Source organism: Microcebus murinus, chromosome 6, assembly GCF_040939455.1.
Source record: "Microcebus murinus isolate Inina chromosome 6, M.murinus_Inina_mat1.0, whole genome shotgun sequence".
NCBI lineage: Eukaryota > Metazoa > Chordata > Mammalia > Primates > Cheirogaleidae > Microcebus > Microcebus murinus.
In genome coordinates this window covers 32121227-32263659 of record NC_134109.1, presented here as the reverse complement: position 1 = coordinate 32263659, position 142433 = coordinate 32121227, and the positions used below count along the sequence as shown (strand labels likewise).

Here is a 142433-nt window from a genome sequence, read left to right as displayed (position 1 = left end):
CAGACCCTCCTTGGCTGGTCCTTGGGGCCTGCCCTGCCGCCTGCTATCCCATGTCACAGGCTCTGGCCCCCAGATCCCACAGAGGAGGCACCAAACACGGGGCTCAGTGGTTAGTCTTCTCCGTTGGGCTCAGACCCATGGTTTTTGTTCCTATGGCACCCTGACATTTCCACTAAAAATAATGTAAAGCAATTAAACACACAAAAGGATTCCATTACAGGGTTTAAGAAAACACCATTACACATTCCTTTGCCTAAAGTTCAAAACGTTTGGGAACTTTATTTCCAACACCAAAATCCACATCAAAACCCATTCGATAATTTCATGACCCTCCCCCCTTGCAACAACCCTCTCCTGAATGACCTATTTGGGGGGACACAAAGACTAGTATCACATGGTCCCTACCCTCATGGGTTCTCACAGTGCAGCGGGAGGACGCAGCCACAAAGGCTGTAAGGAAAACAGAGGAGTCCTACAGCAGAGGCGGTGTGGGCAGCCAAGAGGCAGACTCTGCTGGAAACCAAGGGGAGAAACTGAGGAAGGCTTCATGGTAGAACTGGTCATTTAAGCTGGACCTTGAAGAACTGATGACATTAAAAAGAAAGGACTTTCTAGAATGTGGTGAGAAACACCCAAAAGACAGAGAGACAGCATCCATGAGGGCGTGGTGGGCTTTTCAGATGGCATTTAGAGTCCGCATGGTGCAGAGGGCCTGAGAGGAGCTGGCCGCCAGTGTCCGGCCCAGGCTGCCGGCCTTGACCTTTGGCGGGGAGATCGGTGTGGCCCGTGAGCGAGTTGCACAAGCGTTTGGGCAACAAGATTCTACACTTGGATATGCGCCTCGTCTTGGCCCCTGACACTTGCGGCCCGGCAAAAACCTGACGGCCGCTGTAACCCGCTTTAACTGCCCCTGGCTTCAAGCTCCTTGAATGCGGGGCATCGAGAAGGAAGGTGGCTGGAACGAATCCAATTCACTCACAAAAGCTCCGGCCCTGCCCTCCCGGTGCCTAATGGGACGGCATTTCCAAACACCCCGGGGGCAGCTGCCAGGGCCTAAGGTTTTCTTCACGTTCTTAGAAATCCCTCCACGTTCCCGGGCATTTCGGTTTCCCACCCCTCGGGCGGCCGGGCCGGGCGGGAGGCGGCCGCCGGCGCGGACGGGGTTAAGCCGCCGGCAACATGGCGACGCGCCCTGCGCGCAGCGGCCGGCGGGGCCCCCTTCGCCCGGGGAGCCGCCAGGCCCGGCCGCCCGCTCTGGCGCTCTGCCCCAGTCGGGCCCTCGGTATCTCCTCCCCTGCGAGCCCTGTGGCTCCCCGGAGCCTCGAGAAGCTTCCAGGGCCAAGGCGGTCCAGACTCGCGCCCCAGGCCCGGCCTGCGCGCAGGGGCCCCGCGGCCCACCTGGTGCGCACCGGCTGCGCCCCTGTCGCTTCCCGGCGCGTCTGGGGCCCGAGAGCCGAGGAGGGCGATAAGGAGGCTGCGGCGTGGGGCGAGATCCCCTCCTGTTTCCTCGCTCCCGGCCGAAGACGCCGCAGCTCCTCTTCCCGGCCTGGCCTCGGCTCGCGGTGGACGTGGTCACACTGCCCTCCAGCGGCCAGCCCGCCGAACAGCACGCGTGGGCCCGGTCTGGGCATCGCGGTGACGGCCGGGCGTCTGGACTCTGTCCCTTGGCTGCTCATCCCATCCCGGTTCCTCTTAGAGGCCGCCAAAGCTGCCCTTTGCCGCAATGCACACGGACCCAACAGCAGGGCATTTGCCTCCTGCAGTGGTTCTCAAACTTCAGTGTGCACGGGAATCCCTCTGGAAGTTCCTTCTAATCCACATTGCTGAGTCCTACACCCAAAAAGTCAGATAATTTGCATTTCTGACAAATTCCCAGGTGACGCTAATGTTGTTGGTACTAGAACCATACTTAGAGAACTACTTGCTCAGTTCACACTTCCTATCCTGGGGATTCTGTCATTCACTCATCCAATATCAAATGTGTCCTGCTAGGCAGGTGGGACAGGAAATGGCCATGACAAAGTTCCCACCGTCGCAGAGCTTTGTCTAACAGAGAGGACAGACTTGTTCAAACAAATAATCTCATAAAGACATATAAGATTCCATTCGAAAGGCTTTCAAATTCCTATGAAGGAAAAGAATAAGGCGCTCCAAGAACATACATGAGTAAGGAAGTAACTAAGATTTGGGACGGGGAGGCTGTCAGGGCAGGCCTTCCTAAGGGAACCCTTAGCCAGAGGAGGGAAGAGGTCCTGGGGAGAGTGCCGCAGGGGCTGGAGGGGCAGGTTGGAGGGGCAGACAGGATGGATGCCAGCTCTTAGCACCTGAGAATGGTGCCCACCTCTGGAAACCCCAGCCAAGTACCCACGCCCACGAACTTCTCTCCACCTGAGCAGATTTGCTTAGACCCCTTCCCTACAGCCTGAAGGACAGTCACACGTGATGGAACCAGGCTTGCAGAGCAATGGCGAGATGTCATGGTGTTACCATCTACCCATCTGTGCATTCGACGTTTCATCTCCTCTCTACTGGAGGTCCAGGATCCAGCCATTTCTCCAATGAGCATTCTTGAGCACCTACTGTGCGCTCTTCACTGGGGTCGGTCAGTACAGGGACGTGTGAGGCATGCCACGCAGGGGCGAGCCTGCCCTGGAGGGCACCATCCCGGCCCCAGTCTCAGCTCCCAGCCTGCTGTGTGCACTCCCACCCACCCAAACGCCCCCAAGGCCGCTCCCTGGGGCTCAGCCAGGCTGGCAGGCAGCAGCGGGAATTCTAGTGTGGGGATGATTGTTACTTGGTCACAGTCATGAGGGCCAACACTGCCTCCTCGTCCCTCATACTTTGACAAGGGGGCATCTTCCCATCAGTCCTGTCACCTTGCACGGTCCCTTCAGTGTTCTCATCAGAAAGGTGGGGGATGGGGATGAGTTGGGTTAGATGATCTCCAAGGTTTCTCAGTCCAAGCTTAGCCCCCCAGTGCCCTGCTGGAGAGATGGACAAGAGGAACGCCCCTGCCCCATGACCTACAGCTCCAACATTGTTCAAAGCAAGGCCTTTGGAGTAATAGGCTCCAGGTTGGGGGACAGGAGGGAAGAACAGCTGGAAAAGTATCTGTAGCTTTAGAGTCAAACCAATCCAACTCTGCTCCTGACTGTGTGATCTCCAGCAAGTGGCTTAACCTCTCTGGGCCTCAGTTTCCTCATCGGAGAAATGGGAATAGCATAGTACCTACCTCAGCAGGTAGTAATGAAGATGACTAGTAATAGCCAGTTCTTATCAAGTGTTTAACCCATGCCAGGCACCACACTAAGGGCTTCCCATGCCTTCCATGAGGCCATGTGCAGAAGCGCTGGCCCCCTGCCAGCAGGGAGTCGGGGTGTATAATAGGAGCCGTGGTGGTTCTTTCACAACAGCTCTGCACACGTGCATTTGCACATGTACATTTAATAAGCGGAAGGGCCTTAGCCAGCCCTTGGCACACAGTAAGCACTCCATAAATGGTGGCCTTCATTATTAGCCAGAGGGAAGGGACCCTTGTGAGGAGATCCTGTGGCAAAGAGAAATGTGGAGGGGTGGGCGGCCCAAGGTGATGGCTCACCCACTTCTCCCCAGGCGGGCCAGCCCCATGCCTCGCCAACCAGTTCCCGGGCTAGGACGTCAGCTCTTACTCACTCTTCCCAGACAGCAGCTAATTAGCCTCCCAGCAGCAGGGAGCTCCCCAGATGAAAGGTGCTTAATACAAGCTCAAGGCGTGACCCCTGTATTTATAACCGAGGTTCCCTTGGGTGAGGAAGGCCCGGAGGTAGAAAGACAGGCCAGATCAGGGCCTCGCCTTCTTTATGACAGAGGTTCTCAGGAAAGGGAGCTGGCTGGGGAGGCTGTGAGCCTGAGAAAGGGCTAGGGGCGGGGCGTGGGGCTGCAGGGGGCCTGGAGTGAGGGCCAGGGGGCTGAGGGGCAGAGCCAGTGCTCCAGGGCCCAAGCTGCCTCCCAGAGCAAGAGCACAGAGGCCAGGAGACAGCCTAGGGGAGCCAGGGTTCCGCTTCTGGGCTGCCAGGTCAAAACCCCAGCTCTACTATGGCCATTCCATGTCCCAGAGCCGCAGCTTCCTCGCCTGCAAAATGGGGATAATGACAGCGCTGACCTCACAGCTATTAACTGACAGCACTTAGCACAGACAGGCCCCGGCACCCACTGCGTAAGTAATGAGGATTCATGCGTGGGCTCATTCAACAGATATTTATTGAGCACCTGCTATGTGCCAGGCACTGGGTGCTAGAAATACATTAATGAACAAAATAGATCACGTATTTGCTTGATTTGGTGTGGAAGATGGACGGCAGACACGAGAGACAGCCAACACATTGCCTGGCAGTGATCTGCACTGAGCAGGACCTGGGTGCACTGAGGCAGATGTGGGTAAACTAAGAAACGGACCAGGCCTAAGGGCCAGCCCACAGCTGCACAGCACGTCGGAGGCTGGAGCCTGGGTGGGCAGCACCGGAATCGCCCCACGGCTGCTGAAGCAGCCACCACAGTGCCCTCTGCCTCTGGCTAAGGGGTGTGGCCACCCGAGGCCACCCTCCTTGTCCCCTCCTGCACCTGACTCCTGTGGGCTGGAGGTCGGCAAGGCAGGGAACTGACGCAGCTGCCAGGGCAACGACAGCTTCCAGTCTCTGGCGTTCGCCAGCATCCCTCACCGAGCTGCACGGCCGTCTCCTCTCCGATCCCCCAACCCGCTGGTGACTCAGCAGCAACCTGTATCGTTATTGAGGTGCGGTTCACACAGCATAACATGAACATTCTAAAGTGGACAGTTCAGTGGAATCTAGGACATTTACAGTGTGTGGAACCCCCACCTCTGTCTAGTTCCGAAACATCATCATCACCCCAAAAGGTGATAATACCGATTAAGCAGGTGCTGTCCACTGCCTCCTCCCCTGCCCCTGGGAGCCCCCAGTCTCCTTCCTGCCCCTGTGCATTTGCCGACTCTGGACGCTGCATTTATCCAGACTTTTGTGTCTGGCTTCTTCCACTTAGTATGTTTTCGAGGTTTGTCCACGTTGTAGCACGTCTTATATTGCATTTCTTTTTATGCCTGAATAATGTTCCATTGTGTGTGAGCACCCCCATTTTACAGATGAGGAGACAGACTTGAGGCTCCAAGACTCCCTGGGTTATTCCATGCTGTGGAGACATGGCCAGTGCCAGCCTGCTCCCCAGGTGGGAGGACGGCTGCCACTGGGGGCAACACCAGCGCCCTGGGTGGTGACCCGACCCCTCTTGAGGTTCACATCTCAGCGCAGGATCACAGGTGTGGGTGCTGTGGCCTCCCAGTCACTCTGCTCCAGGCACGGCCAGAGGGCGGCTTCAGAGGCCGCCACCTCCGACAAATTCCAGCCCCTGGCCACCCATGGGCTACAGCAGACCTAGGGTTTGAACTCTTCCTCAGAACTGCATTGTCAGGGCTGGGAGGTGGTCAGCCCTAGGGCCAGCTGGTAGGCAGGCCAGGTCACCAGCTCCCACAGGCAGCGTGGCCAGACCCGTCCAGCAAGTGGATCACTCAGTCGGCAGGCGTTTATTAAGCACCCCTTCTGTGCCAAGCACCACGTGGCCTCCAAGGAGCCCCCTTTCTGGCGAGAGTGAACGGAGCGGAGTGGGTGCTGGGGCCAGGGCCAGGGCGGGGAGCTCCTGAGCTCAGTGTGCTCCTCACTGGCAGTGCCAGACCCGGCCACGTGGGGACTCCCCGGCCTCTGGGAAGCGGGGCTGTCCCTGCCAGAAGGCTGCAGCAGGAGAGGCCCCGACAATGTCCAGCCTCAGTACAGGTGGGGGGCAGGGGGGCTGCAGTGCACAGGACCCCAGAATACCTGCCTGGGGTGCCCACCTTGGCTCACTCGATGCCCACGTGAGACGAGGTGTGCACTGTCCGCGCTCTCTGCTCCGACCGCGCGCCATTTCATTCGTCCGGTCAGGGCCAGTCGCTCTACAAGGCAACAAAGATATACAAGTCTTTTTTTCAAGGTCTATCTTGTCTAGGAGCTTAAAACAGAGTGGACCAAGAAGCAAACCAGTAAGGACCAGCTGATCAGGGGCAAGTTGACCAGAGGCGGGGCCCCAACCCATGGACAGCGCAGCCGGCGAGGGGGTATGCGCTCACACGCGTCCCACCGCTGAGCCGCCCCTAGACCAAAACACCCCCCACGTCCACCATACCCCCATCGAGGCAGGTCTACTTGGTAGGTCAGGCTGAAAACATGACCTGGGGGCTTGGGGCTCCCTAACTGCCACAGCCCATCTGCACCCCGATCCAGGACACAGGAGGCGTCATCCAGCACACACGTGACCACTGGAGGCCCCTCCAAGGACTGGTGGCAGGATGGAGCACCGGACAGCCCCAGCCGGAAGCTGAGGTGCTGGGCTGAGCTGAGTGGCCAGGGGCTTACCCAGGCTGGTACACTGCCACCACCCCTAGCACCTTCCCCTGATGACACAGCACTTCCTGGGTGCCAGGCACATGCTGAGTATGTCACATGCATTTCTTAAACCCATAAAATTTTACCAGTGACTTGCCCAAGGTCACAAGGCCAGTGCGTGGAGAATTTGCATTCTGGTCTGAGCCACTCCAAAGTCCACACTCGCCGTTCTACACATCCCCCAACCAAGAGGAAGGGAGCCCACAACACTCCCTGTGCAGCCTCCAGCCAGGCTGCCTGTCTAGGGGAGACAGAGGAAATCCCTCAAGCCAGAGCCCCCGCCCCAGCCATGCCCAGCCCCTCTCCCTCCCTACCCCCAGCCGACCCTTGGCACAGCCTTTCTGCAGCCGGGAAGCCCACCTGCCCAGGGAGGTCCTGGAGGGGCTGGAGGGAACAGTGCACACGGGGGTCCAAGCTGGCGGGCTGGGCATGTGGACAGGAGAGAACGGGGTGGGGGCTGACTGGGTCTTGGCCACCTAGGGCCTAAGATGGGAGGAGAAACGGCCCCTCCAGGAGGGCCCTCAAGGAAGTGGCTCCAGATGCTCTAGACCAGTCCCACCCCTACAGCTGTCAGGGCAGAGAAGGAGGGAGCAAGCTGCATCTCGCTCCAGGTGTCTCGGCCGACCTGGCATCACCCCAGAGTGCCCTGCAGGAAGAAGGCAGAGGGAAGGGGTGCGTGGGAAGGCGGTGATTATCATCCACCGTTTTAGGGTGGGTGTGAGGGCCACCTGCCCTGGGAGCACAGCCTAGCTGAGAGGCTGGGATGGGCCCCTGCCTGTCCTAGGGGCAGGCCAGGGGCAGATGGGATGGCCGTGGGGAAGTAGCCCCAGTATAGCCCCATGGCCACTGAGTGGCCCAGCAACCACAGCTCCTACCTCTGGGCTCTGGATGAAGCACTTTACATGCATTGGTCCTGAAGCCAATCTTTACAACCTCCCTGGGAGAAAGCTGCATGGGGTCCCCATTTTACAGTTGAAGAAACCGAGGCTCTGAGAGAAGTGTCCCCATAGCCATGTGGCCAGGAGACAGGACAGTCAGGATTCACATCTAGTCCTTCTGACTCCAAAGGCTCTGCCCTCGACAACGACTTGGAACTTCTCTGCTAGCTGTGCCCAACACCAGGACTGGCACCCGAGTTGCTCAGACAGTCACTGGCTGAGGGAGTGAGTGGGCGACGGGGTGGGCGAGTGTAGAAATGAGGGATGAGTGAGAGGATGAGGGGATCAGTGAGTGGGCAGGAGAGTAGGGAAGGGCATCCACTTCTCCCATTGCCCCCGAGCAGATGATTGAGTGGACACATTGCTGAGAGAAGCAGCAATTGCTTCTCTCTCCAACTGAGCTCTTTAACCACCATGCCATTTGTTTACTAGTCTACTTGTCCACTCACTAATCCACTCATCCATTCTGTCACTTATTTGTCCACTCATTCATCTATTCATTTATCCACTCAATTATGAATAGATGAATGAGTGGACAGATGAGTGACGGAGTGGATGAGTGGGTGGACAAGTAGACTAGTAGACAAATGGCAGGGTGGTTAAAGAGCTCAGTTGGAGAGAGAAGCAATTGCTGCTCTGCCAAATGGCCTCTGGAAGCGAAGGCATGTGGCCTCTGAGAAACTGTGTGGCCTACTGGGATGCTGGCTTGCCATGGGGAACACCCCCCAGGTCTCCCTCCTTGGAAAAAAGCCTCCCAAGAAAGGGGCTCTGGAGGCCGCAGGGCTTCTGCCTGCCAGACACATGCATACTCCACGACCATGGGCTGGCCTGGTCAATCATCGACAAGCCGTTGGGAGCTCCATTGCTTAAGAGGAACCTGGGCCAGGTATCGACCTGCCCACCCCTGCTGGGAGGGAAAGAGGAGGAAGAGACCCATTGGCTCTGGCCAAGGTGGAGGTGGGAGGGACAACCCAGAGGCTCTAGGTAGGCCCGTGTAGGTAGGCTGGCCTGGCCAGGACAGCACCCCTATGCACTGGCCCTTGGGCCCCGGGGGTCAGTGCCCGGGCCCTGTTTGCCTAAGGGGGTGGGTGCGAGGGGGCGTGGAAGTGGCTCACCAAGGGGTCACTGCCATGGCCGGGGAGGGCCAAAGGCCCCTCCCTTCTGGAGTGAGGTCCCACTTGGGATCTGGACTGGGCGGTGGATGGGTGGGCTGGACAGGGCCCAGAAGTGGGGATAATATGGCAAAAAGAGGGTAAGGATGCGGCTGTGGCTTACATGAGGCCATGTATCTTAGTACCGCAGTGCCGGAGGGAGAGCACTGAGGGGTCTGCGGGCCCAAAGGGAAAGTAACGAGACCAAGCCAAGGGCAATTCCGTGAGTTAAATGGCACATGCAGGAACTACCCCCAGCACCCCGCCAGCTCTCTGCAGGGGCCACAGCAAGCAAGAGAGGGTGCTGGCCAGCGTGGCTCTGGGACGGAGGGAGCAGGAGGAGACCCCAGAGCCATGCCTGCTCAGCCATAGCCCTCCCAGTCATACCTCATGACCCCCAGCCCCAGCTGGGTTAGGATATGTCATAAGACCCAGAAAACTAACAGAGGGCGTGAAGGTCCTCTCAGAGGGGGTGGGGTGCACATAAAAATGCTCACCAACTTTGTGCCCTTCCCTGGGCACTAGGGCCTTGCATGAGCTGCCCATCCTACAGGCAACCTTTAAGGGGACAGACAGCACTGTCCTCCCTCACCCTTCTGTGCAGGGCAGGGGCAAATGGTATCACCACCCTGTTCTGCGAAAAACTGCACAGGCTTATTAGCCCCCTAGTCCCAAATGGGGACACTCTGGAGACATTTCATCCTGGAAAATGTCATACAGAGGTCATCTGGGCATGGGGCACGGCACTGGGCATGGGGCACTGCACCGGTGGCGGGGGAGTATTCAGGGCAGGACACCTTCCGGTCCCGCTCAGGCCCTGAGGAGGAGGCGAGCGCCCTCTGGCGGCCGCTCCTGGCACAGGCTGCGTAGAGCCCTGCTCTCCAAGGACAACTCCTAGGAGCACAGCTGCAACCCCAGCCTCCTACAGGCTCTGGGAGCACTGTGTAACTAACCTTCCATATCCTCAAAAGCAAAAAAAAAAGAGAGAGACAGAAAGTGATAGACTTACATCAAAATGTCATTGTGAAGATTGCAGAACAACATATACAATCCTCTTAGGATAGCTTTCTGCAAATAATAATAATAATGACAACTCAAACAAGCGTTGAAGTTATTTTAATATTCTAGGTTCCAGGGACTATGCCACACGCTGGAATTTAGTCGCAGTAGGTGGGCGGAGGGGGCAGGGGGCTGTCCAGCAGCTTGGCCTGGTCCCCACCCCAAGTAATCCTGCACCCATTCATTCTCTGCACACCCTTCAGCCTAAGCCCAGAGGCCCACAGGCCAGGAACTTGTCCTCAGACGCAAGGCACTTCCCACTCCAGCCCTAACCGTGTCCTGCCTGTCCCTTCGTCTGCCCGCTCCCTCTTCCCACAGCTGCTTGGCGGTTTCTCTGCACCCTCCCCGAGACCGCCCTCGGCAGGATATTTTACTTTCCCAGACAAGCTCAGCGATGCAATTTCTCCTAAGAAGTTAGGCTAATTGCTCTTCCCAGAAGAAAATCCTTGGAGGTTTTCCTTGTGGTGAACTAGGAGGTTTGAAAATTATATGTTCGGGGCAACATCGGGTTGCTATATTAAGTGCAGTTGCACAGACCGGGGCCACTGGAGAGTACGAGCGCCACCTGCTGGCCAAGAGCAGGTTGCGAGCGAGGACGCGGCCTAGCAATGGCATTGGGATGTGGGCGCCACCAGCTCAAAGTGCACAGTCCTCGGCCACCCTCAGAAGCAAGAACACACACAGATCAAGTGTTCAGTCCTCCCATTTGGCTTTGGTTTTTCTCATGTTGTTTTTTGGCATTTTTATTGATACATCATAGTTATACATATTCGGGGGTGCATCTGATATTTTAATACATGTATACAATGTCTCATGATCTAATCGGGGTACTTGGGATACCCATCACCTCAAACATTTATCTGTGTGTTGGGAACATTATAATTCCTCTCTTCTAGCTATTTCAAAATACATGATAAATTATTAACTATAATTTCCTTACTATACTATCAAATGCTAGAACTTATCCCTTCCATCCAGGAATTTTAATAGAATAAGAAATGATTCTAATATTTAAACAACTTGAAGAAAAGAGGATTTTTTTTTCACCAAAAGACAGGTTTTATATAAAAGGAGCTTACTTCTTCATAAATAGAATTTAAAGAAAATTCTTTTTTTCCGTGGTGATAACACCCAGAATAAACACACAGAGAGATACACATGGGGGGGGGGGGGTTCACTGCTTATAAAAATAATAACTGTCTATTTTAGAAATTTTAAAATAGAGAAAAATATAAAAAGGAAACAACAATCACTTATAATTCCACCCAATTATAGCAATGGCTGACATGGGGGTGTATTTTCAGCCTATTCCTATGTGTACATACTTTCTGTTTTATAATGGTATGAACACACTACAGATAATTTTGTACCCCATCTTTTCCACCAATTCCCATATCATGTAAACTTTGCCATGTCCTTAAAATATTCTCCAGGCTGGCACGGTGGCTCACGCCTGTAATCCTAACACTCTGGGAGGCCAAGGTGGGAGGATCGATCATTTGAGCTCAGGAGTTTGAGACCAGCCTGAGCAAGAGTGAGACCCTATCTTTACTAAAATAGAAAATTTAGCCAGGCATGTTGGCACACACCTGTAGTCCCAGCTACTCAGGAGACTGAGGCAAGAGGATTGCTTGAGCCCAGGAGTTTGAGGTTGCTGTGACTTATAATGATGCCACCTCAGTCTAGTCAGGGTGACCAAGCAAGACTCTGTCTCAAAAAAACAGAAAAAATTCTCCAAATACATGTTTTTTAACCACTTCAGTACGGTGCTCACTGGCTGCGAAACCTTGCCCACAGCCGGCACTCACAGTCCCCACGATAGTTTGTGCTGGGCATTGACGACGAATCCGTTTTGCTCTTGTGTGATGAGGAAAGCTTTAAAGCACTGAAAGCTTGTTTTACTTTACAGGCAGCTTTACTTGTAACGTAAATCAGAATAGGTAACATATACATATATGTTTTCATTACGTTATTTTTAAATGTTCACAACTTTATTTTGATAAATGAAAAATTAGAAAAGTCAAGTTTTGGTTTTTTTTTTTGTTTTTTTTTTGAGACAGAGTCTCACTTTGTTGTCCAGGCTAGAGTGCCGTGGCGTCAGTCTAGCTCACAGCAACCTCAAACTCCTGGGCTCAAGCGATCCTCCTGCCTCAGCCTCCCGAGTAGCTGGGACTACAGGCATGCGCCACCATGCCCGGCTAATTTTTTATATATATATCAGTTGGCCAATTAATTTCTTTCTATTTATAGTAGAGACAGGGTCTCGCTCTTGCTCAGGCTGGTTTTGAACTCCTGACCTTGAGCAATCCGCCCGCCTCGGCCTCCCAAGAGCTAGGATTACAGGCGTGAGCCACAGCGCCCGGCCAAGTTTTGTTTTTAATGCTAAAGTCGACGCTCGGCTGTGCGCGTTTGTCTGTGGCTATCGACTATAGTCAACGCTCGTACCGAAGTGGTTAATGTGTGCATGATACTGCATCCTATGGGCATTTTAAATGTGTTTAACCAATCTCCCTTAGTGATTGCTGCCAGAGATTTGCTTTATAAATAGTGCTACAGCAACCCTGAGACATACCTTTGTGCACATCGCCGACAACTCGCCTAGTATTGATCCTTTAGCTGGAATATCTGGAATATCAAAAGACAGGTACATCCCAACACTCCGGCAGCAGGTTGCCAACGCCCTCTCCGTAAAAGTCATACCGGCTGGATGAGCCGGGGATGAGAGGTACGGCCAATACTTGAGCAAAGGAGGTGACATTTTTGGAGAAACAGCAGCAGCGATAGCTGAGTCACATTTAGTGAATAACTGCTACGTACAGAGCACTGTACTAGGCACTTCATACATATTATTTAATTTAATTCTCACAGCCAGGAAGGTGTTATACTTATCTCCATTTTGCCCATAGAAAACTGAGGCTCAAATGCTTGCCTAGGGACTGTCTCCAGATAGTCAGTGCCAAAACCAGGACTGCAAATCAGGCCTGTCTGGTTCCAAAACCTATACCCTTCAATTCACATTCCCCAAAGAAAACCTCTTTTCTAGGTGCCCAAGTGCCAGGGGCCTCAGTCAGAGTTTCAGAGTAGACTGAGAGTCCCTGAAATGATCAATAGGTTTTGAAATGCAAATATAACTTTCATACAGAAAAAAAAAAAAAAAAAAGAAGAAGCCAGGGCACGGTGGCTCACGCCTGTAATCCTAGCTTTCTGGGAGGCCCAGGCGGGCAGATTGCTCAAGATCAGGAGTTAGAAACCAGCCTGAGCAAGAGCGAGACCCTGTCTCTACTATAAATAGAAAGAAATTAATTGGCCAACTAATATATATAGAAAAAATCAGCCGGGCATGGTGGCGCATGCCTGTAGTCCCAGCTACTCAGGAGGCTGAGGCAGGAGGATTGCTTGAGCCCAGGAGTTTGAGGTTGCTGTGAGCTAGGCTGACGTCATGGCACTCACTCTAGCCTGGGCAACAAAGCGATACTCTGTCTCAAAAAATAAAAAAAAAACAACTATCCATCATTTAGCCAGGATACCTCAAAACAACAACAACAAATTTTTGGAAATAAATTTCTGCTTCATAGCTGCCAGCCTTATTCTAAGAGTGTGGCAAGAGGGAAGTACAGTCATACCTGTGTGTTCAAGGCAAACATTCAACAGGACGAGGCCAGCATCACAGCCCTGAGATCACAGAAGCTTCTGGACACGGTGCAGGCCACTGCACACCCAGACTTTCCTAGGACCCCACAGGGATATTAGAAACCAGCCAAGAGGCCGTCACTCTACTGTTTGGGGGCAGGGAAGTCTCAGAGAGACTGGGGCTGGAAAAAAGCATGGCATGGGCCTGGGGATGGGGAGAAAGGTGGCAGTTGTCTTTGCCTCTCAGGGTCTCCCTGGCCAAGTCTCAGCCAATGCAGTCCCGCAGAAATATAACGCGACCCACGTTATGCGAGCCTCTGTGGGGAACCGCAGCACTTGGCAGTAGTGATGTTACTGCATCAGACAAGTAGAAAAGAACAGGTGAAATTAATTTTAACATCTTTTCTTGAATCCAATATATCCAAAATATTATCGTTCTAGCATAAAATTAACATAAAAATTACTAAGATATTTTTAATAACTCTGTTGAGATATTTCACGTTATTTTTTCATACTAGGTCTGTGAGCTCCCGTGTGTATTTTACACATATTGCACAGCTTAAACTCACGTTGAAACTAACTCCCAGGGTGATGGTATTTGGAGGTGGGGCCTTTGGGAGGTGATTAGGTGATGAGGGTGGAGGCTCACAAATAGGATTCGTGCCCTTAAAAAGAGACCCTGAAAAAAAAAAAAGAGAGACCCTGGAGAGCTCCTTCACCCTCTGCCGTGTGAGGCCACAGCGAGAAGACAGCCATCTATGAACCAGCAAGCAGCCATCACCGGACACTGAAGCTGCCAGCACCTTGATCTTGGACTCCCCAGCCCCCAGAGCTGTGAGAGATAAATTTCTATTGTTTCTAAGCCACCCAGTCTATGGCATTCTGTAACCGCAGCCTGAACAGACTAAGATGATTATTGTTTAGCTCCAAGCTCAGAAGCTTCCGGGCAGTCCCGGTTCTGCACCATGGCTCACCTGGGCCTGGAGCAGCTCAGTAAACTTGGCTCCCCGGCCTGTGTCCACCTCTCATCCTCACCAGCTCTAGTTGTGGGTTTCCTGTGGCCTTCCCACGCCCACTGGGCTCTTTCCTGGCCCTGGGTAAAAAGGCCGAAGTTCCTCCCCAAGGTGGCAGTTCTGGGAAAGACGCTAATTGCAAGCTCTCTCGTCGGGCTGGAAATGGCCAGCACAGCAGCCAGGCCGGGCTCCCACTTTCAAAACAGCACTGACAGAGGGGCCACCCGGAAGGCCTGCCTGGGTTCCAGCTGCAGGAAGTCAGAGGACAGCAGGCCCAACCAGCGCCCCCCTCTTGGGGGGACCGAAGAGGCAGAGGGACACCTCTCCATTCTCTCCCTCTACGCTGCGGCCCTCCAACCCCCGAGTGCCTGATGCTCTCCACACACGGCCTCCCTGGCTCCGGCTTTGTTCTTGCTGACCTCTTCAAGCTCAAATTCTCCATGCCACGCCTGGTGGACTCCGAGTTTATGCTTCCAGTCTCAGCTGGGCGGCCACCTCCAGGCAGCCTGCCATGCTCCCAGCCCACTGCGCCTCTCTTCTGCCTGGGACACACTTCCCTGATGGCAGTTCTCATTACACCACCCTGGCTCCGCTTACTCAGGGGCTCAACCAGTACTTGTACCTCTGCTGAGTGCACGCTGCCAAGTGCTGAGGTCCCCTGTAGAGGGGACGAGGAGTAGCAGACAGACAATTAATTACTGCAGCAAGTGCTGCAGTAGCGCCAGCTCACACCAGCTCGTGAGAGCCAGCAGCGAGCATCTCTTCTCAGCTCCGTGGTCAGCGTTGTCAACATGGTAGTCGGAAACCAGCCAGGGTGCGAGCGTTCACAGCACGGAAATCAGCAAGCTCTAAACTCTCTGACCTTCTCCTCCCTTCTCCCCAAAGACCCTCATGTGACAAGTGTCCTGTCCTATACACAAAGGAAAGAAATGTCACATAGGGACACCAAGAAGAATCTGAACAGGCAGCCTTGCTAAGTTCCCCCAGTTTATTACCATTAGGTCACATTTTTGTCCTGCAATCACAGATCTGCCCGACTGTCCATAAAAATAGCAGGTCACCCTCCGTCTTCGAGCCTTCATTATCTTAGGTTCCCATGTCACATAAAACTCATGTTGGATAAATGTGTTATGCTTTGCTCTTGTTAATCTGTCTTTTGTTACAGGAATGTCAGCCATGAACCTAGTGATGGGTGAGGAAAAGATTATTTTTTCTCCGCTACAAGATCAAAACCATTTTTATCAAAATACTAAGATATTAGTATTTTGCCCTCTCATTCTCTCATGAGTGTACAGTAGAATTTTCCAGAGGCTACACGACCTCCAACATGTGACATTGCAGTAGATTGAATGTAGAAGCAAATCTGAGAGCCCAGCTGTTTTCTGTTAAGCCAGACATTAAAAAGATTTGTAAAAAAAGTATTAAAAATATTGATTTTCTCACTTTTTGTTTTTGAAGATACAATTATTTTTCTTAAAAAAATGTGTTATAAATGTAACAATATTTATGTTAATTATTTTTGCTTAATACATACTGTTTTAAATTGTTCTTCATTTTAATTTCTACCATGGTAAATGTCGATAGTGTTGGGGCTCAAAAAGCAACACCCCAAAGTACAGCACTTTGGCATGCTGAGCACTTTGCACTAAAGGAGATTGGAAGGCCCCAGAAGCAGCCTCAGAAGCAAAGTCTCTCTCTGCCCTTCTCCCGCCCTCATTTCTCCCTCCCCCATTCCTCTTCCAAGCAGGTCATAGAAGGTAGAACTCCTGTCCCCCAAAGCAAGCCACAAATCCTAGAGAAGTCACTCTCTGACCCACCTCCCCTGAAAGCAAACCATAAGACCCTCATTCTGAAAGGGTCCTGCCCCATACCCAGGGGCAAAGGGGATGCCACACAGAGAAGCTAAGAAGAATCTGAACACGCAGGCCTTGCTAAGTTCCCCCAGTCTGCTACCATTAGGCCAGACCCCTGGATTTGGGGTCTTCATTTTGGAAGGCTCCCAAGGCCCCCGAAGGCTCGGCTTTGCTCTTGTTAATCTGTCTTTAGTTACAGGGGTGTCAGCCACGAGCCTAGCAATGGGTGAGGAAAACATACTACTTTTTCTCCCCTGCAGCTTGTTTTCCTTCTTTTCTCCAAATGAAAAAGGTTTTCTTTATATGATTACGAAAGTGACCCTTGATTTGTGCCAAAGTAAAAAAAAAAAAAAAAAAAGAAAGAAAGAAAAGAAAAACAGTCAGTACAAAATGGATAAAGAGGAAATTGTGAAGGGCAGAGTCTAGGGAAAGGAGCACCCTGTCCTCTATCTGGGGACAGAGCCCGAGACTCTGTTTCTTTAACAGACTCCTGTCGGGCATAGCAACAGCGTTTGAGAACCACAGGCAAGGTGGATAAAACTCTGTTTCTGGAGATGAAACAAACATAGGTTCAAATCTCAGCTCTGCCACTGAGTTGAGGTTTCAAGGCCTTGATTTTTCTGGGGTTTTTTTTTTGTTTGTTTGTTTGTTTGTTTGCTTTTTCCTTAATGGGGACAATAATCCCATTTTGTTGTATGTGTGAAGATTAAAGGCATGTAAACTCTTTAAGTCCTAGGCCATCGCGAAGTAAATGCTCAGCCAATGTCAGCCACTGTTTTTCTCTTGTTAAATGTGCCTGGCTGCTCCCGCTGTCCCTGTGTGCCACAGACCCAAAGCCCCTCACCATCCTGGGACTACCCCAGTGGGGTCTGTCGGGAGCAAGGGACGCGCCAGGGGAGGGCTTGGTTTCGCTTCCTGGTGCTCTCCCTTACGGCACGCTGTAACGGCGCACGTGGCCACTGGAGGGCAGCATCCGCAAGCTCATTTTTAGGGACGGCACAAAAAGCAGCATGTCCCAGCCGCAGGTGTGCGCAAGGTGGGAGGAAGGAAGCCTTCGTGGCGGCTGACTGGGCACTGGGCCAGGCGCTTTACTCTAGTATTTCAATGACATGCATCCTACTCCGGGCAGCCCTTAGTGAACAGATACAACCTACAACATAATAGATTATATAAAATATAATAAAGAGATGTTTTGCTTAAAGAACCCTGTTTTTTCATTGCCTGGAATTATAAAATGAGAATTATGTTCCTAAACCTGGGTTCTCGCACAGGTGCCCACGTCTCCACAGGTGACCCCTGTTGAGCCACGTGGCTGCACTGCAGGAGCCCCGCCCCTCCCACGGGCACGCGGGAAGCTCCTACCAGCCAGCCCCGCCAGGGGGACTGCACCTGAGTGAACAGGGCGTCCCCTCCCTAGCGCGGCAGCAGGGAACCCTGCTCCGACGCGACGCGTGGGGCCGAGTGTTGTATGCTATCGAGGACCAGGCTCGCAGGTCTAGATCGGGACTCCCAGGTGAAGTCGCACCCCAGCAGGTCCCCGAGCGAGGTGGGTGTCTTAGTTTGGGGCACCCCCACAGCGTCCGCTAGATGAAGATTCCAGCGCCCGTGGTCTGCGTGGGACGTGCAGGCGACGCAAATGAGCACAGGTGCGGGAAAGGGCGGGCAGCCAAGGAGGCCGTGCTGGGAGCCAGCCAGGTGGGCGAGGCTGCACTGCCTCCGCGGGGGAGAGAGACGCCGAGGAACAGTCCAGAACGCGGGGTGCGGAGCTGGGGTCCTCACACAGGCACCCCAGCGTCGAGGGCTGCTCTTGGTGGCCCGCTGTGGTTCCAGGGGAAGCCACCAGGCGCAGAGACGCAGGTGCTGGCAGGTGGACGTTTACTGGAGCAAACAGAGGGGTGGGAGGACACGGGCGGGGCAGGGACCGCAGCTGGTCTCGGCTGCCTGTGCCCGACTCAGGGGACCACCACCCTTCGCCCCAGCTGCGGTTCCCCTCGATCTGAGCAGGGGCCATCCCTCCCCCGGCGTGTGCACGTCCGCCATGCTGGCGGGCACCTGGAGAAGCCCGCTCCCTCTATGAGTTTTAGGGGCAGGCACAGTCGGCCTCTGTTGCTTGCGCTGCGGAGCCCCGAAACAACCACACTGAATCCAGGTGGCTGGGGTGGGGCTGACCCTCCACTCTAGGGGGGACACACGACCCAGGCCAGGCCTAGGACAATGAGCAAACCCTGGTGCCCTGGCTGGGGCTGCCAAGTCGCACACCTCCAGCAGTGAGGCTCCTTTTTCTAGCGTGTCTCTTTGCTGGACTTGTACGTGCAAGGTGGGGAAGCTGGGGCACTGGCAGCCACTTTGTCACCTCCGAGGGAGAGACTTTTGAGAATGGAGTCCAGCCAGAGAACCCAGGCCCTGCTGGCATCTTCCGAGCCCCTGCCACAGCCACCTGGGAAGCCGTGACCTCTGAACCTTTCAGTTATTTATCCATTTGGCTTCACCAGATTAGGGTGGGGTTTGTCTCTTGCACCCAGAAGGGTCCTAATCAATACACAACCTAATAGTTACTGAGCATCACCCACAAATGACACTGGGTTGGTGCATTCATGAGTTACTACATTTACCACCTCCTGCTGATTGCATGTGAAGCCACATTATCCCCACCCCCTCTTCTCTCCCCTCCTCTCTCCTCCCACCCAGCTTGGTTCCAGAATTGGCTGTCCCATACTGAGCCCTGGGCTATGAGTCAGGAGACTCCCCCTGCCTCAACCTCCCCTTGTGACCTAGAGCAAGACAACCCATGCTCCCAGGCCTGCCTTTTCTCCTCTACCAAATGAAAAGGTTGGATTCTATGACCCCAGAGGTCTTTCCAACAATAACATTCTATGAACATCCTTCTCCTTCATCTCCCATATTTAGTCAGTCAGTGAAGCCCACTGAAGTTCCCATGGAAATCTCTAACTCATTCCTTCTTCTACACTCTCCACTGCCATTATCTTTGCAATAAGAATGGGTTTCTCCCTTTCTTTCTTTCTTTATTTTTTTTTATTTTTTTATTATTTCTGCATATTACTGGAGTACAAATGTTAGGGTTACATGTGTTGCCTTCCCCCCACCTTCACCACTGGAGTCAGAGCTTCAAGGGTGTCCATTCCCTAGATAGATGGTGCACTCATTATGTATGTATATACCCATCCCCTCCTCCACCCTCCCACCTGCCTGATGCCCCCAAAATGTTATTCCTATATGTCCACTTAGGTGTTCAGAAGTTAATACCAATTTGCTGGTGAGCACATGTGGTGCTTGTTTTTCCATTCTTGAGATACTTCACTTGGTAGAATGGGCTCCAGCTCTATCCAGGAAAATATAAGAGGTGCTATATCACCTTTATTTCTTATAGCTGAATAGTACTCCATGGTGTACATATACCACATTTTATTAATCCACGCATGTATTGATGGGCACTTGGGTTGTATCCCCATCTTTGCTGTTGTGAATTGTGCTGCCATAAACATTTGAGTGCAGATATCTTTTTAGTAGGGTGTCTTTTGTTCTTTTAGGTAGATGCCTAGTAATGGGTTTGCTGGATGAAATGGTAGATCTATTTGTATTGCTGTAAGGTATCTCCATATTGCTTTCCACAGAGGTTGAACTAGTTTGCAGTCCCACCAGCAGTGTAGGAGTGTTCCTCTCTCTCTGCATCCACGCCAACATTTATTGTTTTGGGACTTTTTGATAAAGGCCATTCTCACTGGAGATAAGTGATATCTCATTGTGGTTTTGATTTGCATTTCTCTGATGATTAGAGATGTTGAACATTTTTTCATATGTTTGTTGGCCATTATTCTGTCTTCTTTTGAAAAGTTTCTGTTCAAGCCCTTTGCCCACTTTTTGATAGGGTGGTTTGATTTTTTTCTTGCTGATTCTCCTGAGCTCTAAATAGATTCTAGTTATCAGCTATTTATTGGATGTGTGGCTTGTGAAAATTTCCTCCCATTCTGTAGGTTGTCTGTTTGCCCTCGTGACAGTTTCTTTGGCTGTGCAGAAGCTTTTGAGTTTGATCAGGTCCCATTTATTTATTGTTGTTGGTTGCTTTGATTGCCTTTGGGGTCTTCTTCATAAATTCTTTGCCTGGGCTAATGTCTAGAAGATAATTTCCAACATTTTCCTCTAGAATTCTAATAGTTTCACTCTTTAGATTCAAGTCTGTTACCCAGTATGAGGTGATTTTTGTGAGAGATGTGGATCCTGTTTCAGTCTTCTACATGTGGCTATCATTTTCCCAGCACCATTTATTGAATAAGGATTCTTTCCCCCAGGTATATGTTTTTGTCTACTTTGTCAAAGATTAGATGGCTATATAAGGATGGTTTTATACCTGGGTTCTCCATTCTGTTCCACTGGTCAATGTCCCTGTTCTTGTGCCAATACTAAGCTGTTTTAATTATTATAGCCTTGTAGTATAGTTTCAAGTCTGGTAAATTGATGCCTTTTATTTTGTTTTTATTGCCTAGGATTGCTTTTGCTATACTGGGTCTTCTCTGGTTCCATATAAAGTGTAAAATTATTTTTTCTATATCTGTGAAAAATGATGTTGGTATTTTAATAGGGATTGCATTGAATCTGTAGATCACTTTGGATAGTATAGACATTTTAACAATGTTGCCTCTGCTGCTCCATAAGCATGGTATGGTTTTCCACCTGTTTATATGGTCTGCTATTTCCTTCCTCAGTGTTTCATAGTACTCCCTGGAAAGGTCTTTTACCTCCTTAAATATATTCCTAGGTACTTTATTTTCTTTTTTGCTATTGTGAAAGGTATTGAGTCTTTGATTTGGTTCTCAGTTTGACTGTTATTGGCGTATATGAATGCCTCTGATTTGTGTGTATTGATTTTGTATCCTGAGACTTTACAGAATTGATATATCAATTCCAGAGTCTCTTGGTTGAATCCATGGGGTTTTTTAGATGTAATATATCATCAGCAAAGAGTGATAGTTTGATCTCTTCTGCCCCCATTTGGATGTCCTTAATTCTGCTCTCTTGACTAATTGCTATAGCAAAGACTTCCAGCACTATGTTGTATAGAAGTGGAGGTAGTGGACATCCTTGCCTGGTTCTGGTTCTAAGTGGGAATGCTTTCAATTTTTCCCCATTCACTATCATGTGGGCTGTGGGTTTGTCATATATGGCTTGTATCATTTTTAAGTAAGCTCTGTCTATGCCTATTTTGTTAAGGGTTCTTATCATAAAAGGGTGTTGAATTTTGTCAAATGCTTTTTCTGCGTCTATTGAGAAGATCATATGGTCTTCTTTTCTTCTGTTTAGATGGTAATTACATATATAGATTTGCATATGTTGAACCATCCCTGCATCTCTGGGATGAAGCCCACTTGGTTGTGATGGATTATCTTCTTGATAATAACCTGGATTCAGTTTTCTAGGATTTTGTTGAGAATTTTTGCATCTATATTCATGAGGGATGTGGGTCTGTAGTTTTCTTTTTTGTTGTGTTCTTTCCTGGTTTTGGTATCAGGATGATGTTATCTTCATAAAATGTGTTGGGGAGGATTCCATCCTTCTCGATGTTGTGGAATAATTTCTGCAGGATAGGCACCAGTTCTTCTTTGTAGATGTGGTAAGATTCGGATGTGAAACCATCTGGTCTGGGACTTTTCTTTTTAGGAAGGTTTTTATTGCTGTTTTAATATCCATACTTGATATTGGGCTGTTCAGGAATTCTATTTCTTCCTGGTTGAGTGTAGGGAGGCAGACTGTGTGTTTCTAAGAATTTGTCCATTGCCTCCACATTTTCCAGTTTGTATGCACAAAGGTTTTTGTAGTATTCAAGATTATATCTTGTATCTCTGTGACATCAGTTGTAATTTCTCCTTTTTTTCCCTGATGGAGCTTATTAGAGATTTTTCTTTTCTGCTTTTTGTTAGGCTAGCCAAAGTCGTGTCTATTTTGTTTATTTTTTCTAAGAACCACCTTTTTGTTTTGTTAATCTTCTGTATAGTTTTCTTGTCAATTTCATTTAGTTCTGATTTGATCTTGTTAATCTCACTTCTGCTGGGTTTGGGGTCAGTCTGTTCTTTTTCTAACTCTTTGCATCAATTCATTAGGTTGTCTATTTGTGATATTTCTGTCTTTTGGATATAGGCATTTATGGAAGTAAACTTTCCTCTCAGGACTGCTTTAGCTGTGTCCCACAGATTTTGGTAACTTGTGTCTCCCTTGTCATTTAGTTCAAAGAATCTTTTGATTTCCTTTTTGATTTCCTCATTTATGAAGTAATTGACTTTGTGTAGAAATGAGAGTTTCTGTTAGGGTTGATTTCTACTTTTATTCCACTGTGGTCTGAGAAGATACATGGTAAAATTTCTATTTTTTAAAATTTTTTGAGACATGCTTTGTGTCCTAGGATGTGGTCAATCTTAGAGAATGACTCATGAGCTGATGAGAAGAATGTGTATTCAGTGGTTTTTGATAGAATATCCTGTAAATGTCAGTCAGTCCCATTTGTTCTAGAGTTCTGTTTAAGTCCATTATTTCTTTGTTAATTTTCTGTTTGGGGAATCTGTCCTGTGCTGTCAGTGGCGTATTGAAGTCTCCAGCTATTCTGGTGTTGCTGTTTGTTAATTTGTTTACATCAAGTAGAGTTTGCTTTATGAATTTGGGTGCGCCTAAGTTGGTTGCATACATATTTAGAATTGTTATGTCTTCTTGTTGAACTGTACCCTTCACCATTATATAGTGACCCTCTTTGTCTTTCGTTACTTTTTTTTGAGTTGAAAACTAAGTTATTTGAAATAAAAGCTGCCACACCAGCCTTCATTTGGCTTCCATTTGCTTGAAATATTGATCTCCACCCCTTTAGCTTGAGTCTAAATGCATTCTTGTAGATTAGATGTGTTTCTTGAAGACAGCAGATACTTGGCTTGTATTTTTTATCCATTTGGCCAGCCTATGTCTCTTGAATGGGGAGTTTAAGCCATTCACATTTATTGAGAGAACTGATAAGTGGGGCAAATTTCTGTCCATCCTATTGGGTTGAACTTTCTTGCTTTTTATTCTCTCTTGAGCCATTATGGTATCTGGCCTTTGAACTTTAGCTTTTGAGTGGTTTTACATTTGTGTTTATTGTGCTGAACCATGTGTAACTCTGTTTTGAATACTTCTTGGAGGGCTGGTCTTGTCTTGGAGAATTCCCTCAGTCTTTGCATATCTGAGAATGTCTTTATTTCTCCTTCGTATACAAAACTTAGTTTTTCAGGGTACAAGATTCTAGGCTGGGCATTCTGTTTCAGAAGAGTGAGAATGGGGCCCCAGTCTCTTCTTGCTTGTAAGATTTCAGTTGAGAAGTCTGGCATTATTTGGATGGGCTTTCATTTCTCTGTTACCTGTTTCTTACACCTTACAGCTCGCAAAAGGGCCTCTTTAGTGGATATTTTGATCAATATGATTACTGCATGTCATGGTGTCTTCCTGTTTGCATTAAATCTCCCAGGGATCCTTTGAGCTTCTTGTACCTCGATATCTATATTTTTAGCAAGGCCTGGGAAATTTTCTTCTATTATATCTTCAAATAGCTTATCCAACCCTTGCACATTTTCTTCTTCACCCTCATTAATGGCCATAACTCTCATGTGAGGCTTCTTCACATAATCCCACATTTTTTATAGGCTTTGCTATTTTCTCTTGTTTCTCTGCTCTATCTCTGTAATTGACTTATTTAATTGGAAGGTGTTAACTTCAATCTCTGGGATTCTTTCTTCTGGTTTATCTACCCTGTTCTTGAGGCTTTCCACTGTGTTTTATTGTTCCTTGAATGAATTCTTCATTTCCAGGAGTTCAGTTTGATTTTTCTTTAATATTTCAATTTCTTTAGTGAATTTTTCTTCTAAGTCCTGGATTTTTTTTTGTGGTTTCTTTGTGTTGGTTATCCATCTTTTCTTGCATGCCACTGAGTTTTCTTACAATCCATGTTTGAAATTCTTCTGTCATGTTAGTGTTCTGACTTTGGTTAAGGTCGATTGCTAGAGAGCTGGTGTTCCTCTTTGGGGGTATGCTTTCCATTTGATTCTTCCTACTTCCAGAGTTCTTTTGCTGATTCCTTCCCATCTGGATCAGTTGTTGCTTCTTGTCTTTAGATTTTTGTTTGGATATTGACATGCACTATTTAGTCTCTGAGCCAGTAGGTGGTGTTTGTGGATGAGATTGAACCACACCCTTTATGATGAGTTAGCAGATGTGTAGTGAAAGGGTGTGCAGAATGACCTCCCTGTCAGTAGGTGGTACTTGCTGGGAGGAGCAAGTTGCAGTGTTGTTTTTGGGTTCTGTAACCAGCTCTTATTCCTCTGGTGAGGCACTCTTGTGCCTCAGGTGGTCGGTGGGGCCCTGGAACTTCCAGGTGTGTCCTTATTCTCCACCTCAGTGGGGGCAGGTCCAGGAGTGAGTCTGGGTAGAGCTGGGTTGGGTAAGCCTGCCCTCAGTTACCACAAATGCTGTTAGCAGGGGTCAAAGGTCTGTTCTCTGCTTTTGGGCAAAGCTGTCAGGGAGGGGCTGGAATGGCCCCACTCAGCTGAAAAGTCTGTGTGGGAGGGTGGGGCTGTCTAAGACCTGAAGTCTGGAGCAGGCCTCACTCCTTTCCACCTTCCCCTATTCTGTGGTTTCTCCTGGGCCTCTGCCAGCAGGCAGGACCTCACACCAGTAGATCTCTCCTGGCTGTGATGTGGGCTGGGAGGTTCTCTGCACAGAATTACAGCCTTGGCTGGGCACACAGCCCTTCCATGGGAGGAGGGTTGCTCTTCAAGCACTCTGATCTTCCCCTGAATGCACACACACCTCAGTAGGCTCATTCACAAATATCTCTTCTGTGCTCTGGGGCAATGCAATTGAGACCTGGGTGTATGGGATCTGGTCTGCAGGCCTGTCCTCTGTGCCCTGGGGGTCAATCCCTGACCCTTCCAGGGAGAGGAGTGCTGGTCTCAAGTCACTCACGGGGTGCCCAAGTTGGATCGATGTCTGTCCACCTGGGATTTGCCTGCTCTGCTGGAATCACTAGGCTAGCAGCACCTGGGAAGGCTGGTGGTTAGGGAGCTCACAGTCTGAGAACCCCTCAGCCTGCTGTAGGGCCCCAAAGGAAAGGTCCAATTCCTTGGAGATTCCTCTGTGTGATGGCTAAATTGTCTCTCTGGGCACCCACAGGTAGGGAAGGAGAAGGAGAAAATGAAGCAACATGGTGCCTGCCTGTCAGCTCAGGTGTGTGGGGAGGTGCCCCGAGGGAGCTGGGAGCCTTGTGCCCTGTCCTCAAGAGGCTCATGGCGGCAGCCATCTCTGGGCTGGTGTTGGCAGGTCTCTCCAACTGCTCAGGAGCCCACCAGCAGTCCAAGATGCAAGGGAGGGAAATGTTAACTGCTCTACCTACCCTTGTCACTGGTCTCCAAGCCGCTCGAGGGCCTTTCTCCTTCCAGTTCTCCTCTACAGCTTCTTCCTGTGGAGTCTCCTGTAGTCTCAGGTACCCTTCCTTCCAACCCTCATCCAATCTATGTTTGTCTCCTTATTTTTTTTTTTTTTTACTTTCTTGTAAAATCTGTATTTTTTGCAGAAATACTCTGGCTGGCAGTTTCTCTCATCCTAAATTCAAGATCTCTCTTTCTTCTTTAAATGCTGCTTTCACCACGGGGCCCAAATTTAGAACTAGAAAGAATCTTGAGGTGCGTAGAGTCTGGGAGGCCCCTCTCTCCCCTGAGCCCTAGAAAATTTTGGAAGGACAAGGGGAGAGCTCCATTAATTCTGATCTTTAGAGTGAGTCTTAAATGAACCTCAACCCCTTATTTTATCAGACAGCTTAGTGTCATTGGTTGTGTCCTGGCCATCTCTCCCACCTCCTTATAAAATAGCATGCATCCTCTCGTATCGGGTAGGACCTTGGGTCACAAGTATCACAAATCCCTTGAGCTAACTTGAATTAAAAAAGGGAAATATGTCACGAGGTACAGGGACACAGTTCATCTCCCTGCAGGCTTGGGCTGACACGTGGCAGGGTCTCTTCCCCATGGTGGGCATTGCTTCATACTTCCCTCTTGTCAAAGACCAGCTTTCTGTGCTTCACATTCACACTGGCAGAAAATGTGGCCACCAACAGCTCTGAGTTTCCAAGTTATTGGTCCAGGCCAAGATTAAATTAACTCTTTTAAGCTGCTTCACCACACTGTCAACTCATACTAAGTTTAGAATCTTCTTGGTCTCTTTTCCGTGTGATCCGCCCACATCTTTCCACCTTGGAGTTGGGTTTGTTTCTTTTCCCACTAGACCCAGTTTCAGGGTTTTACAGTTATTCCTATGAAATATCATCTTATAAGATTACCCCCATTGTTATTACCTGTTAAGATCTTTTTAGACCCTAATTCTCCCATTTTGGGGCTCCATGATGACTGGGTTTGATGAGTCCAAGTCATTTAGGAACAGTGTTGACCAAGACAGAGCCAACAATTGGTCCTTACAACATGTGGAAACTTCCCTGCAAGTTGTCAGGTGCACAAGCCAGCATGCTGTGAGCACATTGATGTACACGGTCACTTAGACTTCCAGTGGGGTTCTCCATCCACTCCCCTGTCCCCATTGTTCTCACTAGGATTAGAGATTAGAATCTCAGCAAGGACTGAGACATCTTTATATTGCTCTTTCCATAGAGCCTGGTATCCAACCTCAAAGACAGTTAATCAAGCAGAGCCTCTTATGCATGGAAAAGGGCTGGGCCTAGGGATCCCTGTATCCTCTTACATGTGTTCACAAGCCATCTTTCTGTTTGTTTTGCTTTGTTTGAGACAGGGCCTCACTTTGTTGCCCAGGCTAGTCTTAGACTCCTGGCCTCAAGCAATCCTCCCACCCTGGCCTCCCAGAGTGCTAGGATTATAGGTGTGAGCCGCAGACCTGGCCCAGTCCATCTTTTAAATAGCATGTTTCCAGAAGCCAACTCCTGCAGATATTAGAGTTTGCAAAATCTCTATTGCATTGTTGGTTGCAAAAGTAGAACTCAAGATTTCTAAGCAAGAAAGTTAATTGGAAATTAAAGATGCTAGAGAGGGCAATTAGAAAGTATGTGTTAAAGTAATCTGTGATAAAGATGGTTGCTTTACATTGCCTTTGGAGCTCTTTAAATGGCTGAATTACATAGACTAAGTTTAGGGTGAATCTTTCTTTTCCTCTTCCATCAAAACTAGAATCCAGAAGACTTTGAGGTGTTGACAGGTAATCTGTTCCATAGGGCATATTTCATTGAATCTAAGATATGATCAAATTTATAGATGCTCCATTATTTTATGAGCTATCAAGAAAAAGTGGAACACAGTGCTTTTTTTTAGAATTTTATTATATACTCATCTATGTACATTATTAAAAAGTTCATTTAGACGTAGACAGTTTTATCATGTACATAGAGAAAAAGGATTGTACAAGGAAAACAAATTTACTAAAACTTCATCAACTACAGATTCCCACTCTTCTGAATTCCACGTCAGAGTCTTTAAGTGCCTGTTTTTCACACACATAGTCTGCGGTGCTATCAATAGAATTGATAACGCAGCATCTCTTAACAGAGTGCCACACCATCATCATGGGGATTTTTTTTTCTGGGTACCCATTCTGCAAATTTTGATACTGGTGCTTGATCTTACCAGAAGGTGTTAACGGAAGTTTTTGAGACAACAGCTAGGACTCACATTCCTATCTCAAATGGGCAGCAATGACACTAAGTCATGACAGCTACCTGGCCAGTGGCAATTGTACGACACAATCAATTATAAAGCGAGATCAACTGTAAGCCACATTCCAATTTCAGAGATGCTAAAATGTGAAAATTGATGAAGTGAGGTAGTTCTTACAAGGCCATCTTTTGGATGATCCTAAAGGTGATACCCAACCTAGACCATGAGCAATGGCCTCAGTCTTACCCACGGGCAGGTATCAGATGAGGCCAAGACCAAGGGTGTCCTGGAAATCTGGACTTGGGACTAGTGTTTTGTGTAAAGGATATGTCAACAGTGGGCACTGTGGAGTTGGCCTCTGCCACCATGGGGAGTCATGAGCACAGAAAGCCAGGCTGTAGGGAGAGAAATGAAGTCCACACACAGGGAGGGGCCCAGATAAGCTGGAGGAGAAAGCAGGATCTCAGCTTCCCCAGGGCTTTACAGCTCCCGTGGCTGCTCCCTACCTGGAGCTGGGCTGCCTCCAACTCCTGCGTCTGAGACACACTGATGTCTTATACTCATTTCCCCTGTGTCTTTCAGCTGGACAGTGGGCCCATGTCACTGACAATGGCAGCCTCCCAAGGGCCAACGTTGCATGCTCAGGCCTTTGAAGCTAGGGCAGTTTCTGCAAATCCTCCTAACATGGGTGGGTCTCAGATGTCAAGGAGCCGGTCAGTCTTCCCAGAGGTGTGAATGATGGAGCACGTATTCATTTCCCATGGCTGCTGGAACAAATCTCCACAAATGGAGTGGCTTAAAACAATCCCAACTTATTATCTTACAGTTCCAGAGAGCAGAAAGCCAACATGGCTCTGTAGGCCTGCATTGCATCTGGAGGCCCCAGGGGAGAATTTGTTTCCTTGCCTTTTCTGGCTTCTATTGGCTGCCCACATTTCTTGGCTTGTGGCCTCATATCATTGTAACCTCTGCTTTTGTGGTCACATCTCCTTTGAGGCTGATACTGCTGCTCCCTCGCACAGGGGTCACAAAATAATCCAGAATAATCTCCCCATATGAGGATCCTTAGCTTAATCACCAAAGTCCCTTTTGCCATGTAAAGGAGCAGTCAGAAGTTCCAGAGATTAGGATGTGAACATCTTTGGGGAGACCATTATTTGGCCTACCACAGAGCATAAAGATTGAAAGATGGTGCCCCTTAATGGTATTTCTCTTTAATAATATCTTAAATAACATGACAACAAAACACAGTGATTTATTTTATTTTAATAGAGATGGGGTCTCACTGTGTTGCCTGGGCTGGAGTGTAGTGGCTATTCACAGGCACGAACATATCGCACTGTAGCTTAGAACTCTTCTCCTTGAGCTATCCTCCCACTTCAGCCTCCCAAAAAGCTGGGATGTAGGTACCAAGCCCAGCTACAGCTGGGTTTTTTTATTTTTTATTTTTTTTCAACTGCCGTAACAATACTCACTGCCACTTATTAAATGCCTACTATGTTACCAGGGAGAGGACAGTAGCATAACCAACTCATTTGAGAAGGTAATTTACTCAAGGTGACCTAGCTGGCAAGAGCCCACATCCTTGCCAGGCACTGAAGTTGAAGGTTGTATTTCTCCTCTCGGTGACTAAGGCAGACGCCAGTCTAAGGCCACATTTGTGTCAGAGTGCTTCGGAGCTTAGATTCAGAGGCGTTCCATACTGCTCAAGCCACCCATGGTTGCACAGGAGGGCCTGGCATAGGCCAAAGAACTGGCAAAGCCTCCCATCTCTCCTCACCACTTCGGGAGATCTAATCTCTTCTCTGTCCTGCTAACTCGCTCAGCCAAGTGACTGTACTTTTTGGGCACTGACCCTGGGTCCATGGGACAGTTCTGAGCTGGTTCACTGATGGAAGAAACAGCAGCTAGGTCACACTCCTGTGATAGGCTTGGTGCTCAGAATAGTCATCAGGGTCTTGTTAGGGGATTGACAGGCCAGAGAAGGAGCTGTTTTCATAGACTGCCCTTCGCAAAGCTGTCAACAAAGCCCCTAAAGAGGTATGGTCAGAGGCAGAGAAAAATGCAAAAGAAACGCATCATCCACACTGGCAGGAGAGATGCAGTGAAATTGATCCCACTGATGCCGGAACAGTTAATTGCTACCTGGGTCAGAGTGGAGAATTCCATCTACCCAACCACTTAAAGTAAGCTCGAATACTTTACAGTGAAAACTGGACAAAAGTGAAATTCAAAGGCTGCCCAACGGGCAAGTGGTGCAGTGGGTTACAAAACAAATGCCAGAGGAAAGACATGCGCTCAGGGATCCTGGTGCCAGAGCAGACAGTGTCCATGAGAGACCACCTGTGCTTTGCATAGAATCACCCTGGAAGTAAGCACCTCATCTTGTGTGACCACCAAGTAACATACCACAATTCTGAACCTTTGACCCAGAAAACCAGCCATGAGTAGCAAGGGACTTTACATCTCATATTTAAAAATAAATAAAGATGAAGTAAATCAAACTCTTAGTACTAATACATTATTAGTGTTCGGCAGTTTTATACCCATCGTGACAACCTGTGGATTAATTGAAAGTGCTTGAATGTGTAAGAGAATCTGGCATACATTAGTTTTGTGGCTTTTTTTTTTCTTGACCACCTATCCCCAAGTTCTAAGTTTTGTGATTTTTATTCTGAAATGTGTAATTGAAAATTAGATACGTGATTTTAATTTTGGAGTATAAGGAAATTGCTAAATTGTTAAACAGCACTGGAATGCTCAAGAGAACTTGATTTACTACATTTATAATATTTTCTATTATTTTGTGTTGAGCCTCACTTTGCTGCTTGGATTTGCATATGCCTGGTTGGGAGTTTGCTTTCCCGGAGAGTTTTTTGTTTGTTTGTTTTGGGACAGAGTCTCACTCTGTTGCCCCAGGTAGAGAGTACTGTGGCATCAGCCTAGCTCACAACAACCTCAAACTCCTGGGCTCGAGCAATCCTGCTGTCTCAGCTTCTCCCGAGTAGCTGGGACTACAGGCATGCGCCACCATGCCCGGCTAATTTTTTCTCTATATATTTTTAGTTGTCCAGCTAATTTCTTTCTATTTTTTTAGTAGAGACGGGGTCTGGTTCTTACTCAGGCTGGTCTTGAATTCCTGAGCTCGAACGATCTGCCCACCTCAGCCTCCCAGACAGAGTGCTAGCATTACAGGCATGAGCCACCGCACCCAGCCCTCCTGGAGAGTATTATTAAAACTTGTAAGTATGGTTTAAAATGTTTAAAGAAATTTAATGAATTTGCAAATGGGGTTAATTGTGTTGGGAATTTAATCTGTTAAATGTACGAATGATTAATGGACAAGCAAGGGTGTTTTTATTTTTATGGAAGAAATTACATTATCAGTATAACAAGATGTGTATGACGACCCTAAAAGCTTAAGAACTTAGATTTTTAAAATCTTACCCCTTTTAACAGATTGAAAATTAATCCATGGAATAACTTTGTGGACATACTTTTGTTCAAATGACTTATACATTTTTAAAAAATTGAGCAGATATGGATACTGATTGATCACATCTCTGGAAATTGAGGCACTAAAGTGCTTGCACCCTGGGTTTAGAAAACTTTCTGGTTGAAACAATTTCCCTGTTTCCTGAACTCCCATACCACTATTTTTTTTTTTTTCTGGAGACAAGAGTCTAGCTCTGTTGCCTCAGGTAAAGTGCAGTGCCGTCATCATAGTTCACAGCAACCTCAAACTCCTGGCCCAAGTGACCCTCCTGCCTCCGCCTCCCCAGTGGCTGGGACTACAGGCACGTGCCATGATACCCAGCTTATTTCTTTCTATTTTTAGTAGAGATGGGGTCTCACTCTCGCTCAGGCTGGTCTCAAACTCCTGAGCTCAAGGTATCCTCCTGCCTTAGCCTCTCAAAGTTGCTAGGATTACAGGCGTGAACCACTGTGCCCAGCCACCCATACCACTTTACCCTTGGTTCGACTTGCATGTAAATAGCTAAAAATAGTGTGTCGGCTCTCTCAAAAGACTTCGACTCCCTGTCGACCAGGCTCTGGCCTAGCTCCATGGTTTTCCCCACAAAGATCCTGCCACAGTGGACCCACACTGAACATTCACTTAACTTGTTACCAGCCAGAGGAAGAATCTATAGGAACCTTTCCCAAAGCAAACACCTACCACTCTCCCCATAGCCTTTTTCTCTAGCAGCTGTCCTGTCTGGACCCTCTTTCTTAGGGCGACAGGTGTTCCGGAAACTCACTGAATTAATCCCTAAACAAGAGGTCGTCACATTGTAGACTGTCACCTCTGGTCCCAGCCCAGTAAATTCTTAGTCTTGGTCCCCCTCCCCCTTAAATGAGGGGACATAACTCATGTTAAGCATTCTATTTTTAAGAGTTCCCTCAACCAAATCAAGCTTGAGTCCCTTGAAATCTAAGATTAATCACAGAAATTTATATGTACTAATGCTCTACAAGCTCTATGTTATAGCATCAACTTTACAATGGCACTATCATCCCCACTTATAGATCAGGGAACTGTAGAGCACAGTTCACTCATTTTAGAAAGGGCAGTCATGGATTTGAACTCTGGCAGTCTGACTGCACAGACCCAACTGCCTTTAAACACTACACCAAACCGTTTCAACTCCTAAACACAACCATAACTTGAACACAGATCTATGACTTCAGCTGCCAACTTACATTTCTATTACACCCTGTACTCTTTTTTTTCTTTTTTTTTAAACAGAGTCTTGCTCTGTTGCCCGGGCTAGAGTGCTATGGCATCAGCCTAGCTCACAGCAACCTCAAACTCCTGGGCTCAAGCAATCCTACTGCCTCAGCCTCCCGAGTAGCTGGGACTACAGGCATGCACCACCATGCCCAGCTAATCATATATATATATATATATATATATGTGTGTGTGTGTATTTTAGTTGTCCAGTTAATTTCTTTCTACTTTTTTAGTAGAGACGGGGTCTCGCTCTTGCTCAGGCTGGTCTCAAACTCCTGAGCTCAAATGATCCACCCACCTCGGCCTCCTAAAGTGCTAGGATTACAGGTGTGAGCCACCATGCCCGGCCCACACTGTACTACTGATAAGTCTTCACTACCCTGCATTTTGAATAAAAGACAGACTCAGGGAGAGACAGGAAAGGGGAAAAAATGAGAGGTGCTAGAGCAGTGCACACAAAGTGCCTGGGGATCTTGTTAAAATGCAGATTCGCAATCCGTATTCTGGGATGGGGTCTGAGATTCTGCATTGCCAACAAGCTCCCAGGTGATGCTGGACAGCTGCTATCTGTGGGACATTTTGAATAGCAAGGAGTGAGATGACTCAGACAACTCAAGCTGTTCCCTGCAACAAAAATAAAAGGAGTTGGGGACATACAGATGTCACAGAGCTGTTTGATGCTGTGGAAAACAAAGGAACATGGGCCTTCTCCTCAAGAAGTCCATTATACACCCGTGCCCTTAGGTCCAACACACAGGAGAGCTGTGAGGAAATCAATCACCTTTTCCTTTCTAAAATGAAGAAAACTGAACACACGGCAAGGTCAGAAACACATTAGGGTTGGGTACAGGTGCTCCACACTGTCCTTGACCCCAAATACTTCCAGAAAACAGCAAGCAAGGAGTAGGCAAAGAGCTGTCAGGGCAGTGTTACCATTTTAATATAGTCTGTGCAAGCAATATCAAAGTTGTCCATAGTCTCCAAGTTTGCCCTATTTTTAATAGGCACTACTAAATTTTTTTTAAGTGTGTGCTGATAAAGAGATTAGTCACACCTCTGAGGGACTTAAAAATGAAAAGCCACATAAATTCTCTTCCTTAAAAAAGAGCCATTTCAAAAGATTTTCTTTAATATCATAAAATATTTTCATGGACAAGTGAGCTAGCAAACACACATGCACCAATGTGCCTTTTGACAAGAGTACCCCCTACCCCGACTCCCACACCAAGGCGGACATGAGATTGGAGAAATGAATACAGCAGATGAAACGGATAGAAGAAAAAAAAAATCAGTAAAAAGGATGGAATATAACTTTGTGCTTGGTTATTTTCCTATGTCACAACAAAACAAGACATTTTGGTGCAAATAGTTAATTTTTCCTCTTTTCCATTTAAGTCTGGTGGAGAAAAAAATACTTTTTCTATAATAAAATATGTAGTTTTTTGGTTTTTAACGTAACTTTTTTTTTTCTTTTTTTGCAGAAAATAATTTTGTAAACTGTCACTTCGCGGGCAGGGAGGCTCGATGCCACGCGGGCCTCAGCTCGCCCCATGGAGGCTGAGAGCTGAAACCAAACCCGGGCAGGAGACGGGGGACAGCGGAGGGCGCAAGGCAGGGCGCGGCATACAGGGCGAGGGCGGCCGGGCAGGGCGGGCTAGAGGTCACTCTCGCCGTACAGCGCCGTGGAGAAGGACATGTAGTCCAGAGCACCAGGCACGGCGTCGGGGCCGGTGTAGGGGGCCATCCGCGCGATGCAGTACTCGGCCTGGTCCGGCGGCAGCTCACGACGAAGCTCGTCCACGGTGATGTAGTTCTGCGGGGAGAGAACGCGGTCAGAGCGGCCGCAAAGCAAAGCGGCCGTAAAGTGGCGCAGTGCGGCACAGCCGCAAAGCTCGGTGGCCGTAAACCAGCTTGTGACATTAGGTAACCGGCTCCGTCCTGGTACTTCTTCCCGCGTGTGGACACGTATACGTGTACACTGTGTATGTTAAAAATCAAATCGTGTTGTCCACTTCAATCTCTTTCCAAGCTAACTCGATATGCTAATGACACCTAGAGTCTTCTCACATGTCACACTAGTCTGCAATCATCTGGTGCTGGAGCAATGGCAGACAGTCTGGTGGAACTTAGGTTCCTGGGGGACGGGACCTCACTCTTTTGGGCTTTCTGGAGGCCTCGGCCATAGAGTCTGATTGTAATGAGCCCTCTGGCAGATTAAGATGACCTTCCAGGTTTGGACATCACTGCTGTAGACAGCACCCAAAATCTGGCCCAGCTTAACCACGTAGCCCCACCCAGGTGGCTCACAGCCTGGGGCTCTGCCTTCCCGCTCCCCTCTGGGCTTGCCCACTGTAGGTCTACTTGGAAGCTGCTGCTTTTTAGGAGCTTGAGGGTCCAGAAAAGCTCACTCTGGGTCTCTGACCTACAAGGTCGGCCCCTGGCCCCATGCCCTATGTCTGCCAGAGTCCCATAGGACCCAGCTTAAGGGAAGGTGGGCTGCCACCACCAGCCCAAAAGTCAGGAGACCAGGCCCCCATCTGGGCCTCAATCTTCCTCCTCTACAAAATGAGTCCCTTCAACTAGATGGTCTGAGGATCTTTCCAGCTCTAAGGTGCTAGGAATCAAATTGAGAGTGTCCTTGATCCTAAATCAGACCTTTAGGGACCTCTTTGTTAGGTTCTGTCTTTATTCCCTTATAGATTGAGACATTTCAGAAATTATTCTCCCTATTGGGTTTTGCTTCTCATAACAATCTTTTCAGTTCTGAAGCAAGGATAGCAACAGGATTATCCTGTGAATTTTACAGAAAGGAAACCCAGCCCCCATTCACTCCCCACCCCAACTTCCTCTGGACACCCTTTTGAGTCTTTTCTATAATATTAGAGAGATCAGATCCCTGGGCTAGAGCTGGCTGTGGGTCTGAGGGACATCCAGGTCCACCAGTGACCATCTCAGACAGAGATCTGGCCTCCCTACAGACAGCCTCTCTGCATCTCCATTTCAAGCTGAGGCACTGCAGGACGACACTTGGGAAATCTGGAACCCAAAGCAGATCACTGCTCAGGGTAGAACAATGAGAGAAACATGCTTCCCACAGTCCATGTTTGTGCAAGGGTGACGTCCCCGGGGTTCTCAGATAGACTTCCACAGTCCAGTCACACACCCACATCACTCTACTGCCCTCCGCTACCTGTCATTTCATCACAACTATGAATGAGTCCCTCACTAATGTGTAGTGCCCCTGGCAGAGGACTCCCTTAAGCTGATACTGTGTCCTGGGATCCTGGAAGAAGAGCCCTCCTCCGCTCTGGATCAGAATCCAGCCAGTGCCCACATGCCGGGAGACTCACCTTGTCCCCCGCCAGGATCTTGAAGGAAGCCATGACCTGGTCTGCCGTATCTGTGTCGGCTGTCTCCCGGGACATGAAGTCGATGAAGGCCTGGAATGTCACTACCCCCAGGCGGTTGGGGTCCACAATGCTCATGATTCGGGCAAATTCTGCCTCTCCCTGGAGGGAACAGCCAAGCCCAGGCCCATCAGCTCTTGGCTGCTGGAAATATCTCATATGGACCTGAAGACTCTTAGAGGCTCAGACAGCCTGTGGCTGGAAGAAGATGGCACAGCAGCCCCCTGACCTAACTGGGGCTGTCCTGAGGATATGACAGGGACACATGGCCCAACAGTGGAGACCCAGCTCAGGGGGTTCCCCACCCACTACAGATGCCTGGGTTCCCCATGAACAAAATAATACTGGTAAGAATTATGACAACAATGATAATGATGGCTAACACCTACATAGCACATATTATATGCCAAGCATCATTCTAAGTGCTTTATACATTTTAATTCATTTACTTCTCACCAAAACTAGATGAGATAGGCATCTTATTTTCATTGTACAGACAAGAAATCTAAGGCCCAGACGGGCTAAGTGACTTTCCCAGGGTCACACAGCCGGTAAGTGGCAGAGCTGGGATTTGAACTCAGTCTGGCTCTAGAATATGTTTTCTCCCCACCACTGTATTTCCTACATGCCAGATATGTACCCAGCATTTATGTAAGTTCCTTTAGTTAACCCTTATAACAGTCCTACAGGGTTTCCCTCACTTCCTCTAAGGCCACAAGCTGGTGACAGCAGGCCGGGATTTACTCACAGGTTCACTGTGTCTGGTCCCAAGACCCTGCCCTGCCCTGGGCAGCCTGTGGGCTCTGCACTTGGCACAAGGCCCAGGAGTCACCTGACTGCCCTGCTCAGAAAGTTTGCTTGAGGGTGCCAGACCAAGGTGGTCAGGGGGCCTGGGACAATGGCAAACAAGTGTGGGCCTGACTGGAACCATCACCAGGGTGGAGGGAGAAATCTAAATTACCACATCCCATGTGAGATGAAGGTGAGCCAACCCCAAACCCGGAAAGTCCAGGACTGCCAGTCCTTCCTGCCAGCCTCGGGGTGAGCCCAGCCCTCCACGGCAGGAGTGAGAAGCCCCGTCTCCACTGTAAGTACCAGAAGATGAACAGCAAGCATGGAGACTGAGGTGAGAAGGCCAGGCCTCCCGACACAGGCCATGGCCGGGCCCGGCTTTCAGGGAGCATCTTCCCCAGGGACCAGAGACTCAAGGCTCCTCCGGGGAGGGCCTCCAGCCTGCCACCGTGCCACTGCTAGGACTCGGCCTCTCCCGCCAGCTGGCTCCTCCTCACCAGGGCAGGCAGAGGGTGGGGTTTACGTTACCATGTTGTAACCCATGGAGATAAGGCAGGCGCGGAAATCATCCGTGTCCATCATGCCTGTCTTCTTCTGTGGGGCAGTGGCACCGAGACACAAGGAGGGTCAGAAAGGCGGGAGGAGGAAGGGCCGGCCCGGGGCCAGGACAGGGCACAGACGGCCAGAGGGGAGGATGAGGTTCATGGTTTAGGGGACATGAAGGGGAGAGGAACACAGAGAAGTAGACGCAAATACACATCCGGGGGAAACGTCCACAGGAAGGAAGAAGACAGAGCAGGAAGATGCAAAGATCCGTCCGCAGGATGAGGAGTGGCCAGGAGAGAGGAGGGCGGGCACCAGGCAGGTTCCCACGGAAGACGAGCGAGGGCAGAGGCCGGAGGATGGAGCAGTGGGAGGAGGAGCCCGACACAGGGCGGGCAGGGACAGCAGGAGAGACGAGCCCCACGGCCCACAGGAGGGGGACAGGGAGATCCAGACAGAGAGAAGAGAAAAAGGAAAAACGCGTTATTTCTCGCCCCAGATGCCACCCTGAGCATGCTCCATGCAGGAGGCGAGTACCTGGGGGTCGTTGCCAATATCATAACCCAAGCTGATGAGGCAGGCTTTGAACTCCTCGGGACCCAGTGTGCCGGAGTGATCCTGGGGCCGTGGTGCGCCAGGCAGCGAGCCATGCGGTGCCAGGGAGGTGGAGGCCGTGAGGGGCATGCCCCGGGGAGGGTGGCGTGTGTGGGGAGACACGGGCACAGAGGCATGCGGGTGGGAGGGTGGGGGTGGGGGAGGAGGGGAAATAAAAGTGCACACGGTTAGACACATGGACAAGGTTCCAGGGTGTGCCCTCTCCCAGCACACACAGCTCTGCTCCGGGAAACAGGGCCAGAGCAGAGCGCCATGAGTCATGAGGGTGAGCAGCCCCCCAGGAGTGCCCCCCGCCCAGCCCACCTTCCCCAGGGGCTCCCCCCCGCCCAGGTGCCTGGAGGGCCGTGAAACAGGCAGGGGAGGGGGGCAGCACTTAAGCCCATGCCCCTGCACCCTATGGCCACCCCCAAGCCCCAGGGCACTGGGAAGGGGCAGACTAAGGCCCATCCTATCTGGAGCTGGGATGAAAACCCAGGACAGTAGCTGTCGTCCTCGGCAGAGTGGCCCAAAGGCTGCCAGGAGGAGGACTCCCAGGAGTCTCTGCTCCTCCATCCCCTGGGGCAGAGGTGAGGGACAGTCCCCACAGCCGAGGGACAGCAAGCCTTCAACTGAGGGTTGATTCCTCAGGGCAGGCACTCAAGGGTCAGGGGTACAATGTCTCTCTCCACCCACAATATAAGCGCTCGCCAAGAAAGCAGGAAGCTCATGTGATACCGGGACAGGCTGTCCAAGGCTGGCTTCGTGGGGTGCACCGAGTCAGGGCAGGCTGATGGCAGCCCTACACTTGCACGGCAGCCCACACCCTGGGCAGGCACTGCCCTCCAGGGCCCTGGGGCGGAGGTTGGGAGCTGCGCTCAGCAAGCGCCTGGGCGGGGCTCACCCGGTCAAAGTGGTTGAAGGAGGCCCGGAACTCGCTCATCTGCTCCTGGCTGATGCCCTTGGCGTCCCGGGTCAGGATCTGGTTCTCCACCTCGTTGATGGTCCTGGCGATGGTGGTGAGCAGCTGCTCCCAGCCCACACGGATGTGCTGCGGGCAGGCAAGGGGCCTGTCAACAGAGGGGCTCCAGGCTGCCCTGCCCACTCCTCCCTCCAACCATCCAAATGGCCAAAGCCACCAAACCCGGCCTTCCCTCTGGATTCTCAGTGTCACCAGCTGGAGGAGAAGCTGGACAAGGACAACCTACTAGGCAGGGGACCCTAGATGGTGAAGGGGCAGGGTGGTGGCCTCTGCCCCGGGCAGCAGAGATCAGGGCTTGCCAACAGGCGGAGGGTCAGGAAGGAGGGCAGATCCAGTAGCAGGAGAGATTAAGAGACACTGACTGACACACATATACACATACATGTGCACACACATGCCTGCACACACACCCTTTCACAGTCAAAACAAGCAGTCGTTTAGAAAGTAGGTGCCTAAGCCAGTGTTTGGAGCCTACCAGCACCTGAATAACCAGGCATTCTTGTTAAAAATTGAGATTCCTGAGCTCTACCCCAGAACTAGTGAATCAAATTCTGTGGATAGGGCTAGAAACGTGAACTCCTAACAAGTCCCTTGGGAAATCCAGAAGGCACTGAAGATGGGTAACCACCCCCATACCAGGGGAGAACAGAAGGGACATGGGCCCCCTCCGGAGGCACAAGGCCAGCCCACCCACCTCCATGGTGTAGTTGGTGTGCTTGTTGTCAAAGATGAGCGCCTCCTGGATGAGCTGGTGGTCACCCTCCAGCTGGTCGATCTTTGGCTTGTAGTTGACAATGCTCTTCTCGTACTGCCGCAGGTGGCTGAGCTGGTCCTCCAGGGTCCCGTGCATCTCGATGGAGATTCTTCCGATCTCCTGCTCATCCGAAAGAAGGCACCGTGTCAGACCACCCGTGGGGTAGGGACTAGGGTCCCCGAAGTCACTGGCTAACTCTCAGATGATTCCTGGTTCCCCTCCCAGCCCTAGGGAGGCCATCACTGGTAATCACTACGGCACATTTAGTGTGAGTGCTCCTTGGTGTGGAAACAGCATCATAAAGGTGTGCAGCAAGCACTGTTATCATTGGATGAAACACCTCCCACCTCTCAGGCACCTGTCAGCCTCAGGAAGGGATGCAGGGTCTGTGGCTAACCTAAATGTTCACCTCTGCTTGCTATTCAAACCTCCTTCCCAAGCCTTGTTCCTTAATGTCGTCATCTCAGGGACCCACTGAGCCAGGACACTCACAGCCCAGCACACCTGGCTCACCCCCTCAGTGGCCATGTTCTTGCTCCTGCCGCTCTGCACCTTGGGGTGCTTGCCCTGGCCACCTGATTCCACCCACCCCGCAGGCCAGGCTGAATGCCCATTTCTGTCTGACATTCATCCACACAAATACACTTCATTTGTGAATGCGCTTTCTGTCCACTCAAATCAATCCAGCAGATATATTTGCTGAGTGACTACCAAGCACAATATGTGGGGGGCAGGGGAGTGGCACACACAAATGTGAACTTGTCATGGTCTCTGCCCTTAAGGAGCTCAGAGGCCATGCTCTAGCCATAGCACCCCACTAGTTAGCCCACACAATTCAGCAAAAAAACCCTACACTTGACCAGGCTTCGGTTCTCTCTCTAGGAAGATCATCCTCTTACCCCAAGCTCATTGCTTAGCAGGAGCAGTAAGGGCGGAAGAGGAGGCCTGGTCAACGAGAGCCACCAAAGGGACTAAACTGAATTGGACACTCAGAGACAACCCTCCTGTGAGAACTCCCATATGTGGCTCCCTGGTTGTCCTTGTCTTTGCTCCCAAATTAGATACCGCGATGAAGCCTTCAGGCCTTCCCTGCAGAGACCTCTACACCTGTCTGCAGCACAGCAGACAGTCCTGGGCTCAGGGCCTCAGTCCTCCTGGGTCCCACCCGGAGAGACAGGCAACCTGGTTGGGATGCAACTGGGGAGGGGTGGGAGCCCCGAGCTGGACTGCCCTGGGTGGGACCCACCTCCATCTTGGTCTGGATCCAGGGCCCAATGACGTTGGCCTGGGCCCCGAACTGCTTGCGTAGCCTTTCGTTGTGCTGCTGGCGGGCGTGCTCCTCTGTCAGAGCCTGGTCCCTCCGTGGCACCAGCTGCCGCACCTGGGGTGGGAACAACCATGGGACTTTGAGGATGGGCCAGCCATCTGCCCGAGGAGGAAATGGAGGACCCACGTGGGGAAGGGGCCAGACAGCAACAGAACAGAAACGAAGATGTCAACTTGTTCCAGAAATTCAGTTATTCGCTAGCTGGACACACAATGAGTGTTTACCATGTGACAATTTAAAACATGAACTCAACAAAAATCAACGAAGAAAAGACAAAAACCCCTGCCCTTGTGAAACTCACGTGGTCCCATTTGCCATTGATCTCCTGAGGCGTGATGGTTGTGTAGGGGTTGGTGCCCGCCATGTTGACGTGGTAGGTCTGTACGATCTTGGACACCTCGTTGTGGATGCCCAGGATGGCCAGACGCTCCTTGTCGGCATCAGGGAGGGTGGCCTTGAACTGCTCGTGGGCTGTGGTCAGTCCCTGGACAGACACAGGGATGGAGGAGTGCAGTCACTCAGGGGTCTGGTGCCTGCCCTGGGCAAGAGGAGCAAGGGGGACCCTTGGAGTCCAGGAAGAGGTAGGTGGAGGGGCCATGGGAGCAGGGGCCCACACCAGCTGGCAGGCATCAAACCAAAGATTGTTACTGCTGAGAACCCGGATGGAAGGGATTGCCCCAGGAAGGTGAAGGCAGAGTCATCAAAGCAACAGCTTCATCCTCGGTGCTGGGGAAATTGGCAGAAACCACCCTGGGACAACATTCACTATCCTAGAGTCACGTTGGGGGCAAGCAGACCTAGAGGTCTGTCCCCTAGGTGACCCCCGCCCCCACCCCCAGCACTGGTTTCCTCAGCTCTTTGCAAAACCTTTTTTGTTGTTGTTGTTGAGACAGAGTCTCACTTTGTTGCCCAAGCTAGAGTGAGTGCCATGGCATCAGCCTAGCTCACAGCAACCTCAAACTCCTAGGCTCAAACGATCCTACTACCTCAGCCTCCCGAGTAGCTGGGACTACAGGCATGCGCCACCATGCCCGGCTAATTTTTTCTATATATATTAGTTGGCCAATTAATTTCTTTCTATTTATAGTAGAAACGGGGTCTTGCTCTTGCTCAGGCTGGTTTCGAACTCCTGACCTTGAGCAATCCGCCCACCTCGGCCTCCCAGAGTGCTAGGATTACAGGCATGAGCCACTGTTCCCAGCCTGAAAAACCTTTTAAATCTAATACTTTGCAGCTGTATAAAAGGTTGAGGAAGCTGTTAATTGATGTGACATGAGCTCCAAGATAAATGTTCAATTAAGAATCAAGGCTCAGGATACAGTATATAATAAAAGCTATTTTTTGTGTTTTAAAAAAAGGTACAGAAAAGAACATGGAAATAAACACACTTGTTTATGTATGCAGACTATGGTCATGTTCTTACCTGGGGGTGGGGGAAAACCTGAGAAGGGAGACTTTTTATTTACTTATTTATTTTTTGTGACAGTCTCACTCTTTCACCCAGGCTAGAGTACCATGGCATCAGCCTAGCTCACAGCAACTTCAAACTCCTGGGCTCAAGTGATCCTCCTGCCTCAGCCTCCCAAGTAGCTGGGACTACAGGTGCACACCACCACACCCAGCTAATTTTTCTATTTTTACTAGGAACAGGGTCTCATTCTTCCTCAGGCTGGTCTCAAACTCCTGACCTCAAGTGATCCTCCTGCCTCGGCCTCCCACAGTGCTAGGATTACAGGTGTGAGCCATCACGCCTGGCCAAGAAGGGAGATCTTATTGCACACCCTTTTTATTTTTTGGATTTTTTTACCATGTGTATATATTACCTCATCAAATAAATAAAATGCAAAGGTTTCAAATCTACAAAATCCTTGAGATGCTCTTCCTCAGTCCTCTACCCTACAGGGGCAAGTCCTGCAGGAGTGTGACCTGCATAGCGTGGGCCATGGCAGCTGGGGGAGTGGCCACTGGGGCGGGACGTGTGGCTCACCTGGATCTCCTCAATGGTGTGCACGATGAAGGTGTCCTGCAGGTCCTCCATGGCCCCCTCCATCCAGTTGTTGAAGGGCGCGGCCCGCTTGGCATACTCCAGATACAGCTGGTCGATGGTCTCTAGCAGCTTCTCCGTCCGCTGAGAGGGGTGGGGGTGGGGGTGTTCAGCAAAGTGATGTCCAGAATCATCCCCCACCTCTATCAAGGTTCTCCTGCGAGCCCCAAGGGGTCCAGGTTGAGGAGCCCTATAGGGACCACCTCACACTGCAGTCGCCTGGCCCGGCCCCCAGAGTGTCTGGTTTGTAGAACAGGGAGGTTCTCAAATGGCTGTGGTTGGGTTGTCAAGTGCACCAAACTGGGAGGATGAGATATGTTAGGGCAAGAGAGGAGGCATCTCCGTCAGGGCAAAGACCAAATCCTGTGCCAAAGTGAATCTTCCAGTTAGGCCAGGGGTAGGGGAGGGCCGGGGAACCCCTGAAGTCAAACCCCTTACGCCAAAGCAAAGAGAGCCTTGAATCAGGAAGGGGCAGTGCACACAGCTGCTAAGCGCAGGCCCAGGTCTCCCTCCAGGGCCCCTCACCTCTAGAGCTTCCCTCCGCTTCTGAGTTAGGGCCCCCAGATTGTCCCACTGGTCACAGATCTTTTGGCAACGGGCATTGACACTGGGTGAGTCATAATAGTCCAGCTCACTGGGGAGGGAAGAGACAAAGCAGTCAGGCGGCCTGGGTTAATTCCCTGGTCCTCTCTCTCCCCCTGGGGTGGGGGGCACTCGTGGTGCGGGAAGATCCAGGGGTGCTCCCTTCATCAGACCTTCCAGGCACCCTTCCCATCCCACACCCTTGGCTTTCAGAAGACCAGCAGGGAGGAGACCAGAGAAAGCCAGTCCTCCTCTCCAATGGCCTCTGCCCAACCAAGGCTGGAGGTGATACCAGCCTTTACCCCAACACCTAATGTCAGGCAGCCACTGAGGCCCAACAGGAAAGCTCAGAGCCAAGGCTTGGTCATTCTCGGCTCCTGCAGTAGCCACAGGTGAGGAAGGAAGCCTGCGCCAGGATGGGAATGGTCACAGGCTGGTCACTCAGTAGCATGGATGCTCCTGTCTTCTGTATCAACTCTTTTCCCATCTAGACACCCATCTGCACCCACCCTTCTCACTTTCCACGGCCATGCCCCCATCTCCCACATAGGCTGAGAATGCCAAGCCCCAGCCCCTCACTGGGAGCCACAGGGAAGGGTGCCGGGGCTGCCTACTTGAGCTCCTGTGCGATGGCCGCGATCTGCTCCACGCGGTCCTGGTGGGCGGCCAGGTCGCTCTCGAAGGCCTCGTGCTTCTTGAGCAGGGCCTTGATCTCCGAGAGCGTGGCTGTCTCATAATCCTTCTGCCGCAGCATGACCTCTTTGCCTGGGTTCAGAGAGAGGGGCACATGGCTCAGCAGGAGCAGGGGCTGGGGGGGGGCATCTTCTTGGCCCCGACCACCCACCCCACAGAGCCCCAGGAGCTCCACTTCTGGGAGCACTTCCCAAGGAGGCGTCCACTGTACGGCGATCTGCCAGGCCCAGGCTGTGTCCCCACGTGTCATTTCTGTCCTATCCTCTACTCTTTTTTCTTAAATAGGAATGATAATACAATGAGTTTAGTAAAAGAAAATTACAGATAAGCCTACTTATCTACCTCTATTCAGTCTTTCCTTATATGGATGTTCTATTAAAACATTGGGCATATATGTGTCATATTTCCTGCTTTTGAAATATTTAGCAGCACATCATCAGAATTTCTACTCTGGCTCTGCGGTGTTCCGGCTGCACAGACGTCCCGTCGAGTGTCTGCACCACTGACGTAGCCACCCCTGCCCTCCCGTGGGACACTTACGCCCTGTGGCTTGCACTGTCACAGATGTCTCACCAACCACCTCCAGGCATGTGCTCTCCCCATGGTTAGGGCTAACTCTCTGGACAGTCTCGAGGAACGGAATGCCCAGGTCAGAGAGTAATAAAATCGTTAGGTGTGAATACATATGGCCAAACTGCTGTCCCCAGAGGTTGTGCCGGCATGCCAGCACTTCTCATGCTCTTGCTGGCAGCTGACAAGCTCATGAGGACAATCCTTGCCCTGTACCTTGGCTGTGAACTATTCCTTGGCCCAAGAGAGGACACATGCTAGCAGCAGCAGGTGATGAGTGGGTACAACCTCCACCATCTCCCTTCTGCTCTGCTGCACCCACGCCTGGGTAAGTAGCTCCACACAGGCACGGTGGAAGGTGGAGCAGCACCTCTGGTCACTGTGCGTGAAGCCCAGCACACGTGCTCATAACAGGGCGCCACCCCAACCCCCCCTTAGCTGAGGCAAGCACTCTTGTCCCCCTACACTAAGCCGAGCCACTCCCAAATGGCCTTAGGGTATGGCTCTCCCTACTCATCTCCAGCCTAAGGTTTCAGGAGCACAAAACAGGGCTGAATGGGGGAGTCCTGAGCTCCACTGGCCAACGGGTCTGCCCCAGGGGTTCCAGCTGAATGGTCGGCAGGGCCGAGGAGATGGGCAGCCCGCCCGCCCCCTGCCGCCCTGGCCCAGGTTCCGAGGACGAGACTGTTCTCAGACAGAGATACAATTGTCGCTCTTCAGAGTGAACCTCACCTGCCAATAAGCAGACGCTAGACACAGCCCAAGTGCCTCAAGGGGCATACGTGTGCTAAGGCAAGGGCACCGGTTCCTGCCATGCCACGGGAGGCCGGGCAGTGGAGGGAGCAGAGGACATCCAGGGCTACTCCCACCTGAGTGCGCCACCTGCTGGGCACTGAACTGAACATACGACGTACTTAGCATATCTATGCTTCACAACAACCCCAGGAGGAGGTTGTGTTATGTTGAAGAGCACCCCCGAGAACCTCACAATGTGATCTTATTTGGAAATAGGATGGGCCCTAAAGTCAACAACTGGTCTTTATTAGAGAAAGGAAAGGGAGGTCCAGTCACAGCGACACCAAGAGAAGCTGCCATGTGAGGTTACAGGCAGAGACTGGGGCTATGCAGCTACACGCCAAAGGACACCCAGGACTGTGCAGCCACCAACACTGGGGGGCAGCGTGGAACAGCCTCTCTGGGGCCACCAAAAGGAACCAGCCCCACCAACATCTCAATTTAGGACAGCCGGCCTCCTGACCTGAGAATAAGTTTCTGCTGTTTTAAGCCACCAAGTTTGTGTATATCTGGTACAGCAGCCCTAGGAAACTGACACAGGAGGGCGCGTTGTCACCCTGAAGGGCCAGTCACCACTCCAAACTGACTCCGCTTCTAAGCGGTGGATTCTAAGAGTCAGTATTCAAACCCAACCTGACTCAGGGGAGGAAGAATCAATTACTGTGACAAGAACAATAAAAAATTAGCACTTGCAAAGCACTGCACTGCGCCAGGAACATCTCAGTACTTTGTATGTATTAATTGATTTAATTCTCATAAACCCATGAGGTTGGTACTGTTATTATCCCCACTTTATTGATGAGGAAACTGAGACAACCAAAAGGCTAATGAACTTGCCTAATGTCACAGAACTAGTAAGGGACAAAAATGAAAAAAAGCAAAAAGCAAGAGGAGAGAGTTGCGGCTGGTGGCGGGGGAAAGCCCGGACCCTGGGGAGGCAGAGCTGGGTTGGCCTCACCGTCCGTCCAGGCCTCGTGGATGGAGGCCTTCTGCCGGAACTTCTCCGCCAGGTGGTCGAGCCGCTCCAGCCTCCGGATCTCATTCAGCAGCCACTCCTCGTAGCCCTTCTCCACCTGCTCCAGGCAGCCCCAGGCGTTGTTGATGTCCTGTGGGGAGGGGAGGTGCATGGTCAGGCCCCAGACTCCCTCCCAAGCCCCCTGCCTGCTCCATGCCTCCCATCTCTGCCCCATATCCATCCCAGCTCCCACTGGCATTTCCCTGGGCTCCCGGGAGCCAGGCCCCGGGAGGCTTGGGGCCTGGCAAGGCTTGGGACCTGTGTCCATGTGGGTCAGCGAGCTATGGGGCTTTGAGTAAGGAAAGAGCCCAAGGCCCTCCCTCCCCAGGGCTGGCTTCTGACAGGACTCCATACAATCCTAAGGCTCTTGGTCCCAGCCAGGTACACAGAGCGATGAACAAGGCAAGCAGACATGGAAGCCACCCAGCATTCCTGTGTTCTTCGATCTATCCATGAGCTCAGGCCTCTGGGCAGTAGCCTGGAGACTGCAGGGACCCTGGCCTGGGCGAGCCGGCCACAATTCCAAGAGGAGAAACACTGAGTGCAAACCCACACCCCTTCAGACTGGACCACTCCCTCCAGCTGGTGCAAGTATGCCCAGCTGAGCAGTGACTGGGGCTGGCCCTGCATGCCACCCTCCCCACCACGCGTCTTGGGCCGGGCTGCATTTGCCCCAAGGAATGGGCACTTTGATTCTCACAGAGCACCCTCTGGCTAGCAGCCACTCTGGCTTCCTAAAGCCTACTGATTCGGCCTTGGAACACAAAAGAGGACTGCAGTTTTCCAAATTGCCTACAGTACATCAAAGTCTTTTTTTTTTCTCCCTTTGTGATGCCCTGGATGCTGCCTCTCCCAGCACTGCCTGCCTTTCACCCGTCCCATTCCTGCCGTACATGCCTGTGTGTGCTTGTTACTCTTTACTTTAAGAACAAAAAGATCTGTCACAGGGAACTTGTTAAATTTTCTTCTGTATGTTTCTCTGGCTTATAAAATTTTTCCCTATAAAAATGTACCCCGGGGACAGGGTAAGGAGAATGAATAATTATATGAATAATAATAATAAGGAATAAAAGTGACATAGGCTGGGCATTGTGTTCATGTCTGTAATCCTAGCACTTTGGAAGGCCAAAGAGGGAGGATCGCTCGAGGCCAGGAGTTTGAGGTTGCAATGAGCTATGATCATGCCACTGAACTCTAGCCCAAAGCAACAGAGATTTTGTCTCAAAAAAAAAGTGACATAAAAGAAGAGTATTTCATGACATGGAAAGTTGGTCAACATAATATTAACTTTTTTTTAAAGCAACTTGCTATATAAAACATGCTTTAGGATTCCCTGAAAACTTATATTTATATGGAAAAACTAAAAGGATCCTTTTAAAGACTATAAGTAATTTCTATTTTCTGTACTTTGCTTATTCATATCTTTCCAATATACCAAAAAAAGGTCTATTACTTATTAAGGTAATAATTTTTTTTAAGTGCTTAATGATTCTATGGAAGTAAAAATTAACTTTACTGCTACTGAATTATGCTGTTTGGTTTGCCATGTCAAGGGTATTTTGTTTACAAAGATGATTGGGGGATGCTGGGGAGGTCTGGGGTGGATGCTCAGGAGTCTGAAAGGGCAAGCCTGACCCAGAATGGCCAGGGAGGGGCCACCCCATGGCTGATTTGGGCGCCAGCCTGGGTGGTAACGTGGAAGGAGAGAAGGTCCTCCTCCCTGCGCCCCCTCCCTGCAACGCTGCCTTTGACCACAACTAGGAGCAGCTCAGGGTGGAGAGACGGGTCGGGGTCCAGGCTCGGCCGCCGGTGCTCACCGAGACCATCCTGCCCTCGGAGGGCATGAAGGCGGGCCGGTTGCTGAGCCGCAGCTTGGTCTGCAGTGTGTTGAAGTTGATCTCCAGCTGGCACTTCTCCTGCACCTTGGGGGGCTTGTGCAGACGCCGGTAGTCCCGGAAGTCCTCCAGCTTCTGCTGCATGGCATGCATGGTGTTCTCGGGCACACGGTTCTCCAGCCACGGGATGGTGCGGCGGATCCACTCCAGCAGCTGGGGCGGGGAGGGGAACAGGGGTGGGGGTGAGGATGTTGGCAGGGAGCGTTCTCGGGCCGGCCTCCCCCTCCTCCCAACAGCTCTTCACACAGGGGGAAGGGGTACCAGGGAGGGGTCTCTCCTGACGGCACACTCTTTCCCCACTACCACCTAGGGCATTCCCAGGCCGAGCGGCCAGGTGCCAGAGAGGTGGCTAGGCTACCAGAGTGCGTTAACTCACAGCCACATCACTCAACCTCTCTGCTCTCCCTGCTTGGAACCATAGACCGTGTGGACACACAGATGACTAGAAGGCAGGAAACCTGCGTTTCAGTTCTAGATCCTAACTACTGGCTGGGCTCCAGTTTCCTTATCTATACATGGATGGGGTTAACAGCTGTTCTCTGAGGTCCTTGCCACCTGACACAGGAATCTAGAATGTGGGTCCCTGACTCAAAATGGAAGGGGCTGGTTTGGGGGCAGAGAGCTGGCCTGGTGCACAGGCAGGCAGCAGCCTGGATTATTTTCCTTGAGCAGAGGTGATGGTGGTGGAGAAGGTGGGGAAGGTATGGACATGACGACAGGAAATATACTGAACACCGCATGGTGCCAGGCATGCCGCCTGGATGAACTCATCTGAGTAACCACAGGAACCTTACTGGGTCAAGTACCGTGATCCTTCCCAAGTCACAGCAGAGGCAACCATGGCACTGCTGGGTCACGTGACTCGACAAGGTGCCCTAACTGGAAGGGCAGAGCAGGGACGTAAACCTGGGCACATGGGCTCGAGAACCTGGGCTCTTATGCTGGACAACAGATCCACTAAGAGGCTGGGCCGAGTGGCTCAAAAGCTGAATTATTTTGCGTAAGAAGCAAGTGGAACCTTAGCTCCAGTGTAGCCAATGGCAGAACAGGAAACCCTGCACTGTCCATCCTGTCCCCTGGGTGGGCCCAGCCACTATGCGAGCCTGAGGCAGCACTGATTTACCAAGGTCCATACCCTCTCAGGAGCAGACCCACTCCTTTTCCAATTTGAGCAAAACTCACAGACCAACAGTACGCCAGGCTGGAAAGGCCTGTGAGATCCCCTGGCTCAACTTGTACGTAAGAAGTGAAAAAACCGAGATCCACTTTGATCCTTTCTGGGAGCACCAAAGCAGAGGTCACGTTGCCTGGGTTAACTGTGCTGGGCTCATGTACACTCAGCCTGGGACAGTGCTCTAGGGATGGATTTGGAGGTGTAGGTTCTGGGGGCTCCTTTTCTTTCAGGGTGGGGAGGGCAGGGCCTTGCTGGGACCCAGCCAGGGGAACACAGAGGGTACCCACATCACTGGCCAGCTTCTCGTAGTCTTCCATGAGCTGCTCGTTTTCCTGGTTGACGGCCAACACCTTGCAGATGCGATTGGCTGCCGTCTCCGCCTGGCAACAAGACAGAGAGAGTCAAGACCAGCCGGCCCCAGCAGCAGGGGCACCTGGTACACACCTGTGCTGGCAAAGCCCCTCCCATCCCATCCCTGCAGCTCCCTGAGGCTTTGAAGTCACATCCCCCCATCCACCCCCCCGCCACCATCCTCTGTGCCAGCCCGCGGCCAGGCCCTATGGGTCAGGTGAGCCTGGACAGAGGTCTTGGTGGCTGAACTGGGCCCCCAAAGAAGGGCTGAGGTTGGGGCCCAACATGCATGTTGGGAAGAAACAAAACCAATCACTGAAATAGTCAAAACACTGAGGTCAGGTGGGAGGTGGGAAAATTCATGTCCACTCTGGAATTCCAATGCAGGCCCTGGAGTCCCAAGGCTTCAGGACCTCAGGCTGAACCTGCCATTATCTTAGAGATGTGGAAATTCAAATCTGGGAGGAGTCCTGGGATAAAGTGACAACTGAGAAGCAATGGGGCCACTCAGGGTCCCTGCAGTCTCCCAAGGCTCCTGGACCAAAGCCTGAAGCACTTTAGAGAAAAACGAGAAACCCTCCTACTGCACCAAGGGCAAGACTTAAGGACCAACCTCGCAAGGGCAGGATGCCTGGAAAGCCCAGCACGCACCTCTGGGACAGCCAAGCACCCCTCACATGCTGCGTGCTGGGCCAGCAGGGACTGCAGACGAGGGGACTGAATGATAATCAGATGCAAAGAGCTGGAAACCCCAGGGGGACACCACCTTCTAAGGCTGTGAAGGAGACTGGTGTACTGTGCACCTAACACCAGCTGGGTTTGCTCAGGTGGTTTTAAATTCAGCTGTGTTCTTGTGCATATTCTAACCCTCCACCAGGGGGAAGTGAACTCAAGCCTTTGGGGGACCACTGGGGAGAAGACGGATATGCATCCTGGGACCCGGATGGAGAAAGGTGCCCTGCAGGTGATAAAGGACACCTGGTTTAAGGGGTAGAAAGACAGGCTTCACAACAGGTTGACAAGTAAGACAAAATGGGTTTCAACTGCAGCAAGACAAACTGAAGCAGGGCCTAAGGAAGAACTTTCTGAGAATGCATGTGCTCAGAATTGGAAGGAATGACTAAGACGACGTAAATGTTTTTTTCTTGAAGAACTTTGCAAACAAGACCTACGCCCACCAAATCATGTGCTGTGTGGATGACTGTGCGGGGGTGGGGGCAGAATGAGATCATCCTGAAGGTCCTCGCCGGCGCACGGTCGCGGCCAGGTGTCAGAGCGGTTGGGACTCCATAAGGAGAATGTGGAATTATCCAGAAGGCAATGTATGAGTCCTCTGAGTGTGGACGCTGAGCCCCAGGGCTAAAGAAACTGAGGCAGGGAGTCACAGCCTGAGACCCTCGTCCCCTGCCCATGGCTCAACTCTCTCCTGTAGAAGCCAAGGCCACTTCTCACACAGAACTCCGACTGTCGTCCTCTTGGGAGCCAACAAGCAACCACCAGGCATCCCAAGAGACAACGGGGAGTTCTCGCCCCTGTCCAGATGATGGGCCCCAGAAAGAGCAGGTCCGGGGAACCAGGCCAGCGCCCCACGAGGCTGGCTGGGGGTAGCATCTGCCTGAGGCAGGAGGCCACCTGTCCTGCAGGCTGACGTGTATGTGGGGTTGGGGGTGGCTGCAGACGCCAGCCACAGATGTGCTCCCAAGCAGAGAAGAACCACAGGCAGCCAAGTAGGCAACCACAGGGCAAGTAGCAGCCGCTGCCATGACCTTCCTCAGATAAAGCCCACCTTAGCCTTTTCACTCTCCTGATTCATCAGCCCAAGGGATATAAACTTTGATGTATGTCAATTTACCAGGCTGGGGGACAGAGTGAGACCTGCACTCATGGGATTATAGGAGATGTGTCCTGTGGGCCCCCAGAGCCTCGCCCATCCCCCAGAGCCTGCTGACGGCTCCAGGGTCAAAGGACGCTCCTTTTGGATGATGTCTGGGGGAGATTCCATGCAGGCCTCCTGGGGACTTTTCACAAAGATCCAGCCTCTTTCTCACTCCTGTGTCTAGCCTGCCCCCTCCCAGGCTGGCCTCATCCAAACAGAGACCGACTGGGAACTCCCATCTCTACAGCCAGCGGCTAACACCTGGGCATCAGGAACACAAGAGCACTTTCTTTACAAAGGCCAGTCTGCAAACGCCACCCAGATGCCTCGAGGGATAGCCCAGCCCCCACCATTCCTTTAGGAAGCAAGTTCCTGAAGTCTAGATTTGATTTTTAGAATAAAATGGCAGGCAGAATCCTCAGAACCTCCAGCCTCCCCTGCTCTTGCTGCCCTACTTCCTCCCCCAGGCAGGCTGCACCCCCAGAGGAAGCTGCAGGGTGGTGGCTTAGCCACGCTCCCACCATGGTCGCTCTGCAGAGAGGCACAGTCACCCACCAACTCAGCACGAGAGGCGAGAGGTCAGCTCGCCGGCCAAGCCCAGGCAGGCCCGTAGGCCCAACGCAGGAGCGGAAGGGCAGCCAGGCCTACCCCAGTCACCCTATTTTCTAGCTTTCTAGCTCTTCTCTCACCTGGCTACAAGAACCCCTTGCATGGGGGGACTTAACGAAGAGGCCACCAGGACCACCATGTAGAGTAAAGAGTCTTGAGGAGACTGCTTCAGTTCAGAAGCCCAAGGAGACTGCTTCAGTTCAGAAGCCCAGGAGAGGTTTGTTCTGGGAGAGGAAAGATGCCTCCCCTGAGAGAACCTCGCAGACTGAAGCGGCTTCAGAAGGAAGCCTGGGAGAGCCCTGGCTCCAGGCTGCTCCTGCAACGGAGATGGGTGGCCCTGGACCCCTGCTACGAGAACCAGAGGGCAAAGACCTTTCTGATGTCAACAGAATTCATACCAGATAATGTTTGTTATATAAGCACAGACACTCAACGGGCTGAGGAAATATTCCACAGAAATAGGCAAGATTTTTACTTCCAAGTGCCAAAGGAGATTACAGAAATTTGTATTTCCTGTTGCCTAGTTCGTATTTTCCTATTTTTTATGACCTACTTTAAGCTGTGCTATTACATAACATACAATGATACTCTTAGTTTTATACTAAAGAGTTGTGTGTGTGTATTTAAGCTAGGGGCTCATCCCTGGAGTACTCCACCATCCCAAGCCAAACTGCTACCCTAACAGCCAGCATCCAATTACTTGGTGCAGGTATAGGCTAGAGGGGAACTGTCCTCAATTAAGATGACATAAAACATCCAAATGTGGCCAAATGATGCACTGTGGCTCACCATTCACAACCCACAGATTCACATGAATGCCACGAGGATCTCATCTGTGACATCTTTAGTCAAAAATTTCCCAACTCCAGCTAGAACTTCCCATTTCCTTCTTCCCACAGCGATCCACTGCCTTCTTCCCGTTGTCCAGAGTCAGTCACCACGCGTGGGGTTCCTGCTACTGGGGCCCACCGATCAGCACTCCCCAAGGTGGGTGGTGGGGTTGGGTAACCGGGGAGGAGCTGGTGCCCAGGGCGCCACAGCCCCACCCTCAGCTGCCACCCCAGCTTCCCCCTGGAACTCCTGCTGCCCGGACAGCCCACAGGACGCTCCACTCTCTCGCATCCCAGAGCATCTGCACGAGCTGTGACCACCTTCCTCGACAGGGCTTGTTGTTGTGACCCTTCTCAGCCCTCCCTGAGCCTTTCCCTGCGGACCCCTAACTCAACCCTAAGACCTACAAGCTCAAGCGTTGGCTGCTGTTCTGGAAACCGCGGGGCCTGCAGGCCCACGGCTGCCACTGCCCCATGCAGACGGGAGCCGAGCAGAGCGCAGGCTGGACTGCAGCCATGGCCGGCTTCTTTGTTTTAGGGTTTTCCCAGATGGATCATGAATTTACAGCAGATCAAGTTCCTGCCTTCTAAGGTTGTTTCTCAGAAACAGTAGACCATGAACTTTAAAGCACAACTACATAAACAAAATCTTAATGCTTTCCCCGTAGTCTAGATCCCTGCAGCAGAAGACGAGGAGAGAGGAAAGCAGAGAAACAACGAGAACCCAGACCAGACATCGAACAGAAGTTGGTCCTCATCTACCGAGGAAAATCACTCACACAGGCCTGTACGCCATCCGCGGGCTTGTGAGAGCACAGGCACAGCGGCTCGGTGCCTCTCTAGTTCCACCACGCAAGGGGTGGCGACAGAAAGACAGAGAGGATGGAGGGCACTGGGCATGGGTTTTGGAAGATTCCCCCCATGGTGCCGGCCGCAGAGACAGTCAAGACCAGAAGGATCTTCCTGCACCTGCCTGCTCCCCACGGGAGAGCAGGGACCCCCTCTGCCACCCTGCCCAGCTCTGAGCAGCTGTCCTAGAAGTGGCTGGGGGCAACTCTGGGTAGGGCCCCTGACCCAGGGCGCGAGAGCACCCCCCACCCCCACCACCCCCAGCCAGTGACCTTGACCTTGGGTGTGGACGAAAGAGCGTGAAATGGTTGCAACGGGGATGAGTGAAGGGGAGAGGGAATGGGGGAGGTGGCATGAGATTTGGGAAGGAGGATGGGCTGCCACACGCACCCCCCCACATACACACACCCCTACACATACATACCTCCCTACATACACACCCCCGCAGCCCCCATACTCCGTTCAAGCATTATCATCAGCCAGGACACAGAGAAGGCTTCAGAGACAGGTAAGGCCAGTGTCAAAGGGCATGAAGCTCAGGACAGAACCCCCGAGGATGAAGGGGGAAAGTGGAAGAGGAGGAAAGAGAGCTGGAAAGAGGGAAAGACCACAGCAGAGAGCTCAGCGTGGCCACGGCCGAGGGCATGCTCTGTGGTTACCAGGCCAGGAGGCCGACCAAGGCCAAGTAGAGAGCTGCTGCTGCTCACGCCCCAGCTTAAAGGTGGGGCTGGGAGGGGCCGGGGGAGGTCCACAGAGAGAATGGTGGAGGTGGGGGGACAAGGAGAACGAGGAAGCAGGAGCAGGGCAGAGAGGGGCTGCTCCCTGTCTTCAGCCAGCACCAACGAACCCTGGAAGGAGGGGAGCAGGGTCTCAGCTGCCCATCTGGGCAGGGAGCAGGGCTGCTGCTAGCCCATAGGGTGTCTCTGAGTCATTTTTTTACCTCTTCTCCAGGGCACGTCTATTGGGAAAATATACCAATTTTCTTAGAAGATATTTTTATTGCCATCTGCAGGATAATTTTAGTAATAAATATTCAAGTCTTCACTGTCTTTGGCACATATGGCACTTGCGTGTCTGCAACCTGCACAACTATCCATGGCAGGCCTGGTTAGGAAGTATCAGGCTGGACTCTGGCCTGGACACCAGGGAGGAGGCAGGAGACTTCTCCCTGCCCTGGCTGCTGGCTAAATTTGAGAGAACGGCGTTGCTCAAGTAGGGAGAGGGGAGAGAGAGAAGGGAAGGGGTCTTGGATGTTTCAGGGGACAGTCGGAAAGCATAGCCAAGAGCTGTGCTGACCGCGATAAGGGCTCTTGGTGTGGAGTCCAGGGAGGAAGCCGAGACCACAAGCTTCTTTCCCGTTTGGGGTGACAGAGGCACAGGAGGTCATTCAGAGGCTGGGGCTCTCTGGCATCTTCAAGTGTCCTGGCCAAGGCTCAGAGAGTGTCCTGTCCCCCAAAGAGCAGGAAGGGCTTCTCTAGTCCCTCCTTTCATTCCAGGGCCTGCTGCGGAGCGTCTGGGGAGGGCGGAGAGACGGGCAAGAGGACGCAGGGAGGTGGACGAGGCCAAGGGAGAGCTCACCTTCTGCGCACCTGAGAAGGCGTGGCTGTGACATGAAACATTAGGTCACATGGCCTTCCCATCCGGCCTTAGCTGCCTACACATCTGCACAGAGAAGGAGAAGAGGTTGAGAGGAGAAAGTGGGCAGCAGCCGCAGCACAGAATAAGCCAAAACAGCCACAGTGGACAGAGAGAGGACACAAGACAGGGGGACGGACAGGACGGGAGGAACAAACAGAAAGAGAAAAACCACAACAGTGGAGGAGAAAGGGTGGGTGGGAGGTGAGCGTAGACCGAGGCAGGGCAAGAAGAGACAAAGCGGGGATAGCAGAGGGGACAAGGGACAGCAGCAGGGGAGGTGGGGCAGAGAGTGGGCAGGGGCTCCCGTCATGCATTTCAACACAGGTCACTCGGACGCCATGCAGAGGGGGCCCAAGGGCCAAAGCCGTGAAGGTTCTGTGGTCATGGCAATGTTGTGCTTCTTCCTGCCTACAAGGGGGCCTGAGGAGGGGCATCTGCTAAGCCTGGCAACGAAAACGTCCACATCCTGAGTGTCTGTAGCGTGAACAGGGCCCTTTAGTCGCAGTACCCACGTGCAGTGCAGAACCTGCACAACTGGACTTAAGCCTCAGGCCTCCCCGAGCAAAACTGGGCCAGGACACTTGAAGGGGCTCCCCGCTGCCCACCCCCTCTCACTTCCTCCCAGGGGTTGTGCTTCTGTCTGGGAACACAGAGTGCAGCGTGACCACATGGGGGCCCAGGCAGGACACAGGAGAAGGCGCTTGGGCCTGGAGGGGCTGTGGTCAGATCTCCTAAATCAGGCACCTGTGCAGGAGAAGGTGAGGGCCTCACGATGCCTTTGTCAAACAGGTGAGTGAAGACAGGAGACGCCTCCCCGGTACTGCCGCCCTCTTGCCTTCTAGCACCCCAGAACCACCTGGGCAACTCACACACACAGCCCTTCCTGCTTAAGCCAGTCATCTGCATCCCGGAAGGTGAGCTCCTGCCCAGTTTTCTTGGTAACAGTGGAGGAAGATGAGAGAAATAGCAAGGTGCAGGGGAGGATCCAGCGAGAACAACACGCCACTTCCAAACCAGGGCAACCTGTCTGCCCAAGAGACCAGACCATCCAGATACCTGTCACAGGCGGGGGGCAGGGAGCGGGCAGGAGGGCAGGAGGACATGGTTTGGGATCCGGCATGAGGTGTGCTGGGCATGGCAGGGGCAGGGGGCCCCAGGTACCTTCTGGGCTCCAGAGAAGGCATGGTAGAAGCTAGACACATAAGTCATGATGGCTTTCTCATCCGGTCGGGCGGTTCCGACGATGTCTGTCAAGAAAAATCTGGAGTTAAAGCCAGCTGGTTCAGCGAACATCTGATACACCCCCTGACGTGATGTGGAAGGAAGCCCACAGCACCATGAAGTCTTCTCGCCAAAATGCTGAGCCTGAATCTAACCAGCCTCTGGCATCGACTTCCACTTAGGGGAACAGGAGAGAGAGGGGAACGAGCAAAGTGATGCCCAAAGGGGCAAACAGACAAACCCAGAATAAGGGACATGCTACAGGAGAACAGGCCCCGTTTCTGCAGCAAGTCAGTGCAGGAGTAAAAGGGGTGGAAGGGAGGTGAGCAGTGCTACGGACTAGACCAGACGTAAGAAACATAACCACTAAATGCTATGTGTGGACCTTGTTTGGATCCTGATTAAAACAAACCCAACTCTCAAAGACATTTCTTAGACCACTTGGGTAATCCAATTATGAACTGGGCAGTAGATGTGCCACAGAACTGTCCATTTGGTAGATGTGAAAGCTGTTGCATGGTTATATAACAAAGTATCTGTATTTTTAAGGTGTGTACTCTGAGGTACGCAGCAGTGAAATTTTATAACACTTGAGCTGTGTTTTAAGATGTTTCAACACAGAAAAGAAGAAAATAAAGTAACTGTGACAAAATCTCAGCAGGCATTACACCTGGATGGTGGATACACAAAAGTTCATTGTGCCATTCTCTCTGCTTTTGTCTGGGTTTGAAAACGTTCCTAATGACATTTTGAAATTTGAAACGTCGCTGATGGGGCAGAGGGGCAGGGTGCGGTTCTGGACCCCACCGTGGCCCCTCCCTGCCCCCCAGCACTGGGCAGGCACAGCTCAAAGTGGTGCCTGAGCAGGTGGGGCCAGAGACAAACCAGAGGGAAAGGGGCCATGGTGGGTGGGGCTTCTCCCAGGGGGCAATGGCAGGGTTGGGGGACAAGAAGACCTAGAGAGACCCCAGCCTGGAGGCAGCCAGCCCTGGCTTCACAGGCCCCTCCGCCCCGCAGATGCCTCTCTTCCCCTATAAGTGTCTGCTCCCCAGCCAGAGAGGCTTGCGTGACTAGAGGTGCAAAGGCGAGTTTAGTGGCCAGGAAGAGCTGAGTCTCCAGCCCCAGCCCAACCTTTGGTAAGGATTTTCATGCGTCAAACCCCGAACCTGTCCCCATCCAGGAAGCCTGGCCAGCAGGGGCTGGGACACACAGGCCTCAGTGAGAAACAGAAAGGTCAACACTGACTTGGGGCCTTCCTTTTCCACCCTACATGGGAGCCCCTTTCCCTGGCTGGGACCTGCTGAGCGAGTGGGCGGGAACTAGAGACCACCGCCAGCAGGAAGGTCCCAGCCGCACTTGTCTAGCGCCCTCCTCAGAAAGCAGAAGAGGGCGAGTTCCCCGGGTCACAAAGACTTTGAAGGTGGAAACACCACACCCCGCCCCCAGTCCGCAGGCCACCCCAGAGCTCTGAGGGTCAGGACGGTGCACCTCTCAGCCAGCGAGTGCCACTTCCCACGGCAAAGTGTGGGCAGGAGCTGGACAACAGGGGAACGCCCCGCTCCACTGCCCACCACCCGACTCCACCACAAAGATGAGAACACCCCCAGGCAATCTGTGCAAGAACAGCCTCAGTGCCCCTGGCAGTACCAGCTGTCACCTCTCCCTCCAAACCTCAGGGAACCTGACCTTCAGTTGACCCCCTCAAATGAGGCCCTGGAAGACCAGGCCTTCTCCCTTCCTGCTGGGCCCCAGCCCCTCTTAGCCCCAGGGAGGCAGGTCAGGGGAGGGAGGGGAGCACAGAAGAAATGCACCATTTACCTTCAGCATCCAGCATCTTGGGGATGTCCAGGTACTTCTCTGCCACGTCGAAGGCTGTGTTCAGATTTGTGAGTGGGTCATCCTAGAGAGAGAAGAGGAGGAGGTGAGATAAAGTGAGACCTTGACAAGTCACTGGCTACCCCCCACTGGGTAGTCACCACAACTGGGGGGCAGAGGGGACTTTCTACCAGCGCCCCCCCAGGGCTTAATCCTCAGGGGACAGCTCTGGGTGTAGAGGGCAGGTCTCCCCACCAGGACTCTCCAGCTGGGGGTTTAAAACATTCTCTTCCCCCCTCGCGCTTCAGTGTCCCAGGTGAATGAGGGGAAGAACCGTAGCCCGAGTTGGGGTAGGAAAGAGCTGCGAGCAGATGCATGCCTCAAGCTGGCGCTGGCCTGGGCACGATCACCCTTGACTTCTGGTTTCAGCTCTGCCACCAGCCAGTGGGCCTCGTGGGTAAGGAACCTGACCTCAGTTTCCCCACTTGTAACTCAAGAGTTGACTAGGAGCTGTCCTAGTCCAACTTAACTATGGGCTCGTCAAGAGTTGAAGTAGGAGCCTCTTTGGTCCCCATGTTCTATGAAATTTTGGGGCTCCTTTAAATAGCCACAGCTTCTTGACGATTCTGGCTTCTGCTACCTTTCCAAGAGGACTTAGTGGGGATTGGCAAGGATGCCGAGAAACTGAATCCCGCGGCGCTGGAATGCGATGTAAACGTAGGTGGGAATGTCAAACGGTGCAGCTGCTGCGGAGAACAGCATGGTGGCGCCTCACAGAGTTAAACAGAGAAGTGCCATATGCTCCAGCGAGTCCACTGCTGGGTAGGCACCCAAAAGAATGACAAGCGGGGTCTCAAAGAGTCATCTGTATGCCCTTGTTCATAGCAGCGTTATTCACTATAGCCAAAAGGTGGAAGCAGCCCACATGTCTGTCAATGGATGAATGGATAAACAAACATGGCTACACGTACAATGGAATGTTTTCAGCCTTAAAAAGGAAGGAAATTCTGACACGAGCTGCAACATGGGTGAACTTTGAGGACATTATGCTAAGTGAAATAATCCAGGCACAAAAGGACAGAGGCTATGTGATTCCACTTACGAGATACCTAGAGTAGTCATAGAGACAGAAAGTAGGAGGCGGGTAGCCAGGAGCTGGGGGGAGGGAAGAATGGGGAGTTATTGCTTCACGGGTACCGAGTTTCAGTTTTGCAAGATAAAAAGAGTTCTGCAGACGCATGGTGGTGGCGGTTGCACAACAATGTCATGTACTTGACCACTGAGCTGTGTATTTAAAAATAGTTAAGATGATAAATTTTGTGTTATGCATATTTTACCACAAACCCTTGTGGGGGGCTGGCAAGTCGAGATAAACCTGTCACATCCAACCCTACGCACCGCCAAGGTCTCTGGGCTCAGTCTGCTATTCCAGAGCCCTGAGCTGGGACTTCCCAGACCTTCTCCTTGGGCACCTTCCCAGTAGCAATTTTTTAAGAAAAAACTGTAAATGCAGGAAAACAAAACCTGAGTGGGGAGAGTTCTTTGCCAGGCCTCTCCCCTTCCATTCTTGGTTCCTCAGACTAACCTAAAGCAAGCTGGTTTTGTCTGCCCAGGACTCAGTTTCCCTGTTTGCCATGGTGAGAATTACGGGGCAACAAAGAGACAAATACATTCATCTGAGATGTTTTCAGGAGGAAATTGCTCAAAACAGAGAAGGTGGGGTCCTTTCGGGAAAGCCTCAGACAGCAGCCAGGATGATAAAGAACATTGCCAGGCAAGGATGGTCATTTCTGTCCAGGGCTGCGGCTGCCGGTGCTTAGGCCCAGGTACACACTCGCCTGTCTCTCTCGAGTCCAGGGACCACTGGGTCCCCAAGCCCACCCCACAGCTGGTGCAAGGAGGAAGAGCTTCCCCATCAGAGCTCTTCCACCTTCTCCCCTCTATGCCCAAGCACCAGCTGGCTCTGACAAGTTCTGTGTTTTCCGGAAAGTACTCCCAGTTCACTGGGCCCAGGTCTGCGCTAGTATTTGGGCTGGATTTTACTGATGCTACTGATATATGGAGAGGAACAGAGGGTGGGGAGGGCACTAACCAGGTATCAGAAAAGTCCCCTGGACTCTCACCTCCCAAGTGGCTGGTGCTTCCGGAGCATTTGGAATAGGGGAGGGGACTCTGGAACCGTGGGACAGCACAGGCCCCATTTCATATGGGGGTGGGCAGCAGCTGTGGATTAACTGGCCACTGCCACCCCCGCATATCCAAGCAAGGACACAGATACATGCACACCTGTCACCACAGCACATCATCTGAACAGGAAGGAGGTATGTGATGATGCCTTCAAAAGAAAAATTTGACACCTCTTGGATTTCCCACCTTGGCCCTGCTTCATTTGGCCATACAGCTTTCTGGAAGTCAGGGGGGGTTCTCAAACTGAATTGTTTTTCCTTGCAAAGCAGCTAAGTTAGTGGGCTGGGAACCCCCTTCCTCCCAAGGAGTTAGCCTGGGAAGCACCAAGCAGTATCAAAAGGAAACCCACCAACCAAACTTTGGCAATGAAAGAAAGGAAACCACGGGTGAGATAACCTGCCAAGGCTGGGATAAAACATCTCTTAGAGTACACAGTATTTTAAATTATGAAAGTAACAACTCCACCTTACAAAACCTAGAAAAACAGAAGGGAGAAACAGCACTTATTATTCCATCATCCTAAGGAAACTGCTGCCACAGTTGTGGGATTTTTCGCAGCGGGCCGTGCATGTGCACAAGTACACAAATGCTACACATTGCAAAGAAGAAGCCCTAACAGGGAAGGTGTTTTTCTGCTCCCTTCTAAATGGGGCTCTGTCTGGTTGGTGTAAGAGGCCAACCCCCTCAGGCAGTGGCAGGAGGCCAGGTGAGCGCACCTACCTTCCGCAGCTTCCCGTAGTCGATCAGCTCGGGCCGGTGGCGGTGGATCAAGGCACAGAAGCCGAGGCCGTCCTTCCAGCTGCCCAGGGAGAGAGGGGGGGTGAGTGAGGCTGAACAGATGGGCAGCCACACACGGGCAAGGGCAAAGCACCAGGCAGGGGTCTCCTCTATTCCAGAGAGGTGACTATGTAACTCTTTGGAGCAGGAGAAGACAGGACGGGAAGGGACATTTCTCCCTGCCACAATCCCAGACACTGGGGCAAAACTCCTGTTGGGGGCTGGCAAGTTGAGAGAAACCTGCCACATCCAGCCCTACCCAACCACCAAGGTCTCTGGGCCCAGTCTGCTGTTCAGAGCCCTGGGCTGGGACTTCCCAGACCTTCTCCTTGGGCGCGTTCCCAGTAGCAAGAGCATCAACCAAAGGTCTATCAGGCAGTAGCCACCTCCAAGAAAGTATGGGGTGGGGGAGGGGGTTCAAAGGGACGGCAATGACCCCTTCCCAAAAAAAGCTACTTCCTCCTCCAAGGGCCTCAGCTCTGTTCTAGGCCCCCAGGGGACCTGGGAGCTGCTAGGGGAGGCAGCCCAGGTTCTGCAAGAGCCCCTCAGCCCCCCACCACTCACCTTATATGGAAGTTCTGGATGTTGACATTTTTATAAGGAGCTGTCTTTCTCTGACACCACAAGAGGAGCCCTTCCTTGGCTGACGTTTCTGTGGGGAAGGGAACGGGCAAAAAGTTCAGGGGGCTGACTCAGCAGTGGAAGGGGCACCAACTCACAGAAGGCCCACTGTGGCCCCCAGATTCTAACCCTGCTGCTACCAAGGAGGGAAGAGGCCCTGGCCATCAACTCTATTCCCTTGACAAAGTCTGAGAAGTCATCTGAGAAACAGAAAAGCAAGCTAGGAAGCTTTTCAGCTAGCCACGTTACACATTTCAATTCTGAGATAATAGCCATTCAGACTTTCAGAATTATCACCCCCACTCCCTTTTACTCAAAGAAATGGTAGTGATATGAGTAAGTCGGCAACCTCTGTCGGGTGGCCACTCTGAAAAGGAAGGTTTGATTGGTCTGGGAAATCTAAACATGCAGGAGTCTCCAAACCGGACTATGCAGCCTATGGGGTGCGCACAGTTGAGTGAGAAGAAAGCTTTAGGACTCCTACCCAAATTTTGTTTTCATCTAAAAAACAAGGTTTCCTTATGTTTACTGCACAGATCGACACTGATGCCCTCCATTGCTCTGTGTGTGAAGCAGTCACCTCTCCATAAGGTAAGGCAGGCATTTGAGAGGGCCCAGGGAGCTCCCACACACTGCCCCCCTGTGTTCACATCTGTGAATTGCAGGTTGTGGTACCCAGTGAAATAGGGTCACAGATGACCTCACAAAAAGGACTTTAAAAGGATGTTCAAGGGTTGCTACAAAGACTGTAAACATTTTAAGCACAAGCAAACAATTAAAAAATTGGCAAAGCTAATGTTTCTACTTAGTTTAAGCTCTTTGTCAGTTACATCACAAGATTAAAACAATGACAATTTAATCAGACACAAGGAGTCCACGCAAAAAATCATCACGAAGTCTGTCTGAAAATGGATTTATATTCACTAACAAGAACCATACCCTGAGTGACTACTATGAGGTTTTTTCAACAACTCCAGCCCTAAATACCAAGTACCTATAAACTGCACTTAGACACATTGCTGTACCACAAAATGCAAGTCCCTATTTCAATAACAAAGCAATTTAATCCTCATTGTTTTCATTAAGAAACTCCTTAGAATAAAAATGCTTAAAATCTCTGTCATTAAAATGAAGTGAGAATTTTAAAATGTCTCCATCTCATCTTTTAAAAATATGTCTTGGTATATATGTTTTATCATATGCATAGCAATATACAAATATTACAAAATAAATACATGCATATCAGACATAAAGCTCAAAAACTGCTGGATTACATCACTGCCCCAGACTATGGTGGCCCTTGCAGATCTGCGAAGTGGCCACTAGAGGGTGCTATGGGAGCAAAATGGAGAATGTGGGGGCAACTCGGGCACCACCTCCTGGAGGCTATTTCCCCACCCTTTGGGATTAACAACTCAAGAACTAGGTGAGGTTTCCAATACACTTCCCCACGGCAGCTCCATCTTTCCCCAAGTGGGGAGTTTCGCTGGGGCCAGCACACCTAAGGGAACCAGCAGCCCATATAGTTCTCACTTCTCTACACAGACTAGGGGGCAGATGTTCAGGAATGGGTAGGAAGCCCATGGACCTGTGTCCATCTACATCCGCTGCCCCGGGGGGGGGGGGGTGGCCCGGGGAGGGAGGTCTCCAGGCTGAGCCTGGGGAGGTAGATGAGACGGCAAAGGCAGGGAAGAAGTGCGCGCTTGGGGAAGGAGTGGATCAAAGCAGAAACCCACCTTCCACGGAGATGTCCTGGATGGCAAAGCGAAGGATGATGGTCCAGATCATGCCCAGGGTCATTTTCACATTCCCATCCACGATTTCTACAGAAACAGCAGCAGGACACGTTAGGATGGGTCTCAGCATGGACAGAACTACCATTCCCTCAGTGCCCACGTCGCTCCAGGCACCACACTAGGAATCAAAGACTACAGGGCTCCACTTCTAGAGGGAAATAGGATGTTTTTTAAAGTTAGTGCAATAAACTGTGACAGGTGCCAGGAAAGAAGTCTATTTGGGACATAAGGAAAGTATAGTCGGTCCTACTTGTAGACAGCGGGCACATCAGGAAAGGCCACAGGGAAGGGGGGTGTCTTAAACCCCATGCTGTGCTTACCAGCCTGTTGGGAGAGGAAGGGGAGGATTTCTAAGCCATCCCAAATGTCCTGGCAACTCCCTGAGCTGGGGATCTCTGGGCAATCACAGCTCTCAAAATAGCCACCCACACACAGAAAGTCAGCGCAACCCTCAGAAAGTCAGACTTAAAGTTTTGTAAACTGCCATCTTGAACAATTCATGGACTTAACCTTATAATGCCATTGGTTGGGTATTAAAATAGATTTCTTTTTAAAAATCAAACAACAGCTTTAAGATCACAACTAAGAAACCTATTACATTCAGTCTAAGCAGCACTTTTTAGACTTTTAAATGCTATAAATTCTATTAAGTAGATTTTGTTTCTTTTTCTCTGTACCAGTCCTAGAGGCAGGGAATACAAACGTAAATTAGCCCTATCTTTAAGGAGCCTAAGACATGGAGCAATTTGTGGTCTTGAACAAGTGACACTCAAATGTAGACTCCCCACCCTCACCTGCTTCCAGACCAGGAGATAGTAACCTGGCCCATGGTAAGGCATCCTCAGGTAAGAGTAAGGTACCCAAAGAACATCTTCATTTTTCCTACCTGCAACACTAATTTTAGGGGACACCCAACAGAACCACAAGGGGCCATTTTCAGGAAGTCCTGATTCCCTCAGCCCACATCCACTAGGATTTGCACCCCACCAACCCCATAAACAAGAGTAGATTTCCATTAAGGAAGTTACACTGTAAGATCTTAGCCCCTTCCTCAGAAGTGAGGACAAAGCTATATGCTACTCTACGGTCAATAAAGAATAATGCCTGGAGTGACACATGGCCACAACTGCCCCCAGAGGGCAGGTAACCTGCTGAGGCTGCCCTGGGGTGCTGGGCAAAGGACGAATAGTGTCCACTCTGGACATGGGATAGGATGCAACTCTTCCTGTGAACAGGGAGGTTTAAATCCCCGGCCCAGAGCCTGGACACCAGAGAGGCACTTCCCACATCCAAGGGCTTGGGTTAGAGAGAAGCAGAGAGCTGCAGCGGCATACGACGCCTTTCGCTAACAAGCACCGCAGCCAGCCAGCACTTTGCAGAGCATGCTGGGGCAAGGCAGAACCACCCATTAAGAATCAGCTCACCAAGCGTTGATATTTTTAAAATGCACTTTCGTTTATGACTTCCAATGGCTTAACATCTGTAACATTTAAAGAGCACATCTAAATTGATAAGACAAAAAGTCTAAATTCTCAATAGATAAATAGGCAAAACACATGAACAGACACATCACAAACATGAAATAAATATAACCAATTCATGAGAATGTTCGATCCCTCTTATAATCAAAAAAATAAGACATCATTGTCCCAGCTATTATTATAAATTAGCAAAGTTAAAAACCACACACACACACCCCTGATGCTACCAATACTATCAAACTGAAGCTAGAAGTATAAATTGGTTTAAAAATTTTTTTTAATAAACTGCTGGGAAATAATTTGGCAGCAGGGAGCAAACATGATAAAATTATTCAATGTTTTGACAGTAAAATTCTACCTCTAAGGCTGGGTGAGGTGGCTCCAACCTATAATCCTAGCACTCTAGGAGGCCAAGGCGGGAGGATTGCTTGAGCTCAGGAGTTCAAGAAGAGCCTGAGCAAGAGCGAGACCCCGTCTCTATTAAAAAGAAAGGGGGGGGAGACCCAGCCCAGCACTGCAGTCAGTGTGCGCCTGTAGTCCCAGCTACCCGGGAGGCTGAGGCAGAAGGATCACTTAGAGCCAGGAGTTGGAGGTTGCAGTGAGCTACGATGATGCCACTGCACTCTACCCTGGATGACAGAGTGAGACTCTGTCTCAACAAAAACAAACAAGGAAACTGAACCCCCCCCTCCTCACAACCCCTATCCTTAAAAAAAAAAAAAAATTCTATCCTTAGGAATCTATCCCTAGCCAATGACCTGAAATGCAAAGTAAGAAGGCTTTCTGTGTTAAATGTGCTTGTTGCAAGGCTATTTCTGGTGGCCCTAAATCGGAAACCATGTGCACGTACAAAGTACATGGATTGACAGAGTAGGTCCCCAGACCCCATCGGCCTCTGCTCAACACCTCCAGGGCTTCCCACTTCCCGCAGAGTCAAAGCCAGTGACCAGTGAGGCCTGGTGGTCGGTCTGGCACTTGGGCCTCCCTGCAGCTCCCCCTGGGTGTCCATGTGGCTTGTCCCTGGCCCCCCTCCAGTCCCCACTCACACATCCCTTCTCACCAGCACCTTCCTTGACCACTCAAGTGATGCCCTGCTTTAGTTCTCCCTGGCTGGACATGCGTGCATGTGTATTTTCTCTTCTCCCTTCTAGAATGTACACTCTATGAAGGTAAGAATATTTTCCATTTTGCATCACTACTTAGAGCCCAGTATAGTGTCTGGCACTGAGAAAGCCCTCTGTCAGCATTTGTTGAATGAATGCATGAAGCAGGTACTAAACACAAGAGGGTGAACGGGCAGAGGTAGCACAGGCCTGTCGGGCCCCCTGACAACACAACGGCACTCGGTCTCTTCGAGGGTAGGGCCCTGGTCTGGAACAGAGCACAGCTGGGCTCAGTCAATAGACAATTAACACAGCCGTTAAAGATTACATTCATGAATTTTTAATGAGTTGGAAAAAATCTTTAAAATAGAGAAAATGAAAAAAGCAGGTACAAAGTTTTATGGATAGTTTTAAGTATAAGGGGAAGAGAAATATTTTCAAGCCTTGAAAAAGCTCTGAGTGGTAATCCTGAAGCCCAGCCCTCCTAGGAGTGGCCCCCGCAGTGCTGGTGGACCCCTCACCCCCCCACACACACCGCCCCACTCTGTGAAGGTCAAATCTCTTGGCCTCTGGCTGGCCCGGCCTCCACTGGCCTTGAGCTCACTGCCCGCAGACCTGACTTCCTGGAGCCCTCCCAGGACTAAGGGGGGTGGGGGGTTCTCTTTGGGTCTTGCCTAGTTGTTCCTCTGCTTCCCCAGAACCCCCCCAGGAACTTTTGCTCACTGAACTCTCATTCATGCCAAGGAAAACAGGTGCCAAGCACAGGCAAAGAAAGCGGGTGTGTTCAATTGACAGCCCACGCACCACCCAACCCCAGTCCTGCCTGACTCCTGTCCCCCCACCACACCACAGGTGACCCTCCCAGAGGGCTCTCTGTTCCCCTTCCCCAGGATGGGGGTCCTTTCCCCCAGGCCTCTCGATGTCTGCAGCAGGCACGCCCATCTTCCTGGCAGCTTTACACCAGGGTCTGTCTGCAATGTGCGGCCCAAACAGAGTTCCAAGGCCACAGCCAGGCTCTGCGGAACAAGCCGTGACGGTGGATCGACGACGTCTGCCACGGGTGTGGAAAGCGGCGGCGCCGAGTGTCTGCGTTCCTGGTCTACGGAACCTGTTTCTCCCTTCCCCTCGCTCCAGGGACACAGCCACCTGCACGCTACTCAGCCCCGTAGAATAAATGGTGCTGCAGAAATTCCACGTGACAGGCGTTAGAACCCCCAGGGCCACACCTTCCAGACCAACGCTTTGCTACAGCACCCACCGCCCCTCCACGCTGGGGACCGATGCTAAACCACTGAGACCACCCAGGCTCGTGGCACCTCTCCCCGGGCTAAATCCCATCCCTTTGCCCAGGCCAGGTCTCAATTCCATGATATCTGGGCATCAAAGGAGAAATCGTAAGGCTCTTTGCTAACCCCTCCCTGATGTACAGAAGTTCCTTGCCTCCAGCCTCCACTTGAACACCTTCAGGGACAGGGAACTCACCACCTACCAGAGCCCTGGTTCTACCCCCTAAGGCTCCCTAAGGCTCTGTACATTATCCAGAATCGGCCTGCCAAAGGGGCTCCCTCCAAGGCCTGGCTCTGCCCTTCAGGGTTGACTAGAGAGTCTAGTCCTTGCACCACATGATGAACCTTCAAAGCCGGGGAGGGGGCCTGGTCCCCGCAGCACAGCCCTCAGCAGCCCGGGATGTTTTTCCATCAGGACCCCCAGCAATGGCCCTCCCCCATCTCCATTCCAGGTGATCATTCCAGGTGATCCACACCACTGCCTTTTATTTTATACCCTACAGCAGTAAACCTAATTTCATTAAAAAAAGAAAAAAACCCAAACCCATTTGGTGCCTTGTTTAGTTTCTTGGCTCAGCAGAGTGGCCACCCTAGCTGCAAATGGGGATAGGTGATTTCAAGCCAGGAAGCCTCAGCTAAGAACACTGGCTCCCCAGGGTGCTGAGAGGGTAAAGAACACCTCATCTTAAAGCAGCCCTTTTAAAAGCCTTGGGTTTCCAGCGCCTGTGTTAAAAGCAGTGGAAGACCGTGGCCGGCGGGTGAAGCGACCTCCCAGCACAGCAGGGGCAGCAAGAGCAGCCCACGCTGCTCCTCGTCCCTCCACTGGGGCAAGCACGGCCGACTCCACCTGCCGCTCCGTGGCTCAGGAAAATCAGACGTGAAGCTGTGCGCTGGGCCCCCACCGGGGGAGGCACGGGAACAGGGCTGATCTCAGCTCTGGAGCCCAGACGCCTGGGTCACACCCTGGCGCCGCCACATAGAAGCGGCCAGGCTCAGGGTCTGGGCTCACATGACTACACCCCTCACTCCAGCAACTCTTCTGAGCCTCAGTTTCCTTAGTTGTGAACCGTGGCTGATAACACCCTCCAAGCCTGTCGTGGGCGCAGGGGGAGATGACCCCCGTGAAACATCCGGTCCAGCCAGGCACAGGGCTGGTACTCAGAAAGTGCTATTCTCTCCTACTTGTCCCTGCAGTAGAGATGTCAAACTTTCCTGTTAGTACCTAAATTTTCCTTTTTAAAAATCTGGATTTCTGGCTTCTTTTGAAAAATTAGAAGACCTGGCCATGCTGTACTCCCAACACAGCAACAACTTAACTACGTTTGCATGGCGCCTGCCCTGATTGGGACATGCTCTCTCCAGGTCACCACAGGCCCCGCCCATCCCCATTGCTCACCCCTGGCCAACGTCACGCATTCTCCAAACTTGCCTGCCCCGGTGGGCGTCTGAGCTCGCGCCAGACCACCTGAGAGGCATCTTCTTTGGCCTCCCAGGCCTGCTTTGTTCAAACTTTTCCTGCCAAGTCTTTAGTCTTCCCTAATAAAACAAACTTATCTTTTCTTAATAAAAGGCAGAGAACATGTTCCCAATCACAAAGCAGAGTACCCTGCTATGGGCAAGTCCTTTCAAACATTTACTGAGCACCTACTGTGTGCATCACGCTGCTAGGAGCTGGGGCCACAGGACGCAGAAGTGCATGGTTTCTGCCCTTGAGGAGCTCACAGCTGGGAGGATGCTGGGATCCACAAGCCACTGCCTGCGACCACCTCAGGCACTGGCCTGAGTTCCCCATAAGGGTGGGGTTAGCAAACTTTTTCTGCAAAGGCCCGACAGGAAATATTTCAGGCTTTGCAAACCATATGATCTCTATCACAACTACTCAGCTCTGCCATTCTAGCACGAAAGCCACAGATGATACATAAACAAATGGACGTGGCTGTGTTCCAATATTTACAAAAGCCCGTGACAGGCAGATTTGACCCCGTGCACTGCAGTTTGCAGAGCCTGTGCTCGAGTGTCTCAGTTTGATGCATCCACATAAAATCCTTCAATTTCTAGAAGAACAGGGACTCTAGGCACCACCAGAGAAGAGATCTGCTCCTCTGGGCTTACCAGGAGCAAGACCCCCACCCTCTCCAAGGAACGGCCACTCTCTGGGGGCATTTCTCCTGTGTCGCGAAGACCTGGGCTTGAATTCTGGCTTTGCCACTTACTGAGGATAGAAACTTGAGCAAGTAATGTAATCTCTTTAAGCCTCTGTTTTCTCATGGTAAAATGGGGACAACAATTAGAGCTACCTTATAGGGTTGTTTGAGGATTAAGTGAGGTCACCCTTGTGAGGGGCTTCTGGGCGGTGCCTGCCACAGCCAGTGCTCCCTACGCACAGCCGTGGTGTGTCCTGAATGAACGCACGAGACTGTGTCCTGTTCCTCTTCAGGTCTCCCATCACACGGCAGGTGCCCAACACTGAAGGGGCCTGGGTAGAGTATCCTAACTTCCTCAACCCACCCCCAAATCCCTCAGAGATGCCACAGAGCACCCAAGAAATTGTGCTACCTTCTTTTAATCATTAACAACACACTGATGATGGCTTACATGGCATTTTAAAAGGTTTTTCTAAGTGAAGGAAAAGAGCCAAGAAGTTACACTGCAGGGAAATGCACTGAAAATGCCTAGAGGCTCCTGGACATCAGTCCCCCCAGTGCAAGGGGGCCTCGGGGCAGCCTCCACCCTCCTCCCCACCAGTGTCTGCACACCCGCCCCAGCCCGCAGGACGCTCCGCTTCTGGCAGCAGAGCGCGGCATTCCACACACGGGCCTCCACGCTGCGAGGACTTGGCTGGGGGGGTGGGCACAGGAAGAGGGTGTGAGTCCTCAGTTTGGGGCAGGGCTGAGACTGGAAGGAAAGTGCTGCTGTTACACGAAGAATCCGTAGTCCAACTAGATGGGGGCTCTGGGGGACCCACTGCCAGCCAAGTGCCCCCAAGTGATGTGTGGGCCCAGCAGTCGGCCTAGAAAAGGCCAAGGGAACTGGAGGGCAAAGAAAAGCAGGCTCCTGGGGCAGTCGAGGGCAGGCCTTACTCACCTTCGGCTCCGATGGACACCAGTTTGACCCCTTTGCTGGCTATGAAATCCAGGGCCTTGTTGACGTTGGAGATCTTGTGCACCCTCATCTTGCCCCTCTCTGGCTTGGCCAAGCGTTCGCCTGAGTGGGTCAGGAGGGAAGAAAGTGAAGGTGAGATGCTACGATCCAGAGGCCAGGGCTGCTCTCGCGACACCTCACCCAAGGCACAGCTTAGGTGGGGGGGTGTGCATGTGCGTACACGTGTGTGCATGTGTCTGGATATGTGTGTGCATGTGTGTACACGTGTGTGCATGTGTCTGGATGTGTGTGCATGTGTGTACACGTGTGCATGTATGTGGATGTGTGTGTGTCTGCATGTGTGTACACGCACCTCTCAGGTGCTGCAGAACGCTACGTTGGCTGGGCATGAGAGGGACAGTCTACCCTGCCTCTTTTTTCTTTCACTCCTCAGATCTAAACCTGCTGGCATCCACTCAACATTTCTTTATTACACCCCTACTGCATGCCAGGGATTTGGCTGGGTACTAGGAATATGGGGGTGAATAAAATAGTTTCTTGCCTTTATGTAATTATAATCCAGTAGGAGAGACAGACCTTAAACAGAGAAATACACAAATAAATATATACAATGAACAAAATACCAAGAAGATTCAATGCTCTTCAAAACGGGAGGAGGATGAGGAGGAGGAAGGAGGAATGGAGGAGTGGTCGGGGAAGGCCTGAGTCTTTGCAGCCAGGCAAATACTGCAGGGAACTGTGATCAAGGCAGAGGGAACAGCACATGCGAAGGCCCTGAACTCCTAGTCTAGACTGTTCTGCCCTGGGAATGGGGTGCCAGTCACCCTAGAGTACTGTGAAAACGTTCCCTGGTGTTTAAATGGAGTTGTCCACCGCAGCACTGCCCCATTTGAGAGCCACAGCTGTTGTCCTGTTACACTGCCTCCTGCGAGCACCCACGGCTGGGCTCTGGGTCAGCCCTCCACCCCCGCTCAGCCCCCACTGCCTCCACCTCCAGCTCAGGTTTCAGGGCCAGAGGCTTTGGGGAAACAAGAGGAGCTGGTTCTCCAAATACCCCACTAAGAGCACTTTTACCCCAGAACAGACAGCATCCAGGGACCTCCTAAAATTATTTGAAAATTTTTAAGTACAACACGTGTGGCCGTACCTAAGGAAGGGGTATATAGCTTTCAGAGTCTCCAAGGGGTCTTCAAGGCTGACAACCACCATCCTAGAGCCTGAAACTCGGGACCCTTGTGCCTGCCACAATCACGGGCCCAGCCGCCTCCCAGCACATCAGTGGCCTGCCTGAGAGGGGTTGAGGGGCCGGCGGCTGTGACACTGAGCCAGGCCCCCCCTGTGGGAGTCCTACTCTCCAGGCAGCCTGCCGGCTTCTGGAAGACAGCAGACTTCCTGCCACAGACAGGATTTGCTTGTCAGCTCCCAGGGAAGCACAGCTGCTTTTTTAATTAAATCAAGACTTTCCACTCGTGGCTCTCCTGAGGCCATGGCTACTGCCCGGCAAGGTACCCACCATTTCCTGCCCAGGGAAGATGGCACAGGGCCCCTGCCCCACAGGACTGATGGCGGCAGCACCACGTCCCTCCCTAGACGTGCTCCTGCCCCAGCCCTTGGGGCCCGCTAAGCCTGGGCTCCCCAGCACCGCCAGCTGTGCGGCTGGCTGCACCCGCTGCTCCACGACAACAGTGGAGGAGGCGAGGTTACACACAGGAGGACGGGAAAAGCTGCCCAGGCCAGCAGCTCTCACACTTCAGCCAGCACAGAATCACCCGTGGAACTTGCTAACCTATAGATGTCCAGCCCCCCGCCCCCCAACAAGTTCCTGACTTAGGAGGTCTGGGGTAAGGTCTGTCTGGGAATCTGCATTTGGACAAGTGGTCCTGCTGATTCTGGCATGAGTGGTCCAGGGACCCCTCTTCGAGAACCTCTGTAGGCAGCATTCCCCTTCCATCTCCTCAATCCCTGGCACCCTGCCCATCTCCAAAGACGCTCAGGAGGAGAGGCAGCATTTCACTGAGCAGGTCTCCCCAGCCCTGGGAAGAGACACGTAGGCTTCGCAGACGTGCACGGGCTCCCCGGGCCTGGGTCAGACCCATCCGGCAGGAACACACGGAGGGTCTGAGGACAAGCCTGGGGCTGGGCATTCAGTCACTCCAAGGTTTCTGCAGCACCACCTACAGGCCAGGACAGCTCCAGGCACTTGGGACACAGAGACAAGACAGTTCCTGCCCCAAGGAGCTCAGTGAGGGGTGGGGAAGACAACAAGAGAGCCAGAAGTGATCAGGGAGGAATTAATGGGGTGTCATGGGTGGGGCAATAATAAGCTCAGATGTGGGGGTGTCAGGGAAGCCTTCTTGGAGGAAACCCCCAAGCTGAGTTTTGAAGAACGAAAAAGAGTGATGCCAGGTTTGTTTGTTTTCCACTGGGGAATGTTGGAGGAGGTAGGAAAGGACACTCTAAAAGGCAGCTAGAGGAAAACAGTGTGGCGGTGCCTCAAAAAACTTAAACAGAGAATTACCGTGTATGATCCAGCAATTCCACTTCTGGGTATGTGCCCCAAAGAATTAAAAGCAGGGATTCGAAAAATATTTATTTGTACACCCATGTCCATAGCAGTATCAATCACAATAGCCAAAAGGAGGAAGCAATCCGAACGTCCATCAGCAGATGAACAGATGAAGTGTGCTGACACCTGCAGTGGGTCTGATGCAGCCTTTACAAGGAGCGATTGTGACACACGCTACGGCATGGATGAACCTGGAAGACACTATGCTAAGTGAAACAAGCCAGCCACAAAGGACAAATACTGCAAGGTCCTACTCATATTAGGTACTTAGAGTTGTCAAACTCGTAGAGACAAAGCAGAATGGTGGCTGCCAGGGGCTGGGGAGAGAGACGAGTGGGGAGTTCACGTTTTAAGGGCTACGGAGTTTCAATTCGGGAAAATGAAAAGAGTTCTGGAGACCGAGGGTGGTGAGGGCTGCACAACAGTGCGAACACGCTCGGTGTCACTGAACTGGATGCTTAAAAATGGCTAAAATGCTAAATTTCGTGTTACGCAAAAGTACCACATACACCAAAGCATAAACAGCACACACACAGGTTTTATCGGAAAGGGAAGCATAATGTAAAAAACTATTAAAAAAAAAAAAAAAAAGAGGGAGCGCTTGTGCAAAGGCACAGGGAACAGAGAGCACGTGTCATCTGGGGAGAGCTGCACGTCTCCCCGTGTGGCAGAGGGTGTGAGGCCTGATACCTTTTTGGGAATAGTTAGTTGAAAACAAAGCAGGTGCCAGCTCACGAAGGATCCTGCAGGCGAAGCTAAGGAATGTGGACTGCAGGCTCCAAGCCCCAGGAGGCACCGAAGGGCTATGAGCAGGGAACAGCATGGCCATATTTGGACAGCGGGGCGATCCCTCTGGCTACAGCGTGGAGGGACTGCAGGGAGAAGCTGAGGGGCCCAGGGCCTTTGTGATATCATCTAGGTGAACATCGGGGGTTAAGAGGAGGACTGGGGAGAAGGAAACAGGTGAACAGAACATGAGGGGCAAGCCAGAAGGAAAAGCAAAGAAGAGCTGTCTATGACCCCCAGTTAGGTGCAAAATTAGTCTGTGGCAGGAAAAAGAGATTTATTGAGGCAGGAGTGACAAGCACAAGTCTGGACATGCTAAAAGGACCCTGTGGGACATCTGGGTGGAAATGCCCAAGGAGGTTCAGTGTTTGAGAGGGGGTTCAAGGTGGGGAGTTCTGGGCTGAGATTAGGCCTAGGACTCAATGGCACCTGGTGAAGGTAAAGTGAAGTGAGTAGCTAAGATGGCCTGGTACATGCAGCAAGGCTAGCCTCGCAGGGACCACCACCCTTAAAGGGCAAAGGCAAGCTGAGATGTGCATTCAAGTGGAGCTGTCCCTCCAGATATCAGGACAAACTAGGGGCTGGGTAATGGCCTGGGGTCATCTGGATATAGGTAACTAGGCAGTTGTGGAGCCAAGGTTTAGAGACAGTCACCCATGGTTTCATTCCTGGCCACTGAATCCTGGCATTTTGGAGGAGAAGGAACCTCAGAGACCATTCTTCAAAACTCCTCTTTTTGCAAATGAGGATGTTGAGGCAGAAAGGCAAAGACAGCAGGATGGTGGGCAGCAGAACGAGAGCTGAGGCCCAGTCTGCTAGTCCGAATTCACACATGCCATCCCTGGTTGTCTCAAGAGACCCAAGGCCGGCTGTGCCCACAGGCAGAGCAGATCAGAGGTGTCAGGGCAGAAGCCAGTGAGCAGCACCTCATCCTGGGCTGGGCCTACCTCACCTGAGATGACCTCCAGCAGCAGCATGAGCTTCAGGCCGTCCCGGAAGTCCTCCTCAATGTTCTCGATCTGCGTCCCCGCCTTCCGGAGGTGGGAGTTGCACCACGCCGTGAATGTCTGGGCAAAGGGAAGAAGGGCGAGTGGTCAGGCTCCCCCACAAGCCACACAGTCTCTGAGGCCCTCAACGGGGGTCTACACGGGTGCCCAGGACCCACCCACTGCCTCATACCATCTTTCCAGTTGTTCTGTATAAGGGACAAGGGGGCTGGCATTGTCCCCCTCATTGGACAAACCATTTAAAGGGGCCAGGGAAGGTGGGCACCCACTCAGCAGAGGCCACGGAACCTCTCAGCAGAGTGGTCCCACATAGTCTCATTCCCCTCATCAACCAGGCGCCGAGCTCCCCACTGGGTAGCAGGTGAGGGGCTACACAGAGTCCACAGCAGGGCTGGGCACAGTGGCATAGACGAAGCAGCACCTCCCTTAACACCACTTTCCCACCCTCTTGCAAAGACGTCAGCTCCACCCACATTTAGAAGTGCCACAATTCCATTCTTAGCAATTTCTCTCTTAGGTTATAAGACCTAGTTTCAATCTTCACAGTTTTAAGGCAAAGGAACGCAGAGGTAACATATTAAGCCCCATTGACACCTTAGGGTAAATTAGTTTATTAAATCCTTTCTCACTTGGCAGCCAGCAAAGAGAAAGAATTAATGTGTGTTGCTGGGGACAGAGTTCAGAGGCATAGTGTCACAATAAGGAGACAATGATAAGTCCCCCGATGTGTATTTGGAGTGGGGGTGAGGGCACCTTAATGTGCAAAAGCATGAAGAAGAATTTTAGAAAGGGAATGTAAGGAGGTTAAATGCAAAGACCATCAACTTTGTAGCTACTTCTCTTTTAAGCAGATCATGATCAGGCGGGAGGGCAACCAAGCTGTCCTGTGCCAATAGCACCACCTGGTGGCTAAAACAGGAACAGGGTGACTCAACAAACAAACAAAAGCATGCACTTCAGTTTACATGTCCATCTCAAACCTGGTCTCTGTCCAGCTGTCACCATCTATGGCAACCAGAGAGAAGATCCCTCTTGCTTTAGATCCAGACCTTTCACTGGCAACTCCAGATTTCTCTGCACCGATGGCACTGTCAATTACATGGCGCTCACCCAACAGCGGGGCCATTCAGTTCTCTTCCCACCTGACCCGCAAAGTTCCAGGGTAAGCAGTGTACTGTTAGGGAAGGTCACCAGACTCATGACCTCACCACCCCTTCCCTCCTGTCCTGAGGCACTCCAAAGTAAAGTGGCAATGGGTGGGCAGGGGGAGGGAGGAATTACCACACCAGTGATTATCAGGGGGGAAACAGCTGCTTAGATTTTACAAGCAAAAGTTGAAGACCCCGTAAGCAGGAAGGGGACAGAGAGATGGGCGTTAACACTCCACGCAGGTGGGAGGTGGGGGAAGGAACAGCATTAAGACATCCCTCAACCTTGGGCTTCAACTTTAACTCCTGTCTCACTAGTAACTTACAAACACAGGATACCTCTCTCCGCCTGCAAACACAACTTCACTCTCAAGGCCAATCCACTCCCATGACAAAGAGAGTAGGGCGTGTGTGTGCAACCCCAAGCTTAGGGAAGACTGGCACACAGACAGGCATGGGGAATACACCGATTATTCCTCAGCCCAAACGTCCTGTGTCTCACTGGGCTAACTCTCACTCATCCTTCAAGACGGGGCAATGACATCTCATCCTCCAGAGGGCCTTCCTGACAGTCACCTGCCATGCCTGGGTTGGGCACAGAGCCCACAGCACCCTGCATTCCCTCCACGATCACCCTACCCCGCTGCATGGTCCTTGCCTGGTCACTTGTCAACTCCATACCCCCAGAATGGGAGGTCCTGAAGGTAGGAGTTCAATGTCCACCTGTATAGCCCAGAGTTAAAATGTTTTCATTTTAACTTTGTTTAGTATAAAAAGTATTAAAGAATTTTTAAATAAAATAAATACAATTTATTTCGGTTTTGCATATTCTCTCCCAGCTGCTGTCCGTTCCTACGTGTGCGTTTCCCCAGCGTCTTCACATTGTACTTTCATGCTGCGGGAGGGAGGGTCTTTCTTCCTTTATCGCCAGCCTGTATTCCCACAGAGCTCCTTCCAGGCCCACACTCGACCTTCAGCCTCAGCTTTTCCACTGCCTTGGACCCCCGCAAGTCAAAGGGACAGTTCCAGGTCCAAGGTGGCCTGAAACAAAGGGCTGTGGTGGCAGCTGCTCAGCTGGGGGCTGCGCAATCTCACGTGCACCGCCCCGTGGTGGAGGGTGGCGTGGGGGACAGGAAGGAGGAAGAGGATGCTTTCATAAAAAGACGCTGCTTTTGAAAGAGGAAAAGGGCTGCTGAAAGCCTTTCCTGGGGAAGCCAGGCTCAGCCGGGAGATAAAAACACACCTGTGTTTGCTCAGGTCTCCGGCACAAAGCCCTGGAACTGAGCTCTCTGAAACTCCCAATCCCTGGCCCCACCGGCTCCTGCCCTAAGGGGTCCCCGAGCTCCTCTCAAATTGGAAAGTGTCCCCAACAAGCAGCACCCACCACAAAGTTCAGGCAAAAGTAGGAAACGGTGGCGGTAACTAAGGGATTAAGAGCACGCACTTCAGGAGGTACCAGATGAGGGTTCAGTTCTCAGCTCCGCTATTTACCAGCTGTGTGACCCTCAGATTAACCTCCCTAAACGTTAGCTCCCTTAGCAGTAAAATGGGACAGTAATAACATCTTCATAAAAGTCAAGAGGATTAACTCGGACGTATTTATAAAGGATTTGCCATTTAGTAAGTGCTCGATCAATGGCAAGAAGGAAAAAGACTAGCTCCCCAAACATCCCCGCGACGGGTCTCTCCCCCACCACCCCTCTCACGACCCCCAGCCCCCAAACTGGCTAGGTTTGTCCTAGGTTCCACCTGCTTAAGCTCTGTGCTATTTCCGAAATGACAACCTGTGTGTCTTTGAGAACTCTGTCTGTGAACTGGCGCTGCTATGTTAATGGGAGAGGGCTAAACTCAAGGCACGGGCACAGAAAACAGGAGGCTGTGACAGTGGTCTTATCCATCCCAGGCAGAGGGGGCCTAACGGGTTCCCTGCCCACCATATAGCCACGGTCTCCCCTTCAGCCCGGGGAGCCCTCGGGCTCGAGCCCCAGTGGAGCAGAGCAGGCACCTGCCCCTCAGCAGCGCCATGGGGCTTCGGCGAGGAGGAAGAGGCCAACACACTGGCCAGGCCATGGCCAGAGGCGCACTGTCCCACAGCCCCCAGCCTGGACGCCCAGAGTGCCAGGCGGTGCTGCCCCGGCAGGTTTACGGTCCAGCCTCGGTCAATAAAGGGCAAGGGGCCACTTTACTGCCTCAGTCCCAACCAGGCCCTGCTCTATCTGACCTCCCTCACCCCAAGGTCCTGCTTCACATCACCTCCTCAGGCCACCATCAGGTGCACAGCTGGCTAAGGAGACAGGGGGAGACAGCAGGCCTCCAGCGGATCTGCTCTGTTCCAGCAGTGGACTCGCAGCCAGGCGTGGTGGCGCGCGCCTGTAGCCGCAGCTACTTGGGAGGCTGAGGCAGGAGGATCCCTCGAGCCCAGGAGTAAGAGGTCACAATGAGCTACAATGATGCCACTGCATTCGAGCTGAGGCAACAGAGCGACGCGTTCACAGAGCTGCAGTGAGGGATCGTGCCCCCTCGGCAGCCCTCTCTGCGCTTCACCCCTGACCCCGCCCTGCTGCACAGCCTCTGACCGCCTCTTACACCCCTGTCTACCGTCTCTGCGGGTCTCAGTCTTACTCTCACAGATTCCTCTAACACCTTTCCACTATGGTGTAAACAACTATTGTGTCAATGCACTTCCTTTAAAGTGTGTTGAAAGGTATGCAGCCCTTGAGAATGTGCCCTCCCTAGCTCAGACCCACCAGAATGTGACTTTAGCCACACAGGCTCTTCGAGCCTCAGTTTTCACATCTGTAAAATGGGGGACAATAGCATCTAGACGACTGAGATGAAGATTAAATAATATTAACATAGTAATGATAACTTACATTAATAACGAAAATATAATATTGATGCGTCCGAAACACAGTAAGCACGCATAAAGTGGTCCCTGCCATTATCATTACTGTCTAAATTTTAGATTCTAAAATGGATGTCTGAATAACCACACTCAGCTGGGGTCTGGGGCACAGTGATCCACAAGCATGAGTCAGGCTGAGCTTCTAGAGTCATTCACAGCCTTGATCACGGCGGGAGGGAGTGGAACACCACGAGACCCTGAAGCAGGAAGGTCACAGGACTTGCTCGGGATCACTCCACAGGGCAAGAACACGGCACTGCAAAAACTCAGTCACTCTAAAGACAACAATGCAAATCTCAGGTCTATCAACTTCTAGCCAGGTGGCGACCTTGGGCAAGTTACTTGACATAGTTCTGCCTCAAGGCACCCATCTGTAAAACGGGGGTAACAATAGCACTTACCCCTGAGGTTGTAGGAGGATTCAATGAGACAGTCCACTTAAAATACTGAAAATGTTATAGCAACTGCTCAGTAATTACCCATTATTGCTATTACCACAATAATTGGAGTTATAATTACTACAAGTTCATGCAGTTAACAGATTTCATCAAATGATGTTAGAACTAGAAGAGATGGTAGGCACTACCCAAGTCAAACTCTCACTTTACAGCTGAGGGCCCATGGACCAGAGAAGGTGAGTGGCTTCCCCCAGGCCACACAGCTGGGTATATTCACAACCCAACCTCCTGACTCCAGCCCCTCATGCTGTCTGCTCCACCCAGACAACCTGGATTTCAGGTACAGGTGTGGGTGAGGTGCTGGCAGGGAAGAGCAGAACCAAGGCCGAGATTCTAAATGGCCAAACAGGTGGGGTATGAATGAAAATGGGTCACTTTGAAGTGAAAACACCAGCCAGATGGAATCTGGGGGACCGCGGGCAGCACTGGCACAGAGCCCGAGTTGATGGAACATCAGCAGAGTTGGCCGGATATGGGCAGCCCCTCTGGGACAACCTTGCAGAGAGAGGCAGAGCCCGGGGACAGGCAGGTGGCTGTCAAGAGGCAGGAGGACCACTCTAATGATAAGTACACCATAAGCACACCTTCGGGGGGGAACTTTCAGAACTGGGGCTCTTGACCAGGAGGACAGAAGAGATGGCTGAGGGAGTCACCTCATGTTTTTGAAAGCCCCTCCCACGGATGAGTGAATAAACTTGCTCGGTGCAGACCCAGGCAGAATGGGCCAAGGTGAAGAATGGGGATTCTAGAGCAAGACGGACCTGGATCCGGTCCCAGCTCTGCCCAAGTGACTTTGTGCACATGACTTTACTTCTCCAACCCGCCATGTCCACATCTGTAAAATGGGTATAATAATAGAACTGACCTTGCAGAGTAGTGAGGGTCAATGCAGTGACACATGGGAAGTGCTAAGCACAATCCTAACATAAAAGACAGAAGTTTCGGGGAAGAATAGACTTCAAAATAATAAAGCTCAACGTGTGGAGTGCTGCCGGCCACCAAAGGGAGGGCGTGGTGAGGGTACCCAGGCCTGAGCTGAGTAAGAGCCTTTGTAACTCTGATTATAGAAGAGCCCAAGGCAGCCCTTGAAACGCTGGTGTAGAGACCTGTTTGAAGAGTCCAGTCAGACCAGGAGTCACACACCTCAAGGCTAAGCAGGGTTTCTCGGCCTCAGGGTTGTTGATATTCAGAGTCAGAAAATTCTTTGTTTGCAGGAGCTGCTAACACCCCTCTACCCCAAGCTATGACAAATAAAAATCACCCCTCAGTTGAGAACCCAGCCTAGAGATAAATATGTCATAGATGATGATGATGATATAGCAGCAGCTAACATTTATTGCACACTTGCTGTATGCTAGACCCTCTTCTAAGTGTTCTACCTCCTTTAACTCATTTAATCTTCACCATAACACAAGGCAAGTAAGTATTCTCCCCATTTTACAGATGATGAGGAAAACTAAGGCACAAAGAGGTTTAATAAATGAGCAAGGGGGGGCCATTAATTAGTTAGGTGAGTTAGTCCTCACCTATATATGTTCTTATGCATGTTTCTTGAAACAGTGGCCCCCTTGGGGCGTCCTTTGTTTTTCTACCCACAGGACACCGTGGCTGCAGAGCAGTACTTGCCGGTGTGCAGGAAGGCTGGCGTGGTACAACTCTGGTGGAAAGCAGCTCACTAAGGTGAACTAAAACGGGCATAAGCCCTTAGCCCAGTTCTGGAATGCCATCCTGAGTAAATAATGCTAAATAAAGAAAAGGCTGTGAGCATGCAAACGGTCTTGCCAGCATTACTTGAGAGGAAAAATTAGAAATGGCCCGAAATTATATTAATAAGGTATTAGTTAAGTAAATTACAGTTCGCCCACTTAATGGACTATTACATGGCCAAAATGATGGGTTCTGAAACTATATCATGAAAAAGTGCTTATATATAATTAGCCAAAACAAAGCAGGATCCAAAATTGTACGTACTGCAGGTTTAAAACTATGTGAGCAACCGCACGAACATGAAAAAATGATTAGAAACAAGACACATGGAAATGCAAGCCTGTGTTCCAGTAATTGAATTGCTGATGATTTTTTGCTGCTTTCCTTGCCTAGTTATCTGTAAATGAGGTTGGTTTTTGGCAATCTGCGCCTCCTCCCTTCTCCCTGCTAGGGCTCTGCTTTCTGATGTTTACTTGCCTCCATGCACAAATCCAGGCCATTCACTCTTGGCTGACCTCACCAGAGAAGTCTCCATTGACAAAGGTGCTTTTTCTATTCCTTGCACCGTGGAGTAAACAAGATAACCCACCTGTAGCCAAATGCAACTAGCTCGGCAGTGTTGGGACAGTGGGGCCATCTCACCCGGCCACCAGCCACAGTTCACACCAGGGGAGTCACTGTTCAGAGGACGGGGGTCAGGAAGCCTGGGCCCTGCCCTGGCTCAGCCAGGCATGCGACCTCAACCCGTTCCAGCTCTATAACCTCAAACGAGTCCCCTTGTACCTTGCAGGCTAGAGCCCAGCAACCTTTCCCATCAGATGGGCCTAATAAAAAGATACAGCCAAACAGAGCACCCGGCCACAACCTGTTTTTCTTGTGTAGGGTTTATTTCAATTGGTGGGCTCTGCTCCTTGTCAAAGAAATTCCAAGGAGATAGTCTCACCTCAACGGATTCAAAGCACGATCAGTGTTTCGGTCTCAAGACGGCCAGCTCCTAACCTTCACGACCCCCGTTATTACCTTCCCGGACACTCCCTAAAAGCTTTATGCCAGAACGTCCCTGGAAAAACATACAAGGACCTGGGAACAACAGCTACCTCCAGGGGTGTCCTGGACAGGGAAGGGAGGGACATTTGTTTTTCACAAAACAGTCTTTTGTTTCTTTTGAGTTTTATGTAGTCATTATCTATTTGGGAAAAAAAAAAAAAAACTATGCAAATACAAGAAAAGTCTGTCTGGAAGCTGTTACCTCAGCCTCTAGCATGGGATAAAGGGGACTTCCCATTTCCCTGGGATTATTCAGGGGGTCAGGGGGGCAGTGCTAAGGTATCATCACAAAGAAAGGATATCTCCAAAACAAAGAATAAGAAAAAGATGACAGAGGAAAAAATTATCCCATCTATTTAAAAGAATGAGTAAGAGAATCAAATAGGATACTGTACAGAGAAAAGGCTCCGAAGAACTCTGAAGTGCCCTGTCCATGTAAAATATCATAAAGAAAGTCATGAACAGGGAAGGGGACCAGCAAGCACGCACGCACACGCACTGCTCCCGTAAGATGGCAGCCTGCTCACTGCGGGGAAGGTGAAGGGCAGTGCTCAGGCCAAATGGCCCCAGAAGTCCCCAAACAAGCCTCTAAGCTTCCAGAAGGTGGCACGGGGCTTCCCATACCAGCCAGTCCTCATCTGGGGGTGCTCCCCTCCTGGGGTAGGGCAGCCAGAGCCCTGGTCTAGGCTCATCGAGTAAAAGAGCAACTCACAGCCCTAACAGCCCCACCCTCCCAGGGCGAGGACCCGCCAGCCAGCTCCCCTGCCGTGTGGGCCGTGGAGCGTCAACTCCAGGCCAGCGTCACCTGAGAGGGCCGGGCCAGCGCACGTGCTCAGGGGTGAGGTCCCTGTGGCATTCGATGACATGGCAAATGTGGCTGAGAAGCAGCCAGGAGTGTGCTCTCCCCCCGGGGCCACCCTAGAGTCCCTGTGACCCCCACACGTGGGCCAGGGCGTAGGCCTGGGTGGTTTGTCTAAGCAAACACCTGCCCAGACGTCATCTCCGATGCCTGGTGTTCTGGTAAGTAAACAGGAGTATCTCCTTAACTTACCAAGGGCTGACTGCCAGCCCTTCAAAGCTGGCTGTCAGCTGGTCCACTCGCAGATGAAAAGCAGAGTCCCCAGGAACATCTCCACCCAGATCCACTTCCCAGCCACCTGGGAGTGGCTGCTGCAAAGGCTGACAACTGCCAGGCAGCTGCCTCTGCCTGGGAAGGGCAGCGCTCTGACGGTTGCCCCGGGCACGTGAGTGCTGGGGGTCCTGGGAGCTCAGAGGCCCCCGAAAAACCTGGACTTTGGAACCAGACAGACCTGGGCTCCAGGCCCAGCCCACACCTCTCATCTAGCTCTGTCTCCTTGAACAGGAATCTTACTCTCAGCCTCAGGAACCCCGACTGTAAAATGAGGGTAATAATGGCACGGAATGAGCGAGGACCGAATTAGAACTTAGGAACTGAAAGACTTAGTCCGGTGCTGTGTCCACAACAGATGCTTAAAAAAATGTTAACCCAGCCAGCCCTTGCCACTACTGGCTCTGCGACCTCAGTGAAACTGTCTAGGCCTTATCTGCCTCACCTGACAAATGCGGATAAACAATATCACTACTTTGCAGGGTTGCTGTGGAGGTTGGGACAATGGGAGCGAAACAGCCAGCCAGACACCCTGGGTGTAGCAGGAGCCCAGTAAACATCCACTCTCGTAATGCTCTCCCTTCCCATCCCCTTCCTATTTAGTCGGAGTTAATCATTCATAGAGCTCTCTATGTATTGGCAAGAAAGATGCCCTGTTATTTTTCCCACTGATGACGGAACACTCGGACCAGCCTCCAGCCAGGTGAGGAGCCTGCCCTTCCTGGTTTGTGTCCGTCCACAGCCCACTTCAGGAGACAAAGCAGCATGCACCCAGAGTGTCACCAGGACCAAGAAGCAGAGGCCCAAAGGCTCATTCTGGGAGGCCACTTGACCTAACGAATGCACCAGATTGACAGGGCCCCCAGGCCCACCATGAGGCCCCAGCATGGCCTTCCTGCCAAGGCCCCCGGAAGGCAGACTGCTGCCCCGGCAGCTCAGCCCCTTCCTGCCTGGTGTAGGTGGAACCTGTGGGCTCCGGGGAGAAATCTCAGCCGTTTTAAGTTGTCAGATGGACACAGGATCCCAGTGAAGAAACAGGTTTGTCCTCTTAGCACCTGGCCAATGAGAGTCAACTGCCTCCACCAATCTGCCACCATTCACAGCCTTGTCTCTCCCAGCGACCAGAGAGCCCACAGCAACTGCCCAGCCACCCACAAGCTCTGTCTATTATCACTTTTATAATCCCAGACTAAGTCTTGGTTCCTCATCTATAAAAAAAAAAAGACAGGCTGGGTACAGTGGCTCACGCCTATCATCCCAGCACTTTGGGAGGCTGAGGGAGGAGGAATGCTTGAGCCTAGGAGTTTGAGACCAGCCTGGGCAACATAGTGAGATCCCATATCTACAAAAACATGTAAAAGTTAGCCAGGTGCAGTGGCACGTGCCTATAGTCCCAGCTACTTGGGAGGCTGAGGCAGGAGGATTGCTTGAGCCCAGGAGTTTGAGGTGGCATTGAGCTGTGATCATACCACGGCACTCCAGCCTGGGCACCAGAGCAAGACCCTGTCTCAAACGCAAATAAATTAAAAAAAAAAAAGACAAAAATGAGTCTCTGTATCCCAGAAGGTGGTGGTGAGGGAGAGTTATGTGAGCCAGCCCAAAGGGCTCAGTCCACTGCCAGACACACACTATGTGCCCTCTGGGTATTAAAATACAAAAACATCTACAAAGACAGAAAGTGCATTGACCAGTGGTTTTTTAGAGTTGAGAGCAGAGGAGATAGGGAGGCGATAGCCAAGGGGTACAGGATATCTTTTTGAGGTGATAAAAATGTTCTAAATTTGACTGCCAAAATGGCTGCATAGAAACGATACTAAAAACCAGTAAGTAGTATGCTGGCCGGGCGCTGTGGCTCACGCCTGTAATCCTAGCTCTTGGGAGGCCGAAGCGGGTGGATTGCTCAAGGTCAGGAGTTCAAAACCAGCCTGAGCAAGAGCGAGACCCCGTCTCTACTATAAAAACAGAAATAAATTAATTGGCCAACTGATATATACATATAAAAAATTAGCCGGGCATAGTGGCACATGCCTGTAGTCCCAGCTACTCGGGAGGCTGAGGCAGAAGGATCACTCGAGCCCAGGAGTTTGAGGTTGCTGTGAGCTAGGCTGACGCCACGGCACTCACTCTAGCCTGGACAACAAAGTGAGACTCTGTCTCAAAAAAAAAAAAAAAAAAAAAAAAAACCAGTAAGTAGTATGCTTTAATGGGGTGAATTGTATGGTATAAGAATTATATTAAAATAAAGCTGCTGTTTTTAGAAAACTAAAATGTTGCAGGATCCCACTAAGTCATTTATATCAAGATTTGTTTTTGTTGTTTAACCCATTTGGCCCACTGGCAAGAAACCAGACTCAAAGGGAGGCCCTGGACCCCAGCCCTCCCGGGGGACTGCTGTAACTGACTGAGCCAGCTCAGCTACTGCACAGTGGTCGTGGCAAGCTGAGATGAGGAGTCAAGCAGGGTGGCTGGGCTTCGGGAGGCCAATGTGAGAACGGCCTCCTCCCCCCTTGTCCCCAGCCTCCCCCTCCAGTTCGGCCCTGGCCGTGACGCCTCCCCCACGTCTGGGGTCCGATTCCGGCCCTTGCAGGTCTGGCAGCACGCAGGCCTCTGCGGGCTGCAGCTCACAGCAGTGGCCGCTACATTCCTTCCCCAAAGAAGGAAAAGCCACCAAAAGTGAGGTCATTTGGTTTTTCTGGCACAGATGCTGAGAGCTATGGGTCACCCAATTCCACAGAGAACTTCCCCGGATCACAAAGCTTTGGCCCAGCCTGGTATTCACACAATATGGGAATCAGCGGTCTGGCAGACTCGGGCCCCTAACTTGACCCCTCTTCGTACTTGAGGTGTGACCCTCAACTTTACAACTTGAAGCCTTGATGTTTTCATCTGTGAAAAGGGAATGATCAAATCCAACCCCACTTTGGGCTAAGAATCAAATAGCATAATACTTGGCTTACGATGGGCGCTCAAAAGTAAGATAAAATGTAATTAGCTTCCGTCTTCTCTCCAGAGTCCTTTCTGCTGAACATGCTTTGTTGGCCAGAAATGTGGAAGCTGCCTAGATTCCAAGCCGCCGTATGGAAGCTCCTCTCTTCCCTTTATTATTACAAATTTGCAAGAAAAAAAAGAGCTACTGCTTGGATAAGCAAGTTTTCCAGGTCTCCTCTCTGTACTCCTAAAACAGCCTCCCAGGCTGCAGCTTCTGTCCTGGTCCACAGTCCACCCTTCCCCACCCCACCCCCGCCATCATCCAGACCCCTCAAGGCATCTCCTTTGGCACAGTGCCTGGAACTCTGACCTCCACAGCCGCCACTGTCACCAGGCTGGCAGCAGGAGGCAGCGGGGCATCCGCTCTGCCACCTGCTTTCAGGGACTTGGGAGGGGTTCCTGGAGGCCCCAGACCCACTGGGGTTGGACCACTGCACGTCTTTATAATGGCACGAAGCCCCTGAAGAGTCTGGGCTCACAGTGACTGGCCCAATGACAGAAGGGGAGAAGCAGGGCAGAAAAAAATAGAAGGAAAAAAGAATAGTAGAATAGTTGAGCACAGTGGTTCTCAAACTTGAACGTGCATTAGAATCACCAGACGGGCCCTACCACCAGAGTCTCTGATTCCAAAGTTCTGGGCAGGCAGAGAAGGGGCATTTCTAACACGTATGCAGGCGATGCCAACGCTGCTGGTCCCGAGACCACCCTCTGAGGACCACAGGCGCAGTGGCTAAGAGGATGCGTTCGGGCGCAGAAGACCTGGGTTCAATCTCGGTCTGCCACTTACTAACCCTGGGACCTGGGCAAGTTCTTGACCTTTCTGAGCCTCAGTTTCCTCATTTGTAAACCAGGGATAATACCTTTCTCAGCTGGGTTGTTCAGGGATTTCTGTGAGATGATCTATGCAAAAAGCCTAGCACATCATCAGTGGTGGAGAGTATCTGGAGTTCACTACAAAGGTACAAGAAAGAAGAGAAACGGTGATCATGGAAAGGGGTGAGACAATAGGAACGTCTCCAGGGCATGGAATTGCCCTTGTATACTCAATGGGTCCAGGCACCATTGTGGGGTCACGGGGCACCCCAGGAGCCCAGTGTGTTCCTGCATCTGGGCCAGCAGGCTCCAGCAGGCACTGCGCCAGTCTCCTTGCCCCAGTCAAGTAGACTTGATTGATAGGACCTCAGCACTAGCCTCCGGGCCAATGCCCAGTGGCGCCCACCTCCTCCCTGAGGGACCACCCAGCAGCCCATGACTGCCCATGGGAAGGCTCAAAGTTCCAGGGAACCCAGAGCCCTCGGGACACCAGAGTCACTGGATCAGAAGGCAGGGCTGGGGGCCCAAGGTCAGCAACTATGGGAAAATCACAAGCCTCCACAAATCCCATCAGTGACTTGCACGCCAGGAGTGGGACTGGAGCAGAAACTTCCTGAAGGGACCAAGGCAGCAACAGGCTGCATCTGTAAACTGCCACTCCCTGGACAGTAGGGGTTTTCTGCAGAGGATCACCATGATTCTCGACCATGACAAGGGTTACTCCACACCTAAGGGGAAGTTTCTGGTTCCAGGATTGCTGAAGGGGGAACAGAGAGAGGCTTGGCACTTGAAGAGTTCCTCCTCAGCTGCATCTCAAAAATGTATCCCCTCACACCTAATAGACTGGTGAACAATTAATTACGCCAAACATAATTAATGGTTAACGTAACATAACATAATTGGTGGTTACGCCAAACATTGTCGGGGCGAAGGGATCCAGAAGCCCTCATGCCTGCCTGGTGGAGGGTACACTGCACAGCCATTCTAAGAAGCACCCAGCACTGAGTCAGGAAATTCAATGTGCACTTGCCCTAAACCCTGCAATTCCTACCCAAAGAAATTCTCACACAACTGAATGTTGGGATATGTAAGGAATGTTTGTCACTGCATTATTTGTGTTGGCAGGGGAGGGGTCAGACCAATCTGCGTGCCCACTCCATGGAGACCATAGGCAAAATGTGACAAATGCACAGTGGCCTTGCACAGACCGGAGAGGACAGCGGGCCATGACCTGAGGGTTCTAACTACCTAATTCTCCTCACCTGAGGTCCAGCAATATCGTTTCTTCTCCCAAACACAAACATATAGATCAGCACATTAAAAAGCAGCACAGAAACCAAACGCCCCTTTATTAAGGAGCAAAAGGCAGCCTGTGGGCCACAGAAACATCCCAGGATGACGGTGGCGTGGGGTGTAGGAGCGTAGCATTACAGGCCTGCCGGCCAGGCAACTGCCACACCGAGGTGACAGAGCACCAGGGCCCAGCAGCAGGAGGCAGAGGCTGAGGAACAGGAATGTGTCTGCAGAAACCTCACATTTCCAGAGGGGTGAGAAGTACAGCTGTAGGCACATCTGGCCGGGACCCTCCACCTCTGCTGGGCAGCCCAGGAATCTCTGGCCAGGCCAGGATGGGGGGCTGCTGCCTGTGGCCAGTGCCCCCCCAGCCCTCCTGGAGGACCAAAGAGACCCCCACCTGCTGCTCCCCACAGCACCGGGCTCCCGGTGCCCGCCTCAGAAACTGGACGGCGGGGGCAGCCTCCCCTGAACCTTGTCTGAGAGGAAAGTACAGTGTCCCGCCCTCAACTTAGGGATGGGGTCACTGATGGCGAAGGAGCCCCGAGGGGACAGGAGAAGGAATCAGATCCTAGAGGTGCTCAAAGATGTTGGCTATTATCATAACCACTCGGGAGTGCTCACTCACCATCACTGTTACTGCTCTCTGAGGCTTACACCATCCCAGCAAATCCACTCAACAACCCTACGTTACAAGGAAACTGAGGGCCAGAAGTGTTAAGCAACCTTCCCACATCACACAGCTAGGAAGAGGCAGAACTGAGATCAGACGGCAAAGCCTGAGCCTGTTCCACTCTGCTGGGAGCTGAGGCCATCCGGGCAGACCCCCAGCCTCGGCCCAGCTGGGGAACAGCGAAGATCAGCCAGCACCACCGGCCCAGCCGTCCAGCTCTGCCCACCGTCCTGCACCAGTCCCCACAGGTCTGGAGCCACGTGGGGACATGCTCAGCCGTCCCTGGGCCTGGACTGGGTAGGGTAGCTCAGGGCAGCCCGGGACACCTCCAGCACCCACACCCAGCCACCGGAGAAGGCTGTGGCCCCTCTGACTCCCCGGGGATGCAGAATGGGCCTGGCAGCCTTTTCTTCCAAGTCTCACTTTTGGGGCGGTGGAAAGAGGGTTTGAATTCTTGTCTCTTTTGGCTTTCCGAACACAAAGCCCATTGAGAAAGACCATGAATAACTACGGTGCAGCCAAGCCGGTGGTGTGTGCGCCAGAGTGTGGGCAACCAGCTTGCCAGGGCTTGGATGGGCCGGCGTCGGCGGCCTCCCGCACGGCAGGCCACTGCTCATTCTCCAGCTCGCCCCGCTCCAGGCTTCCCCTGCCAGGGAGCCGGAGCCAGACTCATTCGCTCATTCCTTCAGTAAATTCTTACTGAGCACTGATTCTGCGTCAGGCACTGGGGTTACGCCATGGGTGGGCAATAAAGGCACTGTCCTTAACCATGGAGCCTACAGTCTGACAGGTAACAAAAGGTCATCAAAGATCTTATCAATGAGTGTATGGTTGCACACTGAGCTCAACCCACTGTCCCAAGTGCTCCACCATGAACTAATTAATCGTCCCAGAAGGCAGGAGGCTAAAACAGGGCCCTGACCTGGTGGAGAGACTGGGGCAAGTGGGTGATGACCACTGCCCCGAGGAGGTCAGTGAAGCTGTAAGGCCGAGGAGTATTAGTTTGATGAGAAGTTTGTACAGGTGAAGGTGGGGCCATATAACCTGTCATTCAAACTGGGGCACCGGTGTGCTATTAATAATTCCATTAGGTGCAAACCAAGCTGTGTGGTCACCCATGCACGTGGGGGAGAGTAGTGGGGCAGTCAGGAGGGTGGGGCTGCCCAAGCACAGGAAACAAAACAGCAGAGGCCCCAAGGAGCAGGGGACAGGCCTGTTCGGAAAACTGAAATCGGCCACAGTGGCTGGTGCAGCTGTAAGGGAGGAGGGGTCGGAGGTTGGCCGGCCACAGGGTGCCCAGGCACCTGCAGGCTGCTGATGCGTGATTCCACCTGCATCTTGGAAAGAGATTTCTGATTGTGACATGAAGAGCAGACCAGAAAGAGACCAGTCAGGGGAGTGTGTGAAGGTCCCGGCCAGAGACATGGGCAGCTCAGACCAGGGTGGTGATGGAGAAGCAGGTGGGTACGAGGGGAGGAGGAGGGCAGAGGCCACACCCAGACGTCAGGCCTGAGCCAACACAAGAAGGAGCGGGCAGCTTTCCACCACGCCCGCCAGGCACCTACAGAAGCTCCCAGCAGCCAGGAATGGGCCGAAGTCCTCAGCCTTCCCATGTCCTTCAAAGGTCGGGACAGACGGGCTTCAGAGATCAGGATGCCGTTTTCAACCCACTGTCCCAAGTGCTCTGTCAGTATTAACTCAATTAATCCTCCTAACCACCCTGTGAGGCAGGGACTAGCACCTATCCCAGTTTTTTTTTAGACAGGGTCTCACTATGTTGCCCAGGCTGGTCTTAAACTGGCCTTCAGCGATCTTCCTGCCTCACCTTCCCAAAGTGCTAGGATTACAGGCAAGAGCCACTGTGCCCAGCTCTAATTATCAATTTTAAAGACTACAAAAATATTCCACCATCATGATGTATCAGGATAGTTTGTTAAATTTCTTCCCTAAGGTTGATTAGACATGGAAGCGCTTTTTCCCCAGTTTTCCTCTTATCGATAGCACGCACTGAATATTTTTAAGCATGTCTTTGTTTCAATTGGGCAACTGTGCCCGGCTACTAATCCCATTTTACAGATGAGAAAACTGAGGCACAGAGAAACTCACAAAGTCACTCAAGGCCACAACAAACAGTAGGTGGAGAAACCAGAGTTCTACCTGGGGCGGCAGAGCCCACACTCCTAACCAGAGGCCCAGTCGGCCTGGACCTCCTCGCCGGCTCCTCTCTCCTGACCCACCCCAAGGCCAGGCAGTGGGTCATCAAGTACCAGCCACACTCCCACCCATCCCAGAGCAGGGCTCCTCCCCCCACTGCCCACCCAGTCACATCACCCTTTGGGGCTGGGGCCTGGCAGAGGCTGAGCTCACCCTTAAGGAAAGGGGGTGGAGTAGAAAAGTCCTAAAGGGTTTTTCTCTTATGGACCAGGCCACCCATGGGAATAAGGAGGCAGGCAAGGCAGTGGACCGACCCTGGCAATACCCGTGCCTCAATCCCTCCATCTGAACAGGGCAGCCAGCCTCCTGTGCTTCTGGAGGGCTTTCCTACCAACAGAAAAAGGGCGGAAGGGGAGACGTGGATGCTACCTACCCATAGGACTTCACCATCAGCCCTGGGAAGCTGTTCGGCCCTGCCCACCTGGCCCGTGCCACCTAAGGTCATGCCTTCCTAACTTCCTCCTACTCCGACACATGTTGATTCCCCGGGCTCTGGGAAGAACCCCAAGGCCCACTATGCTCACATGGGCCCTGCTTGCCAGAAGGCACATGGGGAAGTGTCCCAGTGAGGGTCAGGGCTCTGCCCCACCATGCGTCCCCCACGCTGGTCCCTAAAGTCCCTAGTGCCAGCACTGAGGCCTGCGCTGCCTCCTTCCTGTCGCTCCATTTCTCTCCATCCCATGCTTTAGTGGAATGTCCTTAGGCAGAAGGGCCACACAGCACGGGGGGATCTGAGTTCTGATCCTGGTTCCCCCACAAGTCCCTTCACACTGCAGTCTCCCACTCCATGTGGGGTCATACCTGCCTCACTTCAATGGGCTCCCATGAAGATGGAATGATACGGCCACTGGGAGGGCAATCTGCAGGAAGCAATGCTTCCCAAGTTGGCCTAATTATTAAAAATGATGAAAATAGAGACTCCACCCCAACAACCGCCATTCTGGCTCAGAAGTTCTGGGGTAGGGCACAACTTGGTATTTTAACAAGTAGCAAGTACTCTGGGTGAACCCTATAATCAAGCACGTCTGGGCAACTCTGGGCTAGAGAAATATACAGGAAATCTATAACATCTCACCTTCTGTGCAGAGAAGGGAAAGAATGGTGTGGACACCTTAGTTGGTCCACTCACAAAATAACAACACCTGCCCACTCTGAGGCAGCCCACCAGGTGCAGGACTCCAGCCTGGGTGGTTTACATCCATCATCTCATTTATCCTGGCAACAACTCTGCAAGACACATTGTCTTCTTCTCACGGATGGGGAAACTGAGGCTCACAATAAGAACCAGTTCAAGGATACAGCAAAGAAGACGACAGGGCTTCCTGCCACCCAGTGCTGCTGCCTGCAAAGCTGGGTTCTCCCACGGCCTTTGCAAGCTCAACTCACCTGCAGGGAGGGGCAGAAAGCAGAAGGCAGCTCTGAGCAGGGCTCACTCTCCCAGTTCCTTCCCCTGAGCCCCACAGGCCCCACACATTGGTGGTCCCAATCGTCCTGCAGGAGAAGGGGGCACCCTCCTGCATGGAGAGGGAAGCCACTGTTTCCTGTCCCCAAAGGCAGGGCAGGGGTCCTGGAGCCTATAATCCAAAAAGGGATTTGAAACAGTCAAATAGCAACCCAGGGCAGCTGGGAGCTCTGAGCCAAAACGCCTGGTGCTGTAGGCAGGGACTGCAAGAAGGTGTGGCAGGGAAGGGTGCCGAGATCAGAGAACATGGTGCTTCTCAACTGAAGCCCAAGGGCCCCCCCAAACATAATCCCTGCTTAGAACATGCAGCTGGCCCCAGGCCAGAGTTCAGCAACTCCCATCTCCCCGAGGAGGAAGCAATTTCCTCCTGCAGGGAAAGCTGTCGCCATCCAATATGACAGCCTCACACGCAGCCTCTGCAGGGGAACTTGGCCTGGACGGAGACTACCGAGAAGCAGAGGGAAGGCACACGGGGGTCCTAGGAACCTCGCCTTCCTGCAGGAGTCCCCCCCAGGTCCCTCCCACTTAGGAGAGGGCACAACGATGACAGCAGCTGACACTCACTGACACTTACTACGCACTTGATAACAGTGATCACATCTATTGTTCACAACAAGCTTATTAAGAACTGATGTGGTTTTTTGATCCCCATTTTAGAGATGGAAAAACTGAGGCTCAGGAGGATTAAGTAAGCCAGCTAGCAAAGAACAAGCCGAAAACCAAAAACTAGGGGTTTCCTAACACCAAATTCTTTCCACTGCTCCCTCTTTCTCTTGGACCATCCAGTAAGAACAGGCTACCAGACCAGCCACTGCCAGGCCACAAGAAAGAAGTGGCCCCATTTACAGAATATACCCATTGCCAGTGAAGCACATGCCTCTTGAGTGGCACAGAGCACTCAAGGGAGAGCCACATGCAGGGCACTGCTGGGAGTCAGAGGTGCAAGTCCCAGTGCAGCTCTTAGCAGCAAACCCACAGAGACCAGCCTGTTCTGCAGGGGGCCCTGGGGAGGGGCCGAGCTTGATACAGTGGTAGACTGCCGGCTCCAGCAGACCTGGTGAGAGCAGGAATCTGGAAGGAGAGCCTACTCTGTTAGCAAGAAACAGACAGAAATTTTCTCCAAAGGAGGCTAGGAAGTGTTGCATTTGTCTCTATAACTCACTGGCCAAAAATCTATCACACACAAACCCTCCAGGAGAGCCCACGAGAGAGCTACAGCCTGGGGCAGGAAGGACCAGGGGGGACAAAGGTCATAGGGAAAGTGGGGCCAGGAAGCTCTGGGGTCCCCCCACTCCACCCCAGGGCTCCCAGGAGGCTGTAGCCTCCTTCCCCAAGTCCAAAGCAGGAGGTGGTAGGGAGGAAGGGAAGATGGGAACCTGGCCCAAAAGGCCCTTCTCCAGAAGATGCTGGAACTTCTGGTTAGTTCTAAGACTCCAGACTTCCCCGGAGCTGTGCCACAGCCTGTCAAACACAGTGTGCCCTTGGGGGCCCAGCTGGCCAGCCCAGTGGCCCCTGCAGGCAGCTCCTGTGGCAGGCCTGGCCCTGGGGGTAGTGTCCAAAGCCCCCTGCTGGCCTATCAACCCTGCTTTGGGGACTTAAAGTGCCTGAAAAGCACAACCGGTAAATATATAAAGTATAACAATTTCACTTCTTTGCAAATACACAAAAGCATGCAGGGGCCCAGATATCTGTACACTCATGTTCATAGCAGCATTATTCACAATAGCCAAAAGGTGGAAACAATCCAAATGTCCATCAACAGATGAACGGATAAACAGAATGTGGTGATGCATAGAATGGAATATGATTCAGCCTTAAAAAGGAAGGAAATTGACACATGCTACGACATGGACAAACCTTAAAGCCATAATGCAAGTGAAATGCCCTAGACACCAAAGGACAAATACTCTATGATTCCACTTATCAAGTACCTAGAGTGTTCAAAATCACAGAGATGGAAAGTAGAATGGCAGCTGTCAGGGGCTGGGGGCAACGGGAAATGGGGAGTTGTTTCATGGGTAATGGAGTCTCAGTTTTGCAAGATGAGAAGAGTTATGGAGACGGATGGTGGTAATGGTTGCCTGACAATGTGAACGCACTTAATGCACCAAACTGTACACTTCAAAACAGTCAAAATGGTAAATTTCATGTTATGGATCTTTTACCATAACAACATATATATGTCTGCGTGTGCACGTGTGTATGTGTATGTATAAATTAAAAAAGTAAACCTTACATATGTCACAGAAAAGTCAGTGTTACCTGTGGGGAGTTGTTTTCTATGTTATCATACCTTTGTCAAACTTTTATGATAAAACAAAAGGGACACTGAAGACTTGTAAACTTAAAATATTTCAAGTCATGATTCCCGAGGGTGTTTAAAAACTCCCGGTTGGAGGGCTACGTGATCACCCGACTTCCCTCCTGGCCACCAGCACCAGCCTGCCCTGCAGAGAGGACACAGCCCCCTAAAACAACCAAGTCAGACTGGAGATGGGCCCAGCTGCACCCACAGGCCTTCCCTGGCCCTTCGCCCCCCGTGAACCAGCAGGAGGGCTGTGCCCCTCCACGGCCAGAGGCACGGAGTGAGGGATGGGTCCCTCCCAGGGCCCTGACTCCAGAGTGACTCAGGTCTGGTTTCCCCGGAAGGAAGCGAGACGGCCTGCTCTCTTTTTCCCTTTCCAGGAAGGCACAAGGGAATGACTTGGCCCAATCCCAGAAGCCCAGCCTTTTTACTCAGACTGTTCTGGTGAAACCACCCCACCATCCTCCACTACAGGGGGGAAAGGAGCTGGAGAGAAGAGGGAGAGAAAGAGGAAACAGCTCATCCAATTGAGGAAGATACATGAAGGGGAGACACGGCGGCCAAGACGGGGCCTTCCTCTTTCTAACATCGATTCCCGGACTTGGGCTCTGGTCCTGATGTCCCCACTGACCAACTGTGTGGCCTTGCCTCAGTTTCCTCCTCTGCAACTCAAAGGGGATAGAACATTTGATATCTAAAAGGCCCCTTTCAGCTCTGAAACCCCAAACTCGGGTGACATGCCGGGACTGAGGGAGGCCTGGAGAAGACAGGGCACGGCCTCGGAGCCTGCAGAGTTCAGGCACAGAGACGCGTGCAGGCAACCCTCCCAGAAGCGACGGTCCTAACTGAACACCAGCATCCCCAGCCCCAGCAGCCTTGGCGTTCATTCACGCGAGGCTTTCTAAACCCCTCCTCTACGCCAGGCGCCGCTCGTGCTAGGAAACGGGGTGAACAGGCCCAGCCTCCAAGGCACTCACAGCCTTGGGAACTTTTCCACTGGGTTTCAAGAATCACCACCCTCCCCGGTCCCTAGGGCCAGACTTTTGGGGGAGCAGGCCATGGAAGAGCACGCAAACAGCACGCAGAGGGGGAGCCACGAGGGGCCGTGCACGGAGCACCGGCCGGCCTTGGCATAGGCGATGTCTGGTTTAATCAAACCAGAGTCTGCCGCTGATTTGCTGTGTCCTTGAATGAGCTTCTTCAGCTCTCTGGGCCTCAGTTTCTTCATCTGGCAGAGAGGACTGGATCTGGTCTCTGTGGGGCACAGTCCAGGCCTCCTCGGGATGGACTCGACCTCTCAATCCCAGGACCACAGGAGGGAGGCCCCTGGGAGCCAAGCCTCAGGCAGCAGCTTCCTAGAGGCCCGGCGTGGGCGCAGCAGTGACCCACCCAGGACCCTGCAGGCTGCGGACGAGCCCAGCTGACAGGCGGCCAACTCCGGGGAGTTCTGCCACACAAGGGACCCGGTGTTGGCCTGGCAAAGTCCAGCTGCCGGAGGCCGTTTGACAGCAAACATCTTGCTTTAACTTCATGAACAGAATGCATGTCGCGGTCTTCTCAGAGTTGGAACTGTCTGGCTTGGGATGGGGTCAAAGGACGTGAAGGCAGCTATGTGCACTGTCCCTGTGCCACACTGCCTAGCAGGGGACAGCAGCATCCCTCCCGCCTCCCACCCCATCTCCGCCGGATCTCAACCATAAACACAGCCCTTTTCTGAAGGGAAGGGCTTAACACAAACCAGATGCAGTAGGGACTTTCCCCCAGCCCCCACCTTGGCCCTAAAATTAAACGTTCAGTGTCTCCTCTGCCAAACTTCACTTGAAGGCCGAGCCTTAAAGAGCCAGAGCCTCCGGTTCTCGCCCTCACACTCTCTCAATCACATCCCCGCTTAAACAAATCGTCAAAGTCCCCCAAATGCAAAGTGCAAAGTGCGGACAGGCGGCCCCAGGAGCGCCTGACACCCAAGCAGGGCAGGGACGGATGTGGAAGGAGAGGCCTGGAGAGGGAACGCTGATCCTCTGACACGCGCCCCTTGCCCAACGGGACGGAAAGGGCACCCTTGGCGGGGCGGGACGTGCCTTCCCCACCGCAGGGATTTGCCGCTGGAGCGCAGCCAACCGTGGGGAGCAGCCTGTGTCCCACCCCTGTCCCCACGGGACTCTGGAGATTCCTGGAAGAGTTCGTTCCCTGGACTTCAGTTTCCAGTCTCTAGAAAGCGGGGTGAATGACAGGCGTCTTATTTAGCTCTGACCTCACTCACAGCTGTGATGATCTGAACAAACTCCATCTCATACGAACTGAACTCTGCTGGTCTTTCTACGCCGGGCTGGTTGCTTCCCTGTTTGGAAAGCTCTCCTGGTCCTATGGGTCCTCTGGATCCCAGCTAAAGACCCAGACCACCCTCCCCGACCCTCAGCCCCCATGTCCCCCACCCCTCAGCACTAATCAGCTTGCCCAGCACGGGGACATCTTGTCCTCCCAGCAAAGACACACACCCTCTGCCCCGAAGCTCAGGAGACCACGCCTAATACTCCGTGTGCACGTCCCACGGAGCCTGGCGGCACACGGCACACCCCAAAAGTGCTCAGAATGGATGGTTCGATCTCTCTGGGCTGCCACTACTCAAGGGAGAGGCAACAGCAGAAAAACGTCAGAAAAGGGATGATGCTTCAGATAGAAATTCCCTGACTGTCCACAAAATGTAAACCCTTTTTTGAAATATAATCCCTATAACCTTATCATAGCCATTTTAATTTCTGCACATTATCCTCTAGATTTATACAAGTTTTACAGTTGCAATCATTCCAGTGTACATACTATTTAGTGTTTTCCTACTTTCAAAAGTCTATTGAAGGGCCAGGCGCAGTGGCTCACGCCTGTAATCCTAGCACTCTGGGAGGCCGAGGTGGGCAGATTGCTCAAGGTCAGGAGTTCAAAACCAGCCTGAGCAAGAGTGAGACCCCATCTCTACTATAAATAGAAAGAAATTAATTGGCCAACTAAAATATATAGAAAAAATTAGCTGGGCATGGTGGTGCATGCCTGTAGTCCCAGCTACTCGGGAGGCTGAGGCAGGAGGATTGCTTGAGTCCAGGAGTTTGAGGTTGCTGTGAGCTAGGCTGACGCCATGGCACTCACTCTAGCCTGGGCAACAAAGGGAGACTCTGTCTCAAAAAAAAAAAAAGTCTATTGAATATTTTGTACCTGAATAATCTTTCTAATTTTATATATATACACACATATATTTGTGTGTGTGTGTGTGTGTGTGTGTGTGTGTGTGTGGGTGTGTAGACAAGGTCTAGCTCTATCATCCAGGCTGGAGTGCAACAGCACAATCATAGCTCATTGCAGCCTCAAACTGTTGCCTTCAGGAGATTCTCCTGCCTTAGCCTCCCAAGTAGCGGGGACTGTAGAAGCACATCACCATGTCTGGCTAATTTTGCTTTTTGTAGACACTGGGACTGCCTCTGTTGCTCAGGCTGATCTTGAACTCCTGGGCTCAAGCAATCCTCCTGCCTCAGCCTCCCCAAAGTGCTGGGATTACAGGCATGAGCCACCAGGCCTGGCCCTAATTATCATTTTTAAAGACTACAAAAATATTCCACCATCATGATGTATAAGGATGGTTTGTTAAATTCCTCCCCTAAGGTTAGACATGGCGGTGCTTTTTCCCCCAGTTTTGACACAGATGCCACAGAGAGTATTTGTAAGCATGTCTTTGTTCTCGTTGGACACTCTCCTTAGGACACAATCCTGTGGGGTAGAATTGCAAGGCTAAAGGGTACTAGCATTTTCACAGTTTTCGCTACATCGAGAGCCAAGATGCTAACCCAAAGACTGCAAAACCTTTAGAAATAAGCATGCCCACTCGTTCTATTAGAACATTTCCCTGAACAGAATTTTTTTCCTCCTTTTTAAAAATGTGTCTCAGCTAAGCTGTTTTGACTGGAATATTTCACCTTCTCTGGGCCTCCAGATGAAACACCTCAGAGATCCTTTTTCTTAAGTCTCGGCTCCAAGCCCCACCTCCTCTTCACCGGCCCTTCTTGTAATCCTGGTCCGCTTCGACGTCAGCAGACTCCCTGGTGCCCTCCCTGCCACCTCAGTCCCCCACCTCTGAGCACACCCCGCCTCCCTGCACCCCAACACCTCCCCTGCGAAGCTTCTACCAGGCAGGGAAGCAGCAGAGGGATTCTTGATTGACAGCCCCTGAAATGAACCCTAGGAGCACACAGTCATTAGGGGATCTGCCGTCAAACTGCGTCCTACAGGCCTGCCAGGCTCCACACTTCCCAGACTGTCTCAAGGAAGCTGTCTGCATCTACACCAGCAAAAAACACTGCTGCTGGCAGACCCCCAGGCTGAAAGAGCCAGTCTCATGACAATGACAAGGCGCTCACAGAGTCTAGAGCCAACCTAAAGCCCCGCTGTCACGCGGTTTGGATGAAAGCTAGAACCTGGACAACAGTCCACAGACAAGAGTTTGGCTCAAGTGAGACTAGAGGATCAGGGGTCACAAAGGTGGGCCCGGGAGCGGGCAGCAGGGTGGGGCTGGGTGGAGAAAGCTGACCAGCCCTCTCTCCACAGGAAATCCAACAACAGAGCTGGGCAGGTCACTGAAGGACACAGATGTGTGCGCTTGGTGGTAGGAGAGGCCTGCTGAGCAGGCTGAGAGGGACCAGCAGGCAGGGTAGGGCACCTGCCAGACAAGGACAGCCCCTCAGGGTCCCCAGGATGAATCAAACTCACCAGCGTGGCCTCCACCACCACCGCTGCAATGTTGCTTTCAAGCAGCCCTGCGGATGGCCAGCCGGCCCACCCGCTCCAAAGCCCAAAGCCATTCACAGTCAGGAAAGCAGAAACACATTTCCTTTCCTTTCTTTACTTTCCCTCTAAGATAGGCGGTTTGGGATCCAGAAGAAATACTTGATGCTTATTTGGGGGTGGCTGGTGAATTTATGATCTAAGTCACAAGACGACAAAGCTTCATTAGAATATCCTAGAGGAACAGTGGACAGAGTGAAGGAGCTGAAGCTGGGTGTCGTGGACCGTGCCTGCAGTCCCAGCTACTCAGGAGGCTGAGGTGGGAGGATAAGCATTAGCCCAGGAGTTCAAGGCTGCAGTGAGCTGATTGTGCCTGTAAATAGCCACTGCACTCCAGCCTGGGTGACACAGCAAGAACCCATGTCCTGGGGGAAAAAAAAAAGTTAAGAAGTTGAGAAGTTTGTTGGCTGAACTTTTTCCATTCAGACTGAAGCAGTAATATTCCTCCAGATAATCCTTCAGAGAGTTCTGTAGCTTTACCTAAAAACTGCCAAAAATGCAGACTCCTGGGCTCTGACCTGAGCATTCGGTTTGGGAGGGCTGGATAAGGCCCAGGAAGCCACAGTTTTTACCCTCATCCTGGTGGTCCAAAGACCACCCTTTAAGGAATATAGCCCTGGAGTAGAACTCTCCACTTGGGTGGCAGAGGGCAGACGTGCCCATGGAACCAGAATACCTACAAGGAAGTTGTGGTCACCTACAGCAGGTGCCCATTTAATGCAGGCTTTGGAGGAGGCCCTTAATTGTGTGACCCGCCTCCAGTCCTCACTACAAAGGAACCTCTCCTTCACAGAGCAAAGCACGTCTCCTCGAAGTCACTCTTGTCTCCTGGAGGCCCTCTCTCCTTCCCAATTACCACGAATCTTAATTGGAACAGCCTTTACAGTTCACTGTGGTTTTCTGGGTGGGGAAGGGCAAACAGGGTTGAGTGTCTAACAAACCAGACAGAACAAATCCATCCCAGCCTTACACATGGCTACAAGCTGAAGGCATCACGAGGCCCCAACAGGGAGCTCTTCACCCAAATAACACAAACAGCAGCTGAGACATTCCGGTGGCTTCCCTCCTCACTGCCCCCAAGGAAACATCCCAAAACCAAGATTCTCACTGGCGAATCCCATGGTTCCAAAGTTCTGATCATCCACAGCCCTTAGAAATTGGAAAACTGTTCCCAGCTGTGCATCCGATGGCCTGGCCACAGGCTATGCAGACCTAGGGACATCAGACATCTTCCAGGCACATCCCCAAGAGAGACTGAGAGTTCCACAGGGGTACAGGGGTTTGGATGCCATCAACTCTAACACGCCATCATTTAAGCGTTCATCTCCTTTTCCCCACGAGACACCTGTGGACCTCCAGCTATGGTCCCTGCACAGAACGCAACCCCCCCCCCAAACAAAATAAGACAGCCAGAGCTACAGAAGAGAGGGACCTTCTGTGCATCGACCCCTACTGTGTGCTGAACAGCAACTCAGCCATCCAAGCGCGCCATTGCTGTGTGCATAATCCAACCGTGCCCAACGCATTCGCCCATTTTGGCAATTGAGGCCACCTAGGAAATCATCAGTGAGTTCTTAGAGTTCCTAAGGACTCCGTGTAATGTCAAGTACTTCCATGAACAGACCATCTTCTTCTTCCTGTCCCAGCTTCTGGGAAATCCAGTCAGACATGTAGCTACTTGGGTGATAGTGGAGCATCCCAGTAGCAGAAGCGGCACTGTGGGCTGGGGGTGCCAGCAAGCCTCAGCCCACAATCAGTAGCCCGGTCAAGAGTTCAGCAGGGTGTCTGGCCAGCATGGGAAGGGTCTCTCCCTGCCCTGGAGGCTTCCTCCACTCCTGGACCATGGAATGTCTGGTTCAGAGAAGGCAAGATGGGGAAGTGAGAACCAGGCACAGAGACGGCAGGTTTAGGTTCTCATTTGCAACCTTTCCCACTTCCCTTCAGTCTTAGCAGACAAGCCTCACAGATGGACAGGAACTGAGGAATGTGGTCAGGAGCCTGGTCTGTGCAAAACTTTCCCAGATACAGATTCTACTTCTTTCAGCTTCTCCCACCGAAGCGCATCAGCCTCCTAGAAGGCTTGCACCTGGCAGGTGGGAGCTGTTGAGGAGCCTGCTGCATTGCCAGGAGGGGATGACGACTTAACATTTTCCTCCCAAACATGTAAACATCTAAGAGTTTTCTAAACCGTCACCTATCTGCCCAGCACTAGATTAATATGTTAGTGGGGCTTTCAGAGCCTCAGAAATATAAGCCCAGAGCCAGACAGGTCAGTGGCTGAGAAGACAGTTTAGGACAGAGGAAAATCAGGTACCCCCCATCCAACAGGGGGGCACCTAGGGACAGCCACCAGCAAGGGACTGTCCCAAGCTCAAACCTCTGCCTGACAAGGTCCCCGCAGTGGCACCCCAAACCACACACTGCTGTGCTCTGAGGTGGTAGAACTTCTGAATAATCCTTATTTTCTTTCCAGTTTGCTATAGTTCCCAAATTTTCCACAATAAATATGACTTTCCTTTTTAATTAAGGAAATAAAAAATAGGCATGTTTTGGTGATGGCACATCAAGCTGGCCAGTCTTTTAAAAGCAGTCTATTAATATGTAAAAGGACTCATAGAAATGATCCTCTCCTTTGAGGGATTAATCCATTTCCTGGATATTACCCTAAAAATGCAGGAACACGTCCACATGAAAGAAATATTTATAGAGGCCTTATCTATGAAAGTCCAAAACTGGAAACCACAAAAATGCCCAGTAATGGAAGAAGTATTAGGAGAGTGTATGTCAACAGCCGAGCATGAGGTAGCTGGTAAGGGTGTCAAGCCCAGGCCCAGCCCCACCCAACTACATTGTTTCCTTCCTGAAAGGCCTCATCCTGCTCTATGGCAAAGAGCCTGAGGCCAGGGGCGCCTGGATGACACATACAACAGATCCAGAAACTGCTTCTAGAAGACAGCTTTGGCCTCCACAGCCTCCTTCTGAAAAGGTGGGGTGGGCCACACTCTCATTTTCATAACAAAATAGCAGCTTTGCCTTTCATGTGCTCAGCACACAAACCAAACGGTTCTCTTCTCAGTAAAGACCTCAGAAAACCTCTGCACTTAGATCCAGGAGTCCACACAGCCTGCTCTCCAGCTGCTGGTGAACTGCCACGCAGGAGTCTCCAGGAAATGTGAAAGAGCATCTCCTAGGACTCATGCCTCTCTGAGCTTAAACCTCTGGAAATGGTGGGGCTCGATTTTATTACTGCAGCTCCCCACAGAAATGCCTTCACCCAAGTGTGATGTAACACCACGCTTTTACTGGGAGTTGATTTAAGAACTAAGTATACAAAAAAAGGTTTCTGTGTGTTCCATAAAACTAATGCTGGCAGCATCATCTACCGCACCGCCCTCCTAAAATGATAAAGTCCTCGGCGTTTAGTGCTTACAAAAAGTGTCTCTTTCCAATGAAGTGGTATTATCTTTTTTACTAGGAAATAACACTATGATACTTCCAATATCCTTTTTTGTTTTGGCTGCCAGGAAGCTCAAAACTAGAGTGAGTGCTGACTTACAAAAACTAACCTCTTTTGGACGAGCATGGTGGCTCATGCCTGTAATCCCAGCACTTTGGCAGGCCAAGGCAGGAGGATCACTTGGGTACAGAAGGTTGAGACAGTCTGGGCAACATGGCAAGACCCCATCTCTACAAAAAATTTAAAAATAAGCTGGCCATGGTAGCACGTGCCTGTGGTCCCAGCTGCTAGGAAGGCCGGGGCAGGAGGACTGCGTAAGCCCAGGCATTGGAAGCTGTAGTGAGATATGGTGATGCCACTGCACTCCAGCCTGGGTGACAGGGCAAGACCGTGTCTCTAAAAAAAGAAAAAAAAATTTATTAAAAAAAATGTTAATAACCTCTTTTAATATCAGGCTAAGTAAAATAAGCCAGACACAGAAAGACAAATACTGTATGATCTCACTTTTACATGGAATCTAAAAAAGTTAATCTCAGAAGCAGCGAGTAGGATGGTGGAAGGGGAAGTGGGGAAATGTTGGTCAAAGCCTACACTTTCAGTCAGCATGGTGACTATAGTTAATACTACTACAGATGACCCCTGAACAACTCAAGGGTTAAGGGTAATGACCCCCTATCCCAAGCAGTTAAAAATCCACACGATTTTGACTCTCCAAAAACTTAACTGCTAATAGCCTACTGTTGACCAGAAACCTCGCTGATAACATAAACAGTTGACTAACACATATTTTGTACATTATATGTATTATATATTATATTCTTATAAGTAAGCTAGAGAAGAGAATGTTATTAAGAAAATCCTAAGGAAGAGAAAATATATTTACTATTCATTAAGCGCAAGTGGATCATCATAAAGGCCTTCATCCTCGTCATCTTCACATTGAGTAAGCCGAGGAGGAGGAGGAGGAGGAGGAGGAGGAGGAGGAGGAGTTGGTCTTGCTATCTCCAGTGTGGCAGAGGCAGAAGAGGTGGAGGAGTTGAAAGGGGAGGCAGGCACATTCAGTGTAACTTTTATTGAAAAAATCTGCATATAAGTAGACATGCACAGTTCAAAATTGTGTTGTTCAAAGGTCAACTGTATATTGTTTACCTGAAATTTGCTGAGAGATCTTAGTATCCTCATCTCACTTTCTCTCTCTCTCACACACACATAAACGATGGCAACTATGTGAAGTGATGGATGTGCTAATTAACCTGACTATGGTAATCATTTCACAATATGCATGTCTAATAAAGACATGTACATGTCTAACTAATCACCACTTTCTACACCTGAAATATATACAATTTTTAATTGTCAATTATACCACAATAAAACGGGGGGGAGGGGTTTATGTTTTTTTAAAAAATTAACTTCTTTAACATTGTTTTCTCGACAATTACCTCACCCCCACTGTGACAAAGCTCTAGATCATCTAACTTTAATTTAAAACTGTTATACATGAGCCTTTTAATGTACTCACCTCAAATGCGTTTTTGAAAGAGGCAGGAAAGCACAAATAAATATATATTTATAAAACAACCTCTGCACTTGGATCTCGCTTTCTCCAGGGAAAGAACACAGAGGCTGTGCTATATAAGAAAAAATGCTTTTGATAAAATGCCAAGCGGAGAAATTAAAAAGCAGAACTAAATTTTATATACACTATGATTGCCGCTATCAAAATAATGCTGGCATGAAAAAAAACAAAAATAGGTTTATGAAAATAAAAATTGTTGTGTGTAGGTGATAGGGTTAAGATGGTCATTTTCCCCCCTGAAGTTGCTCATCTTCTCAAATAGAAATGGAGGCCCACCAAGTGAAGCAAATAAGGGAGCAGTGGTTAGAAATGCGGGGCTCCCTGGGCGTTCCAGTGTCAGCACTTGGGCCACCAAATTGGGGATAGGGAAGGACTACGAGCCCCCATTTGGATCCTTGGGGACTGGGCCCAAGGATGATAGAGTGGCTTTCCTAGGGTCTTGGGGAAGACAGCTAGTACCCTGAAAACACAGCGTATGAGATTCCTGCACCCCCACCAGCCAGCTGGCATATTCCGTGTGCTCCCTCACAACTGGCCCCCTGGGAGAGGGCACAGGAGGAAGAGCCATGGGCCGTGACCCTTAGCCTCCAGACTCCTAGGACTCTAGCTGCTCCTTAGCCTCCCAGCATCAGATCAAATGCCACTCCCTCCAGGAAGCCTTCCTCATCTACCTCCAGAAACTACCCACACCCAGCCGACACTCACACCCAGCCTGCATTTCTCCCTCAGAACCTCAGCATCCCCCCAGCCCCCTGCACTGCAAGCCCTGGCCCAGCACAGTGCTGGTGGGTGCCCAGTCCACATTTGCCGAGTGGCAGCCAGAGAGGATGGCTCACCCTCTGCACAGGCCAAGGTTTGGCCAACTGGGCCAGCAGCTTCCCCGGGCCAGGGTCCCCAGTGCTGCCAGAACGGCTGGCAGCTGCCTTTATTGCCAGTGGCTCCTCTAATGACAACAGCCCACATCCAGGGCAGGGGAGCATGGGTGGTCCAAGGAGAGGGTAGAGGCAGGGTCTGCTGCTCAAATTCCTGCCTAGCCTGGGAGAGCTGGCAGGGGAGGCAGGGCTGACTCATCACCTTGCAGGTGGAGTGAGCGCATTCCCTTCCAGGGCATCCTTGGAGTTGGAAACCCACAGCTGAGAAGGTTCCCATGGCAACGGGCCAGCACCTCCTCCACAGCCGCCTTCCATGGAGTGCCATTTGCCTGTGCCCACGGGTCAGTTAGCCTGCCCTCCCCAGCCTAAATCTCAGAAGGAGGGACCTCGAAGGCTGGCAATACAGAGTCCTCCTTTCCCCACCCACCCCACCCACTTGCACCTCTTGAGTCTACTCCAACACACTCAAGACAATGGAACCCACGCCCCAACGGTTCAGCCCTTCTTTGGAAGGCTATTAGAAATTCTATTCTGAGCTAGACTCCATCTCCCCACAACTTCCACCCAGTCCTACTTCTCCACCTTGAGCCTACCAAACACAGTCCCCTTCCAAGTGACAGCCTGGAGGCTTCTCAAGCAGCCTGGGCTCCTCCAAATAGTCCCCTGACTCAAAATAGAAGGGTGGAAATACACCCTTCCCCACCTGCTCCATGAGTTTCTCTACATGGGATTATATTTGCCTACAATCAATCCTCTCAATGTGTGGTGCCTAACTGAGACAGCCATGTGCTGAGCAGGTCTCAGGACAAGCCTGGCACCTGCTGCCACCGTGACGATGACCAGAGCTGTCCCTCCACTGACTCACAGCCGCCACTGCTGCCCACCCCCAGGCCACTTTCACTAAAGCTGCTCCCTGCCCACTCCACGCCCACCTCCTGCCCCTGCTGCCCCAGAGCTTCGCACACCCTTTCTCTAGCGTTCCGTCACACTCTGCCGGACCCACCTCCTGTGCACCCTGCCCCACCGCCCCCTTAGCCTGACTTAGCCTCACTCTTACCGTATTCTAGATTTGATTTTTAGTTCCCATAACCACCTCCTCCAGGAAGTCCCACCTGTCTCCTCCAGGCTGGGCTGAGGCCTTCCTCTGGGCTCTCTTCCCTATACCGGATGTGACATCTTTGTATGTAACAAGGAAACTGCCAGTGCCTGGGTCTCTCACCCACAGGCCTCCGCAGAGGCAGAGACCATGCACCTGGCCCTTATCTGGAAAGAGTGAGTGATTAACATCTGTTAAATCTGGGTGGCAAGCAACAGGGTATTCATTCTACTATTCACTACACTTTGCCTTATTTTGAAATGTCATTTAAAAAACCACACACAATCCACAGTAAACATGTGTTGAGTTGATGAACTATGGCCAGCTGTGGTGCCTTCAGCCCCAATGTATACATTTGAGAATCCCATGTATTCGGGTGAACCTGCCCTTTAGAAACCCTCCTCCCAGCCGAGGGCTGGAGCCAACACCACCTGCCAGTTATCGAGTGCAGTTAGCTCGAACGCTCAGGTGAGCACTTGCCACATGCCCAGCACAGTGGTGACACGGGGTGGATTTTTGTTCGTACTATAATATCGTTTCATCTCTTTGTCCTTTCTCACTTGAGAGGGTTCTAGCAGTTCATGCTAGCACACTAATCTCAGTGTCAATTAAACAGCCCGGATGGTTAAACATTACAGGCAGGTTCTGTTGCTAATTGCTGAAGCTGGGTAATGGGCACGTGGGAATTCACCACACTATTCTATTCCTGTGTGTGAATTTTCCACAAAATTTTTTAAATGCATTCATTCATGCATGCAGCTAACATGCATCCTGAATAAAGACAGAAATCAGAATCAACCCCCCCCCATGAGTTGATAACTTTATGAAAATCCCATATGGCCTGCTATCTTACTAAATACCTAACGGCATTTGTAACATAAAGGCAACACTGACCTCCCAAAGGAAGGACCAGCTAGTGAGGGGCTCCCAGCACTGCCCCTCCTGGACTAAGGGAGCCCTGCCTATCCACCTACACTTGGGGGCTCCCATGCAAAGGGGCTCCCCCACTGCCCGTCCCCAGATAGCAAGTGGCTGCAGGAAGCCAAGGGGTCCTCAGGGCTGCTGCGACCTCACATCCCCACGGGAAACCACACCAGGATCCCTCCAACTTAAAGGCAACTTTCCCACACATGGCAGGATTCTAGCACTGTCTCTTCTATCATTAAAATTTTTCCAAGAGTCCACTAGGTACCAGGTGCTATGCCAGCTTTGAGAATAGAAATAAAGGCCACACAGAGGTCCCTGTCTTCAAGAGAATTGTGGTCCTCTTAGCTGGAAATCCTTTAATTCAAATCCTAGCTTTGCCACTTGCTGGCTGCAGGGCCTTAGGAAAGCTACTAAACCTCTCTGGGCCTCAGTTTTCCCTTCTGTAAAATGGGGGATACCAGTGCCCACTTATCAGGGGTTTATGAGAATTATGTGGGTTAGTACATGAAAGGCACTTGTCCCGGTACTATTTTTTTTCTTTTTTTTGAGTCAGAGTCTTACTCTGTTGCCCGAACTAGAGTGCTGTGGCATCACCCTAGCTCACAGCAACTTCAAACTCTTGGGCTCAGGCGATCCTCCTGCCTCAGCCTCCCAAGTAGCTGGGACTACAGGCATGCACCACCATGCCCGGCTGATTTTTTTTGTATATATATTTTTTTAGTTGGTCAATTAATTTCTTTCTATTTTTAGTAGAGATGGGGTCTCGCTTTTGAACCCCTGACCTGAGCTGTCCGCCCGCCTCTGCCTCCCAGAGTGCTAGGATTACAGGCGTGAGCCACCGTGCCCACTGTCCGGGTACTTTTATGTAAAAGCTGAGGGGGGCGGCAGGCGCACAGCATCAGCAGAGCTAGCACCTACCACACAACCTGCATAGGTATCATTATTCTCCAGGCTCACAGGGCCCCTGTCAATAGGCCTAGGTGACAATGAGCACTGAAACTCTATTTGAAAAGAAGAAATCACAGCGGCCTAAGGCCAGATTCCAGGGACAGGCTCAGACTGGCTTTGGCCGTCCTTGCATCATTGTGTTCACTGCCCGAGCTTTTCTGAGCAATGACCCAGCCCCAAACCCAGCCACAGTGTAATAGGTCAGAGGTGCCCAAGCCCAGAAAATGCTTTCCATGTGGTCTTTTCTCCCCAGGGAAGCCAGCAACGTTGACACTCCCAGCTATCCCAGCTGAAAAATGCTGCAAGCGAGGCTGGAAAATGTTTTGTTCTTGGTGGTGGTGGTGGTATCATCATCATTTTAGGACTTTGTTTTTGTTTCCCTGAGCCAGCTGCCACTTTCTGCTCACTCTGTGAGCCAGGTGTGTGGCACTTCAGCCCCACAGACCTGGGGGTGGATCTCAGTCTCCCAGAACGTAGCCTGAGCAAGTTATTTCACTTCTCGAGGTTTTGATTTCCACACTTGTAAATAGGGCTAATCCCTCCTACTGGCCGTGGGGATGGAACAAGATGATGTCTGTGAAACAGCCAGCCCGAGCCTGCAACAAAGCGGGGCAAGGCTGCAGGGCTGCTGCAGAGGGCGGAGGCCCGGAGCAACCTCCAGGACCCAACCTCACACAGCCAAGGGGAGGCCCTGCTCTGGGGCAGCCAACAAAGGACAGGCCAGTGACACCAGGAAGATGTCACCAGGAAGGCAAGGAAGAGCTGCCCTGCCCAGAGGAAGGGCCACGCAGGGCCCATCCCAAGACCATCCTTGGGGATGGCCAGTGCCGGGGATGCCACTGGGGGGCAAGAGAAGGGAAGAAAGGAGAAGGTAAAGGGTAGCATGGAAAGGTGCGTTAAAAGCCCCCAGCTGGCCCTCAGCCACGCCCACCTCTACTGCTTGACACAGCCCTGGGACTTTCCTGGTTTCCCAGGAATGTGCAAATCAGGAGAGAAGTGTCTGGGGCCCAGGGAGGGCAGAGGCTCAGCTCCAACTCTGATGAGGGGCTTCCCTTCCCTGGTCAGGGTGCTTGCCCCAGCAGCAATGACCCAGCACAGAGGAAGCAGGCAGTGGTTAGGAGTGTGGGCTCTGGCCAGGCAGCCCTGGGGCCAAGGCCCTGCTACCCTACTAGCACTGTGTGAGTTGGGGCAAGTTATTTAATCTCTCTAAACCTCAGTTCCTTCTGTAAGGTGGGAATGAATGTCCTTTCTTCATAGGGTGGCTGTGATGATTCATTGGTATAATGCATGTAAAGGTCTTGCCACAGGGCTGGGCATGCCGTAGTGTGTTGGCTGTTAATACCAAGACCACTGCCACCACCAGGCTGTCTCTGTTCCTCATTTCTCCTTTCCCTTCTCACCTGCGAAGTGGAGGTGCAAACTCAGAAGCCAGTCCCTACATCATCCAGGGGCCCACCTGTCCACACCTCTACCCTGGCAGTACAGCTGCACTGCATGAGTGAGATTCACCTGAAATTGACCACCCACGCTCTGCCAGAACCCCAGCAGCTTCATCTGCCTTCGGAGCAGAGAGGCTCACCCAGCGTGTGTATCTGCAGGTGTTCTGAGCCCACCTGCATGGATGACTTCAAAAGATGGTTTATATGTACCCAGAATAAAGAACCCTTACCAAATCCAGCCCCACAAGGAATGAGCTCATGGCAGGGTACCCTTGGACAAATCAGATCACCTCTATGGACCTCAGTCTCTTCCTCTAAGGGGGTTGGGGTAGGTGACAGTGTAGGTCCCTTCTGGCTTAGGCATTCTATGATTTGATTTCTTCAAACTGCTGCAAGGGAGAGAAGGGCCAGAGCTGGACTCTGGAAGTAAACAAGTGAAAGACAAGGCCACCTATTGGCACGAGTCCCTTGGGCAGATTCCAGGCTGAAAGCCTTGCTCCCTGGCTCTGAGAGTTCCTGAGACCCGCTGAGCCCACAGGCAGGCAGCCTCCCTCACGCCAGGCATATGGGCCAGCCAAGCTTACACAAAAGACTGATTATGAACAGTCCGCCTTGCAGTAGGCAGAGGTGCTCTCTCCTATTCCTCCTGAGTCACGCCCGCCCCAGGCCACACCTGGAGCATCCAGGCCAGAAGGCAGAGCTAAGGCACCCATTGCTAGGCCCAAACAAGGCCTGGCCTCCCTCCCCACGCACCTGACTTCCCACTCAGGGCTACGCCCTAAGCAGGCATTTCAGAGTCAGGGTGAATGCAGGGCCTGATACAGGCAGAGAACGGGCTTCTGGGTCTGTCTACAAGGGAAGTGCACGCACCTGGCCCACACCTCCTTAGAGGGTGAGAACAAATTCCTGAAAGCTGAGGACACAGAAGGCTCCTAAAGATAAGAGACTGTGTTTGCAGAATAGTTAGCTTTAGGGCCAGGCTGGGAAGCTGAGGGTCAACATCTAGAATCACTGGACTCTTCCGAGCGCCCCCCAAGAAGGCAGGAGGGCAGAATGCTGGCATCACCTCAGCCCCTAGAGACCTACTCTGTGCAATAATCCAAGCAAGGGTTTTAGAACAGAGCCCCACCACCACCCCACAACCCAGCTGCCTGGTTCACAGGTGTGGCTCAGATGTGACTTGCCAGCATCACACAGTGGCCACAGGCAGCACTAACGCAAGTCCTTGGGTCTCCTGAGGCCCTGGCTCATAACTCCCAACCCTTCCTCACTTTCCCCCGGGGACAGGACAGTTTCTGCCAAGCAGCTCTCTGGCCAAATAGTTCTAAAAGGACAGTCTGTCCACACCTATCTCTCTCCCAAATGCCACCCGCCGAAGTCCCAACATTAAGAGGGCAGAGGCAAATGGAAGCCTTGCTGGACCCCACATCGTGGCGAGCTGGAGGCCCCATGGTTCTGTCTAGATCCACGGCCCCTGGGATGCTGTGGCTCAAGACAGCAGCTCAAGAGAGAACCCTCAGCTCAGCCGGGGAACTGGAAAGAGAAGGAAAACCAAGGCCCAGGTTTTACTTCCTTTGAGGTCCCCAAATCCACACAAGAGGACCAGAAACTCCCTAAGATTTTCTAAAGCAGGGGACCCAGCCAAACACAATAACCTCGCCCTCCGGAGAGGAAGGGGAAGGGTGTAGAGGGACATGTCAGCATGGCCAGCACCCTGGGAGAGGACTCTGAAGGGGGCAGCTGACCAAAAGAGGACAAAGCATAGTTGGGCTCCTAATAGGGAGCTGGGAGGCCAGCGCTGGCTCCCTACCAGCCTGCAACTGGAGGCGCCAGCCCAGGGAGCGGCCACAGCAGAGTGGCAGGGGCCAAGGTCACCCTATGCTCTGACCGCATCCCAGTCACAAAGCGGCTTCCCTGGCCTCTGGCCTCCTGACTCTGGGGCACTCCTCTGGGTCCCAGAGAGCCAACCAGACCTCTGCCCTGAGCCCCAGGAATCAACGCCGTGGCTGTACCATCACCATCCAGACCCTCAGCATCTGCCGGACGTCTCCTGCTGGACCGTGTCTGAGGCAGTTACTAGGGCCCCAAGGAGCCTCAGGCCAGTCATAGCTCGGTGGCATCCCTGATAATCTTCCAAATGTCTTTAGAGCCGAAAGTTTCACAACCGTGCCCAAAGAAAGTACAGTGAGGGCTACCAGCAAGCTGCCACACATCTGTCCTTTCCGGCTCTCTCCAGCTCAAGTGGTAAGTGGGTGAGGCGATGGCTGAGTGGCTGAAAGCCAGGGTAGGAGGAGGAGAAGGCAAGAGCAGAGAAACCAGGCGGACACAAGAGCCACATAAGTGAGAACCTGCCCGCTGCCCATGGGGCATGGGAGCGGCCTGACCAAGCGGGACTCTCCATGGCACCTCACCTCTGGCCGCTTCTGAAACCCGACATACAGCCCCAGCCCCGCATCCAGAGCTCAGCCCCTGTCTTGCAGAGCACAACCAGCTTCCAAATGGTGCAAGATGCTGCTGCGAGCCCTAAAATATAAATTCATTTAGAAGCATTCCCAAATTCACAGTAGCTTTTTGTCATTACATATTTGCTTCATCAAGAAGTAATAAAAGCACAACTGCTACCCTGGGAGGAGAAAAATAAATGGCCAAGTGGCGTGAGTCCCTAAGAACCCGCCTCTCCAGTGCCAGGAAAGGAGGGCAGCAGGCGAGGGGGCAGGGACCCAGGGGGACGGGCCAGATGCCAACAACACATGGGAGGAGACGAAATAAGACATGGAGACTGCTCCTGCCCTCCCCTCTTCAAACGCCAGCAAGTCTTTGAACTCCGGTGGGGCACAGAACAGCAGGTGTGACATAAGAAAGCCACTGCAGAGGCAGGAAGCTGGGTTCCAGTGCCGCCTGCAAGGGACTGTGTGGCCCGGACGGGATGCAGTGCTCCTGCCAGGTCTCCCCTGACATCTCCAGGGCACGGCGAGGTGGGAGCAAAAAGAGCAGTGGACGGACAGACATGCTGGGTGTGACACCACTTATATGAAGTTTTAAAATAGGCACAGAGATACTGACACCTACATAGGCCAGAGCTATAGAGGGATAAAAACACCAAACTCGGGATGGTGGTTAACTCCAGCGAGGGAAGGGAATGGGACCCGGGAGAAGAACCCCGAGCAGCAACTCTATGCACCATTCTTCAAAATAGAAATCCGAAGCCAATGAGGTCTCTTGTGAACTGGCTTCAGGATCAGAAAATCTAGAAACACCTGCCATAAACACCTGAAACTTCAGGTCTTTCCAAATACTCTCAAATGTCCTTTACCTCCCACTACGCCATCTTATATGGGTATTGTGAGAGTTAAATGAATAGCTGTAGAACACTTAGGAATGTGCCTGCCCACAGCACAGTACCAGGCTGGCTCGTGCAGGGGTGGGGTGGGGCAGGGGAGGATGGGTGCCCAACTCCACAGTCCAGAAATAGCCCCTGGGCTAGCAAGGTGCGCCCCAGCTGGGCCTTCTCCCGAACCAGTGGCTCCTGCGGAAACGGCATCCGGGGTTGGTCCCCCAGCTGGGCACCTCTGGGTGCTACTGCGGCCTCATAGCCTATGCCGAGCAGCCTCACTAAAGGGGTGGCAGACTGGCCCACGGAGATCCCAATGTGACATTCCTTGATTACAAAAAGAAATAACTCGCCTGTAATCCTAGCACTCTGGGAGGCCGAGGCCGGCAGATCGCTCAAGGTCAGAAGTTCGAAACCAGCCTGAGCGAGACCCATCTCTACTAAAAAATAGAAAGAAATTAATTAACCAACTAAAAATATATATACAAAAAATTAGCCTGGCATGGTGGCGCATGCCTGTAGTCCCAGCTACTCGGGAGGCTGAGGCAGGAGGATTGCTTGAACCCAGGAGATTGAGGTTGCTGTGAGCTAGGCTGACACCACAGCACTCTAGCCTGGGCAACAAAGCGAGACACTGTCTCAAAAAAAAAAAAAAAGCTATGCACAAGGAACCTCTAAATGCACTGTTGAAAAAAAGAGAGAGAGGAAAAAAAAGAAAAGCAAGCTAACTTTCACTTAGGGCTATAGTTTGGAAAAATATCCAAATTTCTAAAAAGAGGCCTCAGGGTGTCATGCATGCAAAGATACCTCCAAACAGTCCCAACCACCAGTATCCTGGATGAAGGGCAGGAAACCAGGGGTCTGGCCCCACTTCCCCGCCTCCAGGAAAACACAATTCATAAGCCACCTCCTCCATCTCCCAGCTCCCAGGGCCAAGTCTGGAAAAGCACTTTGGGTTCCTGGAAAGAAAGGCCCCTCTGAAATATCGGGAACTCTACTGGAAGGGGCCATTATATATTATCTGGAGGATGTCTGCGGTGTTTGAAAGGGAGCCACTCCTCTGCCTAAGTCACGGCAGTGGCCAAAAACAACAGAAGGGCTTCTTGGAGCCAGAGCGACACACGCAGCCAAACACCAACAGACACACACCCCACACTCACTCACAGACCCGGGACCGGCGTGAGCGTCAAGAAAGACGACCTTGGCCTGTAATCCTAGCACTCTGGGAGATCGAGGCTGGAGGATCGCTCAAGGAGGCTGGAGGATCGCTCAAGGTCAGGAGTTCGAGACCAGCCTGAGCAAGAGTGAAGCCCTGTCTCTACTAAAAACAGAAACAAACTAATTGGCCAACTAAAAAAATACAGAAAAAATTAGCTGGGTATGGCGCCACTTGCCCGGGCAACAGAGTGAGACTCAGTCTCAAAAAAAAGAAAAAAAAAAGAAAGAAAGGTGACCTTGGAGGAGGCTGCCCTCCTTTTCCAGGGGCCAAGCCCTCACATCAGATGGTGGGAGGGGTCTATTTCTTGGTGTGGGGACTTGACTCAGAAGAATTAAAAGCTCCTCTTCTCTCTCCATCCCCAATCCACAAGCTGCTAGACGTGGACATCTCCACATGGGACATAGGAGAAAAGACAGAGTCTGGTTTTAACAACCCCACCCACCCACACTGGAGGCTTGGTGCCTCTTCCAGCCCGGAAAGCCGAGTCCCATTAGGGGACTGGCCTGCAGAAGCGCGCCCACCTTGAAGTCGCCTCCCCTCCTGTCATTTCACCTACAGACGATTTGAAAATAGAGCTCAGACTCTCTGTCTTACTCCCATCACTTATAATCAGCTCTGCAGATGGCTTTTTAAAAATAAATCTTCTCTAGCCGGGCGCGGTGGCTCACGCCTGTAATCCTAGCTCTCTGGGAGGCTGAGGCGGGCGGATTGCTCGAGGTCAGGAGTTCGAAACCAGCCTGAGCAAGAGCGAGACCCCGTCTCTACTATAAATAGAAAGAAATTAATTGGCCAACTAATATATATATAAAAAATTAGCCGGGCATGGTGGCACATGCCTGTAGTCCCAGCTACTCGGGAGGCTGAGGCAGAAGGATTGCTTGAGCCCAGGAGTTTGAGGTTGCTGTGAGCTAGGCTGACGCCACAGCACTCACTCTAGCCTGGTCAATAAGCGAGACTCTGTCTCAAAAAATAAATAAATAAATAAATAAATAAATAAATAAATAAATAAATAAATAAATCTTCTCGCCCATAAAAATGCTCCCCTACAACTCCGGGCCTGGCCTCAAGTCTTAGGCCTGCAACCATGCTCTGAAAAGCCCCATGGCCCCACAAGCACCAACCACCAAGAAACAGGAAAAACAAAGTAACAGAGAGGAAGCTCCCCTCCCCTGACTGACAGCTTTTCTGCCCCGAGCTGAACCATTTGGGGCCTTTGATTTAGACCCTGTGATTTAGGCCCTGAAGGTTCAAAGTTGGGGGTCAGGAAATAGTGTTGTCTTCCCAAGTGATGCTGTCTTCTGGCCTGGCTTAAAAATCTTCCCAACCCCAAAGTGCCCAAAGCCAACTTAAGCCCCCAAACTTTCCCTCACCAACTCCCTTAGCAGTCTTAAGGCTTACACGAGAACCACAAACTTTGTGGGTCTCACATGCACAGACTTTTAAAATAAAAATAAACCAGAGCCTCACTACCTGGTTCAAAGTCTGTTTGGTTCCCCTTGTAACCACAGAGAAAGGCTCCAAACAAGCGGAAGGACAGAGCAGGTGAAACTGAAGTGACTGAAAACAGCAGAGAAGAGGAGGGCGCTATTGAATTTTAAAGGGCCAGGCGCAGTGGCTCAGGCCTATAATCCTAGCACTTTGGGAGGCCAAGGCAGGAGGATCACTTGAGGCCAGAAGTTTGAGACCAGCCTGGGCAACATAGCAAGACCACCATTTCTACAAAAAAAAAAAAAAAAAAAGAAAAGTTATAAAATTAGCTGAGCATGGTGTCAAGCACCTATAGCCCCAGTACTCAGGAGCCTGAGGCAGGAGGATCACTTGCGCCCAGGAGTTCAAGGTTGCAGTGAGCTATGATCGTGCCACAGCACTCCAGCCTGGGCAACAGCAAGACCGTGTCTTTTGGAAAAAACTAAAAAAAGAATCTTAAAGGATCCGGGAAGTCCATCTTCAAAAACTGGAGTCAGCACTAGGAAAGGCCACTGGGCACAAGGACTAGAGGGGGGAAGTGCCCTCCAGGTTCAGGGGACTGGAGTCTATTCCTGACCGTTACTCCTTCTACTGAAAAATGCAGGGAAATACAACTTGCATCCGCCACTATCTTTACAACCAAGGCAAGTAGCTTCAGTGAAGCCCATGCCCAGCCCCTTAACCTCACAGACCCTCCTGTCAAAGACCTGGATTCAAAACCAACTCTACCCCAGTAAGGCTGCAACAGAAACCCTGGTAGAGTCACTTAACCTTTCCGAGTTACTTTCTCTGTCTGTTAAATGAGGGTAAGACCTCGTAAGTTTGCTCACCATGATTAATGGAGAGAAAACCACACGTGAACACATAAATGTTAAAAATCATGAATCATGTAATGAGTACTTGATTAAACACCACGTTCTCCTGTCATTTCACTTATATATAAGCCTTGCCTCCCAAATAAAACATAAACTCCTTACTAGCAAAGGGTGTGTCTGTACTTCTGGTTAACAGCAGAGTTCTGAGGCCAACCTGCCTGGGTTCGTTCATAACGTGGCTTACTAGCTGGTCAATCTTGGGCAAGTTACTTAACTTCTCTGAGCTTCGATTTCCATGTCTGTAACAAGAAAACTAACAGTCCCTTCCTCAAAGGGTTGTTTGACATACTGAGATAATCCAATCCATTCAATCTCCACACAGTGAGAACTATTAGTCTTTTTACTTATTTGGAAAACCAAGACATCGTTAATAAACACTGGCTGGCTGGCTGGTTGATGTTAAACAGATAACTCTCCTTCCAGCCTTCCTTCTTTCATCTTCTCTGCCCTTCCCAGGAGATGGTCAGCGTTTACACTCACCTCCCAGTATCTTGCGCTTGTGAAATGCTTTGAACCAAAATGAACGGTTCCCTTAAAGAGCCGAGGGTGCCAGCCCCTTCTTGCTGTGCAGCTGGGAGCATGTGTTCTACATCTCTAAGCTCAAGATCTTTGTCTATAAAGTGTGATCATCCCACATACAAGGCTGCTGTCAATGTTAAATGGGGCCACCGACAGAACATGTCTAACACACGGTCTACATGCAAGAAGGGTCTCCCTAAGTCCCCTAGCCCCGACCCTGGGGGTGACAGGCCTAGGGAGGACCCCACTCCCTCTCAGTGAGAACAAATGCATCCCAGCCCCAGAAGTCACCCTCTGTAGCCAAGGCCCAAGGAGGCAGTTTCCAGGGGAACCACATCCTCTGCATTTACACCCGATTCCCATCCTCGGGCTGCCTTTTATTCTCCTCCCGCCTCTGTAGTGGGCTAAGTCACCTTCCCCACTATTGCTAGGCAACCTCAAGAGTGGTGCAGCTGCCTCCTATGGGAGGACCCCAGGTCTTCCCCCGCTCTTCCCTGCCTTGGACCCTGAGGAAAGCTGCCCCACTTGGACTCCACCCCACCGACCCTGGGGATGCCGGACAGTGAGAAGCAAACCCAGGCCAAGAGGGTTTACAGACACGGGTCCACAGGAATTTCCCCAAGGACTGGGGAAATGAAAGCCGCCCCCCGCCCCCACCCACCCCGTCTTCTGTGCCTGTGCTTACCCGTGATCTATTCTCAGGCAGTTTCCAAGAAAAGGGCCACATCATACATCATGCTTTGCAAGAAAGCTGCCGCTCTCGATCGTCTTTCTCCCCCAGGCACCCTCACTCACCAGGAACCCAGGCCCCCGGCCCTCGAGTCCACATGGGCAAGATGGAGAGGGACACACAGGGAAGGGAAGAGGGACAAGGACGGTATCCTGCCAGGTTGTTCACATCTGGGAGGTGGTTGATAGGCAATTGACATTTCCTTCTTTATATTATTATTTCGTATTAGGCCTCTTAAAAACTGAGATATAATTCCATACCATAAGATTCACCCTTTTAAAGTGCACAATTCAGTGGTTTTGAGTATAGTCACAAGGTTGTGCAACCATCACCACCACCTAATTCCGAGCATTTCCATCACTGGGGTTTTGTTTGTATATGTTTGTCTTGGGTTAGATGTTCCTACCCACACAAGCATTTGTTGTATAAGCAGCAGAGCAAGGTCGAGAAGGAGTGTAACGCTGGAGCCAGGCTGCCCGGCCTCGGAGCCCAGCCCCACCACTTGCCGGCTGTGTGATCCTGGAAGAGTTTTCTTTTCTGTAAAATGGGATAAGAGTAGGACCCACCTTACAGGAAAAGATGTGTTCATGCACGTACCACGCACAGTCTCTCAGACAGGTGCTGGTGCTTGGCATGCACTCGGGGGAGCCACTAAAAATATTTTAAGAGAAAGATTTTTTTTAACTTTTATGGCTGAATGGGGCACACAGAGAGGGCAAATTGGGGTCATGAATGCTGCCACATGTGGCGCTGGGGCTCCCCATCACTAGACCAGACTCACGGCGCCCACATATCCAGATGGCGCCAGACAGCCCCCGGGCAGGGCATGACAGGCGGAGAGCTGGGAAGGCAGGGAAGAGGGCCTGGCCGGACCCTGCACGTGGTGGCCCTGCCTGCTGAGAAGGAAGGGTTGCAGAAGTGTGGGCTGCACGCCAGCCTGGGAACAGGTGGGAAACCTTGGTTGTGTATGAAGAGGAATGCAGGGGGGTGTCCAGGGTGGCTCTGAGCCCCAGTTTGCTGGATCTCCTGCCCCCACCACTGCCAAGGCTCCCCACCTCGGTCAGAGCCAGGTTCGGGCAAACACTGCGTAGCGGGACGCTGGTGCCTCCGCAGACAGAGACAGAGCTGGGGCTGAATCATGCGTCTAACTGGAACCGACGCGTCTGACTGGAACTAAGGAACCAGTCTCAGGGGCGTCTTCCACCTGCAGCTTCTCTGCCATGAGTGCCCTGGGGAGCCGCAGGCCAGAACCGTCCAGACCATCTCTGCGCTGCAGGGACTGGCGAGCCAGTCCAGCCCACGGAGGTGTGAGCCCACAGGCCACACTCAGGAGGGAACAAAAGCAGGGTCCCTGGGAAGGTGCCCCTCAGCTCCACGCCAGCCCTAGGGAAACCATGGGTGGTTACACACAGGGGCAGCTCGGGTGGGGTTAACTGGCTGGGATGAGCCACCTGTACAGAGCTGCATGCCTTGAGAGCCCAACCTGTGACCTGTACGGACAGCCTGGCCTGGCCTTTCTGATCTCTCAGAAAGGTGAGAGATCAGCTCTGAAAGGGGCAAAACAAATGGAAAAGAAGAGTAAGAGGGAGACAATGGGAGAGGGTGTCCCCAGCAAGATGACTGGCTGCTGCTCTGCTCTGCCCTTCCAGGCTTCTCCCCTCCCCTCTTCTGTCCTACACTGTGTGTCACACACACACACACACACACACACACACGCACGCACACAGCCTAACTGCCAGCCTGTGAGGCTTCCCGGAACCTTCTTCGAATCCTGCATTCCTCTGAGATGCAGCCCAGATCCCACCAGCTCTCCACCTTCTCCACCACCCCAGGCCCAAGTGCAGGCTCCGGCCTTGGTGGCCATGGCATTTGTCTTGGCCATCCCTCTGACCACAGCTGGCACAGCCCGGCTTGATTCCATATCCTGCCAGTTCCCTTTCTACCTAAACCATGCTTTCCATGACTCCACAGAGCAGGTAGGGCATCTGACACCTGGCAGGGGTGTAATTAACCTCCACTGATTGACTCCACACGGACAAATCGTCCACATTCCTACCCTATCAAGAGCTGGGCTCTTTCCTAGAGACACACAGTAGCATATCCGTGACTAGGTCACTTCCAGGCTTGGGCTGCCCCGCCCTGGCTCCAGATTCCCAAGAGGCACCAGGCCTTGTGCGACAAGTCCTCAAGCCAGATCTATGGTTTGTGGCCACTGGCCAGAGGCCATGCCCCAGGCCTTCCTTGAGAAGATGGAAAGGGGAGTTCCAAATGCAGCACAGCCCTGCAGCACCTTCCCAAGAAGTCAGACTTGAGGAACGAGGTTCTTCCTTTTGTCCTTGAGAAGGCAGGTGACACCACACATCCTACAGGAGCCTGCTGGCCTCCCACTCCTACAAACCCATCTCAGTGTCCAGTGACCCCAACAGCCCCTTGAGGTCCCACCATTGCTCAAAACTGGAAGATCTGGTCCCAGTACGCCCCAGGCCTCCTCACACCTGCCTGTCTTAGTGCAGCCTGGATGGCAGCCAGAAGCAGCGCCCACCTGCCTGGTCGGGGCCAGCTGGCCTCTGCGGGGTTCCCCCTCCCCGCTCCGTCTCCCCTCAGACTTTGTCGATCACTTTGTCGATCAGTGAGCACCCGTCCTCAGCTCACCCATGTGGAACAGGGTCTGGAAAGGAAGGAGTTGCATCAGGTCCTGGGAAAAGCAGGGCTGGACCAGCTGCCAGGAGGGGCGGGCAGGCCCAGAGAATATGCCTCGCCTGAAGACCTCGGGGCTAAACTGCTCTTGCAGGGAATTCGTACTGTGTGGTCATTTTCCCACAAAGCTGACACTGCTTTTAAGCACATTAACATCCATCCTTGCATCTTTGATACCCAGGAAGTAGGGAAAGGGTTGGCAAGGAAGTCTACACCAGAGAGATTAAGTGACTTAGAATGAGCCAGAGCTGAACTCAGGGCCAGAGATCAAGAACGACACAACTCCCATAGCCAACCATGCTTCCTCCAAAGGTGGGTTTATGTACCATGTCTTGTCGCAATGCCTATGGTAGGGACCATAGACATTCTACTTCCCCCAAATAGTTAACATTTACTGAGCACTCACTACATGCTAGGTGCTAAGCTAAATCCCCTACAGACATTAATGAAACCTCCACATAATTTTATCGGGCAGGAACTATTATTACCCCCATGTCCCTATTGCTACATCAAGCCTGGAGCAGGTGAGTGACTCGCCAAGATCGCAACAGCTGGTGAGTCTCGAGAGGCTAAGATTTGGACCCACAGTGTGTTTATCTGCAGAAGCTAGAGCCTGGGGACAGCCCCAGAATGGGGTGGTCATCTGAACATAAACCATTTCATCACTATCCCCACCCCACCCCACCCTACCCCCCGGCTGGAGTTTGGAGCCACACATGATGCCATTAATCAATTTTTCAGAACTATGTCTTGACCAGGCCACCTGCAAACAGGCCTGCCCCTGTGCTAGGCACTAGGCCTTCAGCAGAAACCAGGACAAGCTGGGTCTCTGCCTCTGAGGACACTGGCATGGAGTGGAGCAGGAAGGACAAAACAGTGAGGGGTGTGAGGATGGAGATGACAGCCACTTTCTCCTCTCTCTGGTTTTATTTCCACCAGGCATCACCCTGGCTTTTGATGCCTACTCCTCCCCAGGTAAAATCGCTCATGGCAGACTCTCCCCTCTTCCCAGTCCTCCACCTTCCCGGGTGGTTTTGGTTAGCTTCTGTGATGGTCAGAAGCAAGTGTAAACAAGGTGACCCCTCTTGCAGTGACCTGCCCAACCTGGGTGCGGAACTGGGACTTGGGCCTTCATTCAGCTGCCAAGGCTGTCTCTCTGTTTCAACATCCATTCGCTCAACAAATATTGATTAAGCTCCCACATGTAAAAAGCCCCAGGGCCAGCACCTGTGACAGTACACATCCAACCAGAATCTCCAGGACTTCAGAGGGAAGGGAGAGAATAAAATCTAACAGTAGAAGCTGGCATTTTGCATATCTTCTCAAAACTGACCCAGCAAGATGGGCTTTAGTTCCTTTCCATGAATAAGGAATCAGGATCAGAGAGGAACAAGGTCACAAGCCTGAAGGTGTAGCGCCAGGATCCTACTGCAACTCAAGTTCTTCCAGCCTGCTTGACACCCGGCACACACACACACACGTAAGGGTACGGGTGAGAGCCACGTGAGGACATAAACTGGGGGCTGTGGCCATCCTGACCTGGCTGTGGTCATCCTTTTACTGCTGCCCCCAGTAAAAGTGGCTCCAGGGGAGGGAGGGAAAAAAGTGGCTTCAAAGCTTTGCCTCAGGGGTCAGGAAGATGACAAAAGCTAGAAAAGTATGGGAAATTCCTCTAATCCACAAGACAACTGCATTCCGTGTCTGGAGGCAGGGAGACCAGCCGATGAACTCTGCACTGAAGCATTCTTTGAAGAAGGAACAAGCCATGGCCAACCCGAAGCAGTTTCTTGAGTCATGCACAGACTTCTGCCACAGGAAGCATTTCCAAACACGGCACTTCATCTGATCCCCGTAGGAGCCCCGAGGGCTCAGCAGGGCAGAAGCGCTCCCTTTGCAGATGAGAAAACATAATGGAAGCCCCACAAGAACAGAGACCTGGTCTGTCTTGTTCAGTGACCTATCCCCAACACCCAGAACCGTGCCTGGCACAGAGGACGTGCCCACAAAGTATTTGTTAGATGATCTAACGAAGGTACAGGCTCAATGAAACGCATAGTTGTGCCCAAAGTCTCACAGATAGCCAGGTTGCACCAGGACTAAAAAGAGGGTCTCCTGCCACCTCAGTGACTTTTGTATCACTAAAAAGAGGGTCTCCTGCCACGCCCAGTGACTTTTGTATCACAGTATGTGTTAATGTCCTCCTCCACTCAGCTCCCACCTCCCACACTCAGTAGGGAGAGTGTCGAAAGCAACAAGTTACTCTAAGTCTTATCCCCACCTGTAAAACCACCTCCTTAGATTCCCCACCACCCTGCGGAGAACTAAGCAGGCCAGGACTTTTACAGATCCAGGCCCACAAAAGATAACCTACAGAATTAATGACAGCTGAAATGAACTTAGACCTGATACTCTGAGTCAGGCCCAGAGCTCCTTCTGTCGTGCCCCGCCCCCCATCATCCCCCTCAAAGCAGGTGCTGGCTCCTCTGGATGCCAGGCCCAGCTTTCCTGCCTCCCTCCCCAAGGAGGGACAAGTGAGGGGAAGCTGCCTGTCTCAAACATGGCTGTGGCCCAGCCCACGGGACCCTGGGCTGGTCACTTCCCTCTATGGCCCTTGTTTCCTCATCCTCAGGTGTGCCTGGCTCACAGAGCTCCCGGGAGCAACAACTGGGACAATCAACACGGTGTGATTAGAACAGTGCCTGGCACATGTCAGCGAATGCCAGCTGTTGGGTTTGCCCCCTAGATTACTAAGTTTCCCAGAAGACCTGTTCCTACCTGACTGCCCAGTGGCCTGGTGCACACCCACCCAGGTCAGAGTTCTGGGAATCTACATCTTTCTCCCCACCTACATTGAGTACACTCACCCATTCATTCGAGAACACCGAATACTATGTGCAGGCCCATGCTCAGTGTCTGCCCAGGAACTTAGTCTCACAGTCTCTACAAGGGGCCTGATTCTGGAGTAGCTTGGTCACTCCTGCTCCTCCTTGAAGCAAAGCAGGTGTTCCCTAAGCAGAGATTTCTACTTCTAACCGTCACAGAAGACACCAAGACGTCCACCACCCCGATCTCACTCTGCTGGTCCAATTTAAAATCTATTCTCAAAAAGGCTGCACTGTGAAATTCTAAAAGAGTCCCCTGCCTTGTTCCCCCTAGGAATCTCCAAATTACTCAATTTTCAACTCTACCAACAGCCCAAAGGTCCCAGGAAATACGCCAAGAAAATGGGAGGCTGTAGGTAGCCCCTGAACTCCCAGCCCTCCCTAGGGGGCCGACAGGAAGAGGTAGAGGGCGTGTTTAAGCAAGTGCCACATTACAAAGAAGTCAGTTCAAAGCCAGGGGACTTCCAACGTCGCTGTATAGGTCGCTGTACAGGTCGGGGCCCAGCGTTGGTCACTGGGGCCCCAGGTCGCCCCGTTTTGAGGAAGCTCATTGTGTGTGTTTTAAATTACCTCTGCTTGTCTGATGAAGTGAGTAAAAGGGCACCGTTTCAGGGCTTAGGATTCCTGAGTGAGCTAATACAGGATGCCTTTGGCTGAAAAAAAAACTTCAGTCGGCTCTCTAAACTCCCCCCCTTTTAAGTTTAAAAAAGGGAATGAATGTTACCATTTTTGGACATGAGCGTTCTCCCTCAAGCCCAGCCCTAACCGCACTATCCAGAGGGACGCGCCATCCTGCCCCCCCCCATTCCCAGATCAGCGCGGGGGGAGGGAGACTGTGAAACGGGGAGGGACCGGATGGGAGCGGGCAGTGGGGAGGAGGGGAGGGAGGGGGTACTCAGGGTACGTGGCCGCCTGGGGCAAGGGCTCACCGCGCAGGCAGGAAGCAGCCGCAGGGTTGGGGCGCCCTCTCGCCCCACCAGCAAAAGTGGTTTCTGACCTCTTCCTGCCACTGGCCACTGTGCCCGCGTCCCACCGGCAGCTCCGAGCCCAGCCCCGGTAGCGGAGCGCGCACCCCGCGCACAGTGGCTGAGAGGCAGCTCCGTGGCTAAGCAGGGGTCTCCAAATATCCCCAGTGACAGTCCCTCGCCCTGGAGCCCCTCAACCCGAATTAAGCACCCCAAATTCGCCTTTCCCCAGGAAGAGAGCGGGGGTCGGAGGGCTGAACGTAGACGCAAGCCCATTTGGGGCTTGCAGCTACCAACCCACTGAGTTAAGCAATAAAACGGTTTGCAGTACTGACCCCGCCCCCACAGGGCCCGGAGGAGCCCGCGTACGCCCCCCGGTTTTCTCTGCTCCAACCGCACTCCAGCTGATCCACCTCCAGGCAGATCCGCAGGCGGCCGCCGATCCCTCCAGCGCCCGCTCTCCCCTCGGCCTGCGGGCTGGGGCTGGGGGGCGCAGGTCCCAGGCAGCTTGCCCCTCAGGTACTGAGCCCAGGGCGGGCCAGGAAGCGCGCTGCCACCGCACGCCATATGGAGAGGCGGCCGGGGGCGGGGAGGGAAGGGAAAATCGATCCGGAGCAAGCAGCCACCGAGCCGGGGTCTCAGTCTCAGCCCCAGCCTCCGGAGAACCGCCCTCGCGCTCAGCCCACGCGGGGATGGTTGCGGCAGCAGCGGGTGGCCTGGGTCACGGGCCCCCAGGCGACCTGCCCGCCGGCGGCGCCACCTCCCTGTGCTCTGGCTGGGCGTTCTCGGGCTCCGGGGCAGGGGCGCTCCCCCTTCCGCCCCGCGCCTGTAACCCAACACCCCACCTCGCAGCGGCCGCGCGGCCCCCGCCCCCTCCCGTGCGCGCCGGAACCGGTTCAAAGCCCAGAGCCGGGAACCAGGAGCGCGGCGGGCGGAGCCGGCCGGGGCTGGGGGCTGCAGCGGGCCGGGGCGGCTACTAACCTTTCTCTGCTGCTTCTCCCAGGCTGGGTCCAGGAGCAGGTCCCGGTCCCAGTCCTCTTCGGGCTGCATGTAGTCGTTGGTTTGCTGGGAATCATAATGGTCCATGATGGTGCGCGCGTGCTAGGGGCTGGATTTCTTCCTCCACCTTCTCTCCGGGTGTCGGCGGCGGCTGCTGCCCCGGCGTGGGGAGGGAGTCGGGCCGGGCTAGGATGGGCTGGCGGGGCCGGGCTGGGTCCCCTGCGCCGGGTTCCGCCGCGGCGCTGCTCGCGAAGGCTGTTGCTGGCGGCGACAGCGGCGGCTGGAGCTCGCGGACTGCCTGCCTCCGGGCCGGCGCTCGGACCTAATCTCCACGCACACTGAGCGAGGCGGACACACTCGCGCTGCGGGAGCCGAGGCGGGCGGGGGCGGGGGGAAGGGGCAGAGCCCTCCCGAGGCTCTCCATTGGCCAGGCCGAGTTGCCCAAACTTCCCCCTATCGCCTCTCATTGGGAATTCCTGGCATCCGTCAGCCGGCTGCGGCGCATATAGGTGGACTGGGCGGCCCCCTCCTAGCTCGCACACCCCCGCCCACTCCCCCGGTTCCCACTCCCCCGCCGCTCATGTGACACCAGCTTAAGCTGAACGGGACTGAAGCCGGGGGACGCCTCCTCGAGCTTGGGGACCGAGTGGCAGCGCGTTCGGGAGCCCCAGGAGCCGCTGGGGATTGGACCCGTTCCCAGCCACCGTTATTGCGCTCCCACGCGCGCTCCACACCCCGGGGTGGGCGGTGGCTGGGAAGGGACGCGAGAAAACCCGAAGATCATTTCATTTTCTCTTTCCCAGGGAACCTGGGTCTGGGCAGGTCGGCGCCCTAGGAAAGGGGGTGAGGAGGGGCTGCAGTGGAAAGGAATTTCCTGGGAATTTCCTGGCTGCTCCGCCCCCTGGCCCAGGCCCGCCCCGCCCCACAGGGCGCGACCCGGCTGATCCCTGCCCAGCAGGAGCCAGGTTTCTCCACCGCACACGGCTCTCGGAGGCCACCGAGCAGTTCCCGCCTTGCCGCTGGGTCCTTTCAAGCCCGCCCTCCGGCTCAGGGGACCGCTCCACCGCGGAGCCTCCCGGGTGGCCGCTGCGTTGGCGGCTCCCGGGGATCCCTTGCCCGTCCTGCGGGCACGCTCGGCTCGTTGGCTTGGCCGAATTACCTTCGCGTGGCCAGTGTCCTCCCTCACCTTCATACACACCCCAGCATCATCTGATAACTGGGAGGGCCCTGAATGATCCATCTGCTCTTCGGCCCCCTCCCAATACACACTCCTGACAGATGAGGCAACTGAGACTCACAGGGCTGAGCTCGAAAAGAGATTTAGCAGAACTCCGCAGACCAATCCTGTGCCCTTATTCCTGACAAAGCTCTACTGTTTCTGGAGAAAGGAGGGCCGCATCGACTAAACACCTCTGACTTCTGCTCTGTACCTGCCTAGACTGCCTTCCTGGGGCTTAGTAAGAGAAGGGTCTAAACGCGCTGATCCAGCACAAATCCCAGGATGGCGCGGGCCTCACGTCCTGGTTGGCTCCTCTGTGGGATCCCAGGTCTGACGAACACTGGCGAGTAAACCTCGCATAGGTTATGCACACTGTTGTAGAAGACAGAAGAGCCAACCATGCACCCCAGCACCTCGCACGTTGTAGTGCTTCATTTATACAGTCAACCCACCATATCGGCGGGTTCCAAAGGGGCAGAACCCGCGGATACGGAGGGTATATTGTAAGGGACTTGAGCAGCCGCGGATTTTGCTATCCACAGTGACCCTGAAACCAATCCCTGGCGAATACTGAGGGACTACTGTATTTGCAGGCTAAATGGCTGAGTCAACTGCAAAAATGCAAATACAAATCCGGAGTTGAATGGAGGAGTTAGAGAAAGAAGTTCACTGACAGGAAAGGCCCTGAATTAGGATACTTGAAAGACCACTGATGGAACAGGTGAGGAAGGTGCCTCTGATTCTCAGAAGAGCCAGCTGCTGCTGTTGGAAGCCGATGATATCGGTGGTGATGTCGCTCCCTGCTTCGTTCCTCAACCATGCATGTCTTTGCCAGTGTTACCCTTCAGCGCTGTGCCTTCCAAAAGTCCCTGGCTGAGGAGGCACTGCTTGTGAGCCACAGAGACAGCAGATTTATGGACTATTTTATAACCACTTATAAACTATGGCTCTAAACCTAACATAGGGGTTAATGTAAGAGAACAGCACCCAGTGGTGCTGTCCATTCATTCACTCAATAAATATTTGCTGAGCACTGTCTGTGTGTCAGGGAATGTGCTAGATGTTATGCATATAGAGATGAAGAAGTCACAGTCCCTGCCCCACACACCCCAGCAGAGACAGACACAGAAACAAAAATACGACATGATGAGAAGGATGCAAAGAGAGAGATCTGGCAGGGTGCTGCAGGGACACAGCGGGAGTGCTGAGCGAAATGGGGAAGGAAGCCCCAGCTTAACTTTTTGGAGGAGATGAAACTTGAGTGAGCCTTAAAGAATGAGAGTCAGCCAGATAAAGAGTATGGGAGGTTACTGGAGGCTGAAGGACCAGCACGAGCAGGAAACTGCACGGTTTTCCAAGGAACGCCTAGCATCTCAGCAGGGCTGGACTGGAGATCCAGGGCCACAAAGCCTCACCTGCCATGAGGAGTGTGGATCCGAGCAGAGTGGGGCTGGCTGGAACCTGTGAGACCAGTTGCAAAGAAGTTGCAATTTCCAGGCAGAAACAGAGAAGAGTGGATAGACAAGAAATGATTAGGAGGTAAAACTGAGAGACCTAAGAGCTTGAATATAAGGATAAGAGAGAGGAGTTTTTGTTGAAAGGTCCAATGTGGGTCAGACCATGCACTTTACCTGTATTATCTTATTTCAGTTCTACCTGTAAGGTGAGAATTGTCTCTCTCTTACAGAGAAAACAAACTAAGACCCAGAGAGGTAGTAACTGTTCAAAGTTGCACAGGTATATGTGACTCTAAGACCCATGCCATTAACCCAGTGGTTCTCAACCCCAAGATATTTTAACTCCCTCCCCACCAAGGGATATTTGTTGATGCCTGGAGTCATTTTTGGTTATCACAACAGGTACATTAATATTGGCATCCTGTGGACGGAGGTTGGGGATGCTGCTAAACATTCTACAATGGATAGGACAGAATCCCCACCACAAAGAATTATCTGGCCCAAAATATCAATACTGCTGAGGTTCAGAACCTTGGTTTAAATCATGGGTTTATAGTTTGAATGATCAGGTGAATGTGGGCAGTACAACCAACTGAGATAGAAGAGGAAAAGGGTGGGTGGGGAGTAGAATCATGGCTTGAGTTTGAACGCCTTGAACTTGACATGCTCATAGAATGTCCAGATTCAGTTGTCCAGCAAACAGGCTGTCTGCATAGCCCCACCCTCAGGAGAAACAGATTTGAGAGTCATCTGCCTGTAAGTGGTGTGGACGTCGTAAAGTCCATGAAGAATGCCCACGTGGAGCTGAGAAGAGGACCAAGGGAAGAACTCTGAAGAGCAACACTTAGAAAGGGAGAGCAAAGAACCCCCAAAGGAGACAGAGAGAAAATGGTCATCTGGAAACAAGGAGAGCCTGGAGGTTGTGGTGTAGTGGAAGTGAAAGGAGTAAGGTCTCAAAGTAAGAGGAATGGGCAACATCAGATGTATCAGAAAAGTCTGGAAAGTAAGGCCTGGAAAATGTTCTTTGGATGTTGGAAATTCTTTGGTGACCTTTGCCCATGGAATTTTTGGTAGAGTGGGCAAAGCTGTGAGTTTAAGAGAAAAAGATATATTGGGCTATGGCTGAAAGGGGGACTGGGCTCAAAGGACGATTTCTTTTAAAACAGGAGAAACTTGAGCTATTTGTAGTCTGACAGGAAGTATTCAGTTGAAAGGAAAGGGTTGAAAATGTGAGCAAAAGAAAGTTGAAGGATGGCAAAAAGTTGAGGAGATAGGATCATGTGGGTTTAAGGACGCAGGCTAATGGGCCATGAACAAGACGACAGACCCCATCTCCTGAGAAAGGAGTAGGGGGAGTGATGATGGTGAGGACGTCCACAGTGTGTGGGAAGACAGTCAGGAAGAGGGTTGAAACCATAACTGATGAACCTGGTCTTCTCAATAGGGAGGCCCTGAATGATGGCCCAAGGTGATGAACTGGCCCATCTTCTCACCAGTGGCCATCACACTGGTGAGATGGTACTGCAGATACTAGCCTCAGTATAACACAACCTTCTGTACAGGGAGCATAGTTGCTGGAGGTGTTGAGTTTTTAGGGATGCTAGGTGTATGCATGTTTATAATATCCATGCTTTATTTGTATTGGGGCATAACATACAATAAATGGGCACTAATCTTAAGCATATAGCTCAGTGAAATTTTACATGTGTCTATACTCATGTCACCTCCACCCAGGTGAAGACATAAAACATTTCCAACACCTTAGGTTTTCTCATGCCACTTCCAATCTATACTCCCAAACCACATAGGTGCCTACTATTCTGACTGTATCACCAATGATTATTTTTGGTTTTGAACTTTATTTAAATAAAATAGGCATATTTTGGTTCCTGGATTTTTTTTTTTTTTTTTTTTTGAGACAGAGTCTTGCTTTGTAGCCCAGGCTAGAATGAGTGCTGTGGTATCAGCCTAGCTCACAGCAACCTCAAACTCCTGGACTCAAGCAATCCTCCTGCCTCAGCCTCCCAAGTAGCTTGGACTACAGGCATGTGCCACCATGCCCAGCTAATTTTGTCTATATACATTAGTTGGCCAATTAATGTCTTTCTATTTATAGTAGAGATGGGTTCTCGCTCTTGCTCAGGCTGGTTTTGAACTCCTGACCTTGAGCAATCCACCCGCCTCGGCCTCCCGGAGTGCTAGGATTACAGGCGTAAGCCACCGCACCCGGCCTGGTTCCTGGATTTTTCACTCATTTAATGTCTATGAGATTCATTTACATTGTGGCTTTTATTAGCAGTTAATTTTTTTCTGTGTAGTATTCCATTATATGTATATATCCTAAGTATTTATCCACTCTCCTATTGATGGGCATTTGCATTGTTTCCAGTTTGGAGCTACTATGAGTAAGGCCAATATGAACATTTTGATATGTGTTTTTTATGAACATACACATGTATTTCCCTTGAATATATGCCTAAGAATGGAGTTGTTGGGTCATAGGGTAGGCATGTGTTTCACTTTAGTAAATATTGCCAAACAGCTTTTCAAATTGGCTGTAACAATTTACTCTCCAAGCAGCAGAGTGTGAGAATTTCAGTTGCTCCACATCTTCCTACCACCTGGTATTGTCAATTTTTTTTTTTAATTTACCATTATGGTAGGTGAGTAGTGGTCTGCTTTTGTGGGCTTAATCTTTTCGTAGGCTTATTAGCCATCTGAATAAATTCCTGCTGCCATTGATTCCAATAACACTTCTCAATTTATTAACTGCTTGAAGAAAGAGGTGATAAAATGCTTATTTCATTAATTCCCCAAATTTCTTCATTTATTCATTCAGCACAGATATTTATGGAGCAACTGCTCTGTGTCTAGCACTGAACTGGAAATAAAGATACAAGAGCAAACATGGCAGATGTAGTTCTGTCTCTCCTAGAATGGACAGCTGATGCTCCACAAATGTTCAATGAATGTTTGGGGAGGCTGTTTGGTCTTGAGTGGGAGCTATTTTGTTTTGGTTTGCTTTGGTGGGAGGCTGGAGTGAGCCTATTTTATATGACTTTTGAATTAAAAGTTTAAGAAAATAGTTTTTTTAAAAAATCACTGGGATTACATGTACAGCCAAAGTGGAGTAGGTAAGGTCATGAAGGAAACTGGGACAGTAGGAACATTCATCTAGGAAACAATACTGACTTCTTTCTTCCCACGGACTGGGGCTTTGTTGTCCTTTTTCATACATTTCATCCTTTTCTCTGGGTGCAATGACAAAGGAAATGAGATTGTAGGCAGAGTTCTTGCCGTTATACGCACCACTGGGTGAGAGCTGAGACTCAAGACGTTTGCTCAAGTCGATGGAAAGGGAGGGGACATTGAATCCCTTTTACAAGCCAGGTCTTTCTGAGGCCCTGCTCAAGGAACAGAGAACTCCTAACTCAGCAGCAGCAGGCTGAGACCATAGCCTAATTCATCACCAGCTCTCCAGGCAGCTGCCTCTGCCCCAGTCCAGCCAGCAATGAGTCACTCGGCAAGCCATAGGTGCTTAGTTGTTGAAAAAACCTAGCTCTAGAATAGATGACCCAACTTCCCTTGGACACAGTGAGGAATTATTATGTTTATGAGTTCCAGGAATACTTACCAAGCACCCACTCTGTGCCAGGCGGAATGCCAGCAGACTCAAAGAGCCCTGGTCCTCTCAAACCTCACGATCTACCTGGGACAAACTGTGGGGCTTCCCCCCCTAGAATTCATCCATCCAACAGATGATCTCTGACAGGCACAGTCTGAGAGGATACAAATGAACAGGACTGACATATGAGGTGACATAAAGAAGGGAGAGTGCCGGCCCAGTGCCTGGAGCAGCAGGCCACTTCGGTGCTCATTAATTCCTTTTCCTCACCCTACTGTGGGTAATTGACCATGCAGGCCCTGTGAGGAAACAGATGAGTAGGATCTGCAAGATTCTGGAAACTAAAAGTACTGTGGACCTCCCAGCCAAGAGCTCTGGGGATTTCCTTCATTGCATTCCGAGTCCTCTAACCCTACAGCCTAATGCTAACAGGGTCCTCATGGGCGCTTCCCAAGAGCTAAGGGCACAGTAGTCATTAGAGGATTTGTAGATGGCTACAAGGAGGCAGGACAAAAATCACTGTTTTCTTGGGCTCCTAGCTCAGGAAGCCAGAGACCTCAGTTTTGTCCCAGACCCAGTAGCAATCTGCTGGGAGCAATCGGACTCCTGCAGCGTGCCATTCGTATCTGAGAGCGTTTGCTTTACTTCATTTTAGTCCTTTGTCCACATTTTCTCTCCTACTGTCTCTATGAAGTCTTACCCCTTTTCTTTCCCCCACAGCCTAACGTAGAGCACCTAGGACACAACAGGTGCTCCAGTTCAATCTTTGCTGAATGAAAAATGGCTTTAGCCAAACCATAGCTCTCTGCCTCAGTTTCCCCCATCAACCCATAGGAGGCCCTGGGAGGCCAGTCCTTTTCCATAGTCCATATAAGCATTTCCTGAGGCCCTGGGCCTCCTGAGAAGCCAGTACTGGAGGAACTGAGTTGGCATCTCCCACTCATGTCCTAGCCAGCCGCACTCAGCCATCACCAGGCCTAATTCCTCAGCCACCAGCTTCTGCTTCACTGGGACAGCTTGCCGTAGGGCCAGTTCCTCCCCTCCCACCAGAGACTAATGGGGCAGGCCAGGAGACAGCTGGCAGTTTCCCTCTTGCAGGATCTCTCATAAAAGACTGGCATGAACATTGCTGTGGTTCCCACTCTGCCTAGCTCTCGGGTGTCAGGTGATAGAACATCGGTACCCTCTTTTTTTCCCAGTGATCATGCACATATGTCTACCCTAAATGCCAGGGGCAAAACTCAAGCAAGGCCCTCAGGAATCTCCACCTGAGAGAGCTACCCTGAGGTCAGCTCTGGGAGCAGAGTCAGGTTTGAGAGCTGCCCAGCCTGGGCTCTCCAGGGAGGGCTGGGAATTCTCCCCCAGCTATCTCTTGTTCCCAGCAAATACCAGAGCAACACACCCAAATCACAGCTGAGAAATTCCTGTTGAGTAATACCCCCCCCGCCTTTGGGAGCTGGCAGGCAGATTACAGGCTGGGGGGAGTGAATTGCAAGGAACCTCTTAGCAACTGGGGCCCACTGGTCTTCCACAGAAGCTCAGCCCTAGAAGCTGGCCTGAGTCACTTCCATGAAAATGATGGGCGAGCTTTCGGGGGCAGGTATCCTTATGTGGGAAGCAGGATGTAGGGGGAAAGAGCCATGGGGTCAGGAGACCTGGGCTTCCTGGGCTTCCGTTTACTGATCTGCAAAATGAGAGGGCTAAACTCACCAGATGGTCTTTAAGCTCCTGGCAGTAAAGTTCTGAGCCCTGTTCTAAGAACATCTTTTTCTGACTCTTCCTTTATGTCTCCAATGACAACATGGTTTGAATCTTCTGAAACAATGTTTCTCAGTCTTGAATACTAAGCATCTTCCTATATAAAGGATACAAATCTTGATAAAGTTACTTGATTTTGTTTTAATGTTCTGTAAATGTGTACAAACACAAAACTAGGTACAAACTTCTGGATGTTTTAGGTTTACAATCAATGATAAAATCAAAACAAACTTACACATTTACTTAAATGAAACTATAAAACCAGTAGGATTGGAATTAGCCACATTAATTTAAATGTGACTGTTGCTATTTGCTGAAAGAAAATTGCTACTCACAGCATGATTTAGTTCTGACTGTGATGGAGCAGGTGGTTCTTTTTGCATTCAGGGTGCCTGTATCACCATGTGCCAGGCAATGACTCAATTCTCCTACCACTTTCTCTATTTGAACTACTGCATCAGGGCATCATTTAACCTTCACTTGGTGGGAACACACTGTAATACATTAAGTTCCCCTCTGCTGTTTTCTCATTAGCACCGAACAATTAAAGTTAAAAAAAAAAATTTAACTGTTTGTGCCAACAGGATCCTTCTCTCAATTTTCCATATCCTTATCTATAACGGAGAGAGACTCACCTCCATCCAAGCCTACTTTGCAGAATGGCTGTGCACATTCATTCATTCATTCATTCAATCACTATTTACTGAGTGCCTGCTATATGCCAGACACTATTCTGGGCACAGAGGATATGGCAGTGACCAGAATGGACATAAGCCCTGTCCCATGGAGATTACATTTCAATTGGAGAGCCCGATGAGAAAATATTAGTAACTGAAATAATATTATAGTGTTAAGCTCTAAAGAAAAAAATTAAGGAAGGAAGGGGAAGAGAGATATGGAAGTAGAGAGAGGTGTTCGGGGAAGGTTCGTTGAGTAGGTAATGTTAAAACCTAAATAAGATGAGGAAGCAAGAGCACCCTAGGCACAGCCAGGTCACAGTGGCTGGTGTGGCGTAACGAACAGGAGACACACGCTGAAAGTATGATACAAACATGAGTATAAGAGATACCCATTGTTTCGTTACCCAGCAACTGTTTCCCCCTCCTGGCAACTGTACCTTGGCACTTCCCCTGCCCTCGTCTCTGGGCTTCAGGTAGAGTGGACCCACCCCTAGCCACCAGGGCTGGGCAAATGAAGGCTGGCCAATCAGAGCACAATAGTTGGTTTAGGGATGGGTGTGGGACCCAATCAGATTGAACACACAAGGAACCTTGCTGGCACTCCTGGGAGAGAGGCACACAGTCTTTTCCCCTGGAGATCCCAGCAGTAAGAATGATATGAGCCTGAAGCTTTCAGAAGTCACCATATAGAACTGCAGAAAAAAGCCAATGCAAAGGAGGACCCATGTAAGAGGTGAAGACAAACTAAGTCCCAGTGACCTTTTTTTTTTTTTTTAGAGACAAGGTCACACTCTGTTGCCCAGGCTAGAGTGCAGTAGTGTCATCATTATAGCTCACTGCAACCTTGCAGCCTCAAACTCCTAGACTCAAGCAATCCTCCTGCCTCAGCCTCCCAAGGTCTACAGGTGTGTGCCACCACACCAAGCTAATTTTTTTTATTTTTCTGTAGAGACAGGATCTGGCTACATTGCCCAGGCTAATCTCGAACTCCTGGCCTCAAGTAATCCTGCCTTGGCCTCCCAAAGTGCTAGGATTACAGGCGTGAGCAACCATGCCCAGCCAACAGCGACATCTTTTGATGCCTTGTATTTAGTTGTCCTACCTCCAGGCTTCTCAGTTATGTGCACCAATCAATTTCTTTTTTGCCTAAGCTGGCATATTAGTTATCTATTGCAGCATGCTAAATTACTGTAAAACTTAGTAGCTTCAAAGAGCAAACATTTATTATCTCACAGTTTCTGTAGGTCAGGGATTTGGGAGTGGCCTGAGCTGAACAGTCCTCAGGGTCTCATGTGTGATTTTAGACTGCATGTTAGCAGGGACTTGAAAGGCTTGATTACGATGAATTTCTTGTGATTTCACGCTGGTCCACCCATGCGGCTGTTGGCGGGACGCTTCAGTTCCCTACCATGTAGGCTGAGTGTCCCCATGACATGGCAGCTGACTTCCCCCAGAAAAGCTCCAAGAGCCAGTGAAAGGGAAGCCTCAGTCAGTGCCTTTTATAACCTAGTTTCTGAAGTCACACATTGTCACTTCCACTTACTCTGTTTGTTAGAAGTGAGTTACTAAGTCCAGCCTACACTTGAGGAGAGGGGAATCAGGCCTCACCACTTGAAGGGAGGAATATCAAAGAATTTATACACATATTTTCAAACCACCACACCTAATTTGAGTTTGGTTTTCTGTCACTTGCAACCAACGGAGTTCTGATAAATACTCAGGAGTTTGTCACTGTTGTGTTATTGCTGTTAGAATATGGCTCTTGGCAAAACAAACAAACAGAAACCAACAACCAAGAAAGTGCTAAGAAAGCATACCTTATAAATACTAATTTGATCCATCCTAACTAAACTTAAAAACCTCCAATGGAGCCGAGTGAGGTGGCTCACACCTGTAATCCTGGCACTCTGGGAGGCCGAGGCAGGAAGATCACTTGAGACCAGTAGCTCAAGACTACTGTGAGCAGGAGCAAAACCCCATCTCTCTATAAAAAAAAAAAATATATAGAAAACTTAGCCAGGCGCAGTGGTGCACATCTGTAGTTATAGCTACTTGGGAGGCTGGGACAGAAGGATTGCTTGAGTACAGGAGTTGGAGGTTGCAGTGAGCTAGGATGATGCCTCTGCACTTTACCTGGGGTGCCAGAGTGAGACCCTGTCCTCTCCCCGACCCCCCCCCCAAAAAAAAACAATTGGCCTGGTGCCATGGTATGTGCTGGTAGTCCCAGCTACTCTGCACGCTAAGGAGGGAGGATTGCTTGAGCCCAGGAGTTCCAATTTAGCCTGGGCAACATAGCAAGACCTCGTCTCTAAAAACCAAAATAAACAAAAAACAACACAAAAAGACTCCAATGTCCCCCATTGTCTAAAGGTCTAAATTTTTTTATATTGGGCACAAGGCTCATCACATCTGGGTCCCCATCGCTCTCTACCACTCTCCTCCACACACCGTGCTCCAGGATCTCCAAGCTGCTTGTCCTTCTCTGAATATGCTGTATTTTCATGTCGCCATGCCTTTGTCCATGCTCTCCTATCTATCTTCTCACTTTAAAGCTCTGCTCCTCTCTCAAAACCCAACTCCAATGTTATCTCTTCTGTGAAGATTTCTTTTACGTCATTCAAAAATGATACCACTTTGTTGGTGCCTGCTGAGTGTCAAGTGCCTCATGTTATTATATCCAGTTCATAAATCCATGCCTGGCATTTATGTGCTACTTACATCATCCCGTTTTACAACTAGGGAAATTCAAGCTCTTCTAGAGGAGCTGAGGGGCTGGTTTATGGTTGTTCAGCTGGTAGGTGGCAGAGCAGATACTGGTGTCCCCTCTTTAGTTTTAGTTATTCCTTCCTCCGCTCCTAAACTGCTGTGTCCATACACACAGAGTGTGGTTGTTGATGAATCTGGCTCCCAGGAGTTCACAAACCATGAACTTCTTGAGGGCCTGGCCTTTCAGCAACACTCACTCTACCTGTTAGGCACAAGAATTAATGTTGCCCATTTTCCAGGTGAGGAAATCAAAGCTCAAAGGGTAAATGACCAAAGTCTGACTCCCAGCCTCATAACTTTAATCCCCACGTGTGACAATGCATGATATATAATAAGTACTCAAAGAGCATTTGTTGGAAGACATGAGTGGAGTCAAAGAGTGCATGAGAACTGGGGCTCCCTGGGCTTCCCACTAGCCCCCACCTCCAGCTGAGGTCTGTGAGGCTGCTGTTTACCTGTCGCAGGTAGGGGGTACCTGCACAAGGTGGAGTGGAGGTGCTCTGACTGGAAGCCAAGGGCCCAGCTTCTGGTCCTGACTCAGCCTCTGTCTAACCAGCTGCCTATGGGCAGTTCTCTCCACCTGTGAGGGCCTCCTTTTCCTCACGTAAGGTAAAGGACATATGACGATCCTACCAAGCAATGCCAGGTGGGATCCGAGATGACACCAGACCCCTATGGGGCACAGCAACTGTTCAGGAGTCCAGAGCCCAGGGCCCCTCTCCAACTGGCTAAGGTAGGCCTCTGCCCTGAAGTGAGTGAGTCCCACTCCCTGTGGCTGGCCCCAGCCTCTCAGGGCTCTACCCTGAGTCCCGTCATGTCTCATAAAAGATGCTGAGATGAGCTTTCGCTCCATATGCCTTACCTTGCGTGTGCTCGAGTTCAATTTCACCTGCCATCCTTGCATTGGGCCCAGAGAAGATCGACTTCATCTGGGGTTTCTCACGGGGCCCCATGCCTTGGCCAGCTGAAAGGCATCTGGATCAACAACAAGCTTCATCCGCTCATTTCCACACCCACCCCTTGTTAAAGGCATTAGGCAACAGGGGCCCCAGGGCTGACCTTTGTAGTATTCTGTCATGGCAGACACAAATGACAGCCAGGATAATAACCTATGGTTAAATGGCCCTTTACCCAGGGGGCTTGGAGGGCTCTGGGAACAGTACTTCATGGCCCACCTGACATACCTTCCCACATGTCTTGTCTTGAAGTCTCTCAGGTCCCTCTTGCAGCGCGCGCCCTCTAACTCCATCTCGGCCGGCTTAGGTGCTCAGTTCCCAGGTCCGCGCTGGAGCTGCCCTGAGGAGAGGCCTCTTGCAGGAGGTTGTCCAGGTCTCAAAGATCTTCTTATCTCCTACCATAGTCTCTAATCCTGAGCCGTCCCTTCACTGACCTACTTCCCTGTATGCTCGGAAGCAAGGAGAAAAATTAACAGTGAATGTTAAGTGTTTTCAAATACTAAAAGTGGAAGAAAAAAGGATAAATACAATTTTGTAGTTGGTATGTAGTTTGTTGCTGCAGTTGTTGTTCCTCCCCATTCCTGGCTGGCCAGAGGCACAATTTGCAGAAGTTATATGCAAATACAAGCTGTTCTTGCAAAATTATTACTGTTAATGTACGTATAAACTTGGTTGTTAGTTGTTGCTATTGGTTTCATTCTTCCTTTTCTACCTTTCTTTCCACCATTTAAAAATCAGAATGCTTTTGCTGTCATACCAGAACTACCTGGTCTATGCCCAAGGAGCAGCTAATCTACCCCCCAGGTAACTCTAAAACATTTGGAGAACCACAGCAGATCAAAATGTGTGGACCAAACACCTTTTCTTGAATTCTTTTGGAAATTAACCTGCAGGCAAGAGGAGATTATGTGGAGTAAGAAAAGAATGTACAAAAAGGTGGGGAGAGAGATGGGAGATTTAAAAAGACAGTCTTTTTAATATATAGCCTCCTCTCCAAAACAATGGTTGTGGCTTGACAACAAAATGGGATAATGTAGGTTCTGAAATATACTTCCAACTCTTTAACAGGGAAGTGACTGCAGAACTAAGAAAGGCCAGTGACTGTGTTTAAATCACCTATGCATATCTATTATCTATTTTCTATCTTCCTGGCTTCCTATGAAGCATCAAGGAAGAATCACAGATCCTAGACCCAGGCATAACCGAGCCCAGATTAGCAGGGGACTGGAGCCTCCAGATGGACGGGGTTGGGGCAGGGCAGAGCAGAGTCAGAGTCAGCAAAACCCAGGTTCTGCTAGAGAGGGCAGGGCAGCCTGCACCTGGGTGGGTGTCGGTGGCTCATCGTCAGGAGAGCACGTTTTAATCCAGAGCCAAGTTGGGAAGCACCTAGAGCCCCAAAGCAAAATACTCCGTTTTCTCAGGCTCCGAGTAGCCCCCAGGTGTTGAGGTCTCAAGGACAATCCTGTGCTTGAGGAAGGGAGCACTGGTGTGAGTTCCCAGAAGAGACTACATAATTTAATGGAATTAAGCCCACCTTCAAGTCCTTGCTCCACCAACAATACTGACATTGACCTTGAATAAGTTATAGACCTTTTTTCAGGGTGGCCATATGTGTGGTGGCTCCAACTCTGAAACATTTTCTCATCTGTAAAATGGGGGCATTAGCAGCATCTATGAGGCAAGCAGTTCTGGTCAGTGTTCTCCAGGGAAACAGAACCAATGGGGTGTGGGTATGTGTGCATGATTCATAAGGAACTGGTTTGTGTCATTACGAAGGCAGGCAAGGCCCAAGCTCTGCAAGGAGAGCCAGCAAGCTGATGCCCATGAGAGCTGGGGGTTTAGTTCCAGTCTGAGTTCAAAGGCCTGAGACCCAGGAGAGCTGAGGGTTTAGTTCCAGTTCTGAAGGCTGGCAGGCTCAAGTCCAGGGAAAAGCTGATGTTTCCCAGGCCAAAGGCGGGAACAAGCTTTCCCAGTGCTGAGGCCATCAGGCAGGAAGAATCCTTTCTTACTCCAGGGAAGGTTGGCCTTTTTGTTCTATTTAAGTCTCCAACTGATTGGGTGAGGCCCACCCACCCACACTGGAGAGAGCAATCTGCTTCACTCAGTCTACTGACTTAAATGTCAACCTCACCTGAAACACCCTCACAGAAACACCCAGAATAATGTTTGACCAAATATCTGGGCACCCCATGGCCCAGTCAAGTTCACCCATAAAACTGACCATCACCCAAGGTTATTTTGAGGATGGACCAAATAAAAGCATGTCTTGGAAACACTTGGTACACTGTATAGACGGTAGTCAGCTGAGTCAATCACTCCAACTGTGCCTTGTTCTTGGCCTGTAATTGCCACCTGCTCTCTGGAAGGTGAAGTATGTCCTTGAGCTGAGGGCAGAGGAGTGGGTGGCCCTGGCAGGGAAAGGCAAGGGGTGTGGCAACCAGACAAATGTATCTGTGAGTAGAGCCAGGACCAGGGCACCTGGAGAAACTCTGCACTGGGGACAAAAGACAACTGCAGAGACTGAAATATGAAGCTACCCAGAGAGAGGGAACGAGGCAAGGCCTGGCTTAGGGTGGAATCTGCACTGAGGAGCCACAGTGGAGACAATCCCGTCCCATCCCAGTCGTGGTCTCTTGTGTCCTACTGCTCCTGGCAGTCCAGCAGGAAAGAGCGAGGGCCAGGAGGCCATCCCTCATGTTCCCAGCTAAAGGTTGTGAGTGCTGAGACTTGCACACATACACTCCCTATAAGGCTACCTTAAATTAGATGAGGATTCAAAATCTTATCAGAAGCAAGGTGGGAACACAGGCAGTACAAGGCCACAAGCCTCCTTTGGCTCAGGGGGTTCTGGAGGAAGCGGGGAGGGGGCCCTGCCTGGATCCCTGGCAGGTAGGATCTCACTGGAGAATGTAGTAGGGTTTATACCATGGTTGCAGAAGAATTCACTCTCAACAATCCACCTGCAAGAGACTGTTCACAACATGGGCCTGTCCTGGTTCTGGACCCAACTTCAAATCCCCAGGGTCACACCCTCATGCAGCAGCTGAGCAGAGTCAGCACCCCGGGGTCCCTGAACAAATCTCACCCAGCTTTGCAGCAAGCACATTGCCCAGCAGATGCCCTATCAAAAGGAGCCACATGGGCACAGTGGCTGATGCCTGTAATCCTAGCACTCTGGGAGGCTGAGGCAGGAGGATTGCTTGAGGTCAGGAGTTTGAGTCCAGCCTGAGCAAGAATGAGACCCTGTCTCTACTAAAAATAGGAAAACTTAGCTGGGCGTGGTGGCATGTGCCTGTAGTCCTAGCTACTTGGGAGGCTGAGGCAGGAGGATTGCTTGAGCCCAGGAGTTTGAGGTTGCCTGAGCTGGGCTGACACCACGGCACTCTAGCCCCAG

The 142433-nt window shown here is 51.5% G+C and overlaps 1 protein-coding gene and 2 long non-coding RNA genes across 5 annotated transcripts; 1 reads left to right on the top strand and 2 right to left on the bottom strand.

The window, feature by feature from the left end:
• Window positions 1-4221: 4221 nt before the first annotated feature.
• Window positions 4222-6354, bottom strand: LOC105880233 (uncharacterized). The gene is made up of 2 exons (XR_012919620.1): window positions 6211-6354; window positions 4222-5980 (listed from the first exon to the last, which is right to left on the bottom strand). It is a non-coding gene; the product is annotated as an uncharacterized LOC105880233 (long non-coding RNA).
• A 27298-nt stretch (window positions 6355-33652) lies between these two features.
• On the bottom strand, window positions 33653-126944 carry ACTN1 (actinin alpha 1). Of its 3 annotated transcripts, XM_012781151.3 has the most exons (22): window positions 126561-126944; window positions 75556-75670; window positions 71234-71353; window positions 64220-64306; window positions 62427-62514; window positions 61806-61884; window positions 58902-58983; window positions 57024-57109; window positions 49997-50089; window positions 48458-48688; window positions 46584-46731; window positions 44182-44332; window positions 43511-43619; window positions 42929-43069; window positions 41243-41425; window positions 40861-40995; window positions 39555-39734; window positions 38783-38929; window positions 37825-37905; window positions 37273-37338; window positions 35896-36054; window positions 33653-34358 (listed from the first exon to the last, which is right to left on the bottom strand). In XM_012781151.3, the coding sequence occupies exons 1-22, from the start codon at window positions 126663-126665 to the stop codon at window positions 34200-34202; spliced, it is 2745 nt and encodes a 914-aa protein (XP_012636605.1). In that variant the 5' UTR covers window positions 126666-126944; the 3' UTR covers window positions 33653-34199. The 3 variants fall into 3 exon arrangements, with proteins under 3 accessions (XP_012636605.1, XP_012636606.1, XP_012636607.1); XM_012781152.3 differs by lacking the exon at window positions 37273-37338; XM_012781153.3 differs by lacking the exon at window positions 37825-37905.
• Window positions 125999-128833, top strand: LOC142871455 (uncharacterized). The gene is made up of 2 exons (XR_012919710.1): window positions 125999-126098; window positions 128391-128833. It is a non-coding gene; the product is annotated as an uncharacterized LOC142871455 (long non-coding RNA).
• Window positions 128834-142433: the final 13600 nt, after the last annotated feature.

Coding starts and splice junctions, on each gene's coding strand:
- ACTN1 (XM_012781151.3), bottom strand. CDS start 126,665: ATGGACCATTATGATTCCCAGCAAACCAACGACTACATGCAGCCCGAA. Junction 58,984..61,805: donor ACTACGGGAAGCTGCGGAAG/GTAGGTGCGCTC, acceptor TTCTCTCTCTAG/GATGACCCACTCACAAATCT. Junction 43,620..44,181: donor GCCATCGCACAGGAGCTCAA/GTAGGCAGCCCC, acceptor TTCCCTCCCCAG/TGAGCTGGACTATTATGACT.